The 102236-nt window shown below is 32.0% G+C and overlaps 5 protein-coding genes, 3 long non-coding RNA genes and 3 pseudogenes across 33 annotated transcripts; 4 read left to right on the top strand and 7 right to left on the bottom strand.

Annotated features, from left to right (window-relative positions):
• Positions 1-2669: 2669 nt before the first annotated feature.
• On the bottom strand, positions 2670-7647 carry LOC110656808 (uncharacterized). Of its 4 annotated transcripts, none has more exons than XM_021813775.2 (13): positions 7497-7647; positions 6809-7046; positions 6523-6649; positions 5949-6076; positions 5776-5845; positions 5582-5684; positions 5313-5430; positions 4986-5067; positions 4788-4849; positions 4153-4225; positions 3978-4061; positions 3276-3356; positions 2670-3167 (listed from the first exon to the last, which is right to left on the bottom strand). In XM_021813775.2, the coding sequence occupies exons 2-13, from the start codon at positions 7009-7011 to the stop codon at positions 3003-3005; spliced, it is 1296 nt and encodes a 431-aa protein (XP_021669467.1). In that variant the 5' UTR covers positions 7012-7046; positions 7497-7647; the 3' UTR covers positions 2670-3002. The 4 variants fall into 4 exon arrangements, with proteins under 4 accessions (XP_021669467.1, XP_021669468.1, XP_021669469.1 ...); XM_021813776.2 differs by having other exon boundaries at positions 6809-6934; positions 7497-7643; XM_021813777.2 differs by lacking the exon at positions 6809-7046 and having other exon boundaries at positions 7497-7628.
• Positions 7648-7954: 307 nt separating this feature from the next.
• On the top strand, positions 7955-10478 carry LOC110656810 (protein TAB2 homolog, chloroplastic). The gene is made up of 5 exons (XM_021813778.2): positions 7955-8502; positions 8587-8656; positions 9369-9540; positions 9813-9956; positions 10175-10478. The coding sequence occupies exons 1-5, from the start codon at positions 7976-7978 to the stop codon at positions 10432-10434; spliced, it is 1173 nt and encodes a 390-aa protein (XP_021669470.2). The 5' UTR covers positions 7955-7975; the 3' UTR covers positions 10435-10478.
• Positions 10479-12172: 1694 nt separating this feature from the next.
• LOC110656811 (uncharacterized) lies at positions 12173-19962 on the top strand. The gene is made up of 13 exons (XM_058134023.1): positions 12173-12316; positions 12440-12812; positions 13428-13605; positions 13675-13724; positions 14051-14143; positions 14237-14325; positions 14895-14973; positions 15233-15315; positions 16046-16124; positions 16260-16983; positions 17940-18020; positions 18150-18780; positions 19311-19962. The coding sequence occupies exons 1-13, from the start codon at positions 12285-12287 to the stop codon at positions 19450-19452; spliced, it is 2634 nt and encodes an 877-aa protein (XP_057990006.1). The 5' UTR covers positions 12173-12284; the 3' UTR covers positions 19453-19962.
• Positions 19963-20900: 938 nt separating this feature from the next.
• On the top strand, positions 20901-22684 carry LOC110656812 (uncharacterized). The gene is made up of 4 exons (XR_009143584.1): positions 20901-20963; positions 21476-21681; positions 21772-21878; positions 22587-22684. It is a non-coding gene; the product is annotated as an uncharacterized LOC110656812 (long non-coding RNA).
• Positions 22685-23666: 982 nt separating this feature from the next.
• Positions 23667-30444, bottom strand: LOC110660023 (putative disease resistance protein RGA4). Of its 23 annotated transcripts, none has more exons than XM_058135521.1 (9): positions 27097-30443; positions 26959-27014; positions 26765-26887; positions 26586-26686; positions 25962-26049; positions 25514-25837; positions 24567-25371; positions 24350-24448; positions 23667-24240 (listed from the first exon to the last, which is right to left on the bottom strand). In XM_058135521.1, the coding sequence occupies exons 1-2, from the start codon at positions 30205-30207 to the stop codon at positions 27006-27008; spliced, it is 3120 nt and encodes a 1039-aa protein (XP_057991504.1). In that variant the 5' UTR covers positions 30208-30443; the 3' UTR covers positions 23667-24240; positions 24350-24448; positions 24567-25371; positions 25514-25837; positions 25962-26049; positions 26586-26686; positions 26765-26887; positions 26959-27005. The 23 variants fall into 23 exon arrangements, with proteins under 23 accessions (XP_057991504.1, XP_057991494.1, XP_057991510.1 ...); XM_058135511.1 differs by having other exon boundaries at positions 25962-26471; XM_058135527.1 differs by having other exon boundaries at positions 24567-24662; positions 25075-25155; positions 25293-25371; positions 25962-26887.
• An 11601-nt stretch (positions 30445-42045) lies between these two features.
• LOC131173333 (uncharacterized) lies at positions 42046-43135 on the bottom strand. The gene is made up of 4 exons (XR_009143585.1): positions 43013-43135; positions 42583-42926; positions 42431-42499; positions 42046-42330 (listed from the first exon to the last, which is right to left on the bottom strand). It is a non-coding gene; the product is annotated as an uncharacterized LOC131173333 (long non-coding RNA).
• Positions 43136-44394: 1259 nt separating this feature from the next.
• On the top strand, positions 44395-45846 carry LOC110672436 (DNA-directed RNA polymerases II, IV and V subunit 11-like; annotated as a pseudogene).
• Positions 45847-47643: 1797 nt separating this feature from the next.
• Positions 47644-52815, bottom strand: LOC131173332 (putative disease resistance protein RGA4). Its single transcript, XM_058135529.1, has 3 exons — positions 52360-52815; positions 49733-52311; positions 47644-47674 (listed from the first exon to the last, which is right to left on the bottom strand). Exons 1-3 carry the CDS (start codon positions 52813-52815, stop codon positions 47644-47646), a joined length of 3066 nt encoding a protein of 1021 aa, XP_057991512.1.
• A 10260-nt stretch (positions 52816-63075) lies between these two features.
• LOC110672421 (putative disease resistance protein RGA3) lies at positions 63076-68996 on the bottom strand (annotated as a pseudogene).
• Positions 68997-89552: 20556 nt separating this feature from the next.
• LOC110672413 (uncharacterized) lies at positions 89553-90965 on the bottom strand. Its single transcript, XR_009143583.1, has 3 exons — positions 90777-90965; positions 90512-90680; positions 89553-90175 (listed from the first exon to the last, which is right to left on the bottom strand). It is a non-coding gene; the product is annotated as an uncharacterized LOC110672413 (long non-coding RNA).
• A 1609-nt stretch (positions 90966-92574) lies between these two features.
• LOC110672418 (putative disease resistance protein RGA3) lies at positions 92575-100317 on the bottom strand (annotated as a pseudogene).
• Positions 100318-102236: the final 1919 nt, after the last annotated feature.

Here is a 102236-nt window from a genome sequence, read left to right on the forward strand (position 1 = left end):
GTGAGGGCGTTACATTTTAATTTTAAAATATAATATAAAATTTCTTCAACTTTTAAAGTTTGTAAAGTAAAATATCTCTAACTTTTAAATGCTGATTTTTTAGTTAGATGTTGACGTGAATAGATCTAGCGTGGTGCTTAATCAGCATTTTTTTTTTTATGCAAAGTGTAAAATTATTTTCTCTACACATGAAAATTTATTTTCTCTATAGAGAGTAGAATGATTCAATTTACACATAACTTGAGAGAGGAAAGAGAGATGATGATTAAGCATTACGCTGGAACTGTCTAGGTTAACTTCCAATTGAAAAATCGGTGATCGGAGGTTGGAGGAATTTTACTGTACAAAATTTGAAAGTTGAGGTGGTTTTATGTTATATTTTTAAATTAAAGAAATTTAGTGTTACAACTATATAAGTTAAAGGACGGTTGTTAAAATTTACCTATAATAAATAATTTTGTATTTCTTAAATAAGAGAGGGTGTTTCTTATAAATTGAGAAAATTTTTATTAAAAATGCTTTATTTTTATAATAAATTGTTTTGAAGTGAGTAAAATTATGTCCTTTTTATGTGAGTAGCATTAGACCTCGTCTAATAGTAGATTTAAATAAATCAAGGATTATGGTGAGTGTTTTAGAATTTTATTTAAATTATTTTTAAAGAAATTAAAAAAAATTAATAGTTGAATTTCTAAATTTAAATTGAAATTAAAAGCTAAAATTTTTTGATATAATAAAATTATTTTTTAGTTCTTAACAAATCATAATTATGGAAATCAAAACTGTCCTTGAATCCATCCAATGAAATCTAATTCAGAGCCTTCTAAGTTACGGCTTGAAACCAAACCGTTGCCATGCATAGACCAACCAGACAGAGAAAAAAATTTGAAGCATTTTCTTTAAAAACTAAAAAAAATAATCCATAGGATATTATGAGAATAATAGACTGTGCAGTATAAAGAATAAAATTATTTAGTTATATAAATATTTTCTCCCCATGAAAGGACATTATAATTATTAAATAATTAATTCATCTTTAATTTTATGTAATTTTAAAAAAGTGAAAAATAAAGGCTTTTAAAACCATTCCGTTTTTGAATGTTTATTGTAAAAATAATGGTACCAGGATAATATTTACAATATTTTTTTAATAAATATTATTATTAATTTAAAGGTAAATTATTGTTTTCATTTTTATATTATATTATAATTAATATATGTCACTTTTTTAAAAAAATAATTATTTAATATATGTATTTTGATTTCATTAAAAAAATTGCTTAAAAGCAAGACTGAAACCATAAGTAAAAATACTTTACTTACTTATTTTAAAATAAATTACTATTTAATCTAATGAAAAATTATATTATCCAAATAATTTCTAAAAATATTAATATTATTCTCAATTTAATAACTACAAGTCTACAACACTTAATTACATTTCTTTTTTAATAATTTTAATCAATTAAATTGATTTTAAATAACTTTTATCTTAAACACTTAATCTATTTAAAAGTTATTTTTAAGTAATTTTATTAAATAATTAATTATTTATTTTTAATTTGACTTGTAAGATCAAAAGTATATTTTAAGTGCTAAATTCTAATGCATATGCAGTGATGATCGACGGGAATAATATTGTTTTCTAACCATTAGGCTTGAAGCAATCAAGAACTACAGCAATGGCCAAGGAAGCCAAGCAATAAACCAAAATGTTACTTGAAAAATTTACACAGGAAACCAGAAGACGCTTCACTTGCTGCAGATTTTAGCTGTTGGCATAGTCACACAAATTGGTGCAAACAATTTCTTGGCCTCTGGGGACCCTGGTTTTGGCTGGTCAGCTACTGCAATTCCAGCAACAGAGCAGACAGCAACTGCTTCTGCAGCAAACATCAAATCTCTCCTTCCATTGCTGCTCTCTTTATAATCTACCTTAATTTTCTCCACCTCTTTTCCACTAGCAGCATTTGCCACCACAAGTGTTCAGCATCCGATGGTCACCGAAGACCTTGTAGCGAGGGTGGTGGTGCTGCTGAGAAATAAGGCTGTCATGTTGATTGAGGCCGTATCTGCAATGTGGGTAAACTGAAGTTCTAACTATTTGAACTGTATTACTTTCGTCTTTTCTCTATAGAATCGAGGTAAGTTGAACTAGGAAAATATGTGGAAGAAAGATTGAGTGCGTCATCAACACCTTATCCCCATATGATATTTGTCCCAATAGCTCAGAGCCACCCATCACAGGATGAAGTGGTGGCCTTGTGTCCTCTACTTGTCTTCATTTGGCTTTAAGATGTATCAGCTCTAGAAATAAGTCCAATTTATTTATATTATATATATATATATATATATATAGAGAGAGAGAGAGAGAGAGAGAGAGAGAGAGAGAGAGAGATCTTATATCACTAAACTAGAGTTGAACAGAACTAGTCATAGCTTTCTTTGATATAGATACATAAAGGAGAAAGAAAAGTAGAGGCTTGAACCAGCTAAGTATCACTGTATCAGTATTACAAGATATGTAAATGGTAAACTAAATTTCAACAGTTACCATCATGATGACTTTAGCTATTTTGATTCCATTAGATTTCAAGTGATTGGGTAAACTCTTGCACCAAAATAAAAATAAAAAAAAAAAAAAAAAAACACAGACAGAATTAAGAAGATGTGCAAGTTAACAGTGTAACTAATAAATAATTCAGTATGTTACACGTTTACAAATTCAGCTTAAAAATTCAGCAAGACAAGGATTAGATACATGTCATACATTTATAACTTCACCATTTTGCAATTTGAGTATCCTATCCTAATTGCATTTGGAGATACATTTCTAGTTATTTTTCCCACCATCTAAGGGTGTAAATGCTCTGAATATCCCCTAGTATACTTGACATAAAATGTTAAAACTAATTGATCAGGTTGTTCAAAGAATTGCAATGAATATGTGTGGTCATAAAATGGAATACATTCATACAGTTAAAGGCAGATCCAAGTAGGGACTAAGCATATGCTACTTCCTGTTCTCTTCTTTCATATGGTGGTGGGAGCAACCCCTTAGTATTGGCAAAAAGATCTTGACGACCAGCCGGTGCCTCTGTAATTGGTGAATCCAAAACGGTGTCGGGAATCGCTACCAAAGTTTCCTTAAAAAAGGATTTGATTGTCTGCAAAGTTCAAAATTATGAGAACAGGTAATAACTGAACAATAAAAAGAGGTTGTACACAGAGGGAACATAATTTTGTAAGAAGAAGATTTATCATGATTGACATACTGTGCAATGCTGGAAAGCAGCATCAGCTTTGCGCTTCCACAAACCATTTCCAGGCTCAGAATAGAAAAAACCAAGCAAAGGCTGCAGCATGGTAGAATACATAGTGATAATATGATATGATGAAGAAGAAAAGAGAAATAAGTCTTATAGATATAAGACCTAGATTAATGAGCACTCACATCCAAGCTCAAAATGTAAAGAGTTCCAGCACATGCACTAAATCCAATTCCAAAGACATGCAAACATTCATGATATGATATGCGATACAATAAAAATGAGTCCAACACATGTAACCTTTCTGTTTGTCCATAATTAGGGACCTCACTCAACAAAGCATTAATCCAAAATTCTCATAATTCAGGAATGAGTTTAGTAAATAAAACAAGAGTCAAGTTGATGTCATCTGGCTTGTTTAGCAGTTAGTTGAGTTTGTTCCAGAATTTCAGCATTAATAGGACTTGGTGAGTTGTAATTGGTCATTGGAAAAAAAAATCTAATTCAGATAATTCTGTCTACTTTCTCCCTTTCCTCAACATAGAACAATAACCATAGAGCTAGGCTTCTGTTGTACAGTCCAATAAGGCCATAAAAAAAAATAGTAATTACAAACCATAGCATAATAATGTTTTAAAAAATATGTAAATTACCGAGTAAAGAATGATTAGGGAAAGAAGTTCAGTGAAGTTAAGCAATCTATTGTACCTTTATTACATCCCTGACATTGGGTCTATTATTTCCATATGTTCCCAGAATGCCATCCCCATATATTTGATACTGTTCAAGGACCTACACATCAATCAAAGCATAAATAATATCAACAGAAGAAAAAAAAATTGGGTACACACATGGAAACTGGAAAGCGAATCAGTTATCAAACCTGACGACGTGTAAGACCGCTCCTTGGAGCGCCATAAATTTCAGAATCAACATGTCCCAGAACACTCCAAGGACTGTAAGAAGTATAAAATAGTACAATTAATTAATTATCAGCAACAGAATGGACAGGGCTTGGTAAAATGTAAGTAAAAGGCCTCCAAGGAAGGAAAGGTAGAAGGAGATCCTCTTATATGGATTGCAATCCTCCAACAATAAATAAACATTGAACACTGACTCATTACATATCATTTAATGCCATTAATTTGGGTCAGTGTTGTGTTTCCCTTAGGGGCCTAAGGCTGCTTTTCGGTTGCATTCAACCATGGTCCAAACAAAGCACTCCAGTGATAGGCCTCACATAAAGCATTTTTTTTTTTGGAATAACTGCTCTCAGGTCTTGAACTTGAAACATTTTGATCACAGGTATAAGGTTTTACCATTGCATTACACAAACAGGCCTATAATGTTTCTACAAAAAGCCCAGTTATCCAAATAATAAGACACAATCAATTTGAGTAAATTACTGATTTAACAACTAAAAAAAAAAAAGTCATGTCTCCCATCTTATGTAAATTTGCTATATTACCATTGACTCATTGAGCATAGCTTGGAATAAAAAATATGCATTATACATACTTATTGTAGGCAGCACGCCCAACCATTACACCATGTGCTCCTTCCTTCAGTGCCGAATTTACCTATAATTTTGAAATTCCATAAGAAATAGGTGAAAAGGTATCAAAAAAAACAATTCTATACATCACCATAAGAATTCATCATTTCATTTTTTTTAAAAAAGAAAACACACTGCACATTTAATAATCTATTATGTACCTCATCAATACAATTTATGCCTCCATTTATTGTAAATTTCAAATTTGGAAAGTCACGCAAGAGGGCAAAGTAGTACTCATATCTGCAATAAGATGACATAATTGTCAATTACGCATGATAGATATAAAAATATTTTTCTTTAATCAAAATACAATAAACATGTTAACAAGATACATTAGATATAATATGTAATTTGCCCTGCACTCTCCCCAAATTTAACAAAACAAAATAGGAGAATTCGTTATAACTTTAACATTGGGTTGAGCAAAACCAGTAAAGACATGATATTTATGTTACATTCAGGTTGATTAAGCATCAAGCTCATACTTTATGGGAGGAATTCTCCGGTTTTCAGCTGGACTGATGCCATTGAGCAGAGCTTTCCGTGAATGTATTATAAAATGCTCAGTTGGGGATAGAGAAGAAACCTTATAGATAAAATCACCTGAAAGTAGAATAAACAACAGAGTCAAGATACAATCCTGAATATCCATCTGTTCCATGTCCAATCTTAAAAAGGCAATGAATAATCAAATGATATAGTATCTTAAATTTTTAACCCACAAAAAGACAGAATGTGGATAAAGGGACCTTACATAGCTCATTGTATGAATCATGATCATCTACTCCAATTCGGCATTTAACACTAACAGGAACATTTGTGTTGGCTGCAATCACTGACATAGCTTCACCAACAAACTTTCCTTGTAAACACCAAATGATATATGAGCCACATTTGAATAAGACAGAAAATATAAAAGCATTTGACAATCAGTAGATGTTATCAAACCTTTGGATCAAGCATAAGACGAACACCAAAGCATCCATGACCAGCTACTCTTGGACTAGGACAACCGCAACTGATAATTTATAAGAAAAGGAAAAACTACCTGAATTCAGCTGAAAGAAAAAAGAAAAGAAGCAAAATAATATATAAAGCGTGACAAAAAGAATTCTTCTAACTTGAAGTTAATCTCATCATAGCCATAAGCAGTAGCAAGTTCAGTTGCTTTTGCCAGGTTGTCCAAATTACTTCCACCAATTTGCAGGACAATGGGATGTTGTTGAGGAGAATATGCCAAAAACCTGTCCTGAGTAATACAAACAAGAAACATATAATTAGTAAACTTTAGATACAAACTCATCAATAACATAATAATATAAGAGGGAAAAAAAATAATGCCCCTATCACATCATATTGCCCATTTGCACCACATATCTACCACAGGGTCATTTTGTTAAAAATGTCACCCGTACAATTTTATATGAATATCACTGAAACCAACTATCCAAGTCTAATCCAATCACCATTCCTATAGTATCCAAAAATATAAAATCATATAAACTGTTTCCTCTTTTTCATAATCAACCTCAACAGCCATAAAAAAATTCCCAGTCTCAAGCTCTTAAATTCTTTGGTTGCAATATTGCCTTCAAACCCCATCTTTATGCTAAAATTTTATCATTGCCAATAAAAAAAGGAAGTAAAAATTCTCATCCATGAGCTCCGCTGAAGATCCATCTGTCACATACATACCAAATTTCCCTGTTGATAGACAATTGTTTCAGCTGCAAGCATCTCTGTATAAAGCCAAGAATGTTTTGATATGAGCCGGGCAAGGGTCCTATAATGATTATCCGTCCAGTCCATCATTGGAGCAACACTGGAAATTAAAGAAACCAAAGCAATTAGATTTGATGTACTTGCTCGATACAACAGAGCTGACAAAACTGAAAAAAAGAAGATGGGGGGGCGGGGGGGGACCGCGCGTTGTGGGGTTGGTGGTTGTGGTGGGGTGGGGTGTGTAGGGTGCATCGCTCACCTAAACAACGGAGGAAGATATTGCCCTGCACCCATCCCAGCTTTTGCATGCAGTTGACGCTTTTGAGTACAAATAGACAGGCTTCTTGACTTAGTTGAATTCTTGTAACATAAATTTAATTGTAATCTGTGATGGTTTTTAAGAATAATAGAAGGAAATGGAGTAAATGAAGTAATCAAAGAATATCCGGTAAACTTCACCATCCCTCTAATCAGACAAAGCCCGCTCCTTTAGGTACCTATCCATTAAATAAAACTAAATCACACATTCAATATTTACAAACAAGGTGTTTGCAACTAGCACTGCACTTTCCCTATGGAGAGAGTAAACAAACATCATATTCAATGATAATTTACTCCACGCACGCCTAAATTTTTAAACAAAGAGCAACCCGTTCATGAATCAACTACAGGCAGCAATCTCACAGTCTCAGCCACGTAGTTCAAGAGCTTAACCATAACGAAACAAACCCAGAAATAAACAACAATTATGATACCGTTTTAGCCAGTAGAAATAACAGGAAGAAAGGAGACATGCTAATAGACAATTTATCAAACAGGAACAAAGCAAAACTCCTTCATACTCTCTAACATAAGTAAAGCATATATTTACATGTATCTGTAAATGAACTGTATATGGAAGTAAAGAGATTAGATTTGTATAAGAGGAAAAAGAGTATAGGGTTTACATGGAGGAGGATGGCGGCCGCGGAAAATGTAGAAGGAGCTTCGCGGCTTCTTCAGGGATGAGGCACCTGAGAAAGAGGAGAATAACGGAGGGTGGATTTAATTAATAGCCACGCTAAATGAATCCTTCTGGGTTGGAACTTTTGAGTCTGTTGGGACCGTAATTAATTTTTTTTTAAAAATATATTATTTTAAAAATTAATTTAAAATTATTTAATTATTAAAAATGTTTACAAATTAAATTTAAAAATAAATTATTTTAGTACAATTTTCCCATTTTTTTTAAAGAATTTTTTATCCCAATGTTACTAATTAAGTTTGCCCAATATTGCAAATGAAGTCAGCCAACCCACGAGCCACAACTTGTTTGTTTAGTTTCGCCTCCAATTATAGGGCATGGTCCTACAAAGCCCTTCATGGACCAGACAATCCTATCTAATCTAATGCCCAGCCCATAACAACCAATGGATATGTGTGGTGGATGGATAACCAACTCCCAGCAATGCCCAATTCTCTTTTTCACAGAGCTTCCATGGCTACTCTTAGCTTCAATCCTACGAGAATTCCTAACAAACCCATCTCCAATATCACATCTATCTCAAAACCCACAAAAATATCCTTCCTTTCCTCTATAAAACCCGCAAATAACAACCATAAACCACACCATTTCCAATCAAACACCACACTCAAACTCTCAGTTTCAACACAAGAGGAAGTGGAGGTTGAGGACTATGAAGAAGATGACCCAACTGCAGAAATGAGCTATCTTGACCCAGAAACTGATCCAGATAGCATTATAGAGTGGGAATTGGATTTTTGCTCTAGGCCTATACTTGATATTCGAGGCAAGAAAGTGTGGGAGCTTGTTGTGTGTGATGATTCACTATCACTTCAATACACAAAGTACTTTCCTAATAATGTCATTAATAGTATCACTTTGAAGAATGCTATTGTGTCCATTAGTGAAGATCTTGGTGTCCCTCTGCCAGAAAAAGTTCGCTTCTTCAGGTGATTCTCATGGTACTTTGCATTTTATAGGTACAAGTAACCATGTGCTCTTAATAGACTGATTTGCTTATTGTTGTTTTATAGGTCACAATTGCAGACAATTATAACAAAAGCATGCAAAGAGCTGGATATAAAGCCTATTCCAAGTAAACGGGTGTGTTTAGTTTTTGTTATGGCATTTTTCCTTTGCTAATGAACTCAAGCATATGAATTGGTGCCTATCAAATGTGTAAATGGCTATGCTTTTCAATGTAAAGATTTAGTTAGATGGTGTCACAGAACCAAATGGGTTCCTTCTGCTATTACTTAGTTTGGTTGAATTGTTAGAAAGTTTAATTGCCATTGTTCATTCAAGGCTAGGCAAATAGAAATGTCACGATTTTCCTTTCCTAATTGGTGGCAGGAAGAATTTAGAAATGATTTCTTGATCAGTGCATAGGATATACATGAAAATAGTGCATTTTTATTCACATATAAGTGAGCTCCACCCATGAAAATAGCTTGTTGCTCCCGCATATTTGGGAGTGCAAGGTGCACTATTTTCATATGCACTAGATGCAATCAATGATTTCTCAGAATTTAGGGGCTTGTTGAGATGAATGAGTCATATTTCTGTTTCTTCAAATCTGGAATATTCTGTTCCTTCTGTGAACTTTTCTCCTTTTAGGCCAAAAGCAAAAAAAAAAAGAAGTTGACATCTCACTAGCATCCACACGTTCAAGTTCTCCTGATGCATGAGTGGCAAGCATAAGCAAATTTAATGTCCTTGTATTTATTTAGCCTCCTCCACACTTTGCGGTATGCCTTGAGTTTCTTGTTAGAACTGCCTCATTCCATATCCTGACAAATTCTACATTTGCTTTCAGTGTTTATCACTGCTTTTATGGTTGGAAGAGCGATATGAGACTGTATATACCCGTCATCCTGGCTTTCAAAAGGGATCTAAACCACTTCTAGCTTTGGATAATCCTTTCCCAATGGAACTTCCTGAGAATCTGTTTGGGGAGAAATGGGCATTTGTTCAATTACCTTACTCAGGTACATGCACTGATGCACAGTAACCGTTGCTTTAGGTGATATTGATAATACTAAATTCATATATTGAAGATTTCATTTGCACAAGTAGTTTCTTTAAAATAGCATAGAGAATCTACTCCTTTTGCTAAAAATTCAGTTTTCAAGTGGAGCATAGGCCACAAGAGGGCCACAAATTTCAGAATTAACCAATATTCTCAACTTAGAAATTTCATGTCTTACTGAAAAATAGCACGGAACTATCAACTATTCTGATTATAGTTTCGCATACTCAGCTGTTCATGAGGAAGTCTCATCACTGGAAACAAGATTTATGTTTGGTGCAAGCCTAGATTTGGATCTTCTAGGAATTGAAGTCGGTGATAAGACATTGATTCCAGGACTCGCTGTTGCATCTTCTCGTGCTAAACCATTGGCAGGTATGTACTCAGTACTCCATCTAATATCTTCTCCTGCAATGTAATTATAATGATGTCATTTCATGTTCATTCTGCTCATTTCACCACCGTAGTCAATACCAATGCATTCTTCACCCAGTTGTTGACCTTTATCTGGATATAGCCTTATTCAATAACTCAAGGAAGCATCATTTCGATTCCATTATGCTGTGATTGAACCATTTGTTGTGCTGTTACAGCCTGGATGAATGGACTGGAAGTGTGTTCGATCGAAGCAGACACAGCTCGTGCTTGCTTGATTCTATCTGTTGGAATTTCAACCCGCTATATTTATGCTACCTATAAGAAGAGTCCTGTAACAACAGCTGAAGCTGAGGCTTGGGAAGCAGCAAAGAAAGCATGTGGAGGCTTGCATTTTCTTGCCATTCAAGAGGACCTAGATTCAGAGGACTGTGTTGGGTTTTGGCTTTTACTAGACTTGCCACCTCCTCCTGTATGATTTAATCAAAACTGGAAATCAACAATATAGTGTTTCTTCACTTCTCCCCTGCAGTTTTCTTTATTACCACTTTTTGCTGGAAAAAGAGAGTTTGAGCATTGAATCCATGGCCCTGCGCGCAATTATAGTTATCTGAAGTGCGTGCAATGTGATTAAGGGCGTGTTTTGAAGCTAGCTGTTGGGATTTACACGGGTCTCATCGTACAACTCATCTTATATTCATAATAAATTAAGTTTAAATAAAAAAATTTCTAAATTATAATTCTAGTTTTGAGCTCAAAAGACAATTTTTATAATAATAAACCATTTAATTTTAAAATATTATTTCATTCATATTTTTAATATGCATGTATATTGAAATAGTTGAACACATAATAATAAAATTATAACAGTAATTAATTAAAATATAAAAATATTAAAAATAATTTTATGCATCTAAATATTTATACTGTTAAAAGTTATTTAAAAGAGAAGTTCATTTACATATAATAATACAATTTATCATATAATATATAATAAAAGTTTCTTTATTAATAAATTTATAACATGATCGGCACATTAATTGCTGAATTATCAAATACTTTACAATTAAATATAGTCATTGATTATAAATAACTAATCATCAATAATTGATTGTTAATAATTAATAATCAAATTCGAGTTTTTTTATTTATTTATTCTAAAATCATTCATAAGAGAGCTATAGCGATATTTGATAAATATCTAAAATTAAATAATTATATCTGAAAAAACAAGGAAAGTCATGAATCACGATAACTTCGATTTATGAATGTTTTATTAATTGTTGCATTTATTTGATGATTTCATTTTGTGTTATTAATATTGTTATTGTTTGAATTGCAATTCTTATCGATAGAGAAAATATTTCAATTTCTTTAAATAATTTTGTAAAATACGTGAAAATTATTACGAGATGATTTTGATCTAATTTTGAGTTGGAATTGATTGTTTGATTTATAGATGAGATGAATTTGAATGCAATTATAGAAGATCGGTTCGATTTTGAATTTGATTCAAATTAAAATAATAAAATGGTTGATTTAAAAAAAAATGATAATTTTAAATTGAACCGTTACTCCAATTCAATACAGTTTATAATATTGGGGCATGAATCGATATCAGTTCTTAAAATTTCATATTTTAATTTAATTTAGATCTTTAAACTGTTAATCAATTTTAATCTTAAATTTCATTAACCTAATTTTTTTGGTTCAATTTCAAACTTAATCAACCCGTAGCCGGATTGCTAGTAATAAGTACAACACTTCTTCAAAATTAAAATTTATAAGTTAAATTTTCTGATTTAAACTAAAAATAAAAGATTTTATCTTTTTAATTTTTAAGTTAAATTTATTGATTTAGCTAAAAAATTAAGAAAATTAATTTTTTTTATTTTATTAATTTTTAAATTAAATTAAACTTAAATTAAAAATTTTAAATAAAAAAATTAAAAATTTCTAAATTAAACAATTAATTACGTGGCAAAATAAGCAGTTTCAAAAATGCCAGCACCTCAGATTCCCACCGGTCACAACTATAAGCATGACCGTACCTAATCCAGACCCCCACACGTTAACACCAAACCGGAGACAAAAACAAACCAAACACTCCCTCTAACCAATCCACCGTACATAAAAAAACAGAGGATAGATCAGCAAATCGCTGCCTATTTTCCCTTTTTTTAAAGCAAAAAATAAAATAAAATTCCATTTTTCAAAATAATAATATAAAGCCCGAAGTTTAATTTTAATTTTAATTATTATTAATTTTTTTAAGGAGCGATCTCTAAATCCCTCTCTCTAAAACTCAAAAATTCAAAATCCCTCACTATGGCCTTTCACGTAGCTTGCCCAATTACATGGTTAGTGTCTTACTATTACTACTAAATACTTCTCTATCCTTCTCTATTTCGCTTCTTTTCCTTCTCTCTACACCTCGTCTGGTTTCTCTCTCATTTTTTCCCATTTTTTTTGGTTTTTTGTAGTCGCCGGATTTGCTTCTGCTCGCTAGGGTTTCCGCGGGATCTTCACAGCGAGAAATCCAAGGCTGAGTTCCTGCTTCAGGTCTCGACAATCGAGGAGTTTTTGAAGGATCCTTTGGGAATTAGGGATTCTAAGGAGGTGTCTACTGTTCAGGTCCTTGTTCCTAAGGTTGAACCGGTTCCGGCTGTCCCTGCGCTGCCTTTTGGTGTTGTTGCGGCTGGAGATGGAGGAGGTGGAGGTGGAGGTGGCGGAGGTGATGATTTGGGAGAGGAGGCATCGGTTCAGAGTAAGCGTGTTGCTCTTCAGAAAAAGGCTGCTGCTGCTATGGTTGCTGCTGAGGATTATGCCCGCCGGTTTGAGTCTGGTGATATGGCGGTGAGATTTTTGTCTGTGTGCAAGTTTTAATTACTGGATGTTGATAAATTGGCTAGTTTTTGTTTAATTTGAGTTAGGTAATTCGGTGTATGGATGCTTATGATTTTAATTGCAAGTGTGTAGAATGATTTGGTAGTTTGCTCATGGTTAATTGCGTAATTGTGTTGACTTCGGAGTTTAGAGTGATTTGGTAGCTAGCTTATTTAGTTAGGTTTGGTTCACTGTTGGAGTATGTTTCTGCTGGTGATTTTGAGGTAATTGTTGAGGTTAATATTTTGTTGATATGTTTGATTTGCGTTTATTAATAGTGATGCTTGATTTATAGGTCTGAGATGGGGTGGTAATTTTATAGTACTCGAGTGTTGTTGATTTTTTTTTTTTGGGTGAGGGGGTGTTTGAGGTGTTGGTTTCATTCTTTTGTTGATGCACTTGCATCTCTATTTATGCATAAATTCTCTAAAGGGATGAATTGAGATTTTAGGTTACAGAGATTGGATAAGAAAGAGAACTTTAGATTCTTGATTGATAAGGTCTAACCTTGCTTAAGCAAAGTTTAGTGTTTTTATTTATTTATTTATTTTTATTTTTTAAAAGAAAAAATTCATTCATTTTCAGGTTGCCTCAAAAGATACTGCTGGAGATGAGCAAGGTCTGTCTAACGCGAATATAATGTGCCGAATGTGCTTTTTGGGTGAAACTGAAGGAAGTGAGAGGGCAAGGAGGATGCTTTCCTGCAAAAGTTGTGGCAAGAAGTACCATAGAAGCTGTTTGAAAGCATGGGCTCAACATAGAGGTAAAAGTTAGCAGGTTAAAAGTTTTCATATTTGCAATTTTTTTTTTCTTATATGGGGGATGCTTGCAGATTTATTTCACTGGAGTTCATGGACCTGTCCATCTTGCAGAATCTGTGAGGTACTGAACTACTGATGTGTGTGATTTCAGTTTCATTCAGAACAAAGAATTTATTAGAGGCTGTACACATCGATATGTGGCTTCCTGTTCATTTGCATTCCATATCCATTGAAATGCTTCAACACATCAACCTTAGTATTCATTAGACCCATTTTCAATATTATTGTTGTGCTATTCTCTAAGATCCCTCTAAAAACAGATAGCATATTTATTTATTTGTGCAGTGTTGTTACTTAACTAGCAGCTTTCCTCACTCCAATGAGCTTTACTATGCTCTTATTTAGTTGGAATTGCTCTTAAACTTTGATGCATTTCTTTTTTGTTAGATATGCCGAAGAACTGGGGATCCAAATAAGTTTATGTTTTGCAAAAGGTGTGATGGTGCATACCATTGTTACTGCCAACACCCTCCACACAAGGTAGGATGTTGATTGTGTGTTTCGGGTTTAATACTTAAATTGAAAATAGCTAACCTAAATAGCCTTTTTAACATTCATTTCTGGATGATGCAGAATGTGAGTTCTGGACCATATTTATGCCCTAAACATACAAGGTGTCACAGCTGTGGATCTTCTGTTCCTGGAAATGGTCTAAGTGTGAGGTATTGATCACCATGATAGCCTTTGCACAAAGACTCAGCCTGTTCTGTATGTTTTTATATTTTGATGTTATTGTTATGCTCTTCGACTATTCATCAAAACTGGAAAAATTACATGTGGTTTTATATTTCAGATACAAATATCCAAGTAATTAAAGGAATTTCTTGATATCTAATTGTTTCCTGTTGTAATATGTTGCTTTTGTAAGTCATAAGCTGGCCTGTTATTACCATATCTATTTATGCCAATGATGGGCGAATTAAAAATTTCTTCAACTCTTTAGGTCTTCATTATTAGTTCGTGATACATCCTGGGCAGTTTATGGATGTAGTAATGATGATGATGGATGAATTGTTTGGTTTGCCCTAGTTTATGATGGATGAATTGTTTGGTTTGCCCTAGTTTTGTATGCATTTTCATTTAGATCACTCTATTGATCTGGTAGGACTATAAGAGAAGTTGCTTGATGAAATGAGCTACATTTATATTTGTAATTCCTGTGACTGTAGTTGGACAAGGCTGTTGTCTTCTTTAATTTTGCTGATTTGTCATTTGCTTTTAAAACTTTCAGGTGGTTTCTGGGATACACTTGCTGTGATGCTTGTGGAAGATTGTTTGTGAAGGGAAATTATTGTCCTGTTTGTTTAAAGGTATTGTGAACCTAAAACATAAGTCATCTATAGATTAATGGGTGCTTATATGCTGCTATATTGATGATTATGGTTATAGGCTCTATCATGAGGTGGAAAAGAAAATTCAGCTTTTCAGTGGATTATTTCTTATTACTTTAGCACATAATGCATTTTTCATGTTGATATTTTTTTGGACATGGACTTTGTGGGAGTATGAGGTTCCCTATATCATCATTCATACATTTTTTACCTCAATGGAATTGGTTTAACCTTGTAGGTTTATAGAGATTCAGAGTCAACTCCAATGGTTTGCTGTGATATTTGCCAGCGGTGGGTGCACTGCAGTTGTGATGGGATTAGGTTTGTTGTTGCCGTTCTTCATAAACAAAACTACTAAGGATATTGTTTTCAACGGCAGGTTTCTGAAGATTGTTGGTGCCCACATTTTGATGTGTTTTTGTTTGTTTTAACTTGTTCATATGTTATGTCTCTGGGTCACTTGCGCTTTTATATTTTAAATGTTACTCTTGTTCTGAAGTGGCTGAGCAATTGGTCTCTGTTTGCACAAAGTTTCAATTAACAAGGTCACTAGTTCAGCCTTCTAAATGGGCTGGTTCTGCTTTGTGTTGCCTAGCCAGGTAGCCGTGCCTGTGAGCAACAAGAAATTAGAGAAGCACATGAAAACAATAGACATACCCATTCAAACATAAATCAATTAAAAAATGTTAAGGTAGATGCAGTTTTGCTGATGATTGTCTGCTAGTTCTCTTGACCAACCAAAATTAATACTCTCTTTTCATTTAAAGGTTGAGGAAATCATTTTGAGAGCGTCCAGAATGAAATAGTTAAAGGCAAGGGAAAAGTTGAATTTTATCCAGAAGGTGTTTGATGTGGTTGCTGAGGGAAATGACTTCTGCGCATACTCCTCTGTGTGTGTGTGTGTGTGTGTGTGTGTGTGTGTGTGTGTTGTGAATGTGTGCTTAACTGTGGAGCTAGTGGCTTGTTTGGGACATGTTTTCTGTGCATGAGAAATGTAATCTGTATGAGTTATGTCCTTGCCTATGGGTGATATTCTTGCAATGTTTTGCAGTGATGAAAAATATCTGCAATTTCAAGTGGATGGAAATCTCCAGTACAAATGTGCCACATGTCGAGGAGAGTGTTACCAGGTTTGTTAAAAATGGAATTTCTTTATCTATCTGGTCTCTTGTTCGTTATATGGTGTGTGCAGAAGTAATCAGCTGAAGTTCTATATTCTTCTTCTTTAAAAATTTTAATTAATAGGATAAAATGTATATTTCCAGGTAAAGGACCTTGAAGATGCTGTTCAAGAGCTATGGAGGAGACGTGATAAAGCTGATCAAGGTTTAATTGCAAGCTTGAGGGCTGCTGCAGGGTTGCCAACTGAAGAAGATATATTTTCTATTTCACCTTATTCAGATGATGAGGAAAATGGTCCATTGACGCTAAAGAATGAATTTAGACGTTCTCTGAAGCTCTCTCTCAAAGGGTTAGTTGATAAGTCACCAAAAAAGAGCAAGGAACATGGAAAGAAATCTTCAAGTAAGAAAACTACCGAGAAAAAGAGTTCTCAGATGTCTTCAATTAGCAAGACAGAACTACATCAGCATGATGTTCGATCTTTTGGACACAGCTTGGATGAAAACAATAATGATGACAGTGATTCTCATAAAAAGGGAGGTGTATATTCTTCCCCTGTGGCAGGAATTGTGAACCATGCTGAAGGAATTTGTTCCGTTAATCAGACAGTTGTTTTGAAACACAAGTTTGTAGATGAAGTGATGATAAGTGATGGAGAGAAGACATCTAGAATTGTCAAGATTAAGAGTAACAAGTCTCGTGATATGAATAGTGGGGATGATACTGAAGAGCAGGCTAACAAGATGAAAGCTGTGAAGGCAAAGAAGTTGGTTATAAATCTAGGTGCGCGAAAAATAAATGTAACTAATTCACCAAGATCTGATGCTTCAAGCTGCCAAAGGGATCAAGATTTGACAACTTCCAATGGTATGTTTTCCATTTAACAATCAACATGTTTTGGTGTAACTAGAAATGTGTTATTATGATGAAATTTTCATATTTAAACAAGCTGAGCGTTAACGTTGGTTCTTGTCATTGTTGCTACTGCAATCATCAGTATAATCATTGATTCATTGTCAATGCTATATTTATTGCAAGTGTTAGTTTTTTTAGGAATGGAATATTTGTAAGAAGCCATAGACTAGAGTATGTGTGAATCATTTTTGTCTTGCTGTTCTGTTTCATTCATTGAGCAGTTTTATAATATCTCAGTTAATGGTATGATTGAAGAAATTTGTGGGCGTTATAATTAATGAATGAATTGAATAATATTGCATGGTTAAGTAATTTAATGTGCCACCCACCCACAGAGTTTCCTTTTATATGGCTCTATAAATGTTATGGCCAATGTGTTGAACTTAACATGGTTCATTTTAAGCTCAATTTTATGGTGTAAAGTTGCACAAATTTTTAGCTGCTAAGGGCTATGGTAGTTTAGCTTTAGTTTAAGACAAATAATCATGCTGCTAAGAAACCAAAAGAAGAGTTAACGGTTCATGCAATAATGTGCAGGCAACAGTCATTTTAATGTTACTTGTTCATTACCGTGCTTACTTTATTTCCAAATACATTCCATATTTTTTAAATACCTTGCTCTGTTGCTGTCTTATTTGTTCTAATACATCAACTATCTCTATCAAGTTAAACAATCTTTTCATTTATTTATTCTAGTAGATTTTAGGCACTTGAAATCTGTTTTGCAGACCATAGTATACTATATAATTGAATGAGGAATGCAATTTAATGAATAATAAGATATTTATCCTGTGATGTTTTATTGTGGTCTGCTGATTAAATCATCGACTCTGAGTCTTAAGGTATACTTTAATTTCAACTCTCTCTACCTCTTCCTTTTTGGCTTAAAGTTCAATTTTATCGAGCAGGTAGTGAAGATGCAGGCCAACAAGGAATGAGTGATAGGTTTGAGGGGGATAGACATGAAGGCACTGCTGTATTTGGTGATGGTAATGTACTTGTTTGCCTATTCATTTGCTGATAAATATATGCTGCCGTTGGCTGGCACTGATGAATGGAGGATATTATTCTAGTTATCAATTATCATCATTAACATGATTGATTCTTGCGTTTTGCAGGTGATACAGTTGATCACTCTAGCCAAGTAAGAAGTTTGAAGTTTCCACGAAGAGAAGGAAATTTTATTAAGTTTGGAAAAGTGAAATCTGAAACTTCCAACTTAAATCCCAAATTTGACAGAGTGAGTGCAGATGGGTATGAAACCATTCGTTTAGAACATACAAGTGCTTTGTCTGGTAAAAGAGGCATTGATTCAAGTGGGACTGCAATTGGGCCTGTAGGTGAAGTCTCTGCTTTAAGAAGCAACAAGGTATCTTTAGGGAAGCAACCAGAAGTCAGACCTGAGACATATGCCGAAAGCAATGATGATTCTAGTGATACTCCTATTTTGCAATCACTGCCAAAAGATTCCAAATTTTCATTGAAGTTAAAGATTAAAAAACCTAATCTTCTAAACCAGTATTCTCGAAAGCCTCCACCTGAGGAAGAAAAGAGTTCCATAAGGGGCCAAAGGTCAAAAAGAAGGAGACCATCAAGCTTGATGGAGAAAACACTTTTTAACGAAGGTGAAGATGCTACACAGTCGCATCGAGACAGTGAGATGATGGAAGCTAGTTGGATATTGAAAAAGTTGGGTAAAGATGCAATTGGAAAGAGAGTTGAAGTTCATCAGCCATCTGACAATTCATGGTAAGTTTTCCTTTTCACACCTTTTCTTTTGGGTGAGGGTGCTTTGAAGATACGGGGATGAACATAGGAAGTAGATTGGTGAGTAAGCTTTGGAGTTATGGGAAAGATATTACATGTGAAGGTGTAGAGTGTAAACCAGGGAGCATGTCAGTCAAATCCTAGAATTGATCTGTTTCTAATTATAACTAATCTACGACTGTTTTGAATGAGGAAACAACCTCTTAATGGGTATTTCCTTTATTCTGTAAATGAAACAGAAATGATGAGGTCATTGTGAGAGGATAATATGCTCAGTGATCTAACAATTATCTGCATCTTCTTGACTTGCGTGCCTTTTGCCTAATGAGTCTGCTTGTGTGCATGCATGTCCCATTGTCTTACTTTCTTCTACTTGAAGGAAAATGTATTTGCTGTCTTATTGAGATGGGAATGAGTTTTAGAACCCTCCATTTCATGATATGACTTGGAAATTTTGGTTGGATTTAGGCTTATCTTTCCTTTTGGCTGTTGATGATGACTTACTAATCCAGGCATAAAGGAGCTGTCTCCGACATGATTGAATGCACATCAACATTATCTGTTACACTGGATGACGGCAGAGTAAAAACATTGGAACTGGGGAAGCAAGCAGTTCGCTTTGTTCCTCAAAAGCAAAAGAGGTCAAAAACATGAATGTAGAATTTGTTTGCAGTCATTATATCGCATTTGGAGACCCTTCCATATTAGAGTTGAAGCAGCAGTCTCCATTCCTGTAGGCGTTACAGATTCAAGTTACATTCTCTGGTTTCTTGTCTTGCTGCTGATTTTTCATCAAAGCATTGTTCAATGGGGCAGTTCACTCAGTCAAATGAAGTAATCCTTGACTGCCAGGGATTATTTCGAAGGAGTGCTCTATGTTACTTCTATTTTCATTCTCTGCATGTATTTGAATGCTTAATTGATTTAGAAATGTAGATTTGTTTTTCCCAATGTTCTGGATGCTGTATCTAGGCATCTAGGTAAGCATGCTTTTGTTAAGCGTTGTTAATTAGTGCATAGTAGGTGGCATGTGCCTTTGTTAATTGTGACTAGAATCTTAGAATTAACCATTGCCTGCTGAGACCAGACGCCCATACCTCTGTTTTGCTTGTTGAGTTTATTGAGGATTTGCTTGGTTTCCAGTGAAGAGGTAAAATTTATCGATCTTAACCTGTTATGGCTTGTCTTCATGTATCATTATGTTAGTTAATAGTTAAATCATCCTCAAATTGGAGCAAGCTTAATTTCGTTTTATGATTGAACTGTAGATTTTGATGTAAATATTCTAAACAAATAACAGGAAAATTATAATCAATCCCTTTTCCATGTAAATTCATCGCTAGTTATAGTTATCCTGTTGAAGTGAACTTCATTTGAATAAAAAAAAAAAGCCCAAAGCACCATAGGAGTTAAGTCTACGGGACAAAGCACGGCCATGGGTTGATTTGGAATGAGGCTGGACCGAAATCAAATTGATCAAGCTTGGACTTAGAATTACTGATTGATTCATGGTTTCGAACCTGCACCTCTGAGATTATGGCTTGATCATCTCCTTATAATCTTGAATCAAATTGGACTGAAATTGCAATTTTTTTAAGCAAATAAACTTTCATTAAAAAATCAGTAAATAAAGCACTAGAAATTAAAAAAGACTGGATAAAACCCATTTCTTTAGACCAGACTCTAATTTTTAAGTTTTAAAAGATTTTAATTGTTAAATTATCCCAATTTCATTGAACTAAAATTTAAAATTAAAAATGAAACCGTTTTAAACCAGCCCATATAGGATGGTTCAAGGGCCGCTGCCTGGCCCGAATCAGACTTTGACTATGCATAGATATGGTTTAAAACTTAGTTTCACAGTTATTGGAAAATTTTAATTTAATATATTTTTAATTTTTTATTTAAATTAATTAAAAATTTTAATTCAAACTTAATTTAATAAAAAATAAATAAAATTAAGAAATTGATTTTGTTAATTTTTTAGTATAAATAAAAAAATTTAGTTTAAAATTTAGAAATTAATTTTTTTATTTTAATTTAAATAAAAAATATAATTTCTTAATTTTAAATTTTAAATGAAATTATATTTAAATTAAAAATTTTAAATTAATTTGGACAAAAATTGATAATGGCTAAATTGATCACACCTTTTGCTTGCATAGGTACGGCTAGGGTGTGCAAATGGTTGGTCCGGTTTCGAATTGAACTGAATCAATAAAATTAAAAATTAAAAATAAAAAATTTTAAAAATCGAACTGAATCAATTAATAAAAAAAATCAAACCGAATCAAATCGATAAATATTGGTTCGGTTCGATTTTAAATCGATCAAACCGAAATTTATAAAATTTTATATTTTTAACATTAAATCTAAATAATAAAAACATAAAAACAAAAAAAATTAGAAATCAAAACTCAAAAATCTTAAGGTTCGGTTCGATTTTCTTTGATTTCGTTTCGATTCGATTCGATTCAATTCGGTTTGATTTTCTTTGATTTCCTATACATATTAATAATTTCGGTTCAGTTCTGTTTTTTTAATTTTTTATGAAAATAATCGAATCGAATTGATTAATCAAAATTATTAAAATTATAAATCAAATCGAATCGATTAAATAAAATTAAATTAATTCGATTCGATTTTTCGATTTAAATCGAAAACTGCTCTCCCCTAGGTACGGCAGGTCCTTTGGCGCGAGTTTAAGCCACATTGAACGACACTGTTTAGCATCTTCCTAACTATATATCAACAGAAGCAGTGGAGCAGAGTCTGTTTCAGTTTCTCTGTGCGCAGAACACGCCCTGATTCAAATAGAAAGGAAGAAGCCATGGATGCCCCCGACAGCTACGAGCGATTAGTTGTTCCAGAGGGTACTAAAAAGTAATTTCACATTCTCCTCCGCTCTGCTCTCTCTACAGAGCCCTCTCTTCTCTAAAACTCACCATCGCGGCTTTTCCTTCTCTCCACTAGAAAATTTTCTTTGCTAGGGTTTCGTACGAGAGAGACACGAAGATCATAAATGCAGCCTTGTTCACTGTAGAGAGAGAGGACCATACAATTGGCAACATTCTTCGCATGTATTTGTTACTTTCTTTTTTCTTTTTTTGTGGTTTTATTGATTGTAGCTTAATCAAACTCTAATTTGTGCTCTTTTTTAATAATTTTTTTTGGTGTAATTAGGCAGTTTCACAGGGACGAAAATGTTCTCTTTGCTGGATACATGCTCCCTCACCCTCTCCAGTATAAAATCATTATTAGGGCTAGTATTTTTTTTTTAATGTATATTTGCATGTGTGAATTTATCTGTGGGGTATTTGGAAGTTTTATTTAGGGTTTAGCTTCATCAACATGAGTTTTTGATGTAATTTTGTGATTACATTCTAATGGAAAATGAATTTGTACCTTGCAACAGATTCGATTTTGTAAATGGGATCTCTTTGGTTAAGTTAATTGAAATTTTATTTAGAAGTTGGTAACTGTTGAATTTCATCTATTTTTTGCGTCAACTTTTGCACAAGGGTTATCCTTGTGCCTCCTCTTCAATGCTTTTTATTATTGTTGTCGAAGAAAATCTATTGCATTTGACATATAAATGAGCAACCATTAGATAGTTGGTCTAAATGTTGTCCAACATTGCAACTTCATGGAGGTAAGTAGCTTGTATAATGTATGGCAAGTTCTTATCAACTTTGGTTTAAAACTTGGCAAACTAGGAATTTGGCAAATATATGGAAGTTTCCTTCTAACGAATTTGGGGTTTTAATCTATTTGATATGGTCTTGTAGATTCATTCAACTAGCCAGTCTTCGCCAATGCAGGCATATAACCAGGCTATCAATGATCTAGACAAGGAACTTGACCATTTGAAGAATGCATTTGAGGCATGAACTCCTCTTTTCTTGAACATTCATTTAATTGGCATTGCAAACATTAGCTGTTTTGGATGTTATGTTTTTAAAGTCTATTAGCATATTTTATAATTGGAAATCATTCACTGATTAAATTGGCCACCTAGTGCGATTATAATCTTGAACTTTATGGATTCATTAGGGCATCTGAGTTATATTGAGACACTAAGTTGGTTATAAGCACTGGACCACAAACATGTGTGTCACTTATAGGAGCAGGGGCTGTTAGGGTTAACTGATGTTGTTGAGTAGTTGTAATTCTGTTGAACAGTTGTAGCCATTGTAGCTGAATAACTAGAAGTTGTTAGGGAGTGAATATGGCGGGAACAGTGAAGAAGGAAGATAAATCTGTATAAATAATACCAAGTGTAACAGAAGATTCATTCTAAGAAATATCAAGAATTCTTGCAATTACTTTGGCTATCTTATGTTCAGAGGACCTCAAATCTACTTGTTTTATACTGTTGAGAAATTGGTTTGAATACATAGAGGTTATGGTTGTTTAATCTTTAGACATTTTGAGAACAAGTAAGAATTAATATGCACTTGCTCTCATTCATATCTTTGTTGTTGATTACATAAATGCTTTGATCAAACTTGATTCTGATCTTCCTAAAACTTTGGGTTGCAGGCTGAGATGGCAAAGTTTCCTTGGGATTACTAGCATGCGACTCTGTTAAGAACTAGAGTGAATGGACATTCAATTTATTGTGCTTGATGGAAATTAGAGGAAGGAGTATTTTGATGAGACTTCGATAATCTTGGTTGTAATTAAGTAATCAATTGTAGCAGATCGTCAAATGTTAAATGTATGACAGATACTAATCATGCAATGGCATGTTGATCATTTCTTGCTTAAAATCACATGCTATATCGGTGCAAAAAATCTAACAAGACGAACTTTTATTTTTATTTTAATTTTATTAATATAATCAGGAAAGCTTAACAAATGAGATCTGGTTAAACTCAGGCCAATAGACTTACCATTTATACCCAACCCAGAATGTAAAATGTCAAGTTAAAAAAAAACATGGAAGAGAACATTCAAAAGAAGAACGGTACACAAGGAGCCTGGGGGCGCTATCCCAATGGCTGCTCTAGCAAGAGAATGGGCCACCGTAGTAGCTTCTCTCAATTACAAACTTCAAAACAAAAAACCTTTACAATTATAAACATACAGATTATACATAACTTCAAAAATCTACCATCTAAACTCTGTTGAATTTGAAGGTAGGATCATAAGATGCCTAACTTTTTTGTGATGAGTGAAGTTCATTTGTCTCGCAATGGGCAAAAAGCATTCAATCATGTTGGAAAGTAACATATGGTTGCATATCTCCACAGTCTAGCCTTCTTCATCATTCAACAGCAAAACTCCACACAAAACCACTACCTTCTCAATTTTCAAGGGAGGTAAGATGTTGCATTGTCTCTAGAGTCTAGATAGATATTACCAGCCAAACATAGACATAAAATCCAGGAGTACTCTAAATGGTCACTTCTTTGGGACCCATGCGTACTTCTTGATTTCCTGAATCAAATAAATTGGTTTTGTATGAGAAATTTAAGTTGCTTATGTGTATGAAAAGATCATACAAGAAGGAAAACCAGAGAAACATAAATTTAAGAACATGACATACCACCAATTTGTTACAGCTTTTTGCATATCAAAAGAAGTCGGGTTGCAAGTAATTGCTGCCATGACATCTTGTTTGGTTTCTGATAGTCCCTAATAACTTCTGCAGATGGAATCAAAATTAATATCCATGAAAAGAAAACGAACGTAGAAATTACATAACCAAAATAAAAAAAGGAAAAAGAAAGAGAGAGAGAGAGAGAGATAGACAAAAGAATGACCTGCCAATGGATTTGACACCCTTTGCATTTGTTCACCACTTTCCAATTTATCAGAATTGCAGGGATGTAAACACTGTAACCCTGTGATTCTTCATTCTTGATGAGCCATTGTATAAATGAAGAAAGTGAAAGACCAGTCAAAATCATTCAGAATTCATATCCATTATCATGTCATTTGTCAAGAACATAAGGCACACAGAAATTTCCAACAAAATTTTTCCTTGAGCAAATAAATTTTCAATTATTGAAAAAGAAAAAAAAAATGAAAATGGTTACCCTGCATAGTTGATTGATTGATTGAAAAGAATATGACAAAAAGATACTTAATGTAATGTACTACCCATTTCAGAAGAAATAGAGTGGAAAAATTGTTAAGCAGCTAATACTTTATATCTCATCATCCAATGTCCTGCTCACATAGAATTAGATGCTGAAAATTTTTAAAATTTTCTCATATAAGTAGAGATAAAAATTAATAATTTGCAAAATTTAAGAGAAGAATCACCACCTTATTCATAATAAAAACAGTATAACACTCCTAGATAGAGTTCATATCCTGCCCTCAGCAGAGATTCTATACCCTCAAATCCTAAAATTCAAATAATAATGAAACGGTATGAAGATCAGTCTATTGTTCAACTGATTCATGTATAAGAAAATGTTGAAAAGGACAAAAAACAGAGCACCAAGAAATATGGCATAACACTAAATATTTCTACTTCTAACATATTTGAACTAGCAGAGAGGTTGCAGTTGCAGCTCCGGGGTTCCTCATATCCTGTTTTGTTGTATAACCAACGTCCTTCTACATGAAAGAAAATGGAGAGAATAAATATTAATAAGAAAAAAAGAGATGATCAAATCAAGAAACTACCTTCCAAGTGTCCTTAGCACTAGTGCCAGATACCAATAATTGTCAACAAGTGAGATGGGCATTTACAACTTACTGTATTACTTGTTTTGAAGACGGAATTGAAATAGCGTCCATACACTATGTTTTTACTGCTGTCCACTGCACACAGAATCAATGACTTAAAAGTTCTTCTCTAGAACTTATACTTGTTTTTGAAGAAGCAAAAATATCTTGGCCTGGATCATCTGGCAGCAAAACCCAAAGTTGTAATCGGATGTGCGGAAATTCTTCCGTGGAATATGATCTTCAAATGCATATTATGTCAAGCCAATCAAAAAAATTGCTTCCAGGACATCTTATGTTGGTTTCTTGTCCATTATCATGTCACTTATCAAGAACACAAGAACACAAAAATTTCCTGAAAATTTTATCATAAAGCAAATAAAGTCTCAATTATTAAAAATAAAAGGAAAATGAGTACTCTGCATAGTTGATCAGTTGATTGAAATCAAATAATGAACCAAAAAAAAAAAAAAACTTACAGAGTAAATTTTAGTTTTGCTGATTTCCGACAGAATATGGTGGCTAAATTATTAGGCATTTAATCTTCATAACTTGTAATATAATTTCCTGTGCGTAAAGAATAAGACTGTTAAATTTCAGACAAAAAAAAAATTAAATAAGATTTTCCTATTGAAGAGAAAAGCACCAACTCTCAGAAGCAGCGGAAGATTTTTCCTCGCCCTATAGTGGATAGGGGCTCTCTCATTGAATTATTTTCCTATCAACTTTAGTAATTGAGATGTGAGAAATGAAAGGCCAATCCTCACACTTTTTATTCCACGTCTTTCCTTCAACAGGGGACAATCATTAATTTCAAATTCTCGTAGAGAGGTGAGAGAACACATCTGTCAAGGCAGAGACTCTATTCCCAAAATGGTTAACTGTTGAAGATTTGTGAGGGAAGAAAGTTAACCATGGAACCTACTGCCAATGCGTATCCCAGAAGCCAAAGTTGCAAGGTCATGCATCAAAACACTCCTACAGAGATTCTAAAATTCAAATAATAATGAAATGGTATGAAAATCAGCATATTGTTCAACTTATTCATGTACTGGAAAATGTTGGAAAGGACAAGAAACAGAACACGATGAAATATGCCATACCACTAAATATTTTCTACTTCTAACATATTTGGAATAGAAGCGAGGTTGTAATTGCAGCTCTGGAGTTTCTCATATCTTGTCTTGTTCTATAACCAGCATTCCTTTTACAGGAAGAAAATGGAGAGAATAAATAAAAATAAAAAATAAAAAATAATCAGATAAGCGAATCAAGAAACTACCTTCCAAGTGCCCTTAGCATTAGTGCCAGATATCAATTTATCAATTAGAATTTTCAGAAATGTCGACAAGTGAAATTGGTGCCTACAAATTAATATTATTGCTTGTGTTTTTACTGCTGTCCACTGCAGACAGAATCAATGAGTTAGAAGTTCCTCTCTAGAACTTCATACACGTTTTCAAGAAGGAGAAATACCTTTGCATGAATCATCTGGCAGCAATTAATCTTCACAACTTATCATTTCAATTTTCCTGTGCGTAAAGAATCAGAGTGTCAAATTTCAGATAAAAAATTAAAAAGAAGTTGCCAATTGAAGATAGAAGCACAACTTACAGATGTGGTGGAAGATTTTTCTTCGTCCTCTAGTAGATAGCAACCCTCCCATTGAATTCTCTTGTCATCAACTTGAACATTTGGGATGTGAGAAATAAAAGGCCAATCCTCACCCTTTTTATCTGCACATCTTTTGCTCAACAGGGGACAACCACTAATTGTCAATTCTCGTAAAGAGGTGAGGGAACGCATCTCTTGAGGCAGAGATGTTAATCTTGGGCACCTCTTAATCTCTAATTGTTGAAGAGAAGTGAGATTGTGCAGTCCATCTGGAGGTAGAAATTCGAGATCCTCAATGTCCCAAATAATGAGCTTCTTCAATTTAGAGAGAGGAGGAACGATTGAGGAAGAAGAAGAAGAAGAAGTTGATGTTGTGAATATTTGCTGCACAAGTTGCATGCTTGCTTTCTCCAATCGTAAAAATTCATCAATAGATGGAAACTGAGGGATCCAACTCAAATTAGGGCAACCATAACAAATGAATTGAGAAAGACGAGGAAATTGGAGTAGCTCTGATATTGATATGGTTGTTGAATCGTCACTGTCATCATCATCTGTCTTCTTCCGCCATCCTATCAGCTTACGACATGAATAGAGCTTGAGATACTTTAGGGATGGAAAGAATGTAGTTCCTTGTCCCTCAGTTTCTATGTATTCTAAATCATTTAATCTCCAAATCTCTAAGTTTTGAAGAGAAGGGATTTGATGCAGTGGTGGGAGATGCTGACATCTGCAACACTGTAACTTAATATTGACAAGATTTGCGAGGGAAGAAACCCAACTTGGAAACCTCGTGCCTCTGTACTTACACACTACAAACTCTTTAAGATTAGGATGCGGCTGGAGACTTTGGAATGCCATTTCTTCATTATCAACATTTGCATTACCATACTGTAGATCCGAATATAAAGTCAATGATTGAAGAAGCGACTTCCCTTTCAAATTAGGATTTATTATCCCATTTTTCACATATCCCAAGTATCTAATTGCAAGACCTCCTCTCAAATTGTTGAGGCTATTCAATTCATTTAATCCTCCAACATTCTTTGCCACTGAATTATCTTCTGCCACTACAAACAGTGTCAACGTTCGAAGTGAAGCCAATTGCCCAAGCCCACGTGGCATATGGGTCAAAGACCAACAACCACGACAATACAGATGCCTAAGATTAATCAGTTTTTTAATATCTTTAGGCAGTTCCTTTAGACAATGACAAGAGGAGACATTTAGCACTTGCAAATTCTGCAGGTCCGTAATAGAATTTGGAAGTGTCCGAATTTCATTATTGCTAGAAACATCAAGATATCTTAGATGCTTAAGCCTATTCACGGAACTAGGCACCTTTTCAATTGTTGTCTGACCGATATCATACACCAGCAACTCTTTGAAGTTTGGAACAATAACTGCAGGAATTGACAACACATGTGCAATTACATCTCTAGAAAAGCCTTGCCGTGGCAAAAGAAATGTCCTCAATTTTTTCGCGTTGCTTAATCCAACAGGAAATTGTTGGGATGAATATAACCAGAGGGCAAATGAAACATGACGGACATTTTCATCAACAATTTTTTCTTTAGAATTTATTATGCTAATCCCATTCCCAGCAACAAAAGTTGCAAGGTCATGCATCAAATCATGCATTTTGCAAAATGCTGCATTGCCTAATTCATCCCTCTCTACTTCCTGAAAAAAAGACCTCCACCACAACTCTGTAAAGTACTGTAGCCCTATGTCTTCAACACATAGACTTGAATTTGATGGCTCAATGAACCCTTGGGCAACCCAAAGATGAATTAATTTTTTCACATCAATCACATAATCTTTGGGAAATAATGCACAATATACAAAACAATGCTTCAAATGTGATGAGAGATGATCATAACTCAATTTAAGTGTGTTTAAAATGACATTTTCATTTTGAGCTATTTTTGAAAGATTATTTTCTAAAAAAGGCAACCATTCTCTTTCTGGATCTCTAAAGTATAAAAGACCTGCAATTGTCTTTATTGCAAGGGGAACTCCAACACATTTCTTTATAATCTGCTCTCCGATTTCTTTCACTTTTGGACTCTCCGGCTCTCTCCCCTCGAACACTACTTTCTTAAACAAAGACCAAGACTTATCTAGATCTAAGCCCTTTAGAGAATAATGTGTCTTTTTGCCACTAGTTATTGCTGCAACCATTTCGGAACGAGTGGTCACTAAGATCCTACTTCCTCTTGCACCACACGTCAATAATGCCTTTAAATCAGTCCATTTTTGAAGATCTTCATTCCAAACATCATCCAACACTAACAAATATTTCTTTCCCCTGATTTCATCTCGAAGACTTGTTTGCAATTGATCCAATTCAAAGTTTCCGGGTTCCCTTCCAATTGATTTCAATGTCTTTTCTACTACTACTTTTAGATCAAAGACTTCAGAGACACAAACCCACAGCTTCAGCTCAAAATGAGTTTTGACGTTTTCATCGCTAAAAACATATTGAGCTAATGTGGTCTTTCCTAACCCACCAATCCCAACAATGGGAATGACTGAAACATTATCTGCAATATTAGAGTCTAACAAAAGATCTATGATTGCCTTTCTATCATTTTCCCTCCCAATGACTTGTTCCTCATCTACATATGAGATAGTTTGGTTCCTTCCCTTACTATATAATGACTCCTCTGGACGCTCCACATGGTGAAGTCCATACTTTTTCCTATCTTCGTCAATGGCATCTAGTCTCTCCCTAATCGCCTTAATTTTATGACCCATCTTAAAACCATAAACAAGCCGATTCGAAGACGAAAAGAAAAGGCTTACCTCCTTTGCCATCCTATTTCCAGTCATCAATTGGCGCCGCAGAGCTTCAGTGGCGAAGTCATCTAGCAAGTCATCAGCATCATAAACAACTTCTTGAAGCTTTCCAAGCCAATCTTTGACTTGCTCATCTAGCGCTTGCTTCTTCTCAGCATCAACAAGTACAGCCTGAATACTGGAGACTGTGGCCTTAAGTTTCTTAAGCTCATCTTTGAGACCCCACCACAATCCAATGTCGCGGAAGGCTCGAGAACCCAGCTTCTGAATGATCTCCCCAGCAATATCAAAGAGAACTCCTTCGGCCATTTTTGGTATTCTGGTTTGGTGTTTTTGAGTGTAAGAGGATGGAATGTTGTTGTGAAGATGATGGCAAGCAATGCTCAATATTTATAACAATCTTCCCCCGCCAACTATCAAGTTATTTTATTTGTTTTATTTAATTTATTTAATTTTAGGCGGGCCATTTTTGAGCATTGGTCTCCTTAGTAATAAATTGATAACGTTGCGTGACATGAATTGAAAAGTCTTGGTCTCCTTTCTACATCCAAATGTGAATATATAAAATAATAAAAATGAACTAATTTTAATTTAATGATAAATTGATTTTGCTTTGTGAGGTACTGATATTTTTAATACAATAATGAATTTTCAATTTATAAGGCACTGCACGTAAAAAAAAAATTCAACACATACTGAATTATTGGAGGAGAAAGAAAAAAAATTAAATGGTATGACAGACACTTGACAAGACGTAATGACTTTGGAGCACTCATATCCTAGAATTATTGCATGAAGAAATTCTCTTTCTCAGATTCTTTCCATGTGAACGAGTTATTTCCGTTGGAAGCCCTCTACTGGATTAATCCAATTGATAGCATTGGAAACTGATCCATTTTTGTAAAGAAAAAAGATTTTGATTTCATTGGTAAATATTTAAACAAATTAATATGTAAGCTAATCTATGGATATTCTTCATGAAAAGAAAAAAAAAATAAAAAAAAATATATTTGTTACATATGGGAGCAGGGGCTGCTAGGGGTAAACTGATGTTGTTAAGTAGTTGTAATTCTGCAGAGCAGTTGTAGATGAATACCTAGAATTTGTTAGGGAGTGAATATGGCCGGAACAGTGAAGAAGGAGGAAGATATAGCTGTGCAAATAACACCAAGTGTAACAGAAGATTCATTTTCTAAGAAATATCAAGAATTCTTGCAATTAGTTTGGCTATCTTAGGTTCAGAGGACCTCAAATCTACTTGTTTTATACTGTTGACAAATTGGTTTTGTTAGCATAATTATAGCAATTAGCATTTAGAAGAAAGAATACAAGTAATGAAGAAAATGATTGTGTATTTGTCTGTCTATTTGTCTGTGTATTTGTCTATATATTTATCTGTGTTTTATTTACAGAAATATTACATCTATTTATACATAAGAATATGAGCTAATTTGGACAAGAATAATAATTGCTATAATTATGTTACACAAATCTCCTATAATCATGCTAATTGCTGTAATTATGCTAATTGCTATAATTATGCTAATTGCTATAATTATGCTAACACCCCTCCCTCAAACTCAAGGTGGTAGCGCATGTGCCAACTTGAGTTTGCTTAAGAGATCCTGAAAGCGAGCGGGAGGATGCGTTTTGGTGAATATATCAGCGGTTTGGCTGATAGAGGAGACAGGAATCAAACTGGACGGGTAGAACGACGAAGAGTAGTGCTAGGAGCAGATGCAGGCGCAGGTACAGGTACTGGATCAACAACTGGTGCAAATTCAACAGAGGCAGGTAAACTGGATGGGTAGAACAACGAAGAGTAGTGCTAGGAGCAGATGCAGGCGCAGGTACTGGATCAACAACTGGTGCAGATTCAACAGAGGCAGGTAAACTGGACGGGAAGAACAACGAAGAGTAGTGCTAGGAGCAGATGCAGCGCAGTATCGGATCAACAATCGTGCAGATTCAACAGAGGCGGTAAAGCGGGCGGAACGACGAAGAGTAGTGCTAGGAGCAGATGCAGGCACAGATACTGGATCAACAATTGGTGCAGATTCAACAGAGGCAGGTGTAGTTGGACTAATTTTGAGCACATCACAATCACCTGGATCAGGATTTGGAAACAGCTCTTTGGTATAATAACAGGAATGAAAGAATGAACCAGAACAGGTTATAGAGAGAGAAGAGAGACCCCAGAAACTAGAAATAAAAACTTTACGGCTCTGATACCATGTTAGAAGAAAGAATACAAGTAATGAAGAAAAGGATTGTGTATTTGTCTGTATATTTATCTGTGTTTTATTTACAAAAATATTACATCTATTTATACATAAGAATATGAGCTAATTTGGACAAGAATAATAATTGTTATAATTATGTTACACAAATCTCCTATAATCATGCTAATTGCTATAATTATGCTAATTGTTATAATTATGCTAACAGGTTTGAATGCAAAGAGATTATGGTTGTTTAATCTTTAGACATATTGAGAAAACAGAAGAATGAAAATGCATTTGCGACCATTCAGATCTTTGCTGCTGAGTGCATAAATGCTTTGATCAAACTTGATTCTGAAGTTACTAAAACTTTGAGTTGTGGGCTGAGATGGCAAAGTTTTCTCGGGATTACTAGCACGCGACTCTGTTAAGAACTAGAGGGAATGGACATTCTTTTTAATGTGGTTGATGGAAATTAGAGGAAAGAGTATTTAGATGAGACACAAGCAATCAATTGTAGGAGATCGTCAAATGTTAAATGTATGACAGATGTTCATCAAGTAATGGCATGCGTTGTTGAAGTTCATTGCTTAAAATCACATGCTATATTTAATTTGGTCTTTTCTATTAATTATTTTTTTATTTAACGTGCTATCCATGTTATTAGTATTTGTAATTTAATTTTATTTATATATGATTTTTAATAATTTTAATATATTGTATTCAATTAATATCACTTAATTAAAAAAAATAGCCCATTAAATATAAAATTTTTTAAAATTATAGTATTTTAAAATATTAAATTTTATAAAATTTTATAATACAAATAGAAAATAATTTTTTATCTACAAACTCCATCTTATAATAATAATAACAATGATCATTTTATCTCTACAAATTTTCAATTATTCCTCTTTATAATTTACATATAAATAATAAATGTTAAATTTCATTATTTAAAATAATAATAATAATAATAATAATAATAATAATAATAATAATGTTAATTTAATTAATTTTATAAATAAAAATTTTAATTAAATTAAAAATTATAAAATATCTATTAAATTAAAATTTATTATTTTTTAATTAGATTATATTTTTATGAAAAGTTATCTGTTATAATTAAATTTAATTATTAATATGTAATAAATAAATAAATATATTAATAATGACAATGTAATCTCAGTTTAGAGGAATTTTGAAACTGAAATAAAAATGCTATCATTACAATAATTCTATGCTAATTTAATTTTTTAATGTGTGCATAACTTATTTAATTTTTTTTATCACCAATGTGTGATTAAATTCTAAATATTTAAAATTTAAAATTATAATTATATTATAATTATAACTATAATTATAGTTATCAAATTATAATTTTTTAATATAATTTTTAATTGCAAATCAATTTGAGCAAACAAATATAATAATAATTATTATGAATAATTAATATTAAATAACATATAAATAAAATAATAATCATTATGAATAATCAAATAACTTTTATAATAATTAACAATTTTTAATTAGAGTTTGTTAAAATGCTAATTTATAAAACAATCATTTGTTAGTAAAAAGAAAATGACATATGGTAAATTAGAGTTTAATATTTTATATGTTTAGTTATATGCCTGTTGTAAATAGAATTTGAATACTCACAATTTTTTAATTATAATTATATATATATTTATTATAATTTCGAATTATAATTGTATTAGAATTAGAATTGTTGAAAAATATTAATAAAAAATTATAATAAACAATTAAATTTGATCATTCATTGCAATAATATTAAATTGTTAGGGGTATTTTTGTCACGACCCAACTTATGGGCCTGACCGGCACTAGGACCTGGGCCAGCCTAAAGCCCCCGAGGCCCGTAGTAAGCCTAACTATTTTTCAACCTATGACTAGGCCCACAATTTAGGCCCAATATGCATATAAAATAATTTAAATTAAACTGTTATAATTTTATTTCGGGCCAACTTAATCCAGTAATTATCAGAAACTAAAATTAGGGGAGCCCAGCTCAACCCTGTTACATCATTTACAAACTATTTAAAACTCATAAAAAATTTTCATTTGTTAATACAAAAACTTAAATGCATGCAGTCTCTGACAGGATTAATACTACTACTAGTACATGCGGAGTTCTAAATTACAAATTTAGATAATTATAATACAGTTAAGAAATTTTTATTTTCATAACCTGCGAGGAAAGGAATAGGTTATTCTAAAAAAGGCCTTCTCCTGTAGCCTGGAAGAATATGGTGAACAGGAGTGAGCGTTCGACTCAAAGAGTAAAATATCAATTTTAACCATAATCTCTATAGCTATCTAAAGCTAATGCACCATGTAGAGTGAAATGCAACATCATCATAAATTTCATACAAATCACATCAAAAAGGCAATTTGGAGCACTCACACACCTGATAATGTCAAACAATACATATATGAGAGTTGATCTCCTATACAGCTCTCTTAATCCAACCTGTACTAGCGAAGAACTCAGGCCGGACTTTCGCTTAATAAACTAAATCAGGGTCCCAGCGAAAAACTCAAGCCGTGTCTACCTCGAAGGACAGGGTCCGAGCGAAGATCTCAAATTGTGTCTACCCGTCCTGTCCATAGCCAACACCATACCACACGCACGCCAACTCACGCACACTGCTCCAAATTACTACAATAATATCTATGGCACTTTAATAATTATGAATGCAACATAAAACGTGCCTAGTATTTAACTACATAAATACATATTTATAAGTGATGCATGGGCATGCTGGAACATATAATAATATCGAAATTACAATTAAAATTAATATTTTATTCACAGTACACCGATGACTATTGTGGCTGCTGGATGCAGGAAAATAGCTGTCCTCGATCACCTAATAATTATATTATAAATTTATTAGTACTAAGTCAATATAAAACTCTAAAGAGACAACAAACAACCTAATTCATGCCGAAAATCTGGCAGAGTTTTCCCTATACCTAGGACCTACCCAATCTGCACAAAGATTCAAATAACACTTCTAAATTCTCAATTTCCACAATCACATCTCATCAACATCACATGGCCCTCTTGGGCCCTCTAAATCAGACAATAGTCATAAACTTGAAAAATTACGTTTTAGTCCCTATAACTAGCCTTCTTGCAAAAACTACCTAAACGAACTCTAAAAATTCTAAATTTTGCCCCGCAATCCTTAATAATATTATAAGACTATTGCAAAATGAATTATAATTTTCTAATCATCCACGAATATTTTATGAATTTTATTCTAAAGCGGTATTAGCCGAAAATGAGCAACTTGGAGTTCCGGTTTACCTATGCCAATTCTGACACCTGAGACGCATCCAGAACGTCTGAAAATACTAGGATTGACTGTAATATCGATCACGTTCTGAGACCGGCAGCCGGATCTGACTGAAAACGTGGTCTCAGCGCCAGTGAGCTATCATCGATCCGATTGCACCTAAATTAAGTTCAAATTATGTTAATAATTATTATAAAATTATTTTTAAATTTTGAAAATCGAAAAAGTTCGAAAATCTCATCAGCGATCTGGACCGTTCAATTGTCGTCTTTTGCAAATGGTGTCTGATCAGAGCGGGACTGGTCCTATCTCGAAGATCTTGTCGTCCTGAGTCCATCGGTGGCCTCGGATTTCCGATTCGACGATCGGATCGCCGAAAAAGTGGCCGGAAAGCCACTGCCATCACTTTCTCTCTCCTCTTTCTCTCTCTTCGAGACTCGCCGGAAACCTCCACGAAATGGAGCACCTCCGGTCGGGATGGGAAGGCCGTGGTCCCAGGAGTCGAGCGCCACCCTCACTTGGCCGAAATGCCACTGGGAACCGTCAGAATCACGCCTGGAAGGAAGCGGCTGCCACGCGCGTTGGGCTCCTCCTCTCGCCGCCGTTCGCTATCCAGGGGGTTGCCAGTGCCGCTGGGGACCGCTGGGAGCTTGCCGGACCTCTGTCGACCGTCGCTCGTCACTGGGTCGACCGGAGACGCAGTGAACGGAGAGGGAGAGGGAGAGAGACGGGAGGGAGGGGCTTGCTGTGTTTTTCAATTTCTGGGATTTTTTTTTTATCTTTTAATTACATTATTAGTCTCTCAACTTTTTAGGGGTTTACAATTAGGTCCAAAATTATTTTTATGTATTTATTAAAATTTTTTTTTTGTGTTGTTACAATTTTAGCCGATTCCAATGTTTTCCTGCTTCATATATTTATATATTATATAGATTAATTGATATAAAAAACTTAACAAGACATGCAAAAGCACCATGTTAAATTTAGTTTAATCAGTTCAGCTTTTCGATCCATTCGGTTTAGTTCAATTTTAAATTTTAATTAATTTCGATTTTTTGTTCAATTCAGCTTTTTTTATAAAAAAAAAACTAAACTGACTAATCTCTATATCTATCTATATATATAAAACAAGCAGATATTCCCAATAAAATGTCATGCGGCACTTTCTTAGAAAAGTTTATCACGTATCACTTTCTATTAATAATTCTCTTTTATATTCTTTTATAATAATAATAATAATTATTTAATTCTTTTTTATTTCTCTTTTAACTATCAATATTATTTACAATTCTACTTTAATATTTATTATTTAAATAATTATTTTCTTTAAATTTTGATTTTTAAAAATTAAAATATTTTGTGATTAAATGTAATATTTAAAAATTATTTATATTATTTTTTTTATAAATTTATTTATGCAAAAATATTATTTATCACATGTCACCCATCATCATTATTATTAATAATAATAATGGTTTAAAATTAAAAATAATTTAACAACAACAACAACAACAACAACAATAATAATAATAATAATAATAATAATAATAAAAGGTCAGTGACAGTCATTAATTTGCGATCTCGTAATCAATTGTCATATAATTTAATTAATATTAAATTATTTCATATTTTTAATAAATATTTTTATTATTTTATTATATTTTATATTATTTTTTTATGAAATCTTTGTTAAAAAATTTAAGAGACAAAAAGTATAGTCTATAAAAAAAATTATAAAAATAAAATATAGATATTTGACTTATTTATAATTATTATGTATTAATTTTTATATTAATAATTTAATATTCTTTTCATTTCACTTTTCTAAGATTAATTAATACTTATTATTATTATTATTATTATCATTATAGCTAATTTATGACTATTGAGTTGAAATGGCCAAATAAATGAGAAATATTTGACTATTATAAAAATTGAATTTAAATGCTTTTATTACAGTTTTTCAATTAAATAATATTTAATTATAAAATTAATCTTTTATTTAAGTATTTTTCATTTATTTGTCCGTATATAATATATCGTAGGAGATATTTAATGCATATCAATCACTATCCTTTCAGTAAATATTTTCATTTCACTTAACTGTTCTCAAATCCTTTTTTGATTTACTCTTTATTTTTTATTTCTTTTAAAAGTTATTGGTTATCATTATCAAAATTTACTTATTTAATTATATTTAATTACTTTTTTTCTAATTTTTTGTATCTAATATTTCTTAAACTTTTTAATATTTTATTTCATTATATTATGCATGGAATACAATTATAACTAATATTTTGATTATCTATATTTTATTATTATTAATTTTCAATAGAAATATTTTTAAATTTTAATTAAATATCTAAATTTTTATGTATAAATTATTTCTCAACTATATTTTTATATAGAAGTAGAATTTTAAAAATAGAGTGCAAATCTGATTATATCGAAGATTTAACTATAAATAAAGATGATTCAAAAAAATAAAGTTACAATATTAAAATTATGAAATATGTCTTTTAACAAATAATATGTATTTTTAATATTTATTATATTAATAAAAAATTAAAATTTTGATTTTTATGAACTATATTTATCTTATATCATAAGTTTATGTAAAATGAAAATATTTTTTAAAAGAATTATTTTATAAAAAAATAGAAAATTAATAAAAAAATTTACACTTTATAAAAATTTTAAAGTATAATATTTTTAAAAAAATATAATAAAATATTTTTTTATTTAATAATAATGTTATATATTTTTATTATTACTAAAATTAAATTATTTAATTTATTATTAATAATTTAATATATTTTTTTATTTTATTAATAATAAAAAATTATATTTATGTAATTTTTTAAATAATATTATTTTTTTTATTAATCTAATATATTTTTTGTAATCTAAAAAAATTAATTCAGATAAATTATGAAATAAAATATAAAAAGTGTATGAAATTTAGATTATTTTTTGAATAAAGTAATTTTATTATATTTTAATAAAATAATTATAGAAATTACTATTAATATATATTTAATTAAATAAATATTTTAATTATTTGTACTACAAATTAATTAAAAATTTATTATTATAATAAATAAAAATTTATTTAAATTAAATGAAATAAATAAATTTTAATTAAAAATTAATTTAATAATAATAAGTTATTTTATTTAAAATGTAATTAAAAATTAAACTAAAAAATAAAAATTATAAATTTTTCATGTATTGCATAAAGCATTATGTTAATATGTACATAAATGGCTAAATTAGACCAGTGAATCCCCCACCTTTCTTCTTTCTCAAAACGTGACCTAGACTATTGACAAAAAAAACGTGAACTAGACGCTTCTTCGTTCTTCCTCAGCGCTCCTTTCTCTTCCTCTCAGTGCGACTCATCACTCGTCCCTTTGGCCTTCTCTCCATCCCTTCTCTTGAATCCTTCTCCCTCTCGACACTTACCTCTTGTCTCGAATCTCACGTCCCTTCCCAGTGCACTCCGGTATATCATGGGTCCCCATCCCTCATTGTTCCAAACTCGATTCCTTCTCTAGATCTCTGGCTGTGGTGGTTTACTTCAGGTCATGGGTCTCCATCCCTCGATGCTTAATGTCTGGTTGTGGCAGAACGCTTGCGTGTTGTCTTAGATGCATGTTGAATCTGTGGTGGTTTTTGTTTGCCGAAGACTAGCGACTCCATTCCTAGCAATCGATGGGTCAGTAACTGTAAATACTCTTTATTTCATTGTGGATTTGGTCATTTTGTGTATATTTTTTGGTGTTTAGTTGTTGAAATTTCTTGGGTTCAATTGTTACTTTATGATTGTATAATTTGTAATCCCTATTGGAGATATCAATTTGATAAAATTAACTGAAATTTTTTTGCTTATGGTTACTGATTTCTGGTAATCTTGTTTGTATGTTTGGGTATTGCATTTGGGTATTGTTACTGTTCTTGCATGCTGAAGCTTTGCACTTTTGAATGCTGGGTATTGGGCATTGTTTACTTATGTTCCAAATATATTGAATTATTTTGGTTTGTTTTGATTCAGTTATTTTTATAATTTAGTTTGATTCGATTTTAATTTTTATCGAAATTTAGTTTTCAATACGATTTGATTCAGAATCGAACTGACTTTTTGCACACTCCTAATTCCAATAGCTTCCCTTGTATTATTGCATAAAGCATAAGTATCGGTTAAATTTGAGTAAAATATGAAATTAGAAAAATTAAGAGGAGAAGATGATAAAAAGTATAATAATGAGTTAACTCATCCAACTCAAAAGCCATAAATTAAAAGTGGTTGAATGGAAATATGGAATTCTAATACTGAGTTAACAATTCAATTTCCTATTATTGATTTATGTGGTAGAATGGAAATATGGAATTCATCTAATGGGAACCAAAAAAAAGCCTTTAAAGAAGAAGAAAATAATTTATGTGGCTGCAAGAGATTTAACAGATTTTGCTTTGTGAGGTACTGATATTGTTAATGAAATCAATGAATATGTTTTCCTTGAATATATATTTCACTCCTGAGCTCCAAAATTGTTCTTCTGATAATCGACCTCTTCAAGTCGGTTAAAGCTGAACCTCTCTCTCTAGAGTCAAGTCAGTTGTGATGGGTGAAGCATTCTCCCAACTTGAGTTCAAAGAATACCAAATTGCATTCTTTTTATACAAATAATTAAGTCACTCGGCTTATTTGTGTTTTTCTTGATCAAATGAGGCATGATTTCTTTATCAAGTGGTTAGTTTTAATTTGTCAATGTTTTTATATCATTTAAATATTTTTTTTTGGTACAATTGGCTTCAACGGAACTCAAATTTGAGGCATCAAATGCTAAAGATGACTCTAGAATCATTGAATTAAAGTTTGCTGATTATATTATTTAATTATTAGTTGAATGGTTTTATCTTTCATCATTTAATAAATATTGAAATGTAATTAACTTCCTTTAATATATTAATGAAATCTTAAATTTTAGATTTTAATATATCAAGTTTCAATTTTGCCAGCCAACCTTACCTATGTTTATACATGAACCAATGGATTAATTCACTAGCTATATATTCCATAATTACAAGAAATTATCCATTTACCTCCAACTTTCTTGTAAAAGACTATAGTACTTATATTAACTAATTGATGCTAAAACCCTAACAAGACAACTAATGAGCTTTAGCAGTCGTACTGGAGTCATCTTGTGAAGTTCCGAGTTCGAGTTCCAATCATAGCCAATTGTTTAAAAAAAAAATCCAAAATCACTAATGTTTATTGAAGCCACATTTTCCTCAGCTTTCTTTTTTTTTTTTTTTAATTATATACAATTGTTAGGTTTTCTCTAGAGGACTCTAACTAATTTAAAATTAAGGTTTAGTTAAATTATAAACAATTGTTGCCTTCCAGGAAGCTCCATGAACACCCAACAAACCCAGTAGCACTCCCAAGGAGCCAGGCTAGAAATAGACTCCATTTTCTTGACAATTGAAGGTCCCATTTCAAAATTGACAGAGAGAGAGAACGTATAGGGATAAAACAACAAACACATGAAGGGATTAATAGTTGCAAAGAATCAACTCCTTGAGAAAGTCCCCGGAGATGAGTAGGAGCAGGGACCAATAAAACAGCAGTAGCTTAGGAGTGTTTTAAGGATGTATGATTCTTGGGAGAATAAATACAGTCACCGCTCTCAGTCTGCTAGCAAAGCTGTCGTTTCTAACACTTGGAATGAGATAATAGAGGTTCTGAGTTTTAAGAAAAAAGAAAATTGTTAAAAGCAAGGGATTAAGTATAAATACCCAATGAGCTGAGTTTTAAAAATTTGAGGATAAATTATTTTTAACAAGAGAAAATATAATATTTCAAAATTTTTATAAGAATTTCATGAAAATGAAGTTTTAAATTCTGTGTGTTTGAATAGCTTTAACACATAACACTGACGTTTTAAAGATGAAAACATTTTACTAATGGATTTTGTGACGGATTAAAATTTCGTCACTAATAATATTGTTAACAATGAATTGGTGACGAATATGTATGGACGGTAGCTAATACTTTTGCGACGGTTTTTTAGCGATGTATTAAATGCTATCGCTGAAAGTCATTTTTTTAGTTAGTTATGGAATAGTGATGGAATACTTACGTTGCTAAAAAGTTTTGCCCACTAATTGGCACGGATCCATCGCTAATTTGTATTATAGCAACCGATTTAGTGACAAATCTGTGAATCCCTTGCTAAAGGCCTATTTTATTGCAAAAAAGTTCAGAAAATATTTTAAAAAATCACATATTAGAATGAATATATAGCACCTATGATCCTTGAGGATTTTATTCTCAACTTGGAGAGGGGTGTTTTAGAAACGATGCAAATGAAATTCTGCTTGGTGCTTTAGAGGAATCATATCAGGATGTTTGCTTTATTTTGATTTTGGATTGTCCTGTTTTGTTATGCTACTTTCTGTTGTAACCTTTGGTTGTTGGGATTATTCTTCTTCCTCCCTGCCAGGCTTTTTATGGTTTTTTCTAACAATTTTTTATTGCTTATCAGAAAAAAAAATCACAAGAAAATGAAATCAACCACAAGAACACCAAATTTACGTGGAAAACCCTCTTATGTAGAGGGAAAAACCACGGGCCAGTCTCTGAAAAATAATCCACTATATCAAGAGATCATACACAATATTTCTTACATTTCAATCCACAATTTAGATCCTAAAAAATTGGAGAAAATAAAAAGAAATACCTTTCTAGTAAATACTAAAATGTCTTGAGTCACCTTGCAGCACCCAACACCATTAGAACTCTCCTTCAGCACTCAAATCAGCAGAGGAAAAAATCTCCGTCCCCTTCGTTCTCACTCTCAAAGAATTGCTGAGACCTGTTGCCAGCTCAAACAAATTTGGTATCAAAAATTTCAAGATGCAGTCAATGAGTTGAAAGTTTTGCTCTAGAACTTATAAACGTTTTCCAAGAAGTACCTTTATATGAATCTTTTTATAAAAATAATTCAATCTTGTTTTGGTTTCTGAATAGTTCTCTATTAACTTCTGCAGAAGGAATAAAAAATAATCCTTTATATCCATGAATAGAAAATGAAGGCGGAATTACGTAAGATAGATAAAAGAATGACCTGCCAATGCATTCCGAGTACCCTTTGCACTTGTTGTTAATGGTGATGTAAACAACTGTAACCCTATGATCCTTCATTTTTGATGAGCCAGTGTATGTATACAGAAAGTGAAAGACCAGTCAAAATTATTCAGAATTCATATCCATTATAATATCTAGAAATGAAACTGCCTTTCAGGTTTCCTTAGCATTATTGCCAGATATCAATTTATTAATTAGAATTTTCAGAAATGTACACAAATGAAATTGGTACTTACTACTTAATTGTATTGCTTGTTGTTGAAGAGGGATTTGAAGTAGAGTGCATACGCTATGTCTAATCTTCATAACTTGTCATTTGATTTCCTAAGCGTAAAGAATCATAGTATAAAATTTCTGACAGAAAAAAAAAACATAGAATTTGACAATTGAAGAAAAAAGCACCAACTTACTCAAGAGGTAGAAGATTCTTCTTGGTCCTGTAGTAGATAGCGGCCCTCCCATTGAACTCTTCTCCAATCAACTTCAATATTCGGGATGTGAGAAATGAAATGCCAATTTTCACCTTTTTTATTTGCACATTTTTCGTTTAACAGGGAACAACCAACAATTTTCAGTTGTAAAGAGGTGAAAGAACGCATCTGTTGAGGCAAAGACGTTAATTTTGGTTAATAAAAAATCTGTGATTGCTGAAGAGAAGGGAGATTCTGCAGACCATCTAGCGGTAGAGATTCAAGTTCCTCAACGGTGTTAATGAAGAGATTCTTCAAATTAGACAGAGGAGGAACGATTGACGAAGAAGGAGAAGAGATTGATGTTGTGAGTATTGTTGCACAAGTCGCGCATTTACATAAAACAATTCTAATTCTTCATCGAGAGATGGAAGCTGAGGGATCCAACTCAAATTAGGGCAATCATGACAATGAAACTGGGAAAGACAAGGAAATTGGAGTAGCTCTTGTGAAGTCCAACACTTTGAATGGCAAATTTTTGTAGGCTTTGAAGTCCCAAAATTAGTAGGGAAAATAATTTTAGGTGGACATTTGACCTTAAAGTATCTGTATTCTTAGTCATGATAAAGCCAAGTGAACACTTTAAACTTTTAATGCATCATATTTTCATACTTCATTATTTTTTTATTATTAATAATTATATAAAATAAAATTCATTAATTTTATTATTACCATAAATTAATATGTGACTTTCTATTTTTTTAATTAATAATTAAAATAACAAGTCAATAGTAAAAAATAAATAAATAAATAAAGAGCTAAATGTCACTTATGTGCATATCCATTCATTTTCTCTATAGATTTTATAGGCAGAGAAAAAGTTTAATATTTCTTGTATACATACCCTTCCATTTTGTTTATGCATTTTGTAGGCAACAATTCAATAATGAAAAATTATATAAAAAGTTTTTCATTGCAAATTAAAGTGTTATTTATTATTTAGATAATTTTCTTTAATACTATCAACTTAATACTAATTTTTTTTCTGTTAGTAATTGTGTTAAATTAATAAATATAAATAATAATAAAAAAGATAAAGTGAAACTTTTAAATTTTTTATTTAAAAAAAAAATTAATTGTTAAATCATCTCAATTTCAAATGAATCAAAATTAAAATTTAAAATAAACCGTTTTAAACCGGCCCACATAGTCCGGCTCACGGGCCGCTGCCTGGCCGGAACCGGACTTTGGCGCGAGTTTGAGCCACATTGAACGACACCGTTTAACATCTCGCCAACCATATAAGAACAGGAGCGGTCAGGCAGAGATTCTGTTTCAGCTTCTCTGTGCAGAGAACACACCGAGCTTCGACGAAAGAAGCCATGAATGCCCCAGACCGCTACGAGCGATTCGTTGTTCCAGAGGGTACTAAAAAGTAACTTTACATTCTCTCTCCCACTCTGATCTCTCTCCAAAACTCCCTCTCTCTAAAACTCACCAGTTTCGGCTTTCCTTTCTCCTCTTATATTTTTCCTTTTTAGGGTTTCGTACGAGAGAGACACGAAGATCATAAATGCGGCGTCGTTTATTGTAGAGAGAGGGCGGCAACATGGGCAACATTCTTCGTTGTGATATTGGGTTCTCATTTCGGTACAATTGATTTTCATACCATCGCAACCACTTGATTTTGATGTGATTGTGTCGTTACATTCTAATGGAAAATGAATATGTACCTTTGTAACTGATTCAATTTTGTAAATGGGGATCTCTTTGGTTACCTTAATTAAAAATTTATTTAGAAGCTGGTAACTGTTGAATTCCATCTATTTTTTGCGTCTACTTTTGCACAGGTGTCTATTGAAGAAAATCTCTTGTATTTGGCATATAAATGAGCATACACTAGATAGTGGTCTAATTGTTGTCAGACATTGCAAATTCATGGAGATAAGTGGCTTGTATAATGTACGCGAAGTTCTTATCAACTTTGGTTTAAAAGTTGGCAAACTAAGAATATGGCAAATATGGAAGTTTCTTTCTGACGATTTTGGGGTTTTAATCTATTTGATATAGTTCTGTAGATTCATTCGACTAGCCAGTCTTCGCCAATGCAGGCATATAATCAGGCTATCAATGATCTAGACAAGGACCTTGACCATTTGAAGAATGCAATTGAGGTATGATGTCCTTTTTTCTTGAACATTCATTTAATTGGCATTGCAAACATTAGCTGTTTTGGATATTATATTTTTAATGTCTCTTAGCTTATTTTATAATTGGACATCATTCTCTGATTATAATCATGAACTGTATTGATTCATTATGGCATCTGAGTTATATTGAGCAACTAAGTTGGTTATAATCACTGGACCTCAAACATATTTGTCACATATAGGAGCAGTGGCTGTTAGAGGCAAACTGATGCTGTTAAGGAATTGTAATTCCGTTGAACAGTTGTAGCTGAATAACTAGAATTTGTCAGGTGTGAATATGGCTGGAACAGTGAAGAAGGAAGATACAGCTGTGTAAATATCACCAAGTGTAACTAAAGATTCATTCAAAGAAATATCAAGAATTCTTGCAATTACTTTGGCTATCTTAGGTTCAGAGGACCTCAAATCTACATGTTTCATACTGCTGACAAATTGGTTTGAATACAAAGAGATTATGGTTGTTTAATCTTTAGACATATTGAGAAAACATAAGAATGAATGTGCACTTGCTATCATTCACATCTTTGCTGTTGAGTGCATAAATGCTTTGATCAAACTTGATTCTGAAGTTGCTAAAACTTTGGCTTGTAGGCTGAGATGGCAAAGTTTTCTCGGGATTACTAGCACGCGACTCTGTTAAGAACTAGAGCGAATGGACATTCATTTTAATGTGGTTGGTGGAAATTAGAGGAAAGAGTATTTGGATAAGACACAAGTAAGCAATTGTGGGAGATCGTCAAATGTTAAATGTAAGACAGATTTTAATCAGGTAATGGCATGTTGATCTGTTTTGTTTAAGCTAATTGCTTAAAATCATATGTTATATTTAATTTGGTCTTTTCTATTAATTAATCGGTGCAAAAAACTTAACAAGACATGCAGAAGCGCCATGTTAAACCATTATTATCAATATTCCAAATTTCCAATAGCTTCCTTCATATTATTGCATAAAGCATAAGTATCAGTTAAATTTGAATAAAATATGAAATAGAAGAATTAAGAAAAGAAGATGATAAAAAGTATAATAATGAGTTAACTCATCAAACTCAAAAGCCATAAATTAAAATTACATACAAAAACAACAATATCAAAATAAAACCAAATGAATTGGAGACACATTTCTCTCCATTACAAACATATTTTTTTTTGAAATTATAATTTTATTAATAAAATCAAGAAAAACTTAACAAATTAGATCCAGCTAAATCCAGGTCAATAGACCTACCCCTTACACCCAACCTAGGATCCAAAATGTTAAGTTAAAAAACTCCAAAATGTTGAAGTAAAAAAACTTGGAAGAGAACATTCGAGAGAAGAACATTACATACGAAGCTCAAGGGTTTTCTTCAAATTGACTGACCAGCGTGTAATGTGACTGCCCTAGCAAGAGAATGGGCTGTCATATTAGCTTCTCTCAATTACAAACTTCAAAATGTATCTTCTAAACTCTGTTAAATTTGAAGGTAGGATCATAAGATGCCCAACTTTTTTGTTATGAGTGTCTCACAATGTGCAAAAACGTTCAATAATGTTGGAAAACAACATATGGTTTCATTGCTCCAGAGTCTAGCCGCCTTCATCATTCAACAGCAAAACTCCACGCAAAACCACTGCTTTCTCAATTTTCAAGGGAGTTGAGATTGTCTCTAGAGTCTAGAAATGAAGATCCTGGAAATCAAATTAATTGTTCTTGTATGAGAAATTTAAGTCGCTATTGTGTGTGGAAGGATCACACATGAAGGAAAACGAAAGAAACATAAAATTAAAGAACATGACGTACTACCAATTTATTAGAGATGTTTGCATATCAAAAGAAATATAAGGGTTGCAATCAATTGCTGCCAAGACATCTTGTTTTGGTTTCTAAATAGTGCTCCAATAACTTCTGCAGGTGGAATCAAAATTAATCCTTCATATCTACGAAAAGAAAATGAAGGTAGAATTACATAACAAAAAGATTGAGATAGATAAAAGAGTGACCTGGCATTTGCATTTGTTCACCACTTTCCAATTTGTTAGAATTTCAGTTCAGGGAGGTAAACACTGTATGTATGGAGAAAGTGAAGGGCCAATCAAAATCATTCAGAATTCATAATGATTATCATGTCATTTGTCAAGAACACAGCAATTTCCAACAATATTTATCCTTAAGAAAATAAATTCTCAATTATTAGAAAAAAAAAAAGAAAAGAAAATGGATGCTCTGCATAGTTGATTGGTTAATTGAAAAGAATATGACAAAAAGATACTGACTTAGTATAATGTACTACTCATTTCAGAAAAAACAGAGTGGCAAAATTGTTGGGCAGCTGATACTTTATATCTCATCATTCAATGCCCTGTACACATAGAATTAGACAGTAAATTTCTTTCTTTAATTTTCTCATATACGTGGAGATAAAAATTAATAGTTTGCAAAATTTAAGAGAAGAATAACCAACTTACAAAAGCTGTAGGAGACTTTTGGTCGGCTAGTAGATAGCAGTCCTTACATCAATCCTTAAGGAAGGTGAGATGTCATTCATCTCAAGAAAACTGATTCTAGGAAAAAACACCAAAACACTCGTAGAGAGAATTCATATCTGGCCCTCTGCAGAGAATTTATACCCCAAATTCTAAAAATCAAATGATAATGAAATGGTGTGAAGATTAGTTTACTGTTCAAAACTTATTCATTTATAGGAAAGCGTTGAAAAGGACAAGAAAAAGGAAACCAAGAAATATGGCTTTAACACCAAGTATTTCTACTTCTGACGTATTTGGAATAGCAGCGAGGTTGTAATGGCAGCACCTAAGCTCGTCATATCCTGTTTTGCTCTATAACCAACATTCCTTCCACTTTAAAGAAAATGGAGAAAATATAGATATAGATGATCAAATTAAGAAACTACTTTCACTTGTGCTAGATATCAATAAATGTTGACAAGTGACATGGGTACTTGCAACTTACCGTACTGCTTGTTTTTGAAGATGCAAATTGAAGTAGAGTGCTTACATTATGTTTATACTGATGCTCAATGCACACAGAATCAATTAGTTTGAAGTTTCTCTCTAGAACTTCTACATGTTTTCAAGGAGGAATACCTTTGCAATCTTCTGGTAACAGGCTCCACAGTTGTAATCCGATGTGTAGAAAATTCTCCTCTGGATGTTGATCTTCAAATGCGAATTATGTCAAGCCAATCAAAATAATAGCTTCCAAGACATCTTGTTTTGGTTTCTTATCCATTATCATGTCACTTGTCAAGAAAACAGAAATTTCCTGAAAATTTTATCATAAAGCAAATAAATTTTCAATTGCTAAAAATAAAAGGAAATGGACTACTCTCCAAAATTAATTGGTTGATTGAAATAAAATAATGAACAAAAAAAAAAAATTTACCGAGTCAGTGTTAGTATTGCTGATTTCCAATGGAATAGAGTGGCTAGATTATTAGTCATTTTATCTTCGTAACTCATAATTTCATTCTGTGCATAAAGAATCAGAGTGTGAATTTCAGTTAAAAAACAAATTAAATAGATTTTGCTAATTGAAGAGAAAAGCCGTCACATTGAATTCTTTTACCTTCAACTGTAAATTTCGGCTGTGAGAAACGAAAGGCCAATCCTCATCCTTTTTATTTCCACATCTTCCTTTGAACAAAGGACCATCTTTAATTTCAAATTCTCATAAAGAGGTGAGGGAACAACAACACTTGAGGCAGAGACTCTATTCCCAAAATCGTGAACTGTTGAAGATTTGTGAGGGAAGAAAGCCGACTTGGGAACCTACTGCCAATGCCTATCCCAGCAACAAAAGTTGCAAGGTCATGCAACAAAACACTCCTAGAGAGAGTTCATATCCAGCCCTCTGCAGAGAATCTAAAATTCAAATAATAATGAAATGCCATGAAATCAGTTTATTGTTTACCTTATTCATGTATAGAAAAATTATGTGAAGGGCAAGAAACAGAACACCAAGAAATATGACGTACCACTAAATATTTTCTACTTCTAACATATTTGGAATGGAAGCGAGGATGTAATTGCAGCTCCGGAGCTTCTCATATCTGGTATTGTTCTATTACCAGCGTTCCTTTATATATATAAACAGATGATCGAATCAAGAAACAAACTACCAAGTGTCCTTAGCATTAATGCCAGATACCAATTTATCAATTAGAATTTTCAGAAATGTCGACAAGTGAAATTGGTCCTTACATCTTTTAATTGTATTGCTTGTTTTTGAAGTCGGAATTAAGTAGAGTCCGTAAACTTTGTTTTTACCACTGTCCACTGCACACAGAATTAATGAGTTAGAAGTTCCTCTCTAGAACTACATACACGTTTTTCAAGACGAAGAAATACCTTTGCATGAATCATCTGGCAGCAACTAATCTTCATAACTTGTAATTTCATATTCCTGTGCGTAAAGAATCAGAGTGTAAAATTTCGGATAAAAAAAAAATTAAATAGAATTTGCCAATTGAAGATAAAAGCACAACTTACAGCTGTGGTAGAAGATTTCTCTTCGTCCTCTGGTAGATAGCGGCCCTTCCACTGAACTCTCTTGTGATCAACTTGAATATTTGGGATGTGAGAAATAAAAGGCCAATCCTCACCCTTTTTATTTGCACATCTTTTGCTCAACAGGGGACAATCATCAATTTTCAATTCTTGTAAAGAGGGGAGGGAACGCATCTCTTGAGGCATAGATGTTAATCTTGGGCAGCCCACAATCAGTAATCGTTGAAGAGAAGTGAGATTCTGCAGTCCATCTGGAGGTAGAAATTCGAGATCCTCAATGCCCCAAATAATGAGCTGCTTCAATTTAGAGAGAGGAGGAACGATTGAGGAAGAAGTTGATATTGTGAATATTTGCTTCACAAGTTGCTCGCTTACTCCCCGCAATTGTAAAAGTTCACCAATAGATGGAAACTGAGGGATCCAACTCAAATTAGGGCAATCAACACAAGTGAATTGAGAAAGACAAGGAAATTGGAGTAGCTCTGATATTGATATGGTTGTTGAATCGTCTCTATCGTCATCATCTCTCTTCTTCCGCCATCCTTTCAGCTTAGAACAAAACAGGAGCTGGAGATACTTTAGGGAAGGAAAGAATGTACTTGCTTGTCCCTCAATTTCTATGTATTCTAAATCATTTAATTCCCAAATCTCTAGGTTTTGAAGAGAAGGGATTTGATCCAATGGTGGGAGATGCTGACATCTGCATTTCTTTAACTTAATATTGACAAGATTCGTGAGGGAAGAAACCCAACTTGGAAACCTCGTGCCTCTGTACCCTTCCATTACTAAACGTTTAAGATTAGGATGTGGTTGGAGATTTTGGAACGCCATTTCCTCATTATCAACATTTGCATCATCATAATATCGATCCGAACATAAAGACAATGATTGAAGAAGCGACTTCTCTTTTATATTATGATTTATTATCCCATTTTTCACATATCCCAATTTTCTAATTTCAAGACTTTCTCTCAAATTGTTGAGGCTATTCAATTCATTTAATCCTCCAACATTCTTTGCCGCTGAATTGTCTTCTGCCACTACAAACCATGTCAACGTTCGAAGTGAAGTCAATTGCCCAAGCCCACGTGGCATATGGGTCAAGGACCAACAATCATCGCAATACAGATGCCTGAGATTAATCAGTTTTTTAATATCTTTAGGCAGTTCCTTTAGACGATAACAAGAGGAGACCTTTAGCACTTGCAAATTCTGCAGTTCCAAAATAGAATCTGGAAGTGTCCTAATTCCAAAATTGTTAGAAACATCAAGATATCTTAGATGTTTTAGCCTATTTATGGAATTGGACACGTTTTCAATTTTTGCACCACTCATATCACACACCCGCAACTCTCTAAAGTTTGAAACAATAACTTCAGCAATTGACAACTCATGTGCTTTTACTTCATCAAAATCCTTTGGCCGTGGCAAAAGAAATGTCCTCAATTTTCTTGCAATACTTAATTCAACAGGAATTTGGTGGGATGAGTATGAATGAAAGTCGAATGAAACATGACGGACACTTTTATCCACTTCAGAATATATTATGCAAATGCTCTTCCCAGCAACTGAAGTTGCAAGGTCATGCATCAAATCATGCATTTTGCAACTTTTTACATTGCCAATTTCATCCCACTCTACTTCCTGAAAAAATGACCTCCACCACAACTCCTTAAAATACTGGAGCCCTATATCTTCAATGCATAGACTTGAACTTGATGACTCAATGAACCCTTGTGCAACCCAAAGATGAATCAATTTTTTCACATCAATCACGTAAGCTTTGGGAAATAATGCACAATATGCAAAACAATGCTTCAAATGTGATGAGAGATGATCATAGCTCAATTTAAGTATGCTTAAAATGTCATTTTCATTTTGAGCTATTTTTGAAAGATCATTTTCTAAAAAAGGCAACCATTCTCTTTCTGGATCTTTAAAATATAAAACACTTGCAATTGTCTTTATTGCAAGGGGAACTCCAAAACATTTCTTCACAATCCCCTCAGCAATTTTATTTGTCTTTGAATCTTTTAGTTTTTGTCCCGTTAGTGCTGCATGAAGGAACAAAGACAAAGATTCATCTGGAGATAAACATCCCATCACATATGGTTTCAGTGTGCTACATATCCGTGCTACTCTTTCAGAGCGAGTAGTTACTAATATCTTACTTCCACTAGAACCACCCTCTAATAATTTCTTTAGATTATCCCATCTCTCACTATTTTCATTCCACACATCATCCAACACTAATAGATACCTTTTAGAATACATAATATTTCCTAGTTGAGATTTCAATGCCTCTAGCTCAAGATCTTCTGACTTAGTACCTGTTGCGGACTCCAAGATTTTTCTAACAATCATTTTCACATCAAAAATATCTGAAACACACACCCATATTCTTAACTCAAAATAATTCTTAATACGCTCATCATTGAAGATGAGTTGAGCAAGTGTGGACTTCCCTAATCCCCCAATTCCAACAATTGAGAGAACTGAAACATTCTCTTTACTGTTGGAAGCCAATAGAACTTCTATAATTGCGTTTTTGTCACCCTCTCTCCCTATCACAACTTTGTCACCCTCTCTCCCTATCACAACTTCAAATGCTAAATAAGTTTGAGCCCTGACCATAGTTGTATAACCTCTCTCCCAGGTTCGAACCTCTAATGGAAATTGTTTATCAGCTTCAATATCAGCTAGTCTCTCCCTAAGAGCCTTAATTTTATGGCCCATCTTAAAACCATAAACAAGCCGATTCGAAGACGAGAAGAAAAGGCTTACCTCCTTTGTCAGTCTATTTCCAGTCATCACTTGGCGCCGCAGAGCTTCAGTGGCGATGTCATCTAGCAAGTCATCAGCATCATAAAAAACTTCTTGTAGCCTCCCAAGCCAGCCTTTCACTTGACGGTTATATATTTGCTGCTCCTCAGCATCCAGAAGCACATTATGGATACTAGAAACTGTGGCCTCAAGTTTCCTAAGCTCATCTTTGACACACCACCACAATCCAATCTCGTCAAGGGCTCGAGAACCCAACTTCCTAATGATCTCCCCAGCAATATCAAAGAGAACTCCTTCAGCCATTTTGGGAATTTTTGTTTGGTGTTTTTGAGGCTGTGAAAGGATGGTGGCAAAGCAATGCTCAATATTTATAAGAACCTCACGCACTGTTATTGCCTTGAAGGTGATGTCTATACCAATATGCCATGCGTAAAGAAAGTAATCAGGGGGGCTACCTGTACTTTTGAGCTGCGCATTCCTTAATTCTCATGCACTTAAGCCTGATCATTCTATGTTCATAAAAATATCGGGAATATTCTAAATCTACTCTGCCAAGTTATGGAAATCTAGAAGCAAATATTTGAATTGTACTTTGTACAACTGAATCTTCCGGCAAACCTAAACCAATTAGATGAAGAATGGGATAGGCATAAAGCAATTTACAATTTTGATGGATATATACCTTTCCCTCTGTCATGGTGAAAGGTATCAATTATGCCAAAGAACAATCTTTTACACATTATTCTTTATTTTATCAACCAAAACAATATAATTTAGAAAAAGCAAATAAAGAAAGAGGCCAATCCCTGAATATAAGTTTAGGTAACCTCCTTGGCTTTCTAAAGGGAAGAGGCTTCTTAGTTTGCTCATGGGGAATCCAATTAGAGTAAACCTTTTGGCACAGGTTTTAATTAGCTGAACCAATACATTGGCGTTTGGAAAATGGAAGCCACATCAATTTCATACAATTTCCTATTATTGATTTATGCGGTTGAATGGAAATAGGGAATCCTAAATTCCAGACCATCTCCGTTTCCAGGCTTTTGTTGCAAGTGGAGTACACACAGGAGATTTTCCTCGTTAAATTTTCAGGGCTGATTCTCTTTCTAGATCTCTAAAAAAGGCAACCATTCTCTTTCTAGATCTCTAAAGTATAAAAGACCTGCAATTGTCTTTATTGCAAGGGGAACTCCAACACATTTCTTTATAATCTGCTCTCCGATTTCTTTCACTTTTGAACTCTCTGGCTCTTTCCCCTCGAACACTACTTTCTTAAACAAATATAAGTAATTAAATGTGCAAATCCTTTAATATGAATGTTTGGGCTTTAGCAGTGAAATTGACATTCTTTGCTTAATAAAGAATTAGGCATGGGCTTTGGTATATAAATTTGATTTAATTCGAAACTAAAAATTGATATATTCTGAAAAAAAAATTCAATCTGGACTAGGATTACAGAAGAGGCGAATGCCGTGAAGACATGGGGAGGAATGGCAAAATATTTATAAGAGCTTTGGATATTAATGCTTGTGAATTACATTAGAAATCTATGCCTTGCGTAAAACTAAGTCATCAAATGATATACACTTGCTGATTCCTTTCCCTTTGGCAGGATGTAAAGTATTTATTATTGCAAGAACCAATCTTTTACGCTTTATCCTTTGTTTATCATTTGGATAAGAAATGCTTGAGCATCACATTTGAAATCTATGCCTTGCGTAAAACTAAGTCATCAAATGATATACACTTGCTGATTCCTTTCCCTTTGGCAGGATGTAAAGTATTTATTATTGCAAGAACCAATCTTTTACGCTTTATCCTTAGTTTATCATTTGGATAAGAAATGCTTGAGCATCACATTTGAAATCTATGCCTTGCGTAAAACTAAGTCATCAAATGATATACACTTGCTGATTCCTTTCCCTTTGGCAGGATGTAAAGTATTTATTATTGCAAGAACCAATCTTTTACGCTTTATCCTTTGTTTATCATTTGGATAAGAAATGCTTGAGCATCACATTTGAAATCTATGCCTTGCGTAAAACTAAGTCATCAAATGATATACACTTGCTGATTCCTTTCCCTTTGGCAGGATGTAAAGTATTTATTATTGCAAGAACCAATCTTTTACGCTTTATCCTTAGTTTATCATTTGGATAAGAAATGCTTGAGCATCACATTTGAAATCTATGCCTTGCGTAAAACTAAGTCATCAAATGATATACACTTGCTGATTCCTTTCCCTTTGGCAGGATGTAAAGTATTTATTATTGCAAGAACCAATCTTTTACGCTTTATCCTTTGTTTATCATTTAAGGAAATATAAAGAAGAAGATTAAAGCAGAAAAAACCTACAAAATAATGGACACCTTTCCCTTTGCCAGGATGCAAGTATTTTACACTTTTGTCTTTGTTCATTATTGAAAGCAATATAAAGAAATAAAGATGCAATAATCCTTGAATAGGAATGTTTAGGCTTTGGCAGTGAAATAGGCCTCTTACATTGTTAAAGAAACGTACTTTCTTTGCTTCACAAGGAATTAAGCATTGAAAGGAAAAAAAATAAAAAAAAAAAGAGCATGGGCCTGGCATATGTGAATGCCCAGCACTAACAAATCAACATGTTCGCATTAAATTTTTCTTTTCTCCAAACCAGTTAGAGATTAAATATTCGATTTTTTTTTAATTTAAATCTAATTTATCATAATATAAGACATATAATAATACAAGACATAAGTTATATGATAGATTCACTTATTAAATATATAAATCTCATATTTTCATTTTTTAAATCTATAGTTTATAGAATTTTAACAAGAATTTCTCAATATAAATTATAGAGATTAAAACTCAATAACATTTTAGACCTTCTAATCTTCATATCTAAATTTTGAAATTATGTAGCGTTTGACTTTTTAATATGGAATCAGAATTAATTTTAGACCTCTCTATTATGCACATTCATATTGTCCCTTTGTTTATCATATATTTGCCTATTTCATGCTAAGCTTCAAATTATTTAATCGGGTCTTCACAATATATATGATCGGGTCTAGTATGTGTTAAGAGGTGGCATTAAAGTTTGCCTGTTTCCTGCAAAATTTCATTTTTCGTTACGTTTTTTGACATGAAATTTGAGTTTTAATTATTTAGTTGGACCAACACATGTAGAAAAAAAGTTGTTATGCATTGTGAATAATCCTTCATAATTTATATTATTTATAAATAATAAAAATATATATTTATAATGATAATCGTGTATATTTATCGTTAATAAGATAAATAGTGATGAAAATTCATTGCAAATTATTTTTAACAACAGTATATTCGTTGTTAATACATTAAGCAATGGAAAAATATTCTATTCAATTTCGTTGCTAATCATTTTCAATGACAAAGTTATACATAGTTAATACTTTAAACAATAAGAAACTAAACAATATAAATTTTTCACTAATAATTTTAGGTGACGACTTAATCATCACTAAATAATTTTAATATTTAATATTACTATAATTAATATAAAATTTATTATATTAATAGTAATTGTACTTATACTAAAAATCTTATAATTCTATAATCTTAATTCTATAAGTATTACAAATTCATTAAAATTTATATATTTTATTATAATTATTAAAAATTAACTATTTAATTAAATAAAAAAATTTGTATTTATATGCTAAATACAAAATTCCAATTCTATTCATTGATAAACTTTTTATTTATTGTAAATTTATAACTTTTTTTTAAATATTAGTAACCGATAGTTTTTACATTTACATATCTATTTTGGTGCAACGAGAATCAAGATTGATTGACTTTGACTTATAATATAATTTTTTTTTTTCCTTTTCTTCACTACATTCTTTGTCTTTTCTTCTTTTACGGGCAAAATATATTTGCAAGTTTTTAAATTTTTATATGTTATTCTTACGAGGATAGTTGTATGTGAATGTGATAACTAAAATTTTGTTATTATTGACAATATTAAATGAAACAGATATTCTTATAAATTTAATGATATTTATATATAAATTGATTTTTCTTTTTTTATATTTAATATTGCTGCATACTATATTAGATGATTAATATCATTTTTACATAAAAAAAAATATATTTTACATGTACCTATTTAGTATAAATATATATTAATTATAATTTGTTAATATATATGCGCATGAACATATATATATATATATATATATATATATATATATATATATATATATATATATATATTTTTTTTTTTTTTAATTTATTAGTCAATTTAGTTAGTTTATTGTTTTTAACCATAAGGTAATAAAAAGTATAATCACATTTTTACATATATTTATGTGAAAGACTATACTCCTTGAATATTAATTTTAAACTATTATGTTTAGACTTTTAAAATAATAAAAACGAGAGGAAGATATAAAAAGGAAAACAAGAAAAAAAAAGATTGACTATTTAAGAGTATTAATTGTGCAATTAATATGAATTAATTAAAAATAAATTATTAAATTTATATTTATATTTATATTTTAATCTAGAATGTATTTATAACATGCTTAATATAATCTATAATAAAAAAAAATACTTATTAAATATATTAAATAGATTTTAAAATGTCACGACCCAACCTATGGGCCCTATGGGCCGGACCGGCACTAGGACCTGGGCCAGCCTAAAGCCTCCGAGGCCCGTAGTAAGCCTAACTATTCATTAACCCAACTCTAAGGTCCATTTGGGCCAAATTTCAAGAAATCAATCGGACAGAGTCCGGTCATAAAATGGACCTTTCAACGGGGAGTTTTTGACTCACCCGACCTGTAAACACAATAAATAATCAATTAGGGAGCTTAGCTCACCCTCCACATACTCAAATTTCATAAAAATAAATGGGAGCTCAGCTCCCTCATCCAATCCATCAAACATGCATAAAATATTAAGTTTACAGGTCTAAAATAACAATTTATATTACAGACCCAAATCAATAAATATTTCTAGCACATGCGGAAATTCTAAGATTTAATACAAACATTAATAATCGACCTGCGAGGGAGAAAAACAGGTTAATCTCAAAAATATCCTCCTGTGGCCTAGAAAATATTGAACAGGAGTGAGCGTTCGACTTAGAGAGTAAAATATCAATTTTAACCATAATCTCTATAACTATCTAAAACTAATGCACCCTGTAGAGTGAAATGCAACATCAGCAATATTTTCACATCATAACAGCAAAAAGGTAATTTGGAGCACTCACACACCCGATAATGTCAAACAATATATATATATGGGAGCTGATCCCCTATACAGCTCTCTTAATTCAACCTGTGCCAGCGAAGAACTCAGCTCGGACTTCCACTTAATAACCAAATCGGGGTCCCAGCGAAGAACTCAAGCCGTGTCTACCCCGAAGGACCGGGTCCCAGCGAAGATCTCAAGCCGTGTCTACCCGTCCTATCCATAGCCAACACCACATTACACGCACGCCAACGCACGCACACTGCTCCAAATTACCACAACAACATACATAGCACTTTCACAGTTGTGAATGCAACATAAAACGTGTTTAGAGTTTAACTACATAGATATATACATATAAGTGATGCATGGGCATGCTTGAACATATAATGATATCGAAATTACAATTAAAATTAATATTTTACTCACATACTTGACAGTGGTCACTGAGGCGGCTGGGCGGAGGAAGCTCACCTGACAATTTTATTACAATCATTTAATAAATTTGACTTAATACAAACTAAGAAAAGACCAAATACGTCCTAAGTCGTGCCGAAAATCCGGCAGAGTCTCCCCTATACCTAGGACCTACCCAACCTGCAAAAGGGCTCAAAACGCACTTCTATATTCACAATTCATACACTCACAATTCAATTACATCACACAGCCCCTCCTGGGCCCATCCAAACAGTCCTCAATCACAATATGTAAATTTACAGTTTAGTCCTTATAATTGATCATTTTTGCAAAAACTACCCAAACAAGCTCTAAAAATTCTAAAACTTTTCCCGGCGGTCCTTAGCAATATTACTAGGCTAATGCAAAAAGAATCATAATTTTCTGAGCTACCACGAATATTTTATGGATTTTTAATCCCATTTAAGCACTAGAAAATTATGAAAAAGCAAGGTTCGGGTTTACCTTTGCCGATTCCGACTCCGGGGACGCGCTCGGGACATTTGACAATGGTGGGGTAGCCAAAATCTAGATCCAATTCGGAGACCTTTTCTGTGGCCGGTCTGTCTGGCCAGAAATTCACAGACCCGGACAACTGTCGAATTTCCGCGAATTGAAGATACCTACACGAAGCCCACAACACGGGGGTTAGTACATAAATTTTACAAAATTTTCTAAGTTTCTTTAATGCTCGGAAAAACACTACGAAGTTCCGTGGGACCCATCGAAAAATGGTGTCGAAAAATTTTGAAATTTATATTCCTGCAAAGCTCTCGACGAGTGGAGCGCTCTGGTACTCCCGGTTTTCTTGTGGGGTTTACGGTTTGTGAGAAATCTAGTCCAAAAGTCAAAATGGGCTAAAACTTCCCAGACAAAAATTGGACAAACCGCTAGATGGATTTTGGTGTTCTTGGTGTCTATGGAAAGCTCTCGAAGTGTAGATTGGTTTAGACACAAGACCCGGCCCGATTGGTGGCCGGATCGACCGGATTTCGGGAAGACGGGCGGCGCTTGCATCGATCACGACGCTTGCTGCGCTCCAGCGCGGATGGCTGGGGCCAGTGGGAGGTGCTCCGGCGGGCTGGGGTGGCGAGGGAGCCAGCTGGCTGGCGGGCTGGGGTGGGATGAGAGAGAAAACGAGAGAGAGAGAGAGAGAGAGAGAGAGGAAGGTCGGGACGCGCGCGGGGAGAAGAAAAAGGAAGAAGAAAGGCCGGTCCGATTGGATCAGTCCGATCCGGTCCGGTTCTATTCGGTCGGTTCGATTCAGAATATAAAATTTTAAATTTTTACTCTGTCCTGGGACCGAAAACGAAGCCCAAAAATTCCGAAAAAAATTCTAGAAAACTCAGAAAAATTTGTAGACTCCAAATATATTTTTAGTTTTGCCACGTGGTCTTTAAATTAATTTTTAAAAATCATCAAAGTTTTATATTTTCGGAAAATCAAACCCGATTTCGAAAATCCGAAAAATCTCAAATAATTTCCTAAAATTTAAATAAAATTAAAACATCAATATTTGCCCAAAAATAATAAATTTAAAAATTAGGGGTGTTACATTAATATACTAACAAAATAAAAATGAAAATTTTATAATGATATTGCACTAAACTACAAAATATATTGTAAAAATTATCATATTTTTTAATTTCATAAATAATTTTCTTTCATATTAATTTAATTATGTAAATTAATATTATTTTAAATTAAAAAAAAAAATAAAACATGGGCAAATCAATAATTATTCAAATTAATATTATTTTAAATTAAAAAAAAAAATAAAACGTGGGAAAATCAATGAACTAACTTATTATTATATCTTTTGTTTTGTGAAAAAATAAAATAACAAAATTTGAACAAATTTAATTCAATAAGTAAGTTGACTTATATTTTTTATTAATTGATTTTAATTTTTAAACATCTTTACCTATTTATATTTCAAAAAAAACTTATTATTATATATATTTTATTAAATTACATTTAAGTTTATAATTATGTTATTATTATATATAACACAAATTAATAAAAATATAATAATTTTACATTAATAATTTTTTTATCTATATTATTAATTATATTATTTATTAAAATAATAATAAAATGAAATTTTAATTTAAATAATTAAATATAACTTTCATCATATTATGATAATCATATGTTTAAAAAATTAATAAAAAATTATATATAAAAAAATTAAACCACGAGTACTGATTTAAAAAAATCGATACTAAAGTTTAATGATAATCTCAACACCACTTAATTGGTGAGGTTGAACTTGAAATTTTAATACAAATAAAAACTTCATATAACAGAAAAAAAAAAAAAAAGTTGATTCCTACTAAACTCGGAAATTTATACTCAACTTAATGTACCATTTGAATTTAATTTTTTATTATTAAATTTTACATACTTTTTAAAAGGAATTTACTAAATCCTGATTTTCTTATAAAGCAATAATAATATTAAAAAATATTGTCTGGTTGATATATCTGTATGCTTGAGATAACCCATCTAATTAGCTTTCTTTCCTTAATTATATGACCACAGAAAATAATATTTTATTGCCAACTGAATAAAACAAGAAAATTGTATTTTATTTCTTTTTTAACAAATTTTGATAAATTTATAATTAAATTTAAATTTAAATCAGAAATTAAAGTCACAAAAATTAGAAGATTATGTAATTATGTAATTTCAATTTACATATATCATCAAAGATTTTTGGATTTTATATACAAGCATTTATAGATTTATATAATGTTTAAATTTATATATTATATTTGAAACGAGCATTAGAATTTGAGAATTAACTTGATAAAAATAAATAGAATCCTCTTTTTCTCTGCCCTTTCTCTTTATTGTAGGAAACTTTAAATATTCTAGCATGAATAATAATTTTTTATCAATAGAATATGATAACACGACTTATCCCTCCGTTGCTCTTGTAGGTCATAAAGGTTTCTTTAATCATTCAAAATAATTTTAATTGTCTATATATATATTTTTTTTTGCTTTAGTGAAAAGAATATTTTATACTTAATTTTTATTAATAAATTGTTAAATTTCATAAAAAATAAATAAAAATTTTGATAAAAAAATATAATTGCGCGAGTAAAAATTTTACACTTGTTTTTTAATCATTTAGGTTTTTATTTATAATGACGTATTGTGATAATATAAATAGTAAAATTTATTAGTAATTTTATGACTAGCTAACTGCACAACAAATTAATTACAACTTGTGCTCACATAAAAAATATACATGCAGTTATGTTTTCTCTAAAATTCATCATCTCCAAATGAAAAATGTTAATAATGTTACTTTCTTCCAATAACGATGATAAAAAGGAAGCCTAAAAATTATTTTTAGAATTGTGAAGCCACAAATTTAAATCGTTAATATGCCATATTGATTTGGAATAAAAATAATATGTATTCTATAAAACTTTGAGCAGTCCTTTCTTTTTGAATTAATTTTTGTGGGTGAGTTAGGCCTGATTTATTTTCTTTAAAAGATATTAGAATCTCCTCAATTAATATTAGGTCTTCCATAAGTGTTTCATGCTCCAAACAATGGCAGAATCAAGAGCACTAACAGGAACACTTGCCCCGAAGCTAAAAAAAAAAAAAATTCCTAAGACTATATTATAATTATATTTATGTGTACTAATGCTGCCTCCCTAACTGGATTAATGTTGCTCTTATCCTAGTCTAAATTTTCTCTTTTTTAATATATAAATTCAATTGTTCTTCATAAACTTATTTTGGTTCATTTCATTGTTCAATCTCATAATTAAATAAATATTTCAGCCCATTAAAATAACAAATCATAATTGCTAATATGCTTATAATATACCCTTAAAAACCTAAAAGTTCAAGGCTTATAATCATAATTAAGCAAAGAATATGATAAATTAAAAAGCATAATAATGAGTTAAGTCGCCTAAGTTGAAAGCCATTAATTAAAAGTACATACAGAAACGACAATATCAAAATAAAACCAAATGAATTGGAGACGCATTTCTCTCATTTATGAACTTTTTTAATTTTAATTTTATTAATATAATTAGAAAAACTTAACAAATTAGATCCAGCTAAACTCAAGGCCAATAGATCTATCCTTCATACCCAACTCAGAATCTAAAATGTTAAAGTAAAAAAAGCTTGGAAGTGAACATCCAAAAGAACAGACTACAAGGAGCCCGGGGGCTCCATCCCAATGGCTACCTAGTAAGAGAATGGGCCACCGTAGTAGCTTCTCTCGATTACAAACTTCAAAACTAAAAAACTTTACAATTACAAACATACAGATTATACATAACTTCAAAAATCTACCATCTAAACTCTGTTGAATATGAAGGGAGGATCATAAGATGCCTAACTTTTTTCTGATAAGTGAAGTTCATTTATCTCGCAATGGGCCAAAAGCATTCAATCATGTTGGAAAGTAACATATCGCTGCATATCTCCATAGTCTAGCCTTCTTCATCATTCAATAGCATAACTCCACACAAAACCGCCACCTTCTCAATTTTCAAGGGAGGTAAGATGTTGCATTGTATCTAGAGTCTAGATTAGATATTACGAGCCAAACATAGAAATAAAAATCCAGGAGTACTTTAAATGGTCACTTCTTTGGGACCCATGCTTACTTCTTGATTTCCTGAATCAAATAAAGTGGGTTTGTATGAGAAATTTAAGTTGCTTATGTGTATGAAAAGATCACACATGAAGGAAAACCAAAGAAACATAAATTTAAGAACATGACATACCACCAATTTGTTACAGCTTTTTGCACATCAAAAGAAGTAGGGTTGCAAGTAATTGCTGCCACAACATCTTGTTTTGGTTTCTGATAATCCCTAATAACTTCTGCAGATGGAATCAAAATTAATCATTTATATCCATGAAAAGAAGATAAACGTAGAAATTACATAACCCACAAAAGAGAGAGCGAGAGAGAAAGAGAGAGATAGAGAGAGAGAGATAGACAAAAGAATGAGCTGCCAATGGATTTGACACCCTTTGCATTTGTTCACCACTTTCCAACTTATCAGAATTTCAGGGATGTAAACACCGTAACCCTGTGACTCTTTATTCTTGATGAGCCATTGTATAAATGAAGAAACTGAAAGACCAGTCAAAATCATTCAGAATTCATATCCATTATCATGTCATTTGTCAAGAACACAAGGCACACAGAAATTTCCAACAAAATTTTTCATTAAGCAAATAAATTCTCAATTATTAAAAAAAAAAAAAATGAAGATAGGTACTCTGCATAGTTGATTGGTTGATTGAAAAGAATATGACAAAAGGATACTTACTCAATGTAATGTACTACCCATTTCAGAAGAAATAGAGCGGAAAAATTGTTGAGCAGCTAAAACTTTATCTCTCATCATTCCATGCCTTGCTCACATAGAATTTAGCTACTGAAAATTTTTAAAATTTTCTCATCTAAGTAGAGATAAAAATTAATAATTTGCAAAATTTAAGAGAAGCATCACCACCTTATTCATAATAAAAACAGTATAACACTCCTAGAGAGAGTTCATATCCTGCCCTCAGCGGAGATTCTATACCCTCAAATCCTAAAATTCAAATAATAATGAAAGGGTATGAAGATCAGTCTATTGTTCAACTTATTCATGTATAGGAAAATGCTGAAAAGGACAAAAACAGAACACAAGAAATATGGCATAAACACTAAATACTGCTACTTCTAACATATTTGGACTAGCAGAGAGGTTGCAGTTGCAGCTCCGGAGCTCCTCATATCCTGTTTTGTTGTATAACCAACGTCCTTCTACATGAAAGAAAATGGAGAGAATAAATATTAAAAAAAAAGAGATGATCAAATCAAGAAACTACCTTCCAAGTGTCCTTAGCACTAGTGCCAGATACCAATAATTGTCAACAAGTGAGATGGGTATTTACAACTCACTGTATTACTTGTTTTGAAGACGGAATTGAAGTAGAGTCCATACACTATGTTTTTACGGCTGTCCACCGCACGCAGAATCAATGACTCAGAAGTTCTTCACCAGAACTTATACTCGTTTTTTAAGAAGCAAAATTATCTTGGCCTGGATCATCTGGCAGCAAACGCCAAAGTTGTAATTGGATGTGTGGAAATTCTTCTGTGGAATATGATCTTCCAATGCATATCATGTCAAGCCAATCACAAAAATTCCTTCCAGGACATCTTGTGTTGGTTTCTCATCCATTATCACGTCACTTATCAAGAACACAAGAACACAAAAATTTCCTGAAAATTTCATCATAAAGCAAATAAAGTCTCAATTATTAAAAATAAAACGAAAATGAGTACTCTGCATAGTTGATTGGTTGATTGAAATCAAATAATGAACAAAAAAATAAATAAATAAAATCTTACAGAGTAAATTTTAGTTTTGCTGATTTGCTACGGAATGTGGTGGCTAAATTATTAGGCATTTAATCTTCATAACTTGTAATATCATTTCCTGTGCGTAAAAAATAAGAGTGTAAAATTTCAGACAAAAAGAAATTAAATAAGATTTTCCGATTGAAGAGAAACGCACCAACTTTCAGAAGCAGTAGAAGATTTTTCTTCGCCTTACTTTAGATAGGGGCTCTCTCATTGAATTCTTTTCCTATCAACTTTAATAATTGGGATGTGAGAAATGACAGGCCAACCCTCACCCTTTTTATTCCACGTCTTTCCTTCAACAGGGGACAATCATTAATTTCAAATTTCTCGTAAAGAGGTGAGAGAACAGATCTGTCAAGGCAGAGACTCTATTCCCAAAATGGTTAACTGTTGAAGATTTGCGAGGGAAGAAAGTTAACCAGGGAACCTCCTGCCAATGCGTATCCCAGAAACCAAAGTTGCAAGGTCATGCATCAAAACACTCCTACAGAGATTCTAAAATTCAAATAATAATGAAATGGTATGAAAATCAGTTTATTGTTCAACTTATTCATGTACTGGAAAATGTTGGAAAGGACAAGAAACAGAATACAAAGAAATATGCCATACCACTAAATATTTTCTACTTCTAACACATTTGGAATAGCAGCGAAGATGTAATTGCAGCTCTGGAGCTTCCCATATCTTGTCTTGTTCTATAACCAGCATTCCTTCTACATGAAGAAAATAGAGAGAATAAATATTAAAAAGAAAAAAAAAATATCAGATGATCGAATCAAGAAACTATCTTCCAAGTGCCCTTAGCATTAGTGCCAGATATCAATTTATTAATTACAATTTTCAGAAATGTCAACAAGTGAAATTGGTACCTAAAACTTAATTGTATTGCTTGTGTTTTTACTACTGTCCACAGCAGACTGACACAGAATCAGTGAGTTAGAAGTTCCTCTCCAGAACTTCATGCACGTTTTTCAAGGAGAAATACCTTTGCATGAATCATCTGGCAGCAATTAATCTTCCTTATCATTTCAATTTTCCTGCGCGTATTGCGTAAAGAATCAGAGAGTCAAATTTCAGATAAAAAATAAAAAAGAAGTTGCCAATTGAAGATAAAAGCACAACTTACAGATGTGGTAGAAGATTCATCTTCGTCCTATAGTAGATAGCAGCCCTCCCATTGAATTCTCTTGTAATCAACTTCAATATTTGGGATGTGAGAAATAGAAGGCCAATCCTCACCCTCTTTTATTTGCACATCTTTCCCTCAGCAGGGGACATTTTCTAATTATCAATTGTCGTAAAGAGGTGAGGGAACGCAACTCTTGATGCAGAGATGTTAATCTTAGGCACTCCTGAATCTCTAATTGTTGAAGAGAAGTGAGATTTTGCATTCCATCTCGAGGTAGAAATTTAAGATCCTCAATGTCCAATATAACGAGCCGCTTCAATTTTGGGAGAGGAGGAACGATTGAGGAAGAAGAAGAAGAAGAAGAAGAAGAAGAAGCTGATGTTGTGATTATTTGCTGCACAAGTTGCAAGCTTACATTCTCCAATTGTAAACTTTCATCGATAGATGGAAACTGAGGGATCCAACTCAAATTAGGGCAAAAACTACAATTGAATTTAGAAAGACAAGGAAATTGGAGTAGCTCTAATATGGTTGTTGACTTGTCACTATTATCATCATCATGGCTTCCGCCATCCTTTCAGCTTACGACATAAATAGAGATTGAGATACTTTAGAATGGAAAGAATTTAGTTGCTTGTCCCTCAATTTCTATGTATTCTAAATCATAAAATCGCAAAATCTCTAATTTTTGAAGAGAACGGATTTGATGCAGTGGTGGGAGATGCTGACAACTGCAACTCAACAACTCAATATTGACAAGATTTGTGAGGGAAGAAACCCAACTTGGAAACCTCTTGCCTCTGTACTCTTCCACTACTAACTCTTTGAGATTAGGATGGGGTTGGAGACTTTGGAATGCCGTTTCTTCATTATCAACATTTGCATCATCATCTAGATACCGATTCGAATATAAAATCAAAGATTGAAGAAGCGACTTGTTTTTTAAATTAGGATTTATTATCCCATTTCCCACATATCCGAAATTTCTAATCACAAGACTTCCTCCCAAATTGTTGAGGCTCTTCAATTCATTTAATCCTCCAACATTCATTGCGACTGAATTATCTTTTGCCACTACAAACCATGTCAACGTTCGAAGTGAAGTCAATTGCCCCAGCCCAAGTGGCATATGGGTCAAAGACCAACAATCATCCCAATGCAAATGCCTAAGATTAATCAGTTTTTTAATATCTTTAGGCAGTTCCTTCAGATTCTCACACCTTGAGACATTTAGCTTTTGCAAATTCTGCAGGTCCGCAATAGAATTTGGAAGTGTCCTAATTTCATCATTATGAGAAACATCAAGATGCCTAAGATTGATCAGTTTTTTAATATCTTTAGGCAGTTCCTTCAGATTCTTACAACATGACACGTTTAGCACTTGCAAATTCTGCAAGTCCGTAATAGAATTTGGAAGTGTCCTAATTCCATTATTGCCAGAAACATCAAGATATCCTAGATGTTTTAAGCTTTTTATGGAATTAGGCACTTTTTCAATTCTAGAATCTGAAAAAATTAACTTCTTAAAGTTTAAAAAATTAACTTCATGAATTGACATCCCATGTGATGTTTTCGAAAAAAATCTTTTACGTGGCAAAATAAATGTCCTCAGTTTCTTTGCAATACCCAATGCAATGGGATTTAATATGCCAATGCCTATTCGAGCAATCGAAGTTGCAAGGTCATGCATCAAATCATGCATTTTGCAACTTTTGATGTTCCCAAAACCATCCATTTTCACTTCTTGAAAAAATGACCTCCAACATAATTCTAATTCCTTGAAGTATTTAAGCCCAATATCTTCAAGAGAATCTTGATGACTTAATGAACCCTTGGGCAACCCAAAGATGAATCAATGTTTTCACATCAATTTTATGATCTTTGGGAAACAATGCACAGTATACAAAACAGTGTTTCAAATGTGATGGGAAATAATCATAGCTCAATTTAAGTGTATTTAAAATGTGATTTTCATTTTGAGCTATTTTCGAAATATCATTTTTTAGAAAAGGCAGCCAATCTCTTTCTGGATCTCTGAAGTATAAAAGACTTGCAATTGTCTTTATTGCAAGGGTAACTCCAACACATTTCTTCACAATCTCCTCAGCAATTTTTTTGGTCCTCGATTCTTTTGGTTCTTGTCCCTCAAGTGCTACTCGAAGGAGCAAAGATAAAGATTCATTTAGAGATAAGCCTCCCAAAACATATGGTTCTAATGAGCTAGATATCTGTGCTACTCTTTCAGAGCGAGTAGTTACTAATATCTTACTTCCACAAGAACCACCCACTAATAATTTCTTTAGATTATCCCATTTTTCACTATGCTCATTCCACACATCATCCAGCACTAATAGATACCTTTTCCCATTCACAATATTTCCTAATTGAGATTTCAATGGCTCTAGATCGAGATCTTCTGACTTTGTACGTTTTGCAGACTCCAAGATTTTTCTAACAATCATTTTCACATCAAAAGGATCTGAAATACGCGCCCATTTTGTTAACTCAAAATAATTCTTAATCTGCTCATCATTGAAGATGAGTTGAGCAATTGTGGTCTTCCCTAATCCCCCAATTCCAACAATTGAAAGAACTGAAACATTCTCTTCATTGTTGGATGCTAATAGAAGTTCTGTGATTGCCTTTTTGTCACCCTCTCTCCCCACAACTACTTCAGGCACAGAGGACTCAGTTTGATCCCTGACCTTAGTTGTATAAACCCTCTCCTTCTTGTGAACCTTTAATTTGAATGATTGTTTATCAGCATCTATCTCATGCAATCTCTCCCTAATTGCCTTAATTTTATGACACATGTTAAAACCATAAACAAGCCAATTCGAAGACGAAAAGAAAAGGCTTACCTCCTTTGCCATTCTATTTCCTGTCATCACTTGGCGCCGCAGAGCTTCAGTGGCGAAGTCATCTAGCAAGTCATCAGCATCATAAACAACTTCTTGTAGCTTCTCAAGCCAGCCTTTCACTTGATGGTTTTGTTTTTGCTGCTCCTCAGCATCCAGAAGCACATCATGGATACTAGAAACTGTGGCCTCAAGTTTCCTAAGCTCATCTTTGACACCCCACCAGAATCCAATCTCGTCAAGGGCTCGAGAACCCATCTTCTTAATGATCTCCCCAGCAATATCAAAGAGAATTCCATCTTCCATTTTTGGTTTTTTGATTCGGTGTTTTTGAGTGCAAAAGTATGGAATGTTGTTGTGAAGATGATGGCAAGCAATGCTCAATATTTATAAAACAGACTCGCAGTGGGGCTACTTGTCATTAGGACCAACAATATTAACTAGCCCATTATTACGTTAAGTGGGAATAATTATTATAATTATATTTACAAATTATATAATTAATATTTTAATGGAACAATAATTTTTTAATAAATACAATAATTTAATTTTATATCATATGATTTAATATTTTATCATTTAAAAGATAAAAAATTAATTTTTATTAAAATGGTATCCTAAACTATTCTTTAAAATGCTTAATATTTTGTTAAAAAAAAGATAAATGAAAAAATGGTTAATATTTCATTTTGTTTTCTAACTCTTTTTTCTAATTTATTGTAGACTTTTTTAGGAAATTTATTTTAGACGTAGACTTCCATTCAAATAGAAATTTTTAAATATTTAATATTTATAAAAAATAATAATTTTTTATCTATTTCAAGAAAAAAAATTATCTGTTTATCAAAACTTTTAGCCTTTTCTTTAATTTAATATTTTAGAATATATTTATATTACTTTCAAATTATAATAGAATTATGTTATAAAATAAATTTGAATCTGTTATTTTTTATTTTAATTTTAGAATTTTCTTATTTTATTTAAAATATATAAATTTTTAATAACTAAGTCATTCATTGTTATAATGCAAAATAAGTAGAAGAATTTTAAATTTATATAAACTATAAAATTAATTTAAATAATAAAAAATATAATTTTAAATAATATAAATAATGAAGGATATCATTGACAAAATTAATGTCTCTCCTTTTCCATTGATAGATTATAGATTAATTATATTTTTTATTTTTTTTACTTATTAATTTTTTATTTTAATTAATTACTTATTATAAAATTTTATATTAAATCTATATGAACTCCAAAATTAAAAATTTTAAATTTATATAAATACTAAAATTAATTTAAATAATAAAAATATAATTACAAATAATTTGAAAAATGAAAGATATTTTTAACAAAATTAATGTTCCTTTTTCATACATTTAGATACAATATAGATTTTATTATATGGCATTTTAGAGATGACTGCAACATAATTAAATTAAAATTTTCTGTTTACTTGCATATAATTCCAATATGACAGGCAAATAATTGTATTAAAGAAAGTAATTAGAGTTTTTCTTGATATATGTAAGCTGGCATGTGGATTTTTTTTTTTTTTTATGAAAAGACAAAAAATGAAGAAATAATTATTATTTACTTTTAACAAATTTAGTTCTTTTTTTCAGAAATATATTTGCTTTTCGTTCTTTTAGTTTTCCCTTTTCGTGGAGTTTTTTTTTCTTTTATAGAGTTGATTTTATTATATAGTTTATCTTTCTTTTTATTAATATTATTTTATATTTTATTGAAAATATATCAATTAATTTATAATTATTATTAATTAATTTTATTAAATAAATGAAATCTCTCAGACAATTATAGTGAGTATAATTAAGAGCTCCACCCAAAAAAACAGATTGAGACATGAAAACAATTCAGTGGCAAATTAAAAAAATCTTCCTGGCCGGCGAATCACCAACCTAAAAGAATCTTCCCCGTCAACTATCGAGTTATTTTATTTATTTTATTTTATTTTTTTAATTTTAAGTCTGCAGTTTTTGAGCGTTGGTCTCCTTTCCACATGTGAAAGTATAAAAATAATAAATTTATGACCCCATACATTTGTAGGGTACCACGTGTTTGGATTCATGGAAAAACATTCAATACATTCTGAATTACTCGAGGGAGAAAGTTATAAAATTAAATGGTATGATAGACACTTTGACAAGATATAATGATTTTAGAGTACTCATTATAGACTTGAAATTATTGCATAGAGATATTGATTTTTATAATCAACTGAATCTCTTTTTTCCTTAAATTTAAATACATAAGACATATGAATTTTGCTTGAAAAATTAAGTGTTACTACAATCGAAACATTTATTTGGTAGTTATTAACATAGGTTTTCAATGGCAAAGAAAAATCAAAGTAAACTTTAGAGTTATTAGTTAACTCAAGATGTTAATTTTCTTGATAGGCCAGGTTTCCCTTACCATCTTCATTAAACATTTTTAAAGAAATATAAAATTTGGCAGTTTCAATTCACATTTCTTAATATTATTTTCTTATTAATTACAATCTCGACGATGATTTCAATGCAACTAAGATAAAATTTATTGTTTTGTTCCTATATGACAAATAAATTGAGTTTTGGTCTTCTTAGTATGAAATAATTAATTGATAAGGTTATGTGAGCCGAGTTCAAAAGTCTTCGTCTCCTTTCACGCGTTAATGTATAAAAATAATAAAATTAATTAATTAATTAATTTTAATTTAATGATATTAAAATATTTTTAACATTGTAAATATTTAATTTTATTAAATTTTAGATTTTTAAATTGCAAGATAATATATAGAAGAAATAAAAATTTAACATTTTTATACAAAAGAAAAAAAAAATCCATTATACAAAATAAAAAAAAAAAGAAGAGAGAGAGAGAGAGAGAGAGATAGACAAAAGAATGACCTGCCAGTGGATTTGACAACCTTTGCATTTGTTCACCACTTCCCAATTTATCAGAATTTCAGGGATGCAAACACTGTAACCCTGTGATTCTTCATTCTTGATGAGCCATTGTATAAATGAAGAAAGTGAAAGACCAGTCAAAATCATTCAGAATTCACATCCATTATCATGTCATTCGTCAAGAACACAAGCCCCACAGAAATTTCCAACACAATTTTATCTTAAGCAAATAAATTCTCAATTATTAAAAAAGAAAAAAGATGAAAATGGGCACTCTGCATGGTTGATTGGTTGATTGATTATCATCGACAAATATAACTTATAATTTTTATGTAAATTTTTAATATTTAATGATAAATATAAAAAAATTAATAAAATTAATCTAATTAATAAAAATAAAAACTTTTCTTGTTTATTTAATAAACTCAACTCACTAGAGAACACAAATAATATTTTCGAATGAACCATATAAACTGATGTTAATATGAGAAAAAAAAAAAAAACTTAATCTTAATGAGAAAAATTGATCCGAAAATAATTTTAACTATATATATGTGTGAGGGAAGGTTTAGAAAATAATTAAAAAAAGCATATAGTAGAATGAATTGTTATCTTATATAGCATTAATATCTCCTTCCAAAAAATGTCAACGTTTCTTACAACCTTAATACTTATATGAAACATTTCACTTTGCAAGCTAATATACTAAATTTAATTTATAAAAATTATATTTATTAATATAATATACTGATATTAATTATCTTACAAAAAATTATTTATTACATAATATATTTTTTTTATTGTGAGATAATTAAACAAACAGGCTTAGAGATAGAACACGTTCCATATTAAAACTATGACAACATTATCAAGATGCACTAAATTATACAAGCCCTTGACACATAGAGATGACAATGAATAGTATACTACGAATGAATATCACCCTATTGGAACTTGAATCCAATTAATAATTTCAATACCTGAACCTGTCTCAAACCTGATTATTATTATTCAAAAAATTTGAACCATTTAATTTTACATATTTTAATTATTAATCTATATAAAAAATATTTTTTATTAATAAGTTATATTTTAAAAAATTAATAATTCTATAAATCATTAAACTCTATTTAATTAAAATATAATATATTAAAATTTATAAATATTATTATAAAAATTATTATTTATTTATTAATAAATAGCTTCAGATAACAGATATACAACATACAAAACTCAACTCTGACATGAGTGTTATTTCTCAAATCCAAACCCATCACAAACCCGATTACATACTATCCAAATTCGTCCTATTAAAACTTGGTTGGGTTGAACACCGGCAAATATTCAATTCATTACCATCCCTATCCACACACACATTTATAATTGATATGGAATCTCAAAGGATTAGCTCACTTGTCACTGAATCCGTACACAACTCAAGCACATTGACTCACCCCTCGATATGCATTAAATTTATAGAATATAAATTTAGTATTTATTCAATAGTATATAAATATTGTATTAACGTAATATATTAATATTAGTAAAAGAAATTTAATATTCTAATATTAATACATAAAATATTGTTACTTATATAATATAAATTTAATATTTATTAAATATTATATAAACAGTACATTGATTCGATCTTATTTAAACATTAAATTTTTAATTCTCTGTTTTTATCTGATTTTAGATCGAAACAAAATATGAAAACCTTGAAAATGAAAAAAGAATTGTGTCGTATGTAACTCTAGGTCAGTACTCAATTTTACAATTTTATTCATCTTGCTTTGTGGCTACTGATATTGTTGATTTCCCTATGTAATTGCCATCTTTCTCTTTGTGGGTGTTGTCTTTATATTTCTACAAAAATTTTTCTATTTATTTAGGATTACTGTTAATCAATTTTAAATGTGATCTTTTAAAAAACTAAAACGCTTGTAATTGAGGGAACTACTCAAAAAGAAACTGATGAGATAACAAAACAATTTAGGAGTCTTGTGAAAAGGGATCTTATGTGGCATTTTAAGAAATTTATTTTATTTTGTAAGATTAAATTATAATTTTTTTAATATTAATATATTACGTTTTGTAGATACCATGCGTAAAAAAGTAATCAGCAAAAAAACTAAAATCAACTCCTCTCCTCTCTTTTTCTTTTTCCTTTTTCTTTTCTCTTTCATATCTCTTCTTTTTGACAGCTATGGCTACCTCTATATCAATTTCCTTTTTCTTTTATTATTTTATGTTAGTATTTTTTTTTAACAATCGCTCAAATCTATATCGTTTTGGATCAAATATGTATCTATTTAAAGTAGATCTGAATTTTTCTCCTTAGATTTGTCTTTTAAAAATAGATTTGAAGTTCCCCTCATTATTATGATCCTATTTCTCCTCATTATTATGATTTTATTTTTCTCCTCTCAGAGAGATTTGTTTATTTATTTATTTTTTCAACATTTGAATGAGTTATTTAGCAATTCAAAATATAACATGAATCATTGATTTCTTTTGGTTTAAGACTCAAGTATGAGTAATGCAGCTTGTTCCTCTATTGACGTTTGGTGTTTTCTTTGTTCATTCAAAATCAAAAAGGACTTGTTACTATCCGGAAAGCTATTCTACTCTATCCAGATCATATATAAATAGAATATTTTAATTATTTATATTTATATTTTTTCTCTTATAAAAATACTATATTGTACTTATCTTATTATTCTTATTAAAAAAATGCCAAATTCATTCAGGCACAAATTGGCAATATTGACGAGTTAAGACAACATGCACCTACAAGACATGCTACTGCTATTACATAACTAATTCTAATTAAAATAATTACTCAATATACACAACTCCCATAGTTTAGCAATTTTTGACAAACTTGAATGTCGACAGCTAATCTTTACATGCAAGACTTGTTGGAAAAGTTTTTAGGTGACCATCCACTGTGCTCTTGGAAGCAAACACTTTTTGGCATTTTAATCATACATGCTTATATCCAATGGATGCCCTTGAACTATGGGCAGATATAGCAATATCATTATATGACTGCGTACAATTATTCCTTATATCTGTAACAGTTTCCAAGGAAACTAAAGCTAAGCAGAAAACAAAAGGTATATCAGCAGTAATACTTGTGCTACTGGGCCACTACTGGAGTACTGGTCATAAAGTGAATTGAGAGATTTCACATACATTAACCTATAATACATATGTTAAAAAAAATAAAAGTAATTCTTAGATGTAACAACTTATTCATTGTTTATCTTGATTTTATCCAGCCAGCAAAGACATATCACTTGACCTACCAGGGTAGAGGTTTAAGTCGGTCAATCTCACCTACCTAATGACTTTAAATAAATAAATAAATAAATAAATAAATATATATATATATATATATATATATATATATATATATATATATATATATATATATATATATATATATATATATATATATATACACACACACAAACACATATACTAGACAAGATTTTAAATGCCCACAAGGATATTATTTGGTAGAAAAAAAAAAAGCTTTATATTCCCTTAAATGCAGGACCTCTCGTACCTACCAATTACAAAACTTAAGACAACGTAGAATAGATTAATTATATCTATATTAACAATTTATTTTCTTGAATCTTATAGCGTAGGAAAGACTCAATACTAGCTTAGATTTTCCATTCATTTTGAAGAAGAAAAGAATAGTAAAAAAATTCATTTGAAATATGATAAAGTCATGAAATGAATATAAGGAAAAACTAATAATAAAATTATGGCTGAACATAATTTAAAGAAGAAAAGAAAATAAATGAAAAATTCTAAAATTTATCAAAGAAAGGATAAAGACAAAGAAGTCTTGAACTTATTTGTATAATTTGATATTATACATTATATTCTATTGGGGAGTGTATATTTATATATATAATATTAAATGGACAGATCAATATAGTTTTTTTATTAATTCCAGAAACCTAATCATGTAACTAAATTAATCATCTCATAACTCAAGAGTAAGTAATAAGCCAAAAGAAAAAAATGTAGCCTTGATTTTGTTCATTATGGTGGCTATGTGCTAGCTACCGCATGTAACAAGAGAGTTCAATAATTACTTCCTGACAAACATACATTTCTAAAATAAAATAAAATAAAAATTGAAATATTAGATGACCCCTCTCTTATGAGTGGAATGACAAATGACACTCTACACCAATACTACTTAGGTTCACTATTTTTTTACAAAACCTAAGTAAAGCTATGATACAAAGAAAGTGTCGCACAAATTGACATTTTAGTATTCATAGGCTCCTATTTTTCCATATTCTCAACTAACTCTTCATGTTTCAACTTATCCACGTGTTTATGAAAATTTTGAAAAGCTAGTAAATGAGGCATTTTAAAAACTACATAGACACAGATTTATGTAAAGAAAAAAAAATTCATGGAAAAGCAACATCATCGAAAATGAAATAATCAAAATTAGCAAAGGAACAAGGGCAAGACTCAAACTTACAAACAATTGTCTTTCAAGTGCATATATACTTACCACATGGGTAGCAACACTATAGAAATTCCCCACTGGAAGCTTCTAAAGCTCAACCTGTTTGAGCAATTGAAAACTAAAGAATCAATTAATTGACTTTATAAAGAGAATCACTACAATGCTCAGTAATGCTTAGTCCAACAAACTTCCAGAAATACAACCTTCAATAAATAACTTAATATTTATTGGGCTAATGTACCTATTTTTAAAAATAAGAGAGACATACAGAGTTGCTCAAACTATATGGGAATTAAACTCATGAGCCATATTATGAAGTTGTGGAGCATCGACTAGAAGCGATCTTTATGCCTGGTCGTTCAACTATGGAAGCGATCTTTCTCATTAGAAGTTTGATGGAGAAATATAGAGATGTGAAGAAAGATCTACACATCGTTTTTATTGATTTGGAGAAGGCTTATGATAGTGTTCCAAGAGATGTTTTATGGAATGTGTTAGAACAAAAGAGGGTATCTATTAGGTACATACAAGTGTTGAAAGATATATATGAAGGAGCAACTACTATTGTACGCACAGTGGGAAGGGACACGAGATTTTTCGATCTCAATTGGATTACACCAAGGATCAGCTATAAGCCCTTACCTTTTTACATTAGTTTTAGATGAATTGACGAAACATATACAAGAGAGTATTCCTTGGTGCATGATGTTTGTGAATGATATTGTTCTGATAAATTAGACGCGAGAAGGAGTCAATAGAAAGCTAGAGCTTTGGAGAAGTACTCTAGAGTCAAAGGGCTTTAAGTTAAGTAGAACGAAGACAGAATACATGCATTGCAAGTTCAGTGAAGGCCAAACTAGTGATAGGGAAGGAGTTAGTCTGGATGGAGTGGTACTGTCCCAAAGTAATCACTTTAAATACTCGGCTCAATCCTTCAAGTATATGAGGGATGTGAGGAGGATGTTAGTCATAGGATTAAAGCCGGATGGTTGAAGTGGAGACGTGCCACGGGAGTTTTATGTGATCGCAAGATTTCCATTAAGTTGAAAGGAAAATTTTACCGTACAGCCATACGACCGGCTATGTTATATGGTAGTGAGTGTTAGGCACTGAAGAAGTCGTATGCATAGCTGTGAAACTGTGAAAAGGGTCGCGCTCGCACGGTTTAGGGGAGACGAAATTACAATTTGAAGGAGCTAAATTTCACTAACGGATTATTAATCCGTTTGTATTATAATGAAAAATGGGAAATTTACACTAGTCCCTCAGTTTTTATTAATATTACACTTTAATCTCTGTATTTTTAAAAATTAACATATTAGTCCTTGAGTTTTGTGAAAACGTGAGAAATGAAAGTCCTTTTAAAAATATAAATAATTTAGTTCCTGAATTTTTAATAATTAGAACAATTTAGTCCCTGAGTTTTTAACAATCAAAACAATTTAATACTTTCGTCAAGAGACTAAAGTGTTATAATTTTAATATTACAATGACTAAATTATTATATATATTAAAAATGAGTGGATTAAAGTGTTAATTTTTGAAAATATAAAGACTAAAATATAATATTGATCAAAACTGAGGAACTAAAGTGTTAATTTTTAAAAATTGAGAGATTAAAGTGTAATATTGATCAAAATTAGGAATGAAATTATAAAATTTCTGTGAAAAAAATTGTATTCTTATATTAAGATAATAATTTTACTAACGGAAAGCTAAATCCATCAGTATTTTCACAAATCGAATTTCAAACCGATTTAATTTTCGCTAGTGTATATATTGGAATTCAATGTTGGGATAAAAAATTACTTACGGAAATGTGTTTTTGTTAGTAAATTACAAACGGAAACAAATTGCTGATATCTTGTAGTCGTAGCGGAAACAGATGGCACGGCGTGCTGGCAAGGACCAAAGTGTTTTTTGCATTTTTAAGTGACGGAATTTTTCTATTTCGCCACTATGACTGAGGGAATGACTCCAGAATGACCCCCCACCCATAAATAGTTTTTTCTCCGACCCTTTTCTGGCATTTTGTGCTCTGTTCGACTTGGTACGGAAAAAAGTCCCCTCTAAATAGAGGGTCCATTAATGAAACGCTCTTTTCTTTTCATTATTAAGGTCTTTAATTAATTTTCTTGCATTCACACTAACCCTTTCTATTTTTTCTTTCACCATTAATTCACCATTGATAAACAGAAGAATGGTGCTGCGCAGAAAGAAAATTTGATGAATAGATGGAGGAAGAGAGAGGAATTTACCGACAAACATAAAGACAAAATAATGGTCCTAAAGTTTTTCCTTTTCTCTTTAACAAATCTGCTTTAGCTTAAAGTTGATAAAGAAACTGCTTTTAGGAGAAAAAAAGACTTGCATAATGAAAAAAAAGGGGCTCATCATCCCAATATTGAATTTTCTCACACAATAAACAAATTGATTAGTAATTATTTTTTATTAGATGAAGTCAATTTAAATGTATTATATTCAAATTAGATCATACAAATTAGCCCTTAATTATGTGGGTCATTTGAATTTAAGTTATTTCAAATTTTGAGTTCATTCAAACATAATTATGGAGTTGACAAAAAACTTAAACTATCCTAGCTAACTCATTCTATATATTCCCTTTTGCAACAGATTTATATTTGTTTTCAGTCTATTCTTATTGATAAATTGAGTTTTATCTCCTTGTTGTGAGGATTTGGTATTTTCTCAATTTGTTGCTTCATTGTTAGTAGTATGCCCTAGAACATATCATTTAGTATGTATCTTGTACTTATTTTATTAATAAAAGGCATTTTCACTTTTCCGTTTAGATAACATATTTATGTGTAATAGAAAATGTCCATTGATATTTTGTTAGAAATATTATTCTGGAGTTGTTAAGAATATGAGTAACAGTATTTCTAGTACAAAGTATCATAAATAGGTTCACAATTGAGGATACTTCACAATAAAGACACGACTTATCCAGAAATATTGTAATCTTATTTGTTCCCAAGTTATTTGTATGAGATGTAAATAAGATGAAATGGTGAGTCTCATGCCATATAACAAACATGATAGGCACTTATACATGATAAGTAGGCCGAACCAGTGACATTTATGACAAGCATATGAAGTTTACTATTGTCAATGTATTGTCATAAATCATATCAGTGCATATAATCTTTAGACCTGAGATAGCATAGTTATCTTGTATATAGGTGGTTTGAGTTTGATACTGCTTTCATACTTGTACTATGTATGGATATATGGGCATGTGTTAGCTCCTACTAGTTATATATGGAGGTAGAATCTATGCCTTGAGTGAACAAGTCATCAAATGAAAGGGCATATTGCATACTTTATGTTAGCATAATTACAGCAATTAGCATGATTATAGGAGATTTGTGTAGCATAATTACAGCAATTAGCATAATTATAGGATATTTGTGTAGCATAATTATAGCAATTATTATTCTTGTCCAAATTAGTTCATATTCTCATGTATAAATAGATGTAATATCTCTGTAAATGAGACACAGACAAATATACAATCCTTTCTTTCATTACTTGTATTCTTTCTTTTAACATGGTATCAGAGCCATAAAGCTTTTATTTCTAGTTCTTTTTGGGTCTCTCTGCTCTCTCTACAACCTGTTCTGGTTCATTCTTTCATACCTATTATTATACCATTTTTTTTTTCCTCATCTTGTTATCAATGGAGAAATCTGATATTTCAAAACCTATTGCAACAGTTCTGACTGGTTCCAACTATAATCTTTGGGTTCAAGGAATGAAAAGTTTTTTGATAGGTCGCAAGCTTTGGCGTATTGTTACCGGAGATATCACTGCGCCGACAAGAGAGAACGATGAAACTGATGCAAAATTTGCTGACCGTCTTGAGGATTGGGATAGTAAAAATCATCAGATCATCACCTGGTTTCGCAATACCTCTGTCTCGTCCATCCACATCCAGTTTGCTAATTATGACTCTGCCAAAGAAATCTGGGATTTTTTGGCTAATCGGTATCAGACCACTGGACTTGCCCACTATTATCAGTTGTGGACTACTCTTCATAATCTGAAACAAGAAGCAGGTCAATCTGTGAATGATTTTCTTGCCCAGGTCCAACCTATTTGGAATCAAATATCTCAAGCCAAAATCAGTGAAGATCATCTTCATCTCATTCAAGTTCTAATGGCTCTTCGCTCAGAATATGAGGCCGTTCGAGCATCCCTGCTACATCGAAATCCACTCCCATCATTGGAAACTGCTATTCAAGAGATTATTTTTGAAGAGACTCGTCTCGGTTTGGATAAAGCTCCTCAATTTGAAGCTGCTCTTGCAACTACTAGATCCTCACATCAGAAATCTGGCAATCAACTCTGTAAGAATTGTAATCAAATTGGTCATGCTTTTGCATATTGTCCTACTATAAAATGCAAATATTGTCATGGTTACGGTCATATTCTTGAACATTGTCCCACACGTCCTCCAAGACCAAAAGGAGGGCATTATAAATTCAAGAATGTCTCAAAGCCTGGATCTTCCTCTGTCACTGCTGTTGCTGCTACTGAGGGCTCTACTGCCATCACCATGAGTGATCTTGAGGCACTATTCAAACAGGTTATCTCTTCTAATTCTCCTGCTGCCATGTCTGCCACTCCGGGTAATTCTTATTGGCTTTTTGACTCTGCATGTTGTAATCATATGACCACTAATCTTAAATTCTTGTCTTACATAAAACCTGTATCTTCCTTACCACCAATCCATACTGCAAATGGTACTAAAATGAACATCACACATACTGGTCATGTGTCTACCTCAAATCTTCATCTCCCTGACACTTATTATATCCCTAATTTGGCACTCAATCTTATTTCTGTTGGTCAGTTGTGTGAAAAAGGACTAAATGTTATTTTTTCTCACCATGGTGTCAGTGCAGGATCCACAAGCGGGATGATTCTTGGGAAGGGTCGCAGAGTGGGTCGATTATTTGAGCTTACATCTTTACATCTTCCTCAGAGATTTGTGTCTGCAGCTACAATCCCTAATTCCTCCATTCACCAATGGCATCTTCGTCTTGGTCATGCTTCTACCAGTAAAATTCAACCTTTAATTTCTCGTGGATTATTAGGATCTACTAAGTTTGAGTCATTTAATTGTTTAAATTGTCAGCTTGCAAAACAACCTGCATTATCTTTTTCTCATAATAATACTACTTCAGACACTCCTTTTGGTTTAATTCATTCTGACATCTGGGGTCCTCCTATTTCTTCAGTAAATGGTTTTCGTTATTTTGTAATATTTATTGATGATTATTCTCGGTTTACTTGGATATATTTTTTGAAACATCGATCTGAGTTATCACAAATTTACATTACATTTGCAAAAATGATTAAAACTCAGTTCTCTTGTGACATTAAAATTCTCCGAACAGACAATGCCATGGAATATCGGGATTCTTCTTTACTTCAGTTTCTTAGTCAACAAGGCACCGTTGTTCAACGTTCTTGTCCTCACACCTCTCAACAGAATGGGCGAGCCGAACGCAAGCATCGCCATATTCTTGATTCTGTACGTACTCTTCTTCTTTCTGCCTCATGTCCAGAAAAATTTTGGGGAGAAGCAGCTCTTCATGCTGTTTATATTATTAATCGTCTTCCTACCTTGGTTCTTCATAATTTATCTCCTTTTGAAAAGTTGTTTGGACAACCTCCTGACTATTCCATCCTTAAACCTTTTGGATGTGTTTCTTTTGTTCTTTTACAACCTCATGAACATACCAAATTAGAACTCGTGCTCGTCTATGTTGTTTTCTTGGTTATGGCATTGAACACAAAGGGTATCGTTGTTGGGATCCTGTTTCTAATAAGTTACGCATCTCTCGTCATGTTACCTTTTGGGAAAATACTATGTTCTCTTCTCTTTCCAAATTTCATCACTCTGTCAATACTGACTCTCTATTTTTCACTGACTCCTCCAAAGAGCTGTTTCCAAGTCGGATCAGTGATTGTGATGTGCTCAATATTAGCCCAACTACACCTGCCCCTGTTGAATCGGCACCAGTTGTTGATCCAGTACCTGCACCTGCATCTCCTCCTAGCACTACTCTTCGTCGTTCTACCCGTGTAAGAGAAACTCCTCATTATCTTTCTGATTTTCACTGTTACTCTACTATTGCAACCCTTCATGAGCCTCGTTCTTATCGTGAGGCAAGTACTGACCCTCTTTGGCAGCAAGCTATGGTATTTAACTTCAGCTTTAGAAAACTCATACTTGGGATTTAGTTGATCTTCCACCAAACAAGACCCCTATTGGTTGCAAATGGATTTACAAAATCAAGACCCGTTCTGATGGAACTATTGAATGCTACAAAGCTCGCTTAGTAGCCAAAGGGTACACTCAAGAGTATGGTATCGACTATGAAGAAACTTTTGCTCCAGTGGCCCGATTAACATCTATTCGCGATCTCTTAGCTATTCTTTGCAGTTCGTAAATGAAAACTTTTCCAAATGGATGTCAAAAATGCTTTTCTTCATGGTGATTTAATAGAAGAGGTTTATATGCTTCCTCCTCCTGGTTATCATTCTCCTCATAAGGTTTGCAAACTTCGGTGAGCCTTATATGGATTAAAACAAGCTCCCAGGGCCTGGTTTGCCAAATTTAGTTCCACTCTTGCTCAATTTGGTTTTCTCTATAGTCCACATGATTCTGCATTATTCACTCGCCGAGCGGTGGTATTGTTCTTCTGTTGCTTTATGTTGATGATATGATAATAACAGAGATGATTCATCCGTATTTTAGAGTTACAACATTATCTCAATCAACATTTTGAAATGAAAGACCTGGGTTCTCTCAGCTATTTTTTGGGTCTTGAAGTTTCTCAAAATTCTGATGGCTATTATCTATCTCAAGCCAAGTATGCATCCGACTTACTTTCTCGGCGAGCATCATCGATAGCAAAAGCAAGATCAACCCCATTGGAGCTCAATTGCAAACTCACACCTCTTGATGGCACTCCTCTTGATGATCCTACTTTATATCGACGACTTGTCGAGTCTTGTTTATCTCACGATTACTCGACTGATATTTCCTATCTTTGTTCATCCGTCACCGGTTTATGTTTGCTCCTCGCTCAACTCATTTCTCTGCAGTACTTCGAATCCTTCGTTATATCAAAGGCACTCTTTATCATGCATTGCACTTTTCTGCAAACTCCTACCTAGTAATATCTTGCTACTCACGATCTTGATTGGTGGTGATCCGCCGATCGTCGCTCTACAACCAGTTATTGTTTCTTCTTGGGTAATTCTCTTATCTCTTGGCGTAGCAAAAGCAAAGCTGTTGTTGCACGTTCTAGCACGTAATCGAATATCGTGCTCTTCCGATGCTACATCTGAATTACTTTGGTTACGGTGGTTATTAACTGATTTGGGTGTCACTCATTCTTCTGCCACAATGCTTCATTGCGATAATAGAAGTGCCATACAGATTTCTCATAATGATGTATTTCATGAGCGTACCAAACACATCGAAATTGATTGTCATTTTGTACGTCATCATGTTGCTCATGGCACCATATGTTTGATTCCTGTCTCCTCTGTCAGCCAAACCGCTGATATATTCACCAAAACGCATTCTCCCACTCGCTTTCAGGATCTCTTAAGCAAACTCAAGTTGGCACCTGTGCTACCACCTTGAGTTTGAGGGGGGGTGTTAGCATAATTACAGCAATTAGCATGATTATAGGAGATTTGTGTAGCATAATTACAGCAATTAGCATAATTATAGGAGATTTGTGTAGCATAATTATAGCAATTATTATTCTTGTCCAAATTAGTTCATATTCTCATGTATAAATAGATGTAATATCTCTGTAAATGAGACACAGACAAATATACAATCCTTTCTTTCATTACTTGTATTCTTTCTTTTAACACTTTAATTAAAGATCTAAATGCCTTTATTTCATTTCTACTCAAACAATAAATTCCTTTCTTTGTGCTTACGAAGCATTTCCCCCATTAATCTCGAATCAGTTTTTGCGTAGCAAGACTATGTCTCCTTCTATTCTTTGCGTAAAGCCATCAAATGATATACTTAATGATACCTTTTCCTTTAGAAGGTTGCAAGCATTTGGCTTAGTTATGGCTAGAAACGAGCTTTTATGCTTTATTCTTTGTTTCTGATAGAAAGCAATGGAAAGAATAAAAGATGCAAATCCTTTAATATGAATGTTTGGACTTTAGCAGTGAAATGACCACTTTGATTGCTAAAGAAATGTAGCTTCTTTGCTTTATAAAGAATTAATTAATCATGGGCTTTTATAAAGAATGTAGGATTTACTATAACCTTCAGCTTCTCTTTTCTTCAAATTCTTCATTACTACAAAAGCTCTCTTAATCACTCCTTGCCTAAAAATAATAAATTTTAATCAAATGAAAGAAAATAAATTGTAAGTTAATTACTCTAAAAAAATTCTTAAAAAAATTAAATGAAGACCAAAATATTACTATTTTTTTTCGCTTCTCAAATAACAGAAAATAAATACATTTTTCTTTATATTTTTAATTTTTCACATATCAAAACAAACAGACAAAATAATGAATAATAAAAAAAATTTTACTTCTCTCATTTTTCCATCCTTTTCCCATTATGTATTCAAGCATTCATTAGTATGAATGTGATTTTTGGGTACAATGGTTAGTCAGAGTTGCATTAGTTGCGCCAATAAATTAACTGCTTTATGATAAAGATGGAGAAAAATTATAAAACATTAAAAAAATCAATCTTTTTATTTAATTAATATTTCTTTTTTATGTAAATAATACAAGGTATTATTTTTCCTTTTTTTTTTTTGCCTTTCTAAATTATAGTTAATGCATGATTGATTTAATCATTATCTAAAAATATGTGGTTACTGAATCAAAACTTAATTGATTAATTAGTAGTTGATATGTAATATATTATATTAGATTATTATTTATCAAATTACTTACTGAAAAATTTTTGCTTATACCTTAGTGTATATGTCTATCTAACTAGAATTAAAATTCTCTCTTTTTTTTTTAAATCAAATTGTAGAGATAAAAAGATTTTGAAATAATTTAAATTCACTTGAATTAAAATGATTTATAATTCATATTTATTTACATAAATAAATTATTTAAATTTAAATAATTTATAAAATTAAGAGTATTTTACGACCCGCGTATATATATACACACATATATAATACAAAATTGTCTTGTTTAAATTAATATGATTAATTTGAATTTAGTCTAAAAATTTAATATTTTATAAAATTTAGCTTTTAAAAATTTAATATTTTAATTCAAAATTACTCAAAAAATTTAATTTAAACTGTAACACCCCCATTTGCATAGCCTGGTATATTTCACTATTCCGATGACCGGTGTCGGTCCGGATAATTAAGGGGATTAGAACCATACTTAAGACAACTAAATAAGCCATAAATACAAATAATTAGTAATTGCCAATTAAATATACTTAACAAATAAGCCCAAGTCAATAAATCGAAGTGAATTTAATCAAACCAAAACTTTTTCTATTTAGTTCAATTCAACTTAACCCTTATTTTAATTTGATTTGGCTAATATTATTTTTTTTTGGAAGGAAGATCATTTCATTAATTGTAAAAAGAATACTATAATGAAGTATATATCAATATATTATTTTGGCACAAATGATATTAACCATTTATACAAAAAAATAATAATAATTTCACAATTCTGCTTGAGTTGGCGCATCATAGTATGACAAAGCATAAAATTTATGTTTAGCCACATAGCAGAAATACATTTCACTAGATGCGAGCCACTGTATAATACTTTTTGAAGTTTTTCTACGAGTCCAATCGGAGGAACTTTAAATTTGGATTTTCCATTGGAAAAAAGATATACACCTCTTTGTACAATCATATCCAACTGTTGCGTATGGAACCCATAAGTTTACACATCGTTAAAAATAGTATAAAACGATATCGTCCCATAGATATTATTTTTTACAACAAAACTGTGATTGTTTTAATTATTTAGACTTTTGAGATTGATGGAATAATAAAACGAGCAATATCACAACAAAAAGAATGAAAATGAAAAATCTAGTAACTTAGGCACGTAAATCAGAATTGAACTTCATAATCCATGAAAAGAAAATGAAGACTAATATTACACAACAAAAAGAATAAGATGGATAGAAGCATGACCGACGAATGGATTCAGCATCATGTGATTCCTCATGCTTTGTATTATTCATATATATATCCATTATCATGTCACTTGCCAATAACACAAAGCAGAAAGAAATTTCCTGCAAAAGTTATCATGAAGGAAATAAATTCCCAATTATTAACAGAAGAAAAAAAAAGGAAAATGGATCCGATCCTCTGCATATTTGATGGTAGATAGAAAACAAATAATGACAGAAAGATGCTTACAGGCTCGATGTTACTACTGCTGATTTCCAATGGAATGGAGTAGCCAAATTATTAGCCAAATGGTTAGTACTGATGGTAGAGATTGGAGTAATTTATTTTTTAGTATTGATAGCATATTTTTGGAGTAATTTATGTGTATTATTATTATTATTATTATTTGGAATGTCAAGATAGACTCCTTTATATATAATTAAGCAAAACTAATAAAGCTATGTAGTAATAAATAATATAAAATTTTAGGTGTAAATAGACTATAGAAAGTTATCAACAAAATATATGCTCAATCTCAACAAAATCGGATAAATTTCAACAATTATCATTGAACTTATATAGTCGTAACACTACAGTTCTTTAACTTTAAAATGTAACATAAAACCCCATAAACTATCAAATTTTATACAGTAAAATCACTCTGACTTTCAATTACTAATTTTTCAGTTAGAAACTGATGTGAATAGCTCCCGCATGGCACTTAGTCAATATTTCTCTTTCTTCTCTTATGTAAAGTGTAAAATTATTCTCTTTACACATGAAAAATTATTCTGTCTATAGAGAGAAAAATGACTCAACTTACACATGGCTTAAGAGAGAAAAGAGAAATACTGATTAAACTCCATGCTAGAACTGTCCAGGTCAGCGTCTAACTGAAAAACTAATAATTGGAGGTTAGAAGGATTTTATTGTGCAAAATTTGAAAGTTAATGGGATTTTATGTTACATTTTTAAAATGAGGAACTGTAATATTACAATTAAATAAGTTTAGGGACAGTTATCAAAATTTATCCCAACAAAATCAATCATACTAATAACACAAAAATTTTTACATGGAGAAACTCTTCAAATTAAATGGGAAAAACAATGGGACTTTTTCTCCACTATTATAAAAGTAAGGTTACAAACACCTCATCCAAATTCTCACTATAGCAATACAAATTAATCTCAATAACAATGATATTATTAAAAAAAAAAAAGAAAAGAAAATGTAGAAAAGTGCAGAATTTAACTAAATAGCACATTATTGTTTTGGAAACTATTTTGGGTTTGGAGAGCTCCAATCCATAATCCAACCACACAGAATGAAAATTGAAGTGAGATTACTTATATTAATAAAACTAGGAAAAACTTAGCATGAATAAATCCAGCTAAACCCAAACCAGCAGTTTTCCCCAAGATTCTCAACTTAGGATATAGCATGCTAAGTGAAAAAACTTGGAGAAGCATACATCTCAACACAGATCTAAAAAGAAACATCACAAAATAGAGTTCCAAAAGCAAAACAAAAAGCAAGCATAGCAGGCCAAAACCCAAACCAACATCATTGGTACAAAAAAATCAATCCTAAACAAATTAGCTTGAATTGGACCACAATTGACTTTTCAATTGTCAATGTAACACCCCTAATTTTTAAATAATTATTTTATATGTCAATATAAATATTTTAGTCTAACCCTTAGTGTTGTGGGCTTTGCGTAAGTACTTTCATTTCGTGGCATTTCGATCATCGCCAGAATTTGCAATTTCGGACCGAGCAGATAAGCCGCCGGAATTACTTCGGAACCGAGTCAAAGTTATATGCTACCCCACCATTTTCAGACGCTCCAGACGTGTTCCAAGCATCAGAATTGACATAAGTAAACCCGAACTTCGAGTTTCTTCAATTTTATAGTGCTAGATTTAGAATAAAATTTCATAAAATATTCTTGGGTAGCTAGAAAATTATAATTCCTTCTGTGTTACCTCTATAATGTTGCTAAGGACCACGGGGCAAAATTTTAGAATTTTTAGAGCTCATTTGGATAGTTTTTGCAAAAAGAGTTAGTTGTAGGGACTAAATTGTAATTTTCTAAAATTATGGTTATTGACTGTTTGGATGGGCCCAAGAGGGGCCATGTGATGTGATTGAGTTGTAGTTGTGAGACTTGTGGATATAAAAGTATCTTTTGAACCCTTTTGCATGTTGGATAGGTTCTAAGTATAGCAGAAACTTTGCCGAATTTTTGACATAACTTATAGTGTCTTTAGTTTTTTTTAAGCTTGTATTAAGTCAATTGTATTAAATAATTATAATGTAATTATCAAGTGAGCTGGGATAGCCTTCCTCCTCCGCCCAACCACCACAGTGACCTTTATTTACGTTTGTGAGTAAAATATTGATTTTAATTATAATTTCAATATTATTATATATTCAGACATGCCCATGCATCACTTATAAATATATATTTATGTAGTTAAATACTAGGCACGTTTTATATTACATTTTTATTTGATAAAATATTATGAGTGTTATTTTATGGTAATTTGGAGCAGTGTGCATGTGTTGGCGTATGTGTGGTGTGTGATATTGAATATGAACCAGACGGGTAGATGCGACTGGAGTTTGACCCGCTGGGACTCGATCTTTTTATAGATAAGTAGGGGTAGGCACGGCTCGAGATGATCTCGCTAGCCTCCACATTTGGTCTATTAAGAGAAAATTCAGCTTGAGATGTACTCACTGGCAGAGGTTGGATTAAGAGAGCTGTACAGAGGATCAGCTCTCATATATGTACTGTTTGAATATTATATGGGTGTGTAAGCATTTCAAATTACGTTTTTGTTGTTTATGATGTGATTTGTATAAAAACTATGAAAGTATTGCATTCCACTCTTTAGGATGCATTAACTTTAGAAATTGTACTTAAAATCGATATTTTACTTTCTGAGTCAAACAGTCACACCTGTTCACCTATTTTTTCAGGATACAGGAGGCCCTTTATTGAGTTTAACCTGCTCTCTTCTTCGCAGGTCTATTATCGACATTTAATTGTATTTTGTTCTTTTATTCTGTTCTAGAACTCCACGTATTATTATTATTAATGATGTACTCATTTGGATTTGTTTTGTATGTATCAACTGGAATTGTAAGCATGATAAATGAGTATGCGTGGATGATTATTGGGTTGAATGAGAGAGCTGAGCTGTTATTTAAAATAGTATTATTATAAGTATGTGGAGGGTGAGCTAAGCTTCCCAAATTATTATATATATTGTGCATACAGGTAGGGTGAGTCAAAAACTCCCTGTTGGATGGTCCATGTTATGGCAGGTTGGTTTCTTGAAACTAAGCTCAATGGCAGGATTATGTCCAGTTGATTTCTTGAAACTAAGCTTAATATGGGCCTTAAGATTGGGTTAAGGAATAGTTAGACTTACTACGGGCCTTGGGAGTTTTAGGATGGCTTAGGTCCTAGTGCCGATCCGGCCCATAAGTTGGGTCGTGACAGTCAAGTTGACGAAGTCTACTCATATAGCCCAAAACCCAGAATTTTCTTCTCCCTCTTTGCTCTGTTCCTCTCTCTGTACTCTCCTCATTTTCGTCTCACACAATTCTTGTCTCTGCACCCATGAATAGCCAACAGAGGTGAGCAACACATCTCTCAAGGCAGAGACGTCAATCTTAGGCATCTCCAAATCTCTAATTATTGAAGAGAAGTGAGATTCTGCAGTCCATCTGGCAGTAAAGATTCGGGTTCCTCTATTTGATAAATCAAGAGTTTCTTCATTTCAGAGAGAGGAGAAATGATTGAGAAAGAAGAAAAAGAAAAGAAACAAAACTCCAAGCATATGGCATAACACTAAATTTTTCTACTTGCAATATATTTGGAAAATCAGCAAGATTGTGACTGTAACTCTGGAGCTTCTCATATCTTGTTTTGTTCTTTAACCACCATTCTTTCTACATGAGAGAAAATGGAGAGAATAAACATAATATGTATAATTAGATGATTGAATCGAGAAACTACCTTCCAAGTTTCCGTTGCACTATTTCCAGATTTCAATTTATTACTCGGAATTTTCAGAGATGTGGACAAGTGAAATTTTATGCAAAATTCTTAAAATCCAGCACAATTAGATCACTGATGATCACATCGACTTGAATACGCACCAAAGTTCCCAGGAAAAGGTAACCGAGTTGGGAAATTTGTGAGATGAGAGAGATAAATAAGGTTCCTCAATGAGTTAGAAGTTCTGCTGTAGAACTTTTAAACGTTTTACCGAGAAGGACGAGTACCTGCGTATGAATCTTCTGGCAGCGGATTTTATTGTAAAGAATACAATGGATAGAAGCATGAACTGCTCAAAACTTTCCAATTTATCAGAATTTGTTCAACACGTTCCAATTATTCATACATATCCATTATCATGTCACTTGCCAAGAACACAAAGCACAAAGAAATTCGCTGCAAAATTTATCATAAAGGAAATAAATTCCCAATTATTAAAAGAAGAAAAAAAAAAAAAAAAGGAAATGGATACTCTGCATATTTGATGCTTACAACTCGATGTTAGTACTGCTGATTTCGAATGGTATAGAGTAGTTGTTGCCAAGGCCCCATACTCGACTTGGGAAGATGACGGAGATACTGTTGATTGCTTTTTAGCTTTCCAACAGATAAGAGAAGAATCAAGAAAGATGCAATAGCCTGTAATAGACTTGCGAGTGTCAAGACATCCAACCCAATCTGAGTTACAATCTGAGTTACTAAAAGCTTTTAATTGTAACTCAGAATTAGCTGGAAAAAATAAAGCAGTATCAGGAGAACCTTTTATATAATGATTTTTATAATGTTATAAACAATTTTTATAATGTTATAAACACTTTATTTTTTAAGTTTATAATATTCTCCTAATAATTGATTTATATTATATATTTTAGGTATAAAATTATTAATTTAAAGTTAAATTTTATTTATTTCATATACGTTGATCAATTATATATAGGTGTAGCAAAAAAAAGTAATAAAAAATTTCTTCCATTGATCTTTAAATAGAATCATACAAAAAATATAATATTTTAATAATTAAATACTTCACTTTAAAAAAGAATAAATATATGCGATTGAATAATTTTCTGCTTTTAGAAGGATATCCAATTTTTATTTTTAAATTTTATTAAATTTTTATAATTAAGTTTAATTTTATGGTTTTAAGTCTTTTACTAAATATATAAAATTAATTATATATTTTATAAGTATGAGATATTAATTGTATATTTTTATAAATGTAATTGGAATCTCTCTTATTAATTTGTAATGATAAATTATTAATATTATTTTTGTTGGCATTCAATTTTCCGTTGATTTTGATTCTGCTAATGTATGGATTTGTAATTTTATTTTTCATTTAGTAAAATCGTAATACTTGTTCACTTAATACGTTTTTCATATAATTTTTTTAATTTTACAAAAAGAGTCCTATTTATTTTAAAATTAAATTAAATCAATTGTTTGTCCAATCAAGATAAGGGATATTAAATAATTTCATATGTAGAACTTTGCATCCTTCACTTTGGTTTAATGATATATTTATTTAAAAAATATTAATTACAAAAGATGGAGAAAATTGATAAACGACAAAAATAAAAATCAAACATTTTCTTTAAAGATGGAGAAAATTTTAATTAATAAGGAAAAAAAATAAATAACAAAAATTCTAATCCATAAATAGAGATATTTATAATGTGATTTTTAAAAAATGATTTTTTTTTTCTTCAATGAGAAGAAAAATAGCCTTAAGCTATGCAATCTTGAAGCTACTTTTCTTATGTCTTTAATGAAAATTCTATTTTTTCATGAAATTATAGAGGTAAAACGATTTTGAAATAATTTAATTTTCTTGACTTAAAACGATTTATAATTCATATAAAATTTTAAATTATATATATACATATATATATAACCAATACAAAATTGGCTCGTTTATATTAATTTCATTAATTTGAACATAGATTGAAAAATAAATAAATAAATAAAAAATTAAGCTTTTAAAAATTTAATATTTTTTAAAATTTTGGTTTTTCAAAATTTAATATTGCTTTGTTCACATTGAATTAATGCTTTCATACTTGATTTAATAATATTTTTATATGTTCAATTTAATATAAAAATAAATTTTTGAGTAACATATTTGAAGTAATATATATATATATAAAAGGTATGTAGGAATAAATAATATAAAATTTTAGGTATAAATAGACTATGAAAAGTTATCAAACGAAAAAATATGCTAATCACAACAAAATCAATCATACTAAGAACGCAAAGATTTTTTACGTGGAAAACCTCTTTGAAGAGGAAAAACCACGGGACTTTTACGTCCACCAAAGATCTCCACTATGATAAAAATAAGATTACAAATGTCTCATCCAAATTCTCATAGCAGCTACACAAATTAATCTAAACAACAACGAGAGATTAAACATAAGAGAAAATGTAGAAAAGTGCATGATTTCACCATACAGAATGTAGATCCAAGTGTTCTCTATCTGCTGTCCACAAATCAGCCTGAATTGGACCACAATTGACTTTCCGATTGTCAAGTTGATCAAGTCTGCTCTGCTCATATAGCCTAAAGCTCATAATTTTCCTCTCCTCATGTTCCTCTCAATCAATTCTTGTCTCTACACCCACCAATAGCCAACAGAGGTGAGGTAACACATCGCTCAAGGCAAAGACGCCGATCTTGAGCATCCCCAAATCTCTAATTATTAAGAGAAGTGAGATTCCGCAGTCCATCTAGCAGTAGAGATTCGAGTTCTTCTATGTGGCAAATCAGAGCTTCTTCAAATCAGAGAGAGGAGGAATGATCGAGGAAGAAGAAAAAGAAAAGCAACAAGACTCCAAGAATATGACATATCTAATATATTTGGAAAAGCATAGCCAGGTTGTAATTGTAGCACTGGAGCTCCTCATTTCTTGTTTTGTTCTGTAACCACCATTCTTTCTACATGAGAGAATAAACATAAAAATAAATAATTAGATGATTGAATCAAGAAACTATCTTCTAAGTTTCCTTTGCACTAGTTCCAGATTTCAATTTATTACTTGGAATTTTCAGAGATGTGGACAATGTGAAATTCCATGTAAATTTCTTAAAATCCAGCAAAACTATATCACTGATGATCAAATTGACTTGAATATGCACCAAAATTCCCTGGAAAAGAAACCAAAGTTGAGAAATTAGTGAAATGAGAAAGATAAATAAGGTTCCTCAGTGAGTTAGAAGTTCAAGATCGAAGGACAAGTACCTGTGTATGAATCTTCTTGAAGTAGACTCTATTCCAAAGAATACTATGGATAGAAGCATGACCTGCTAACGCACTCAGCACCGTTTGCATTTGTTCAACACTTCCCAATTTATTAGAATTTCAGGGATGTAAAAAACCAGTAATCGTGGGACTCCTCTTTCTGCCAGTTTATTGCTCTTTTCCCAAGGAATAGAGTTGCTAAATTTGTGGTGCATGGAATACTTATCCTTCACACTATTCTGTGCAAATAGAATCAGAGAGTGAAAATTTTCTCCTATAAGTTCAGAAAAAAAAATAAGTCAAATTTGTGAATTGAAGAGAAGAATATACTTCATTTTCCTGTGCATTTATTTCTTTCCCAATCAAGTTGAACATTTGGGATGTGAGAAATGAAATGCCAATTTCCACATCTTTCTTGCAACTGGGGACAACCAATGATTAACAACTGTAGCAGTCTTCTTCTTTTCACCTTTGAAAAATGACTCATGTCATCAGTCCAATTGAATAGGTAAATGCACAGGGAAATGATGAGTTACTAAAGACATGTCTGATTTCAGCAGGTTACATACATGGCTTGTGTTAGAGCAACCTGTTAAATCATCAGATTGTAGTCATTGTCTTGATATCTTCTCTGCTTCAATTTGTTAGAGAGAACTCACGCAAACAATTGCCAATTGTTCATGGAAGTGCGTGGAATCTGCAGAAAACTATCACAACAAAATAAAGTTTAAATGACTGACCAGGATAGGTGGTGAGGTTTGTTTAGCTATGCATTTTTGACAAGTTATCACACATCTGCTACCAGAAGAAATCTTTGCCTTCTACATAAGTGCTCCTAACAGTTAGACACCCTCCAATACCCTCCAATAGCTTTTGAACATTTTGCAGTGACTAATACTGAGATCTTGAATGAATATAAACCTTTCTATTTTCATCCAGGAATCTCCCTATTTGAGAACCTCCATATTCTCAAGAGAAGTTGACTTTTGAATTAATAAGTCAAAAAGCATAGGCCAATTCCTGAAGAGAAAAATAAAATGAGTGCAGAAAGTGAAGAATATCTAACTAATGATCTCTAGATAACTGCAATGGAAGGAAACAAAAAAACATCATTAACATTGTTCAGCTGTTACGACTAAGGGATGGGATGAGCTAGATGAGTTGGCTGGGCTGGATAAGTTGACTTAGGTGGGCAATATTCTGTTATTTTGTAGCGGTTAGCATAAATAGGGGAAGAATGGCTGTAATTGGGCATTCCTAGAATCACTAACAAATGCAGAATACCTCTTTCTCTCTTCTTCTCTAATTCTAATCTCATCCCTTTCTATTTCTCTTCTCTCCCATTCTAATTCTCTCCTCACCCAGTACCTTTCTATCTCTTTCTCTCCCTATTTCTCTGTTTCAGCAATTGTGCAGGTCTGATATGTAACATCAGCTTACTTCTAATTCAGTGACTATGCCATAGTTTTCTTCAATTAAATATGATACAGGTATTGAATTCATACACTTATAATTGTCCAAGAAAAGGAATTCAGGAGAAGGATGAAGGCAGCAGAGAATATAGAGAGCATTTGTGGATAAATGAGATAGGTAATTTAATAATTGATGTGAGAAGCATCTGAATCCTTGACAAGTGTAGATAGGCACAGAAAAATGGCATCTTGAATTATACAGAGAGAAGCAGTGTAAAGAGTTACCTTCCAAGCTAACAAGAGCAAGAAGGTCTTGAGACCTCAAGCACCTCTGTCGAGATAACCACCTTTGAAGACTGAGAAGCAATTATCAGAAGGGAATCCAGCATCCTGCAAGAGGAAAAGGAGGTCATGGAGTTGGCGATGAATGTCTCCAACAACGACAACAGGGGAATCAGGAAGCAAAGCAAAAGTCATATGCAAGATTTCATCCAAAGACCAAAGTCAGAAGACATCCTGCAGCATGCATTTCGAACACAAGCATCCTGACATTTTTGCTGCTCCTTGCAAAGCCCATCTCCGCGAAGGCCTTTAAGGATGGCCATTTGATGCAGAACATACTCCAAAGGATTTTAGGAGTACATATTTTTTAGGAAGAAATATGGTAAATATAAATAGAGTTGTGATTGTGTACGCCTAAAGGATTTTAGGAGTACATATTTTTTAGGAAGAAATATGGTAAATATAAATAGAGTTGCGATTGTGTACTCCTAATTGGATTAGATTTGGATCCTTAATTCATGATTAGATATTTAGGGTTACACAAACATTACATATAGGCATAGTTACTTTCAGTTTTGCTATGACAATTACTTGAGATTAATACAACTTTGAGAATTAGTTCTCTTTACAAGGATTGTACCTTGTTTGTTCTTTATTCTTGTTCTACATCACCATTGCTATCAATCTCTTTCAATGAAATTGTTTTTTTAATAATTTGTCTAAAAATTATCATAAGCAAATAAATAAAGAATGGTTTATTACTAAGCCAATTACTAGAAGGCAAGAGTTCACGTGTTAATTAAAACACTAACAATCATTAAAGATAAAAGTAACCCAACAGAGACATGGATACCCTTGGATTTATATTTGATGTAATGCTTGAATGGTGGAGCAATAAAACACTAATAAGAATCAAAGATTTCATCATCATTACTATGCTTAAGCTTAGAAGGGATTTCATACTGGTTGCAAGTTGTCACCAAAATTTCCTATTCGTGCATGTCACCATATACAGAGTTAGAATTCTGCAGAAGAGGAAGATGCGAACAATGGTGGGGTCACAGCTGCAGTCTATGACCTTATACCTGCTTCAAGAATGCGAAGCAAATTCGTTTCTTCCTGCATACATAATTGTAGGGGGCATTATTTGAAGCTTGTTAATGGTTCATGAGGTTAGGATTTAAAGAAAATTTTGAAAAACAGTAGATTTCTCATGCTTGCAATTTTGAAGAAAATAAGCAATGGACATAAAGAAAGTTGCTTGCTTTAAAATCTTTTAAAAAGAATCCAAAGACTATATTACCTTGATATTTTATGTTGTATTCTTCAGAAAATGCTTGAAATGAAACAATGTTTTCGAATGGATTCAGCATCTTAGTATTTGTTGATGTGATTCCTCATTCTTGATAAGGCAGTATATGTCGGAATTAAAGTGGAAGTCCAGTGCAAAATTAATCCGACATATCCGTTATCATGTCACTTGTCAAGAACACAAAGCACAAGAAATTTGCTGCAAATTTTATTGTAAAGGAAAATAAATTCCCAATTATTAAAAGAAGGAAAAAAGGAAAATGAATACCCTGCCTATTTGATGGTTGATTGAAAAAAAATAATGGCATAAAGATACTTACAACTCGAAGTTAGTACTGCTGACTTCCAATGGTATAAAGTAGCCAAATTATTAGGTATCTAATCTTCATAACTTGTATCATTCCATTTCCTGTGTAAAATTTCTCCTATAAGTTCAGGAAAAAAAAAATTAAATAGAACGATTAAAGAGAAAAGCATCAACTTACAGAAGCTGTAGATATTTTTTCTTCGTCCTCTAGTAGATAGTGGCCCTCCCATTGAATTCTCTTCAAATCAACTTCAATATTTGGGATGTGAGAAATAAAAGGCCAATCCTCACCCTTTTTATCTGCACATCTTTCTATCAACAGGGGACAACCATGAATTGTCAATTCTCGTAAAGAGGTGAGGGAACGCATCCCTTGAGGCAGAGATGTTAATCTTGGGCACCTCTTAATCTCTAATTGTTGAAGAGAAGTGAGATTGTGCAGTCCATCTGGAGGTAGAAATTCGAGATCCTTAATGTCCCAAATAATGAGCTTCTTCAATTTAGAGAGAGGAGGAACGATTGAGGAAGAAGAAGAAGAAGTTGATGTTGTGAATATTTGCTGCACATGTTGCACGCTCATTTCCCTCAATTTTAAATATTCATCAAGAGATAGAAACTGAGGGATCAAACTCAAATTACGGCAACCATAACAAATGAATTGAGAAAGACAAGGAAATTGGAGTAGGTCTGGTGATAATACGGTAGTTGAATCATCACTATCATCTTCATACCTCTTCATCCGCCATCCTATCAGCTGAGGACAAGCGTTCAAATTTATAACCTTGAGGGATGGAAAGAATGATGTTGCTTGTCCCTCAATTTCTATGTATTCTAAATCATATAATCCCCAAATCTCTAACCTTTGAAGTGAAGGGATTTGATCCAGCGGTGGGAGATGCTGACATCTGCAATGCATTAACTCAATATTGACAAGATTTGTGAGGGAAGAAACCCAACTTGGAAACCTCGTGCCTCTGTAAAAATGCACCTTTAACTGTTTAAGATTAGGATGCGGTTGGAGATTTTGGAATGCCATTTCTTCACTTTGAACATTTGCATCATCAACTCGATCCGAATGTAAAAGCAATGATTGAAGAAGCGACTTGTCTTTCAAAATAGGATTTATTATCCCATTTTTCACATATCCCAATTTTCTAATTACAAGAAATCCTCTCAAATTGTTGAGGCTATTCAATTCATTTAATCCTCCAACATTCTTCGCCACTGAATTATCTTTTGCCACTTCAAACCATGTCAACGTTCGAAGTGAAGTCAATTGCCCAAGCCCACGTGGCATATGGGTCAAATTCGAACAGTAATCACAATACAAATGCCTAAGATTAATCAGTTTTTTAATATCTTTAGGCAGTTCCTTCAGTCTACTACAATCGGTGACATTTAGCATTTGTAAATTTTGTAGATTCGTAATAGAATTTGGAAGTAATACGATTTCATGGTTACCAGAAACATCAAGATATCTCAGATGTTTTAGTCTATTTATGGAATTGGATATTTTTTCAATCTTTGCCCGATTCACATCACACACCCATAACTCTCTACTTCCACCGGTACTATTAAAAAGAAGCGTTCTCAATTTTAGTGCATTGCTTAATCGAGCAGAAATTTGTTGGGATGAATTTAAGTAGAAGTCAAATGACACGTGACGGACACTTTAACCCACACTTTTTTCTTTAGAATTTATTATGCAAATGCCCTTCCCAGCAACTGAAGTTGCGAGGTCATGCATCAAATCATGCATTTTGCAACTTTTTACATTGCCTAATTCATCCCTCTCTACTTCCTGAAAAAATGACCTCCACCACAACTCTGTAAAATATTGTAGCCCAATGTCTTCATCACATAAACTTGAACTTGATGACTCAATGAACCCTTGGGCAGCCCAAAGATGAATCAATTTTTTCACATCAATCACATAATCTTTGGGAAATAATGCACAAAATGCAAAACAATGTTTCAAATGTGATGGCAGATGATCATAACTCAATTTAAGGGTTGGCAAAATGTCATTCTCATTCTGAGCTATCATAGAGAGTTCCTGTTGTAAGAAAACTAACCATTCAGTTTCTGGATTTTGAAGGCATAAAAAACTTGCAATTGTCTTTATTGCAAGGGGAACTCCAACACATTTACTAACAATCTCCTCCCCTGTTTTTTTAACACTTGAATCTTTTGGTTCTTGTCCTTTGAGAGCTACTCGAAGGAACAAAGACCAAGATTCAGTTGGAGATAAGCCTTCCAAAACGTAGGGTTCCACTGTGCTAGCTATATTTGCCACTTTTATAGAGCGAGTGGTTACTAATATTTTACTCCCGCCAGAACCACCCACTAATAATTTCTTCAAACTATCCCATCTTTCACGATTTTCATTCCATACATCATCCAACACTAGCATATATTTTTTTCCATTAATAATTTCTCCAAGGTGAGATTTCAATGCTTCTAGCTCAAGTTCTTCTGACTTTGTACCCTTTGCAGACTCTAAGATTTTTTTAACAATCATTTTCACATCAAAAGGATCTGATACACAAACCCACAACTTTACTTCAAAATGTTTACTAACTTGCTCATCATTGAATATTAATTGAGCAAGTGTAGTCTTCCCTAATCCCCCAATTCCAACAATTGAGAGAACTGAAACATTCTCTTCACTGTTGGAAGCCAACAGAGATTCTATAATTGCCTTTTTGTCACCCTCTCTCCCAATAACAACTTCAGGCACAGAGGATTCAGTTTGATCCCTGACCTTAGTTGTATAACCCCTCTCCTCATTGTGAACCTCTAAGTTGAATGATTCTGCATCAGCATGTATCTCAAGTAATCTCTTCCTAATTGCCTTGATTTTATGACCCATCTTAAAACCATAAACAAGCCGATTCGAAGAAGAAAAGAAAAGGCTTACCTCCTTTGTCATTCTATTTCCAGTCATCACTTGGCGCTGCAAAGCTTCAGTGGCAAAGTCATCTATTAAGTCATCAGCATCATAAACAATTTCTTGAAGCTTTCCAAGCCAATCTTTGACTTGTTCGTTTAGGGCCGCCTTCTTCTCAGCATCAAGAAGTACAGCCCGAATTCTGGAGACTGTGCATTCGAGTTTCTGAAGCTCATCTTTGACACCCCACCACACTTCAATCTCTTGCAGGGCTCGAGAACCCAGCTTCTTAATGATCTCCCCAGCAATATCAAAGAGTACTCCTTCGGCCATTCTGGGTATTTTCGTTAGGTGTTTTTGAGGTTGTGATAGGATGAAATGTTGCTGTGAAGATGATGGCAAAGCAATGCTAATATTTATAAGACACTCACGGAATGTTATTGCCTTGGAGGTGAAGTCTATGCGAATATGCCATGAGCACAGAAAGTAATTAGGGGGACCAGCGTGTAATTTGGAGCTCAAAATTCCTTAATTGTCATGCACTCTACCCTGAAATTCCTTGCTTTCCATGCTCATAAAGATAGCTAAAACATTAAAAATCTGCTCTACCAAGTCATGAACATCTTCAAGCAAATATTTGGCTTGTAATAAATTTATCTGTTGCCACTAATTAATTAATATATGTTAATCATCTACAATCTTAGGGTTCACATCCCACAGTCTCAGCGTGGAGAATGTACCTTTTTTTTGTACTTGTATTTAACAAATTTTTTAATTACTAACAAAGTAAAAGATTTTGTACATATCAAATTCAAATGAACTGGCATTATTTTATTTAACATATTTATTATTATTATTGATCAATGAAAATATTTTAAACTTAATCAATAATTAAAGGGAAGCGCTAATTTTATGATAAAAAATTCATTAGTACAATATGAGAAAACTGACCAGTGTGTATCTCATCACAATTTAAAAAATATTATTCTATTTAGTTTCACTCTGTCTTTAAATATATATACAAATCATAGATATGGCTTTGTTTAGAAAAAATCACTTACATGAAAAAAAAAACTTTAATTAAATTCTCACATAATCAAATTATTTTTGATATGATTTTAATTTCTTTCAAGATGATTTTTTTTTTTAAAAGTTGAAATGAATTGAATTCTTTCACCTATTAGGTTTCTAAATATGAGAATTGTCAAAAAAAAAAAATGAAATCAATTGAATTAAATTTTTATAAAAATTATAGTTTCCAAATAGGGTGTTAATTATGATAAAGTTATTGTGCAAATAGTTTAGCAGTCATGGTATAGAAAGTCAAAGATTCAATTATATTTGTGATTTATTTTTTAATAAATTTTAATAATTTGTGTTTTATTTTTGTAAGAGTTAATGTTACAAATAAAAATAAAATTATTGATGCATATTTTATGAAAATAATTTCTTAAAATTTAAAATTTATTATTTTATTTTCAATAGAAAGCGACACTAAAAAAGAAAAATAAATATATAAATAAATAAAGATCGTCCCCTAACATTAATTTTTAGTTTTGTCATTGGTCTCATATGTTTAGCCTTGAATGTAAGAGAATATATTAATATTCTACATGCATTTAGCACTTCTCTTCTCTTCTAAAGGTGTGTTAAACTCGGCTAATTTTTTTCAAATTTCAATCAAAATTAAATACTAATTAATTTTTTTTCTTCAATCATTGTGTTAGAAAATTCAATATTGGAATGACGAGCTCCTTTTTCACTATTTAAGTTTTTTTTTTTTCTTTTCATAAAAGCAAATTCTTCATCAACTTTAGAAAAAGAAAAACTTTAGGATCATTATTTTGTCTTTATGTTTGTTGGTAAATTCCTCTCTGTCTCCATGTATTAAAATTTTCTTTTTGTGGAGCACCATTCTTCTGTTTTTCAAAGCATTGGTTTCTACTCCCTCCTCCCTGCCTGCGTCTTCTCATTCTCTTTCGTCTCAACGCCACTAGCCAATATCCACCATCTCATTTTTTTTTTTTTATTTTATTAAATTTTAAAATTATAAATTTCAAGGTAATATATAGGAGAAAATAAAAATCTAACTGGGTTTATTCCTTCAATTATGACATACCCTATGCATCATGAGCTTTGATATAATAAATCGGAATTATTTTCAAAATCATAAGAAAAGAGAACAAATGATAAGGCCCACACACTTACTACGCCTAAGTAATAATTGCATGTCATTGGGACCAACAATATTAACTAGTCGAACTATTGCGCTAAATGCGAATAATCATTACAATTATATAATTAATATTTTAAATAACGAATACAAAAATATAATTTTATATCATATAATTCAATATTTTATCACTTAAAGTATAAAAAATTAATTTTCATTAAAATGGTATCCTGAACTATTCTTTAAAATGTTAATATTTTGTAAAAAATAAATAAAAACCTAATTAGGGGGAGATTCTTGAAAATATGATTTTTTTTTTATTTTAACTTTTATAT

This window comes from Hevea brasiliensis, chromosome 14 (genome assembly GCF_030052815.1).
Source record: "Hevea brasiliensis isolate MT/VB/25A 57/8 chromosome 14, ASM3005281v1, whole genome shotgun sequence".
Lineage (NCBI taxonomy): Eukaryota > Viridiplantae > Streptophyta > Magnoliopsida > Malpighiales > Euphorbiaceae > Hevea > Hevea brasiliensis.

What these genes read in the sequence shown, in the direction of transcription:
- LOC110656808 (XM_021813775.2), bottom strand. Translation starts at nt 7,011, where the DNA reads ATGGTGAAGTTTACCGGATATTCTTTGATTACTTCATTTACTCCATTT. An exon ending in TGATTCATACAATGAGCTAT is followed by an intron (nt 5,431 to 5,581) that starts GTAAGGTCCCTT and finishes TTCTACTTTCAG; the next exon opens with GTGATTTTATCTATAAGGTT. An exon ending in ATGTCAGGGATGTAATAAAG is followed by an intron (nt 3,357 to 3,977) that starts GTACAATAGATT and finishes ACCATGCTGCAG; the next exon opens with CCTTTGCTTGGTTTTTTCTA.
- LOC110656810 (XM_021813778.2), top strand. Translation starts at nt 7,976, where the DNA reads ATGGATAACCAACTCCCAGCAATGCCCAATTCTCTTTTTCACAGAGCT. An exon ending in GAAAAAGTTCGCTTCTTCAG is followed by an intron (nt 8,503 to 8,586) that starts GTGATTCTCATG and finishes GTTGTTTTATAG; the next exon opens with GTCACAATTGCAGACAATTA. An exon ending in TGTTCAATTACCTTACTCAG is followed by an intron (nt 9,541 to 9,812) that starts GTACATGCACTG and finishes TCGCATACTCAG; the next exon opens with CTGTTCATGAGGAAGTCTCA.
- LOC110660023 (XM_058135524.1), bottom strand. Translation starts at nt 30,207, where the DNA reads ATGGCCGAAGGAGTTCTCTTTGATATTGCTGGGGAGATCATTCAGAAG.
- LOC131173332 (XM_058135529.1), bottom strand. Translation starts at nt 52,815, where the DNA reads ATGGCTGAAGGAGTTCTCTTTGATATTGCTGGGGAGATCATTAGGAAG. An exon ending in AGAGAGGTTATACAACTATG is followed by an intron (nt 52,312 to 52,359) that starts GTCAGGGCTCAA and finishes ATAGGGAGAGAG; the next exon opens with GGTGACAAAGTTGTGATAGG. An exon ending in CGCTATCTACCAGAGGACGA is followed by an intron (nt 47,675 to 49,732) that starts AGAGAAATCTTC and finishes AAAGTCTCCTAC; the next exon opens with AGCTTTTGTAAGTTGGTTAT.
- LOC110656811 (XM_058134023.1), top strand. Translation starts at nt 12,285, where the DNA reads ATGGCCTTTCACGTAGCTTGCCCAATTACATG. An exon ending in AGCATGGGCTCAACATAGAG is followed by an intron (nt 13,606 to 13,674) that starts GTAAAAGTTAGC and finishes GGATGCTTGCAG; the next exon opens with ATTTATTTCACTGGAGTTCA. An exon ending in GCCAACACCCTCCACACAAG is followed by an intron (nt 14,144 to 14,236) that starts GTAGGATGTTGA and finishes TGGATGATGCAG; the next exon opens with AATGTGAGTTCTGGACCATA.